The sequence below is a fragment of the Bacidia gigantensis genome (assembly GCF_019456465.1).
Source record: "Bacidia gigantensis strain McMullin 20006 chromosome Unknown contig_180, whole genome shotgun sequence".
NCBI classification, from domain to species: domain Eukaryota; kingdom Fungi; phylum Ascomycota; class Lecanoromycetes; order Lecanorales; family Ramalinaceae; genus Bacidia; species Bacidia gigantensis.
This window is the reverse complement of record NW_025408596.1, coordinates 1207885-1330238: the sequence shown is the minus strand read 5'-3', so window position 1 is coordinate 1330238 and position 122354 is coordinate 1207885. Positions and strand designations below refer to the sequence as shown.

The following is a 122354-nucleotide window of genomic DNA, read 5'->3' as shown; positions in this document are numbered from 1 at the left end:
ATAAATCACCTGCAGCTAGAATTAACCAGACATACTAGGGGGGCACTAATTCCAATCGTCCCCAGTTGTTATTAGCTTATACATCTGGATGCAAGCAGGGGATGGAGAGCGCCACGTCCATCATTCCGGGTGATTCGATCGCCCACCCATCAGCTAGAGCTAAGGTCCCTCTGACATTTCATTGAGCCGCAAGGCATTCCCCGTGCCCGATTGCATTTCCATTAATGTTATTGCTGTTCACTATATTCATCCTGCCAGTGATGACTGCTTGTCGCGCCACATCTGCGTTGGCCGCCTGCCAGCTGACAGACCTTGCGTCGACGTTGCGTATGCACCGCGCTGTGCGCCGGCCCTGTTGAAACGTGCAGGAGACACGAGGGCAGAAAACGTTCCTGGCACGATAAGCCAATCGAGATTCTTTGGATCAAGCGGTGGATGAAAGGCCGACGCCTACGGAAGAAGACGCACGTCTATCGTTGCGCGGCCATTCCGCGCCTGCTTTGGCCCCGGCGCGGCGTAAGGTGAAGGTGACCGGGTCTGAAAGCTCAAGCCAGGCGGGAAGTCTGTTTACGCGGAGTCATTCGGCCATCCCTACCACTAACCTACTACTGTCTGGTCTCTGCCTCACCCTCGCTCTCTATCTCTCTCTCTCTGGGTCAACCCCTCTGCCACCTAGAGCAGTCCTGCGGCAGGCTACCAGGATGACCCGCAGCTATGCTACGCCGCAGATCTAATTTCAACTGATCCTATCTTGTTGTAATAATCTTCACCCTTCACAGACATATGACGCTTCCCGATTTACAAACGCCGGAAGGGACCCTTGGACTCTATTCGTGCCACCAGGTGCGGCCTGGGGGCGGTTCAATTGGGTCTGACAACTGCGAATTATCTGGCTCTTTGCCATTGGCACGGCCATGAGCTCTCTGGTGGCTTGAAATCTTTGCGGCTGAACCATACTCACCGCATGAGTACGAGTCCGGTACACGGCCAGGCTGGTATTATTGTCCTATGCCTTCCGAGTAACAATTAACGCTTGTTTGATCGCGCATAAATGGGATTTGCCTTTGACCAGGCAAATGACATCAGCCTAAAGACGCTAGGGATCAGGCGGGAGGAGCAATGGCGGGCGGGAAAGCTGACTGATCTGACCCAGGGCTCACACCATTATTGACACCAACCGTATTGACCTTGCACCAGTTCGGGACAATAAGCACTTTGACCGGCCTTACGGCCGTCAGCGGAGAGCGCCATTCAACGTCTTATGGGCTGGACTGAACTAGGCGGGGCTGGGCTCCCTAAGCGGTCCTATAAATTTTCGCCACTTGTGTTCCTACCCCCTGAAACAACATCATTAGCAAAGAATTGTAACAACTTGTATATCAATTGCGTCTTCTTGCTGACCCAACATGACTCCTTCAGGATCATGATCTGGAAAGGAGAAACATCGGGGGCACGGTCATCTGATCATAGTGCATTTGGATTTCGTGCAGCTTTGCCACCACATCAACCCCATTTTTGGCTCCTCTAAGCCTGCATTGTCTCTGCCATGTGCGTCGAAGATCTGATTGAATAGAGCCTGAACTCAAACCTACACCGAGGTTCGGAGGGGGATCAAAGAATAAATTCTCCGCTTGGGACAACGTTTTAGGGCCAAGACCACCGTCCATGGTCCAGGTCTCTACCGTTCCACGAGTCGGTGGAAGAGTTCACTTGCGCTCGAAGCAAACCAGCGCTGGACCTGCGCCGGTCTACTTGGACTTACCGGCATAGAAAGCAGGTCGACGTCAGGAGAAAACAAGCATCCCGAATTAGGTGCACGACCGTTTATAGCGCGCCAATTATCATCCTGACTCTCGTTCCTCCGCCCCGACCTCAAGAATCTCGATCAGAACTCAGGCTAGGCCCAGGCACGCGACCAGTACACCAGGTACACTCATGTCAATCGTAGCGGGTGTACTTATCGACGTCTAGCTCGTGCTTACGCCTGGACTGCAGTACTCAGCATACCCTAGCAATGAGAGAGCGTGCATTGCGATCATTCGCGCAAGAAATGCGCAGCACCCGCGGCTGTGGGAATACCAAGGCTTACTCCATCATGCGATGATGCGCCACAATACAGTAGGCGTAGTCAATGACTGTCGCGCCGTGACAAACAGATATCAGCAAGGCCAGATAACGGTGTAGTCGTATCCGTTATTTGCGACTTCTAGACCAAAGACGATGTTGGCTGACTGACACGCTCTAAACAGCCGAGTGCTGCATTATGCTGTTTAGGTCAGCATCTTCATCCTTCGTTTACCGTTTTGGAGGCCGATCTCGTTTGGTGAAACTAGAGCGTCAATGCCACGTGGGCAGCCACGAAGAATACGCAATGTCTCGGAGACTAACCATCCGATTACCTTTTGTGATGTTGAGTCGCTCGACCAATGCAAGCCCCCAACATGAACGAAACCGAAATACGGTCGAGTAGCCCGAGGCACCAGAGGTTTGGTGAAACATTTTAGCATTCGCCTGCAAAGACGACGTCAACATCTCCTTCAACAAATCGTCCATGCCAAGCCTCTCGGATCGTCAAACTTGGTGAGACGGCATTGATGCAACGGTTTGCAGGGTCCAAAAGGACCAGCGTGTGCAATGCCCCGGCCTAGACTTCAACTAAGAGGCTGACTATCATAACATTCTGCATCTCTATTACCGCAAACGTTGACGAGAAAAGGGGCGTCATGAATCTTTCTGCATCCGCCTGTCACCCAGATCAGCCCGAAAATGGTTCTTTGGTGAATGAGATCGAGCGAATCCAATTCTCAAACAGCCGATGATGTCCCTTCCTGCCATTTCAGAGCCGTCCAAGCGTCTCCTAACAAGGTGAGGAAAGGTCCTTAGAACGGCACCAGACGGTGTGACGGATCTGGTGGAACACGCCTGGAGGCGGTGTCGTGTCAGATGCAACTGCAATATTTTTCGCACTGTAAACCTATCTCGGACTAGTCAAATCCTCAGCTACAAACTAATAGATCGTCTGCATATCAATCCATTTGCCATTGTGCCACCAAAGTCATCGTCAGCAATTTTCTTGTGTTCAAGATTTCGCACGGTTTCAAAGCTTATGTCATAATGTTCCTAAGCTGAACGTATATCCTACCTAGATCTTGGCAAAGTGTGTTCTGAGCACTCAAGACGACTTATCGTAAATATTTGCGACCAAGGTCATGGCCGCGAGATGAAATTTTAGGGCAGACTTCGTGATGAAATCAATGAAGGACAGCAAACAAGACTGAAGACTTGCTCAATTGTCTTTATTTCGCAAGCTAGTCCACTTTCCGAGCTTCCATGTTCTCATCGTTTGTATGCATAAGTCTGGTGACAGGAACTGTCGCTGGCCTGCAATTGTGCTGGTGTTGTGACATTGCGGGAGGTATTGCTTGAACACCTTAGAACCTCAACTGCGGATGTGTCAGAATAAATTACTCCTATACAGACTCCCACTACAATGACGCAGAGCCTTAGCAGCCTGCTCAGGAGTGATATCCCTTTGCGGTTCAGCCATTAGTTCATACCCGACTAAAAACTTCTTGACAGTCGCGCTTCGTAAAAGTGGTGGGTAGAAATGAATGTGGAAATAGCTGCTTCTAATTTCCTCGTCACTGCCTTCGAGTGGAGCTTGGTGTATGCCCATCGAGTATGGAAAATGTGTTTCAAATAAATTGTCGTAGCGTCGCGTGATATTTGACAGGGCATCTGCCAGGTGTTTCCTTTGCTGCACACTTAGGTCAGGTAGAGCTCGAACGTGTTGAAGAGGGACGATCATTGTTTCGTACGGCCAAATTGCCCACCAGGGACAGAGTACTATGAATGAGTCGTTTTCAAAGATGATGCGCTCTCCTTTCTCAGTTTCGAGTCTTGCATAGTCTTGTAGCATGTGCCTCCCGCTGTGTTCAGTGCGATATTTCTGCAAGTTTTCCAATTCTGCGGCGGGTTCTTCTGGTAACCCTGTGACTGTCCATATCTGACCGTGGGGGTGGGGATTTGAACAACCCATTGCAGCACCCTTGTTCTCGAAGATCTGCATATAGCGATATTGGGCATTCGACTTTGGGAGGGTGAAACCTGGTATTAATGGCTGGGAAGGTCTGGAGCTTGCTTTTTCAGTGAGAGGAGAATTGGCGGGCAAGTGCGCGTTATAGATCTGTGTCCATGTGTCTATGACGACTGAAATCTGAGCAGATTCAAGGTCCGCGAGCGTCAGGTTGTGTCGGGGGGAGAAAGTGACAACGTAGCATTTTCCGGTGACAGGTTCCGCGCGAAGCAGGGAGGTTGCGAGGCCTTTCCAGGGTCAGCCTTTGTACTGAATTTTTCGTTACCGTCATACTATTTTCATCTTCTGCCACTTCATATGGCGCCTGGTCTCCCTTGACGGCACTGTAATCATTGACGAAGACGAAAGTCGACTCATAATCTGGGTTGACGTCTCCTTGGGCCCGCTTATTCTTAGGACAAAGGTAACATGAGGGATCGTGATCGGGTAACGTTGTTAAGGAGGGCGATTCTTGCTGGCCTCTGATGTGAAGAAGTCAACGCCTGCCAACGCTACTAATGCAAACAGAGCTCACTGCCATGGCCTTTTGGTTCTGTGTGGCGACACAAGCACCCAGGCATTTTTCAATGGGTTGAATCGTCGATGTGAGATATCGTCGAGGACTGCATCAGGCATCCTCGGCCCTGTGAAAGGTCTCAGCGTGGTGTGCAGTTATAGAACTTTGACAACAACGAACATTTGGAATTCTTGATTCGGCCTGTGTTACGAAAGTTGAAATACAGGTGAGCTTCGCCTCACTGAATTGTGATTGTCCATTGTGAGTTTACAGTTGCTAGAATGACATAAGGCGGGGCTCGGGAATACAGGTCTGGACCGACGGGAATGGCCATCACCAATCCCCAAAATAGCCTTCACGCATGTTGCTGATGTAGGCTTCTAACATACCATTGCGATGACTGTACATGCGCCTGGCTGTAGAAAAGGGATAAATAAACAATAGAATGAACCCAGAACGCACCTGCCTTCAACTTGCCAATCATTGAAATTTCTGAGCTTGTTGATGCTGAGAAGATGGAGAGCCGAGTATCGGATCTTTTCGATCTACCAAATGAGGTCTTGTCTCCCTCTTGCATCGTACTGATTGCACAGCTGATCGAATAAAGATCTTGCATCTGGTGCTCTGCAGAAAACCAACTTCGGTGTTGCTCCCAATGCGATCGGTCAGCCGTCGCTTCCGCCACATCATCGACCACATTATATATGAGCGCTTGCTCGCAGCCGCCTTACTCGATGATTGGAGGCTCATCATTGAATGTTATCATCCGTGGGATCAACGGTCTGCGGATTACGTATTCTGTGAATACCTAGAGACCCCGAGCTTGAGCTTGGATGCTCGACGGTCTGGAATGAACGGCATCCAAACTGATAGTTTCAAGAACCTCCATGCACGTTTCAGGCCGTGCAAAACCACTCCAGAGCTGAGCTATAGGCGACGACAACCGCCCGGGGACATTCCGGGCTCACGCACTTCCGATGCTGCCAATTCTGCGGGGTTGTCTGGAGAAGACTCGGTCAAGCTGAGAATCAATCTAGATAGTCACGAGAACTTCTCTCAGCTCATCTTCAGTTCAAGTCTAGTCAGAATCGGACCGCGAAAGGGCGTTTTCTATTCTCTCGCCAACGTTTTAGATAGAAAGACCATGAGATTATTTCGCAGCTGGCTTTCTCAGAAGGCTGATCTTGACAAACCAACGCGGGGGCCCGAAGAAGAGCTGCCAGATGCGACGAGACTAAAGGTCGATCAAGCGAAAGCGAGTCAACTAATTTGGATCGATGACGGGACGAAGATCGCAGGGCTTGATATCGAGTTGAAAGAGCTCAAATGGAACAGAACAGCGCCAATTCTGATGGACAGGGATGAGGAACGAAATATCAGCTATTCTATAGAGCTGAAAGGTATGCTAATCTGATTTGACGTGCTCAAGCCTAAAATTAACGACAAACAGAATTGCGAATTAGCATGATACATTTATTATTAGCGTTAGAGCGAAATATGTCTGAGAATGATGATAGTAGCGGGAAAGCGATGATTTTTGGTTCTTTTCCGACTTCAACGGCGGACGTAGAACAAGGAAATGAAAATGAGAGCTAACCTATGTAGTCTTTGAATACAATCGCGAGTAGAGCCTGTTTCCGGAATAGAAGCTGCATGTGGCTAGAGAGTATATATCGCAGAGCTGCTGAGGATAGAGAGGAGTGTTTGAAGTGCATAGAGAATAATCAAGATTCAGAGCATACTTTCCACCATCCGTGCTACCTCTTTCTTGTCAACAAGCTGACCGTCGAGCGTACCTCCAGGACCAAGAAGCTTTTTAATTACGCCGCCCTTGCTCGCGGCTTGTCCGTCTCTTCGAAGGGTCTCGACCACTAGTAGAACGGACGCTCTCACAGCATCTTCACTCAAGACGTTGCTATCTTCGATATAAGCCTGCAGGATTGAAAGTTGTGATAACTCCTTGTCACGTAGGTCATTTCTGTGAGCATGTTCCGCCTCTTGCGCCGCACCCTCGGAATTCTTGATGCGTTTGCGGATGATTTGAAGCATGTGAGAATCTGTTTGCGCAACATTCGATGCCTTTGCTGCGTTGGTAGCATCCGCGATCAGACCTCGAAGCACGTCTAGTCTTGGAGTATCTTTTGCTCGCATGGCAACTTTCATATCATCTCGTATTCTCGAGAGTATTATTGGACTTGCTGGAGCGGCTGAGGTGCTAGTCGAGTAGCACTTCCATACATTCTGACTGCAGGCACGTGGCTTCAAGCGAGAGCGAAGCATGTTGCATGCGGTGATGATTTCCCTGAACGCTGAAAATACCGTGACACAATATTGGTACCTGACTAGACGGGAGCCAACACTAGCGCGTGGCTGGATCTCAGCCCTATCAACTTTTTGGGTTCGCGAATCGCATGCTCAAATTCTACGCCGGCATAGAGGCGTTGAAGTTCACTACGTCTCGAGAAAAGTCACAACATCCCCACTTCAATCTTCACGTCATTTGTTGTATCTCTACGTTCTTTCATGGCATTGGATCTTTTCAGCACCTCTTGGCTTAAGCTCTGCGAGCTCCGTTCAACGCGTCTTTGCACCATTCTCTTCACATTCTAGACCGCGATGTCCTTTAATATACCTCAGACTCCACAACGGCCCCTTCCCGGTGCATACCTTCAGACTCCTGCACGAAATCCATCGCAGTCGACGCAATCACAATCACAACAGCAACCAACGAACCAGAGCCAAGCGCTCACGCAAACCCAAGGAAATGGTTCAGTAATCACCAGAGGCTCGAACGATCTCGAGCCCGTTGAGAGGGCTTCCAAAGTTGTAAATGATGCGCTGGTACGAGAAACACAATATCCTGAGCTCGATAGCTATGTCAGCCGTAAGTATCGCCAGTACTGACCGTCGGACTTGTTAACGCTTCAATAGAGGGTATCTCTTCCAACTACGACATATCGCCCCAAGCGGCCTGGGCGCCGTTCCAGAGAATCAGGATATATGACGTCCCGGAGAGAGTCTTTGAACAGTACAATAGGGCACAGCTGTCAACTTCGATGGGTCTGTTCGCAGACTTGAATCATGCGTGGATATCGATCGACAACGCCTTGTATTTATGGGATTACACACAGCCAGACCCTCCTCTGATTGGCTTCGAAGAGCAACCGAAGCAAATTACTGCCATCAAACTAGTGTATCCAAGAGCGGGAGTCTTCGTCGCGACGATTTCACGACTCCTCGTCATAGCAACAACCACGGAAATATATCTGGTAGGACTGGCTTCTCAGCCCGCCGTGACCGGAGGACAAAGCGTACAGATTTACTCTACAGGAATGCAAATCAATACCAAAGGAATTGAGGTCAGCGTCATTGCAGGCTCTGCTGCAACAGGCAGGATATTTTTCGCGGGCAAGGACAGTAACGACGTTCACGAATTGACATATCAACAAGAAGAACGCTGGTTTCAAGGTCGCTGTGGTAAGATAAATCATACGGGCACGGGCATAGGCGCATTCTCTCCAGTTCAGCTGCCAGGATTTAGCAGCAAGCAGCCTCAAGAGCATGTTGAACATATGGTTATCGACGATAGTAGGAACTTGCTTTACACCCTTTCATCTCGATCAACGATCCGTGTCTTCCACATGACAGCGAACAATGGGCTCTCATTGGCTATCACAAAATCACTACACAACATTCTTCAAGATATCTCACACATGCAGAACGCTCTATCGCAGCTTCTCAAAACGCAGCCGTCTATCATCGCCATTGACCCGATCTCATCTCAAGAAGGCCGAAATTGGTACCTCCTGGCCACAACATCGGCCGGGTGCCGCATTTTCCTAAGTGCAACTTCATCTAGAATCTATGGGCCCGGATCTTCAAACGCTCCAAATAGTATGCAAGTGCAGCATGTCAAGTTCCCACCGTCAGACCCCTCTCAGCCTCCACAACAGCAAGATCTGTCACAGCCAGCACCCTACATAGCGAATTCAACCGTGAGCACCTTATCATCATCATTGACTGCCACACGAAAGGCACGAAGGTTTGCGCCGGGCTACAACCTTTGCTTTGTGCAAAAGAATGATCGATCTCCAGCGCAGACCGTGTTGCTAACAGCCCCTGACTCCGGTCAGATCGCCCGGCCACCCGATTCAAGTAGAGCGTCTAGGTTTCCCGAGCTTGGTATGTGGTTCAACCTTGGCGCAGCAGCAGAGGATGTAGGCTCAGTGACGGCACCATTCAGCGCTGCATCTACACCCCAAGGTTTCGCTAACGAGCTCGCCGTTCAATACGATCAACCAGCCGCTGTTCTTGCTATCATGACGAATGGCGGTATTCACACTTACAGAAGGCGTAGACTAGTCGATATTCTAGCATCTACAATTCGTGTTGGTGGAGGGGACGAGGCTCTGGACATGGAAATTAAGAAGTTCATTCGTCGATATGGTCGAGGCGAAACTGCCTCAACTACGCTAGCTGTTGCCTGTGGACAGGGTCTCGATGTAACATCAGATGCTCGAGTTGCCAACATCACAGATCCTGAAGTCTTGGAGTTTGCTCGGAAAGCCTTCATTGAGCATGGTGGTAAGCCGCAATTCCTCGAGAACAATGTTGTCGATCATTCGGTACCAGCGATTGACATGGTCCACCCCTCACCTCGTCATGAAGGTCTGTCTCTCTACGTAGCAAGGCTGGTGAGATCCATATGGAAAGTACCGATTCTTAAAGAAGGAATTTCGCCTACAGCGGGGTTCGTGGTAATATCGACTGTCGCGCTGGTAAAGCTAAGAAGTATCTCACAAGATTTACTCAAGCTGAAGGAATTTCTCAACACTAACAAGTCGTTTATTGACGGTCTCTCTGGCCCTGACGCATTAGGAAGAGCCTCTACGAAACAAGAGGAGATCTCACTCCAAGCCGAGCATCGAGCCTTACATTCGCAGGTTCTCTTAGTTAACAGCATCATCGAAGGTATTGCCTTTGTGCAAGTATTCTTTGACGAGCGCGTTGAAGACATAATCCTCTCACTCTCTCCCGACGTCAGGCAACAGGTCCGCACTCTGACGTTTGAAGCATTGTTCAGCACTGGTACTGGTAGGGACTTAGCCAAGGAATTGGTTAAAGCTATCGTCAACCGGAACATCGCCAGCGGATCCAATGTAGAAACGGTCGCTGAAGCATTGCGGAGACGATGTGGTAGCTTCTGCAGTGCTGACGATGTCGTAATATTTAAAGCACAAGAACAGCTGAAACGCTCATCGGAGGCTGGTGGTGACTCCGAGCTGGGGAGGAATCTGCTGAATGAAAGCTTACGACTCTTCACTGAAGTTGCAAGCAGTCTATCAATGGAGCAGCTATTGTGGGCTGTTACTAGCTTTACCAACATGCAATTCTATGCTGGTGCCATACAACTCGCTTTGACCGTTGCCCATGAGAAAGATCGAGGCAACTCCGCGCTGTCCTGGATCGAAGATGGCCGGCCGAATAATGTATGTATCCTGGAAGATTCTATAATCCCCACTAACCCCCAATAGGATCCTCGGATAGTGTCCTTCGAAGCGCGAAAAAAGTGCTACAATCTGATACATGAGGTCATAACAACTATAGAAGACACCGCGCCTAACGTAGCCGATGGTCCATATTCCCTTAATGCCAGGAGGAGGACAGAAGCTTATGAAGTTATTGATACCTCAGAGGATGAGGCATTCCAGACAGATTTGTATGATTGGTACCTATTGCAGCAAAAGAAAGACCGTTTACTCGACATTCAATCGCCATACATCGTAACATACCTTGAGCGAAGGTCAAGTGACTCCGTTGAAATATCCGACCTACTTTGGCGGTACCACAGCAGAGTGGGACACAATCACCAAGCAGCAAGTGTCCAGCTCGATCTAGCAAGAAGTCCTTTCGACTTGACATTAGACAATCGAATAGAATACCTTGGAAGGGCAAAGGCAAATGCTTCAATGCCATCGCCCGGTGTCCCCCGGCAGAATAGATATCAGCTCTTGCGGGAGGTCTCAGACTTACTGGACATCGCAAATATTCAGAGCGATCTTCTCCAACGACTGACGAATGATCCGCGCGTTGGAGCAGATCGGTTACCATCTCTGGTGCAAGAGCTCAGCGGATCACTGCTCCCAATGAACACTGTAAGTGGAAAGCATATAAGACTCATATGTAAATGCTCACAAATATTACCAGCTCTACAACCAATATGCAGACCAAGCAGGCTACTTCGACCTCTGCATCCTGATCTACCAAGCCGCCGATCACCGTAACCCCGCTGACATTCGCCTAACATGGAATAATCTCATCCAGACGACTCACGAGGATGCCGTTGACCAACAGGAGCGCATTTCCCAAGCTCCTAAGCCATACGAAGTGGTCATCGAGAAAGCCCGGAGTCTAGGTACGAGACTGAACCTGAGCGAGACTATGTTTCCAATTCCAGACTTACTGCCAATGCTGGAACGCTACGCCTACACGCAGCAGAGAGACCAAGGGCCAGAGACATGGGTTGTAGACACGTTGGTGGAGATCGGTGTCCCGCACGAATCCTTGTTCCCAGTGCTAGAGGGAATGTTCTACAATGATGAACAGCCATTTCACGGACGAAATCGGAGGGTCATCGCCAATGATATCGTATATGTCGTCAAACTTTGGTTTCAAGAAACGACAAGAGGCAAAGGCAAGGTCTTGGGTGGCGAACAGAACATGGCAGCTGTCAGCCAAACGTTGCTGATGCTTCAGCAAAATGGAGGGCTAGAGGGGTCAAGAGCAGAGGAGTGCGCGGGGTTGAGAGTGAGAATTGAGCATCTGCTTCGGTAGATTTGATTGCGTGTCTAGTTGTATATGCATTGGCGAGAAGATACCACAAAAGTCCGCTTTATCGATGGGATGGGATGGATGGAAATGTCTTGGTTTATGTGGCGCAGACAGTGTGAAGCGGACGCTCACCAGAGGAATATACAGTTCATAATCTAACGGTTCTTTGCCTCCGAGCGCAACTCTCGTGGCCGTCGTCTGCATTTCGAGCAACCTGCTAGCCTATTCCGTCAATTCTTGAGTTCTTGCGTTGGAACATTGGTACCCTTTAGGAAGCGGTTGTAACACCATGCGCAGGGTCGAAATGGTAGTGATACCGTTGTGAGACCGTTGCTGGTTTTCAAGGCCCTAGAGGGTACCACCCCAATAAGGCCCGCCCAAGGCAACCTTCTCTAAGGCATCCACCACAATCTTCACTCTCCTTCCCCTATTCACGTTCCTGATGCTCATACCATCAACCCACCTCTATCCCACTATGTCTTCTCCCTCCTCCACCCTTACCAACATACTGAATAAAACATACCTCATCTTCTTCCTCCTCCACATCCCCATCATGCTCCTCATCGACTTATACCCACTCTACCCGTTCGAGTACCGCCCAAGCTTCATGACCGCAATCCGAACGTGGTATGTGCAGACATATAAGGATCGTTTCTTAGGTGCCGGGGAAGGGCCGCCAGAGTGGTTCGAGCTCTTTTTGAGATTGGAGGCTCTGGTGCATTTGCCCGTTAGCTTCATGGGGGTTTGGAAGTTGGGGAGGGGAAAAGGTAGGTGCTGTTTTGTGTCTCGAGACTTTGCTTCTGTGGGTTTTTTGAACTGAAAAAATTGGGGGCGGCTGCCTCGATGATACGTTTCTTTCTTTTAGTGTTCTTCAAATTGGGGGTTTTCTCCGACTGTGTACACGGATAAGGCTTTTCGACGCAGTCAGAGAATTGCAGAAGTTTTTCGGGACTCGCTTGGTCTGAACATTTCTCAGTGCGATCGTAAATATTTTGAATGGCTCCGCAGGATTGAAGAAGGCGTCCACGGAGGAGACGCAATAAAGAACTTCCATTTGATTCCTTGTGTCTGCTCAGTCTTGACTAGTTGACCCTTTTGTCTCCAAATGATTCGTTCTGGTCAATACAGCGTCTTCTTCATGTCCAACTCGAGCTCGTACTGATGAACCGTACTTCCAGACACGGCACTCACTCACCTCGTCTTCCTTCTCTTCGCTCTACAAACCTTCCTTACAACCGCCGTCTGTATAGTCGAATATCACTCGTGGCCTGAACTCAGTTCTGCCGGAAAACGCAAGCTTGGTGGACTTTACGTACCCTACCTCATCTTCGGTAAGTCCATTTCTGTTGCTACTCGCCCCTCTGACGTTCGGTTCCCTCCTATCAAAAAGTTTTTCAATTTCAGCCTGGATTTTGACCGCTTCTTATTCGTTACTATTCATACTTCACTTGTCTTCAGCCGGTCACTAGTACAGTGAATATGCAGGTTTAAAGGCAGTAAGCTTATTCAATTTGTCGTGCAGCAATTGTTCTTGGTTGTGACATGTACCTCCGCGTCATTGCGGCTCTGGATGTAGAAAAGATTGAAGAGAATCGGACCGCGATAGAGGCATCAGGGGCAAGAACGAAAGGTATGAAGGATAGCGCGTGTGAATCAGACAATAAAATTGCAGCACTAAAGAAGAATGTCGCGGAGGTTCAGCAGAAAATGACAGGGAGATGCTTATAGCGAAGTAAAAGAGCTAATTGAAGGATGGCATGCCTGTACTTCTTTGATCATATCTTGCTTAATCCTAAAGCAGTAAGTAAAATTGATATTTAACAGGAGGCGAAGGTCAAGCGGCAGAGTCAATGTTTAAAGCCAATCGTTGCTTTTGTGGACATCCCTATATACATGATTTGTTATTTCAAAATCCTACGATCTTGTTTCACGTTGTATGAGACGGTAGGATAGTGAGCGAAGTGCTCATCTGCAATCTCCCTCCTTGCCTGGATCTTGAGTGATTCTATAGGGCTGCGTTTAACCTTGAACTCTACGAAGCCTTTTGGGAGTTGAGCTTTTTCTGGACGAACAAGGTAAAAGTATCCGTATTCTGGTGAATCTATGTACTGCTAAAAAAAGACCAATGCTTTCCGCGTCATTTGAAATTGCAGATAGAAAATATAGCTTCCATGTGTCTTCGTTATGCTTTGTATTTAATGGTATATCACCCTATACATGGGCGTAATCTTTTGTAAGCCAACGACGGCAATTTGTATAACTCTGGGGATGAACCTAGGCACTGTTGTCTTTCAAAGGCCTTCACATGTGCGCTGTGATGACGGTCCTTGGATCAAGTTATGTATGTTTCAGCTTCCCCTAACAATGGCTAAACAAACGACGACTTGACCAATGGTCATATCTCACGCCTAGATGGTTTACTTGGCGATCAGGCCTTTTCGGTTTTGATGACTTAGGCCTTAAAAGCCTTAATATATGATTATTGACTGAGAAGTTTGCGCGTTTCACTCTGCCACAACATCATGTGATCGTACCGTTCTAGCACCCACTCTTATCTGCTAAAACTTGTTAGGATACGAAATAAGATGGGTCGCTCAGATTTGCCAAGATATGGAGACCACCTCCGAGCGAATGGAGCCGCTTTTTTATCCGTCCAAAATGTATCTCATGCACAAATCAGTAGACCAGCATAGTATGCATCGAGAAAGATGGTCCTCCGGTGTCCGTATTTTTTCATCGGTACTACATGCCTTTCACCCGTGCTGGTAGTAGCACTTTGGCAACGGTCTATGTATTCGTCCCAGACTCGCCATATTACTCGATTCACGCCAGGAGAATAACTCAAGGGCCAGAGAAATAGCAGTTCAAACTACTCAGAGTCCTAAAATGAATTCTCTGGACCATACGAGAGCTTGGAAACCCCGAAACTCCCAGGTGAAGCCACCTACGCTTCTCTGCAAAGCAAAGATTGGCGTACATGGCTATCGAAAAAAGACGCACAGACATTTGCTTATTAAGTCAACATGACAACAAGACATAATAATAGATGATACTAAAATAAAGAGAGATACTAATTCTGAGAAAGCATATAATTTTTAATTGACGTAGTGGGGAGCATTCTCATAGATGCGCGATCAAGATGGAAATTACGTGGACAGAATCCGATGTAGAGTATGGGTTGATCCAATTTGGGGGTTGAACCCTTCTAAGTTAAACATATCTATTCCTAAAATCAACTTTTTGAAAAGTAAATACAGACAACAAATTGTATGATACAAAGAGCGGAGCATACAAATTTCCAAATATGCGAAGAAGCTAAGCTGAGATGCATAGCCTCCTACCTAACGATCAGCCTTGTGAGCCCAACCGAAGCCGCGCGAGGGGCTAAGAGAGGCTTAAGCTACTTTTCAAACCATTCGACCTCTATTTGCAATGCGAGTACGCGTGTGTATACCTTTCTCGCCATGTCGGTAAGTGCTCTTGCCCTTTTCCACTTTGAATTGCCGCTATACTCAATCAATTGCAGGTTGGCGGGAGCTCTAATAACGAAAGCCTCCCTCATGGTATTTCTGACCGCGACGGACTATCCGCGGGCAGCAGCTCTGGTACGAGTTCCATATATCTCGAGCCTGCTTCGCGGTCAGTCCTCCCGTCCTTAAAAAAGCGTTTCACCCGTCCATGGGCTCGAAGGGACATCGACAACGATGACGAGAAAGCCGGCCGTGGCCCTCTTGGGCTTCGGCTTCTTCATTCTTCCCCCGAGGCACTCATGGACATCATACTCGTACATGGTCTGCGGGGTGGGTCAGTAAAGACTTGGCGGAAGGGGAAGAACCCCCGAACTTTCTGGCCTCAATATTGGCTGCCTCTGGAGCCTGAGCTACACAATGCCAACATACACAGCTTTGGTTATGACTCAGACTGGGCCAATACCAAGTCCAGCATATTAAATATTCATGATTTTGGGCAGTCCCTTTTGGAAGAAATGCGAAACTCTCCGAGCCTGAGAGACAAAGAAAACGTAAAGTCAGGGATGCCATCAAAAGTGGCATTGTTAAGTCTCACAGGGACCCATATTCCTGATTGGTCATTCCATGGGTGGACTCGTAATCAAGAGGGTAGGCACGTTGACGTGCGGGTATCTGAGGAACAATTGTTCAAGCTAATGATGATAGGCTTTTGTCCTGGCCAATGACATTCCGGAGTTTCAGCGACGCATCCAATGTGTATTCTTCTTGGCCACTCCTCACAGGGGATCTGACTACGCCGAAGTCTTGAATAATATTCTGCTCGTTTCCGGAATAATGTCCTCACGTCACTATATTACGGATATCACGACTGGGTCTCTATCAGCTCAATTGATCAACGAAGAGTTTGAGAAAGCTGCTAGCGATTTGCGGATATTCTCTTTCTACGAGACCCTTCCGATGAAGATTGGTCTTTCGTCTAAATTGATTGTGGAGAAACGTTCGGCGATTCTGGGTAGGGCCCTTTGATCATGCTCATATCAACGTATGTAACGAACAATCTAATGGTCTCGTAATTGAAGGGCTTGGGTCTGGACGAGAAAGGGTCCAGTACCTCAACGCGAATCATCGGGACATTTGCAAATTCGACAGCCCGAAGGACGAAAATTATGTAACTATGAAGAACGCCATCATAGGTGCGACGCAGGACATCCTGAAAGACGGCACGTGGAAATCGCAATTAAGATTACAATGTCAGAACACTGACAATTGACAGGCACTGCAAGCATTGTGCAGGAGTCTCGAGGACAAATGAAAGTCTTGAGGTCATTTCTAGGTATCACAGATCACCCGAATGAGGACTATCATAGAGTTGAAGGTTCATGCCAGTGGATCGAAGCCAGAGAGGACTTTCAACATTGGATGGATCCAACTGGACAGCTTGTTCGTTGCCAAAACTCGATGTCAGGGAAAAATCCTTGCATGTTCTGGGTCACTGCAAATCCTGGAACAGGTAAAACATATCTCGCAGCACATGTTATAGATCGGTTGGCGCAGCTCCAGCTCGCGTATTCTTATTATTACTTTCACGTCGGAAGTAAATCGTCCCGATCTCCCAGCCACTTTTTAAGATCTACCGCATATCAGATGGCGAAGTCAAATGCTTTGGTCCGTGAGAAGCTGATGGGAATCTGTGAAGAAGGATCGATATTTGACAATGAAGACGCTACTACCATTTGGACCAAAGTTTTCAGAAAAGGCATTTTTCAGGTAAGTGAACGCAAATATCTGGATGTTGTATCCTCAAATGCTCATTTTTCGAGGTCAACATAAGGACACCGCAGTATTGGGTGATTGATGCAATCGATGAGTGCGCCAGGTATCGAGAACTCTTTACTTTACTTAGAGGCATTCAGTTGAAGTTCCCACTCAAAATCTTTCTCACGAGTCGGAAAATTCCTGAGCTCCACAGCATACAACGCTCCTTGGAAAGTTGGATGTCAATATCATACTTTGACATACCAGCAGAGGACAGCGCGAAGGATATCGACTGCTATATCCAACAGCGGGTTCACAGTCTGGGTAGCCAGATGGTGAATGGAAAAGAGAATGTAGGTGAGACTCTTTTACGAAGGTCCGATGCCTGTTTCCTATGGGTTCGTCTAGTCTTAGACGAACTCGAAAAGGTATATGTTCCAGAAAGCTTTACGCAAATACTCAACAGTATACCTAGAGGAATGGTCCCTTTTTATAAGAGGACTGTTAGCGCAATGGCGAACAACACCGTTGAGAAGTCTATCGCTCGAGCTGTACTTGCTTGGGTTGTTGCAAGCTCAAGAGACCTATCTCTACCTGAACTATCAAGTGCCTTGAAGTTGGATATCAACACTGTTCTCCCCTGTGCCAAAACTGCTGTGGAAGGACTTTGTGGTCAGCTGGTCGTTGTTGACCATCATTCTGATTTTGTCAGACTTGTCCATGCCACAACACGCGAGTTTCTCTTCTCCGAAGATGCTGGGGAGTTTTACATTTCTCAGCCAGAGGCACATGAGAGAATTGCTTTGACGTGCTTGAAACTGCTTTCGAGTAGCGAAATGAAACCACCTCGAAACCAGAAAACGTCGTTTTTGGCTCGTGAAAATCGAGACCCATCGCCACTGATGGATTACTCAATAACACAGTTCTCAGAGCATATTTGCTCTGCTTTAGCCAAGACTGATGAGATTCTACTGGCATTAAGCCTCTTTTTCAAGACGAACATTCTCTCGTGGATCGAGAGGGTCGCTCAGATGGACGATCTGTACCCTTTGATCAGGGTGTCAAAGAACTTAAAGAGCTATTTGGACTGGAGAGCCAGATACCTCCCACCACTCAGTAGCGAAGTACAGATCGTCGATAGCTGGTCGACAGACTTGAGTAGAATTGCAACGAACTTCGGCTCAGCTCTTTTGCAGGATCCGTGGTCCATCCATTTTGTTATTCCCCCTTTCTGTCCGCTTGATTCCGCTATTTACAAGCAATTTGCAAGGCGACCGGGGCCATTGGCATTGTCGGTCGTAGGACACAAGGAGAACACGTGGGATGACTGTGTGGCATTCGTCAATTTTGGAGAAGATAGCGTAGCTGCGGCTGTCTCCTGCGGCGAAAATCTCATTGCGGTGGGTCTAGAATCTGGCGATATCAATGTTTTCAACCGCAAAAGCTGTCAAAAAGAGGGCGTATTTCACCAAACACATCCGATTGATCTTATTCATTTCACGGACAGATCTATTGTGGCGTGCACGACCAGATCGGTCGTTCTTATGGATCGCATGGGAAACCCAATATGGCAAAATCGGCTCAGGTTTCGCTGTATTCTCCTCACATCATCGCCCGATGCTATTGTTGCCGTATCCCAACATGGGCACGTCCTGAAGTGGGACATTTCGACCGGTGCCCTTCTCGATGATCAAGCGTTTATGTATACTAGTCCTGAAAGTGATGGCGGTGGCGAGCCCGCACCCAAGGCCCCTGATGTCGTGTCTTTATCTGCCGACCTGGAAATGCTTGCGATAGCGTATCGGTGGGGTACGGTGTGTATTTTCGAGGTCGAGACAGCTGAAGTCATTGCATGGCCACGTGATGAATACAACAGGCTTGCTGCGATTCTGTTGTTCAACCCAAATCCCAACATCAGCCTACTCCTTATAGTCTACACTGATCATAGACTCGCTCTCTTTGAACCAGAAACAGGGTTCCTAGTGAGCGCTCAAGACGCCCCAAGTGCTGCCGGCATCCTCTCAGCGTCTTGTTCGCCGGATGGAAAAACGCTTGCTACCGCCAATAAGCTAGGGGTTCTTCAAATTTGGGATTTTGAGTCGTTGGGCCTTCTGTATCACGTCTCGTCCCCAGCGACACCGTCTCGGATCATTCACTTTGTATCAGATGGATCAAGCGTAATTGACGTGATAGATTCTGGCATGCGGATCTGGAACCCAGCAGCTCTTGCCCGTAAGAAGATCAATGAGGACCAAAGCATTAGCGACGACGCATATTATCTCGTAGCCACCGAGGGCGAGTATGAGACACGCAGAATAGCAAAAATTACGGCATTATGTGCCCATCCCACTTCACCGTTTATTCTTGCTGGGAAGCACAATGGACAGGTCATAGCTTTCGACACAAAAACAGGACTACAGATTCAAATGCTGTACAACCATCCCGATGGCGCTACCATCAGCGGACTAGCGGTTAGCCACAGCGACATATTGGCGTCAAGCGATGTCAATTGTGGTGTTCAAGTTTGGAAACTAAAACAAGCCCTTTCACCGGCTCACCTGTACACATATTCCTCGGCAACACTCAAGGGAGCCATCAAGCAGCTGTGCTTCAATGGTGATTACCTCCTTGTGGCAACGACACACTCGGACCAGGTCTATTCCATGGAAGACGGCTCATGCGTAGGAACATTGCAATTTGAACTTGGCGAGAGAAAGGTCTGGCGGTGGCTCCAAGTGCCCTCTCAATCAGAGCAGCCCACACAATTTGCTCTCATCCAAGGCCATCTAATGACTAGATTTAGCGCCTCTGATTTCCCGTCAAAGATCGATAACTTCAAGGCTGATCTAGAATACGATATTGGGGAGGGTAACAATGAGACAGACATTAATTCAGCAGTCATTCACCCAGAAACACAAAATCTGATCCTCGACATTCAATACGCCTCGGGATACGTCTCGTCATCCTCCATGTTTTTCTTCAACCTAAGCAAGATGACGACCATGAGCGAATTGATTCCCAAATACTGCAAGCATTTCATCGGTGTGAGCGAGCGGACGCAAACTTTTGTGTTCTTGCACCAAAATTCATGGCTTTGCAGCATTAGCAAAAATCAACTCGCGCTGGGCCAATATACACAACACTTTTACGTACCTGATAAATTCATGTTGCTTAGACACCGCGTGTTGCCTACGCTGACTGCTGACGATGACGTGGTGTTTTGTCTGTATGACGAGCTGACTGTGGTGAGGAACGGGCTCATCTTTAAAGAGACGAAGGTCTTGAGCTAGCTTTTTTTTTGACAGTCCAATGATACAGTCATGGACGCCCACTGAGTAGACATCTCTACGGATCTGGCGATGATGACACAAAGAAAGGCTCGAATATTACGGGCCTTAACGGCCAAGATAGGGACAAGTAACCGTCGGTCATTTCATGGGAACGGCTGGTCCTGAGTGCCTTCTCCAGCATTCACGCCGTGAGTGGTCATTGTGGAATAGCTGGAGAGCTAGAACGCAAGTACGTCAAACTTTATAAAGCCCTGATACTCAGGATCTTGAGCTTATATTTGTAGCAATGTCTCATCGCAATTCCCCATAGTTCATGGAAACCGCTGATGGCAATGTTTGTAACTTTATACCTTTAGACTGGTGTATTTCTTCTGTCGTGCCGAAAGCCACCTGTGAGAATCTGGTCATGGCAGAAGGTAATCACGACACTAGCAACAAGCAGCCTGCACGTGAAGACTCCCTTACTCCAGCCTTACCAGCGCCAGCGTATTCTGTATTCGAGCCCGCACAGAGGAGATGGATCATCTTCTTCGCCGCCTGAGATGGGCGGTTCTCATCCGGCGTTTATGGCCTATGACCTAGGCGTATCCATTTGGAAAATCAACCTTACTGTGACCTGATACATGATCGCATTAGATTTCCAGTCATTACCAGCAATACTGCCGACAGATATGGACGTCGTATCGTTCTCTCCGCTTCGCTGGCTGTCTACACTGTAGCCAACATTGGTATCGCCCTGCAAAGATCATATCCGGCGATGTTCATGTTGAGAATGCTTCAAGCTGCTGCAATATCGGGTAGCTGCTGCAATATCGGGTATTGAAAATGTTGAACTCTGCTTGCCACAGTCAGTAAGATAGAACATTGTGGGCGGCTTCTCCGTCACTTATGGTGTTATTGGCGATCTGACAACACCACACGAGAGAGACGGCTTCTCTGGGAATGCCTCAATATTGTACGCTCTCTAGTCACACAAGATGGCACTTGGTGGAGCCTCCACTGACCGATGCCCCAAGTCTAAACACGCCAATAAGTGTCGCCCCTATGATCACCGGGTTGCTTCTCATCAGATGGGCCTGGCCATCCATTTTCTGGTTCTTGTCCACCATATCCCCACTTGTGCTGTTGACAATGTTCAGTTTCCTTCCTGAGACATGCAGGCGCATTGTGGGCAAAGGGAGCCGCCGCACTTCTCGCGTCAACAGCCCTCTCATTCCTCTCCTGCGCCCTCAGCAAGATTCGTCGTCGACTTCTCAGCATGAGAAATAAGACGATGTACCCAAATTGCCGACCCAGTTTTCGCTTCCCTTACCACTAAAAAGCGGTGCAACCTTCGCGGCTGTCTTGTGCTATGGCATCTGCTATACGGTCCACTGCTGCTTACAAGCATCTACATCTACACTCTTCGCTTTAATTTACCACTTGTCAGCAGATCTGATCTATATCCCTTGGGGCGTTGCTTGCTTGATAGCTTCAGTCATAGCTGGTACTTTGTCCCTCGCCTGACATCTGAATCGACTTCAACAGCAGCCCAAAAAGCTGAATCTTGTCCTAGGTAGAATCTTCGATCGAGATTACAAAGTAATTGCCAAAGCCAAAGGATTGACCATTATCCGAGTCAGAGGGGACGATCTATCGACCTTTCCCATCGAACATGCCCGGCTTCGGATGCATAAGTATTCCATCATCATCTGCGCATCCTTGATCGCCGCATACGGATGGGCTCCACATGCTCAACCGGTGAAGCATCCCATGCCGAGTGTTTGAAGCCCTCCGCTTACAAAGCCAGCACATAGTAGTATCCCGTGTCCTCCAATTTCTTACAGGATTCTCCAACCAGGTTCTTTGCACAGTAAGAGCCACTTCGCCTTCAATAGAGCCAAAATCTATAAGCACAATCACTGGACACCCTACTCGTGTCTTATCACCCTGACCAATCTGCTTCTTTGCAAGCCGTAAACAGCATCATCAGATGCATGCTCGCTGCAGCAGGCCTAGCCGTCTTGGACGTCTTGCTTACCAGGTTGGGTCCAGCTTGGTGTTTTATAATGTTTGCTGTTCTGCACGCCACTACATTTCCCATCTTCTGGGGTTTGGAGCGACAGGGGCCTGTATGGCGGGTGGCAGGCGGAGAACGCGTGAGCTGAGGCTGTTTGTGATATAACATGCCTCGCTCGCACTGGCCATCTAGGGAAGAATTGTGGGGATTTTCGAGGAGGCTGCCCTGGATCGGTTGGAAAAATGAGAATGCGTACACCCGGTTGCAAGTTCAATGGCCTTCGCTACCTCTATTCTAGCGTCGGCGGTATTGGCATGTATCTGAATATCAAACATGCGGAAAGGCGGATGTGAGCCGCTAAGTCAGAATAGGGATCAGCTGAGATCTACTCCCTTCATTATTTGGGCAGCTATAGAGAGGTCGACCCCAGAGCGAGCCCTACTAGCCCGTCTTCAAGTTCACAGAAAGACGGACGAGGGTTGGTGAAACAGCACAGAACCACGCCAAATATTCCAACCTTCGCTCTCGAGGCAGCCATAGGGAGACCGGCCCCAGCACGAGCCCTGTCAGCTGATCGTCGACGGGAGCAATGGCGCCTTACATCCTACCATGGACATTTGGCGGGGCTCGTCTTCGACTAGTCGACCTATGGGATGTCGTCGGTCAGGAAGGTCGTGTTGGAACCAAAGCATCAGTAGGAAGCGAAAGAGATAAATATGGACAGTAACAGCTAGGTTCAGCGAAGCGCGGCCATATGCAGCTGTGAGAGTCAAATGCTAGGCAGTGCTTGAAGAGGTAAACAGTTTACTAAGACACAATTCTTGACTCTGACGCCTTGCACGAGGCGGGCAATCCACGATTTATTCTAAAGCAGCCCTGATTTCATCTACCATCGATTACAGTAATGACTAATTCTATTTTGGAGTATACGTGATAGAATATCTATGTTAGAATAGCTGCGGCGATCCATCCACCGGTTGCCATCCCTTCATTGAAATTTTGCGTAGATCGGTTCGTGTTATGCGTGAATATACTGCTGCACCTTCGGATAAACTCCAATGACCCTATTGTAAAAATCCGGATGATCCCGCATCAAGACATCCGGATCCCATGCCATAGCCACAAAGATCGTATCTACTCCGCTTCCCAATGGGGTCATGAAGATCTGGCACACCTGTAGTCCGATCAAGAAGCTAAATGCCATAACTACTGGGGTGAATTCGCCGCCTTTGTTGTACTCCGGATTGGTAAATTGTAGGTAAAGGAATGCTAGCAGGGCGCAGAGATAGCCGACGAAGGTGGCTCCCATGGTCAGGACGGGGCTGATCAGGCAATCGTTGACGAGGGCGTCGACGCCGCGGTTCTTCATCATTGTCCAGGTATCTTTGGCGGCCGGGATGTATGCTTTACCGTACAGGGCGATGTGCGAGAACGCATAGCGGTTGATGAATCTAGATACCTCTTTAGCCAAAACATTATGAGTTCATGGCTTTAGGATACTCACTGAACGGCCCAGTCAATAATGCCAATGATGCAACCCAGCAGGCAGAATAAGATCGAGGCGACCATATTACCTTCTGAAGCCTCTTGCCGCTGCGCTATACTACAAGCTTGTCGTACCATGTTGATCAGTGCCACAACTAGACTCCCCAGACTGATGCTCCCAAAGGAGTACGTCAATGACCGCCTAGCCGCTCCTCTCGTAGCGCCCGACGGCATACCACCAGGTTTGCCGGCGCAGAAAAACCAACTTCCATAAACGCCCGCCACGATGCTGTGCATGGTATTCTTCAACCATTCAGTGATCCAGTATCCGGCAAATGTCACGAACACGATCAACCCAATGACTTTCGCGGAGGAGCAGCCTCCAGCACCACTGCTTCCACTACCAGCTGAACATGCAGGATTTTGACCTCCTCCACTTGGCTCGTACTTGACGTAGATAGCCACAAGAGTGACACTAAACCACGCGCCAAACGCGACAGAAGCAATCCCACCAATAGCCGAAACGAGAAAGACATGCCCAAAGCTCCTAGCGATATCCATGGTCTGCTGCAGCATGGCCACAGAGAATGGGATGCGCGGTATCCAGCTGACGAAACAAATGATACTGAAGATGGCAAACAGCGCGAACACGATGCCTGCGCTGTAATAGTGCTTGATCAGATAGTACACCGCGGTGCCGATACCGAAGACGATCTGCAAGATACCAGTGATCCAGATGAATTGCTTGGTGAACATCCGGGCTAGCAGGAAGTAGGACCATGAGAAGACCAGTGCGACGCATAGGACGAAGACGAAGAGGACGATGGTGTTGGTGTTTAAGGAGAAGTTGTTATCGTTGTGATAAATGCCGTTTCCGCTCGATTGTTTGTTGGCAGAGTAGCCTTGGAGGGAGATGCCGGATATGGCTGCGAAGCCGAGGACTGTGAGGATGAACTGTGCACAGTCAATCGTCAGTTATTTCTTGGGTTTCGACCTGTTTATAGGAGGGGCGCATACAAGTATACCGGCCCACAAATCATTGTACTTGGGCTTATCAAGCTTGAAGGTCTGTTCAAACGTTTGCTTGCCGTCCGAGTAATTGGGCGCCTGTTGTGGTGGTCCAGGGTTGTAATTTGATGAATAATTGGGGGAGCCTGCTGGTATGGTTGTTGGGGCTCTTGGTATTGCATGGGCTGTGGACCGCTAGGGTCATTATAGTATGAGTCTGCTTCTCTGTGCTTTTGAGCCATGGCGTCGCGTCTCTGGCCTCACAGCCCACTCTTATTGTCGGAATGGATGTGCGATGCTTCGGGCGCGTCGGCCAGGTCGTTCGAAAATTATGGAATGAGAGCAGATTGCATGCGAGGCAGAATCAATATTGCACGTGAGATGGACGACAATGGCCGAGCGAAAGCAAATTGATCGTTGAGCCTAGTCAGTGTACGAAGTAGCTAAAGCAATGGCAGACTAGAATTTCCAAGGTCTTGGACTCTTGGTCGGTCTGGACGCGATGACGTTATGAGATCGGCCGGAACGACGGCAGGGGGCATCAGGTTATGCTTATCTGTGCCAAGGCGCCACTAGTCCCTTTTGGATTTTGCTTGATGAAGCCACCAGAAGCCACGGCGCTGACGGAACGGAAGTCTAGAAAGGGGCTGAGGATTGCTTCATGGTGTCGACAAGATGCAAGAGGAAAAAACATCATATTTCATGCTTTGCTATTTCACGTTCAACTGTGTATCCGAATAACCCGCTGGATACATACGACCCCGCCCACGGTTTTGCTCATTAGAATGTTTATCTCCCGTCTCATCGCTCACGCATATCGTGCAAACGTAGCTTCGTAATGCCCTTTCCAACTCATCCATATCGTGCATGTTCTTGGTTGAGGAAGTGACTTGCACGATCGTCCATTTCAAACACTGTTATTTATCGTACAAGCTCTCATGAGTGGGATGAGGCTGTTGTAAGGTTTTTGCAACCCATCTGATGTTCTGTATAATCCGTATAATGTAAAAACATTCAATCTCACTACTGGCCCTGTCGCCATTGGCTGTGAGGTGGGTAGGATCCATTGCTTGACCCGTGAGGTGGAGGTAGTTGCTGTGATTGTCCAAAGCCGTGATCGTTTTGCTTCTTTGCATCATAAACTTGACGATTTTGCAGTTGACCATCCACGGGCGGCGCACCAGTCTGGCTGTCAATCTGCATCACATCGTCATCAAGAGGCATCTCCTCATCGTATGTGTCCGGAAGGCCGGTGATATAGCTGTATGTCTGATACCGCCGGGCAGCAATCTCGGCTGCTTGATCATTAGGGCTCCGGTATGCAGGTTGAGGGTTATCCTGCGGTTGAGGGGCTTGGGAAGCTTCATAATGCATGTACTGGGGGCCAGAGTTACTTCGCGGGTCCCAAACTTGAAGTTGGTCCGGTTGTGCCTCCCCGCTTGGAGTCCCACGTCCATACTGGGCAAGCGATCCATTGATACCGGTCAATGCCCAGGCGAAAACAGCGACCTCGCGAATGGAATTGATGAAAGTTTCCGTGGCTGGGCCTCTGTTCACAGCAGCCTCGGCTTGTTGGGCAGTAGGATTGACAGGGAATCGGTCGGGTGCAGTGTTAGGCGTTAATGGCCCACTCCGGTTATCCAGATCAGGTATGATAGGATTATTTGCCCACGGCGACGCGAACAAGCCATTCCGATACGGCTCTGCAGTAGATTCTGAGCTGATGGCATTTGGGACAAGCGGTCTAGCTTTGCGGAGCACCACCACCAATCCGTCCGAAGTACACGAGACGACGGCCTCGAGCTCAACCTGATTCACTACTTGCGACGACGATTGCCTTGGCTCATCTGGTACGGATATGGAGGACGTCCTCGAATCTTGGCCTTCTGCTCTGTCGAAAATCCTATCTTGGGCATTGGCATCCGAATCCGTGCTGTTTCCCGAAGAAGTCCGCGAAGTCGGTTCCATGGGTTGTGGTTGCCGTGACTCCCGTTCTACAGACGACCTCACGGAATTAGACGAGCCTGTTGTAACTGCGTTTTCGCTACCATCTTGACTCATCAACTCCGATAGATGGACGCCTCCGTCATCATCATCTCCACTGCTGTGGTCTTCACTTATGCGCTCATCACGATTAATCCGGAAATCTTCCTGCCGGGGATCGCGGAACCAGAAGCGAAGATATGCTATCGAATCGTTGGCTTTAGCACTTTCGAGGCACTTGACGCCTTCACGCAAACAATTCTCTTGTATGCAATAATAGAAACTCTTGCCAATGAGCTGGTCATTGGTGATGCCTAGAAGACTGGCGAGCCCGTTCGTAGCAAACATGATGGTCAAGGTTCGAGAGAAACGATTGAGAAACAAGGCGGCTCGTGGCTCATGAATGTTCGGTTGAATTCGATGAGAAAATTTGGCTGAGATGTATTGCAACATGTGGTAACGTGGGTCTCGAGGGGACGACGAGAAGAGTCGCCGAATGACGGGTGCATCTTTGGCTCGTTCTAAGCTTCGGTTAGCCGCCGATTGGACACATCTGCTGGATTGGAACATACTCTGGCTTCTGACCCCTCGTTTGTATATACTAGTACTTGCAACGAGAGTATCGTGCACCACTGTAAATACACACTCACATCCTACCCATTGCCCCTGCTTGTTCTTGACTTGGCAGTAGTTCAAAACTGCGGCTTTGTCCAGACGGATACTTCTTCCATGTATTGCTTGTGCGAAAGGGATCTCGTCTGGGTGGAAGTACTCCCAACATGACCTGCCTACGACTTCGTTTGGATGGTATCCAAGTATGTCTTCGATAGATTGCGATACATAGAGGATTCGAGCATCTAGGGATACATCTGCATGACCTGTCAGTGTCTGATCTTGAGCTGCAGAGCAAGGCATGCCGACATACCGTGTATTGTGATGAATGTGGTTTCCATGATGGCTTATGTAAGGATGAAATCATGGATGAGATGACGCAGTGTAGAAGGAACGATTCAAATGTTCGCCAGCGACAATCGAGGATGAGCGAGTAGGTGTAGAGATCAACGTTTTGAGGCTAATATAAACCACCGGAGGACGCTTGTACTCGGGTGTCAAGCTTAAATGATTTTGATGGTTGACTTAGTGAATGATGTGGTGGGGTGATTGCTATTAGGGATGGGTGACGCTAGATCCTCGGAGCAGAGGATATCAGAGGATATGACAACACTAGAGTCACGAGCTTGTCCTTGCAGTTCTTCACTGCTATTTTACGCTATCACGCGTGCGTTGCGAGAATGATTCTCCACCCTTATTATATGAGCCCTCCTGGCTTGCCACTAAGGCTCCGACGAGGGGAAATAGGAATCAGCGAATTGCACGCAACGACTGCATCAAATCGTCTGATAGGCTAAGTGCGTATGTGCGAAAATGAGTGTCAAGAAGGCCGTAATGTGATCCAAGCAATGGGTGGCGTTCTCGTCTTGGATCCGGGCCAAGTGACCGGTCGTATTGCGGCAAAAGCGAGCAAGCGGTGTGATCGCAGAGGAGGTGATATTTCAGGAGAAAGAGTCCAGATAATGCGTCGCGAGATGCTGTTGCAGACTGCAATGCCGGCAAGGAGCACAGGGCAATTGGAATTTGCTACAGAAATGGAAATGGTGCAGAGGCACGCAGACGCTGGGCGGATGCAGGGTAAACCTTGAATTAGCAGTGACTAACGCCTCCAAGCCCTTTCCTTCGTTGCACAGACCAGGCGAATTGCCGGAAACGAATTGGCAGGGCAGAGAGCGCAGGGAAGGCAGGGAAGACGAGCAACTTGACCCTCGCTTGGAAGACACTGTGCATCCCCAAGGTCTGAGGCACTTTGGCGACCCTCACATGGCCGCTGCAATCACATTCTCGCCCTTATTAGTACCCTCATAACGTGATTGCCACTTTCCAGCAGAGCCTCTCGATGGAAGAGGGGCCTCGAGCCTGCGGATATACAATTCCCTGATTCCTCTCGCAATCGCTACCCCTCGGCTCCGTTGGCTTGAGCTTCACTACTACTGCTACGTTTAGGCTGAGAGTCATGTCTCTTACAGCTTAGTGCGCCTTGCCTTCAGATCCGGACGAGGTGAGCGGTCCAAGATTCGACGACCCTGTGCAGAGCTAACCCTCCGTTCAGCTTGTTTCACGGCATCGTCGATCATGCTTGTGTCGCAGCCAACGCACCCTGCCGAGCCTGCAATGCATCGGGTAAAGCCTTTTCCTGGCCTCGACTCATCGCCGATTGCTTTTAAAGGTCTCGCCATTTGTACACTCAACCCAATTTCTTCCAATGACTTTCGGTTTTTTTCGTGTCAGTCGTCAATGCGTTGATCCACAGTCACCCGACCCACGTTCGCCGCAAGCCGGACGTTTCGCAGCCGTAGTGAGGGTGGAGGCCTGCCTAAGCGAAGAATTCTGCGAAATGTGCTGAGTGAGGATGGCATTGTTGGCGCTGCCTACCATTAGAATGCCTGGGGTTTCTCGAAAACGAGAAGTCAGTTACCTTGTCGATAAATTTCTGCGGGTATTGAACACGAATGGCTGCAGGCTCGCGAGAGCAGTAGCCTGCTTACTTCTGCCAAATTAATGATATGCTCACGCTTGTACCGGCTTCACGGGATGTGACAGACCCAATTTCAAAATTGAATAATTAGCTGATTTAGGACCCACCAAGGTAAGAACGAATGTCGCGGCCCGAATGTTGAAAATCAAGCGGCACCTGGTGGCTTGTTTGCCGAGACAATCACGGACAGCTCCAGCAATTGGGGCTGGTGGTTGGACGTCTTGTGGTTCTTGATGCTCGGCGGTATTGATCGAGAACGATTTTCAAGTCCCTCATGTTCTGCACTACCATTCTGAATCTGGTGCCTCCAATATGCTCTTACGCTTCTTCTGAAGTTCAAGACATCCCCTTGCCGTTGGAATTGAAAGAGGCTAGCTTTCATTGTTTTCCCAGCTTTCCCGACATGGTTTGTAAAGGCCAATCGAAGCCTTTGCGCAACGCAAAGCTAGTGAACATAGAACCCCGAGCACGCAAATTTGGTCTCAACATCCAAATTTCAGTAGCGTGTCGATCATGGAATTCACGGTCGTGAGCGTAACCGAGACCATAAAGCAGCACCAGTGATGGCATTTCCAACGGAATAGCAACAGCTGTTCCTGCTGCATTAGGCGCACCATCGGTGATGATCCTCACGAAACGATTCTTGAATCCTCATTCTGTAAGGTCCGAGAGGTGTGGTTGACATCGTCCATCAGGATCCGAGCGCATGTGCCTCATGAAGGGAGGCCAGTCTTCGAAAAGCCACCGAACAGCGTACCGATGGAATAGCCTGGCCTCGGCTCGTTGGCGCTGGCGTGTTCAGGCTTCCTTGAGCTAGGCACTAGACTGTGGGGGCATGCTATTGCGTGGGATACACAGAGCTCGAGGCCTCGAAAAGAGAGAGCCCTCAAGGAAGAAACCGAAACGAGCTGCTTGAACGGGCATTTGGGCATTCTTGTGGTGGGCTGTCAGTCAGATGGCGTCACGCCAACTCACACTTAGTCCTTGAACTCTTCATGCCACCCAGTTGCCTTGTTTTAGGACCTCAAGAATTCCGCTTTTCTCACAATGATTGATGCTGGGCGGCTGCGTAAGAATGTACGACTCGTCCAATGCAATCGAGCCTTTGGCACCGTGGCCTCACCTTGAATGCCAGGGTGAGATTTCAGTGGAACTCCTGCTGCAGATCACTCAGGAAAGGCAGTGGCCAGTTGCTTTAGTAGAGCCCTCGTCGATGATGCGGGTGTAAGTCCCAAGATAAAAGGTTACTGGGTTTGGAGATCAGCTAATCGGTGTCTCCCTTGACCCACCCACAAGTTCAATGCGAGAGGTAAGCAGGATAGGACTTGCTCAGTCATCAGATTGTCATCACGATGTCATACATTCTATGCAAGAGCTAGCACTAATTATTCATCCATTTGCTCGTTTTACGTAGCTCGTTTAGCAAACTCGACACGGAGAATCAAATGTCCGTACCCATCTACGGAAAATGTCAGCACTGTTCATAACGTTTCGAACCCACAGCAATCCTATGCGCAGCAAGACTTACAGCCATCAATCTTCTCACAAGCCTTTGCGGCATCGCTCCTATCCGCAAAGCTAATGAAAGCGAAGCCCTTTGCCCGGCCCGTATCTCTATCCTTCGCGAGGAAAACCCGTGTTACTCGTCCGAAGCGTTCAAAAATTTCACGAAGATCATTCTCCTCTGCAAACTCTGAGACCTGTCCATCAAGTCAGCAATGTGCACAAGCCCATCCAGTACTCCTCCTTCTGCGTCGCGTGAATACGCACATTTGTGACTCTTAGGGTAGCTAGGTCATCCCTCTCGTACTTCCCACCCATTCTTTCTCCTCCCGCAGCATTTGCTCCCTTCCTCAAATGCGGTGGCACGTAGCCACCTGCCCCAGAGCCCAGCCCGCCCTCTTTGACTGCACCCTCTTCGCCGTCTGCCCCTGCGCCATCAGCAGCGACATCTCCATTCTCACCCATGGGTGCCATAGTATCCTTGAAAGGACACCGAGCTGTAAAATGTTCTCCGTCACAAATTCTGCACTTGACTTTCATGTTCTTCAGCTTCTCCTTAGGGTCATCCTTCTTAGTAGCCTCTTCCTTGTCGTCTTTCTTCCATGTTACGCTAGGTCTGAATATAATGTTCTCGCCTACGGAAGTAGTATCAAAGGAAGGACCGGCTGGGTGACCCTTTTCGAGTCCAAACTTTGGCCATGCTCGCCGTTCTGCGACTCGTGGGTTCACCGTTTCTTTGACCACCGTCGTACGTATTCGTCTTGTAGTCTTCACACGCTTGCCATCATCGTTAAATCGATACGATATAACAGTCTTGGTGCCATCTTTGTTGGTTGTAACTTGTTGCGGGGGAGGGCAGAGGGGTCGTCAAATTCTGTGCTTCTTAGAATATGTGCGTGCCTTCAAGTCGAGCTTACTTGCCTTCGTCATCAGCCCAGTCTGGACGCGTTGCTAATTTGGACATCTTGGTTTACTTTGATCTTCGATTTTCAATGTAGTCAGCTCTGTAGGCGTAGACAAGAATATTCTAATAGAATGAATTGGTCAGAATAGGTGGGCGAAAATTTTAGGGTTTACCTACGATCGGGCCGAGGTAGTTCCCCGTTTCATGCTAGCGCCATATGCAAAGAATGTGTCCTACGCGGCAGCCGCTCACTGTCCCTTTCAATCTTCAAAATGAGAAACTCTTGCAACCGCAATGAACATGCTGAGAAACAGCAAATGCTAATGATATTACTAAGATCGCCTTTTACCTAGCGTGCGAATCTTATGAAAGGTAGCTATGAAAGAGAGCATTTTCTGCATGCGCTTGCGGTAGGATACTTCTGCTTCTCAGAACAGGATCTTGACAAGCGATGCAGATCTCTCGGTGAGCTAAACGTTGTGCAACAATGTTACCTTTAATCCTTGTTCTCGAACTTCAATCCTGCTTCCTGTCTGACCGCTCCATAAATACCTGCGATGTCGCCTTTCGATCCCATATGTTTTTGCACATCTGTGAGATGGCCATCAGCGACCTCGATATCCTTCATCCTGGTTCCTGATGCTTGAGCAAGGTCCATAGCATGCTTAGCATCCTTTCGTGCCAAGTCTACACCGAAAAGGGGCTGCAAAATGTGAGTAGTGGAAGGGATTCTGCATCTTGTTTCGACACACCTCTTCCCGCTTGTAGTAATCCCCGCTCATCATACGACCAGAGTATGCTGTATATACCCCCGGGAAAAGATTCTCGATGAACTGATGGAGATTCTCATTCCCCAAACCGCTCTTTTCAGCAAGCGCATGACCCTCAGACACGCTTTCAATCATGTTCAGGATGAAAGTATTGCCAATGATCTTTAGTAAAGATGCCTTTTGCTGAGGCTGGTCACTGAAGTCAATATTCGCGCGGCCCATGACTCCCTTGCAATACGGCTTGACCTTGTCTGTAGCGGATGAAGGGCCTGCTAAAACACAGACAAGCTGCCCACTTTCCGCCATCGCAGGGGCCCCAAATACAGGACAGCTCACGAACTCAGCCCCTTGTGATTCAATTGAGTTTGCAATTGTTCCTGTAGTCGACGGGTGGACGGTCGAACAGTCCACAAACAACTTGTCCTTGACATCCTGCTTCAAAGCGGTCGCAATGGCGTCAGTGATAGCGGTATCGTCACCAAGGCAGGTGAAAACAATGTCCGCCTTTTGCACCGCATCGCCCAACTCTGACGCTACAACAGATTTTCCGGTGCCTAGCTTTGCATTGAGATCATCGGCACGTTGCTTTGTGCGGTTGAAGATGATGAGTGGCTTCTCCAAGTTTCCTTTCGACACGAGGTTCTTACACATGCCCTGGAGCACGATGAGCTTTACTCTAATCGACAGGGTGAAATACATGCCCGACCCATGTTTCCCAAACCAATCCATGCTAATTGCGGAGCCATGGTAGTGAGTCTTATTGATGAGTACCTGACGCAAAAGAGAATCTAGGACGAGTAGGACGCAATATGAAAGAAGAAGAAGAAGAAGGATTGTCAGATAAATTTTCGCACTACAAGCACTATTTGACAGCGTCCAACACATGGCCTTTATTTCCGAGGCCTATCGACGAGAATCCCACGGGAGTAATGCATTAAAGTAGCATTTACCATTTTAGATTTTGAAGGTACCGCAACCAGCATGGTCGCGCGAGTCCGGGCATATGCATAAAAGCCCGATCGAGCAGCTTTACTTAACAATTAGACGCTTACATATCTCTGTAGAGGGACGGTGTGGTGAGGTAAGCAAGGGGTGATGTTGTACAACAAGGCGGAACAGCGGAAATGGTGGCAAATTTTGTGCGCCAAGATTTGCCGACCAATCAGCGCACGCAGTTGATGGAAAACAATCGGAAGAAACATCTTGCAGTCCTCTTTTGATTTATCCGATGGAAAAGTAATCCATATCTCCATGGGCAAACGCCTTTGAAAATTAAAATGAAGCTTCTACGTGAACATGAGATACTCCAAGTGCCACATATTGGCTATGACCAGCAACCTCAATGCACCATGCACTGGGAGTCCTGTGTTGATAGGAAGCATGTTTACATTGCCAGCAATTCGAGGAATACAGTGTCATTTTCTTTCCTCGAACAACAGCAATCGGTTTCTGAAGCAAGCTAGCTATTCTACATCGGGACCCCATCCAGATAAGGTCAGCAAATCCCTTAACTTCTTATTCGACAAGTCTCTGATTATTGCATCAACAGGAATTGTTTCGCGATGTACTACACTCTTCGACAACAAAGCGGGAGGCGAAATCATTTCTAAAAAGATTTCAGCCCAAGGCCCAGGCCGAGCGTTCCAAGGTGTCAAATCCGCGTAATTCTGGGGTAAACCTTGGCCTCCTCTTCGGATCAGGTGAGAAAGGGCGCGATGCTGGACGAAAGGATCTCTTCGCGGTTGGCAGAGGTCATGAAGTGTTCCATACTGCGCTGCTGAAGATCAGAGCACCTGAATTAATTAGCAGTGACGCCTTGAGTGGCATTGGACGCACGTTATCTCAACTGGCAAAACTTGGTATGTCAAGTATCCTCGTTGTTGATGCATCGAATAGCCGTGCTTCCGATGCTGCATCTCATGCTCGAGCTACTCATAATCAAGCGGTAAGAATTGTAGACGCTATACAAGAGAGCAACGACCTAAGGGCACAAATAATCGATCAGGCATTCGACGTGTTGCCATGTGCAGTGGATGCTTCAAAGAGTTCTCTCGGATCAAACCTGACTGACGTCCGGGCCAAAGTTCGACTCTCGAGCCCGAGCTTGTTATGTTCCGCCTTCTTCAAGGGTATCCTTCCTGTCGTTACCCCAGTTGGCCTTGTACATTCGGCAGGCTTGCAGCGTGTAAGTGTGGCTGCAGATGACGCGATGCTTGCTATTGTGACGGAAATTGTGAATAGTCCGCGGCGCCAGGTTCCTACCTCCTCAAAATTGTCAGAAGCAGAAAATCTGTCCACTTCACGAATCGAAATCTCCTTAGACCGTATTATTGTTCTTGATCCGCTTGGTGGAATACCATCCACTGATCGATACCATGGTTCACATGTGTATATCAACCTTGAACAGGAGTTTGAGCTCATCGAAGCCGAGCTAGATCACCATACAATGGTGTATCAAGGAAGTGCAGCAGTTGACGTTCATTCTGCAAATCTAGCACTCCTGAGAAAAAGCCTTCGGCTTCTCCCCGAATCCTCTTCGGGGTTGATCACAAGCCCACAAGAAGTTCTAAGGTCCCAAGCTCTTCCGTCACAGCAGAGTGTGAGCCCAGAAGTTCAGACACGTCGCAAGCGTAATCCCCTCATTCATAATTTCTTGACCGACAAGCCTGCTGTCTCTTCCTCTCTTCCTCATGGCCGCTCTTCAAGACCAAGCCAGGCGAGCTCTTCCTCAACATTCGTAAAACGAGGAGTGCCAGTAACCATGATTCCAAACGTGAAGACTGCTGCGTGGGCGCTTCCACTGCCTGGGTCAGACGGCTTGTCTCTCTTTGATCCTCGCATCGATCTAGGTAGCCTTGTCAAACTAATTGAAGCTTCTTTCAGACGGAAACTCAACCTTGACCATTTCAATACAAGGATTGGACATCGTTTAGCCGGTGTGGTTGTGGTGGGACAGTACGAAGGATGTGCTTTGTTTACTTGGGAGTCCCCGCCTGGCTTTCCAAACATGACGGTACCCTATCTTGACAAATTTGCTGTCTTGCCTGAGCATCAGGGTACAAGCACATGTATCTCGGACGTACTTTTTCAGGCTATGGTCAGAGACTGCTTTCCAAAAGGTGTTTGCTGGCGCAGTAGAACAAGCAACCCGGTAAATAAATGGTACTTTGAGCGGGCTCATGGGACATTCAAAATACCAGGAACAACTTGGACATCCTTCTGGACGACTGAAAACCCAACAGAGATTGAACTCGGAGCATACGAGTCAGTTTGCCGAACTGTCGAACCAAGCTGGGCAGACTGAGCTCTAGGCCTTACCATACAGGCAATTCTAAGGTCTTGTGAGACTTCAACGCTATTCCACGATCACCAATAGAAGGATAATGACAAATACAGTACCGTTTACCGGCTGACCTGCTGAGTTCAAAGTCTGCCTGGGATCATTTTCCCATTTCGTACCTTTAGTAGGATTAGTTGCCTAGGAGTGATGGCCTCATCCTATAGGCAATGCCACCTTAGGTAGTACGCGAATGTCATTGAAAGGTAACAGCAGACAATTGCAGGTTCGCCACAGTCTCGCCGAGCTGTCAATTGTTCTAGCTGCACGAAAGCTGCATTGACGCTACGGGGCGGATCGCATATTAGTGGCCATCATGTACTATTCCAATCCGTGGTGTCACTGGTCAGCTATATCTTCAGTGAATGATCATGGCAGCTTATGGCTAGCGATTTGGGTAGGTACATCATCGACCATCCGTTTCATTCGCGTGTCGTATATGGAAGAAGGCACCCTTTGCTGCTCCTCTTACGCTCCACTGGGTTGTACAGCACTGAGGCTTATCAAACGCATCTCCGACATCTGGTCTCCCCCAAACCCCCTCGGTGCGTCTTATCATCGCCACTTGTCATGTGCAGCACCACTCTCAGCGTATAGTTCTTCGCATCGTCGGTGAGACCGCAATGCTGTTCCGGATTTTTTCCGTAGCCAGAAAGTCACCTGGCGTTCTTTCACCACTGGACAATACTTCATGCAGGTACCCTCTTCTTTACATGTCATCATCCCTTGTTCTTGGTCAACGGCAGCATTCTTGAGCTCGATCGAAGACTCGAGAGCCGGTCTTCGCGCCTAGCTTCCCCATCATTCATTATCGAGCCGACCCGCAGACTTTGTTGGGATCCTCACGGTGTAGCTTGTCAGCTGGATAGCAAGACTCTTGGACAGTGAGCTTGGGAGAGCTCGGTGAGCTGGTATACGCCACCCATGACGGATGTGTGATGCATATTCACCTCTTTCGAAAGTTTTAGCTGGATGCCTCGTTCTCAAACCCGGCTTGCTCCAACAAATTCACTGTCATGACTGGCTAACATCTCTACTGGCGTTGGTCATCCCAATATGCAGATGCCTACATGTTCATAGCTTGTAGCCCTGAGCTGAGTGATATAAGGAGACCGCGATCCCCCCCACCTCTCTCATCTTTACAACATCGTCAAGCATTATTCTTTTTCAACAAATATCAAGTCTAGTCCAGCTTCTCTCTTCCTCTACTTATCTTCTCTACCTATTCGATCCAACAAGCCTCTCTTGAGAAGACTCTCGACGCATATTCTTGAACCATCTCCTCATCACCCTTCCTCAATATCGACTCCTACGGTGTACGTCATTACACCGCGCAGTACGAGCTATTCAAACCTGCTCATCTCTATTCGTTAGTCGTATGTACGTTGGTTCGATCGCTCTCAATACCGTCTATAGCTGTTTGACGGAACACCTTGCTGCCATGCCAGACGCTAACTGCAACAGTTTTGAGAAAGAAGAATATTCCTCTTGCAACACTTTTTACCCTACGATCTCTCAAGCACCTACCTTCCTCGAGCATACCGAACCACTCGATTGCTTCAATCCCACATCCATAGAAATCAGGATCGGAGCCTTCAGGTCGGAGCTTCTGCTGGAACAAACCATTGCAACCAGCAGTTCAAGAAGTGTCATATCCCCACGTTCACAAGTGTAAGAAGATGTCATCTCCAGACTCAACACACCAGGAACACTCTTCGCAACAGAATTCTCCCTCAATGCGACAAATCTACAGGTCCGGCAATCTCGTCGGCTCCCACGAAGCAAAAGAGAGGACTTCTTTCTTTTGGCATGCTGAAGGTCCAACAGACCACCGTGTTGAACACAACGGCTCCGATTTTCCGTCCTCCTCCATCAAAAGAACACGCAGACGCTTTGTTAACGATTACAATGACCAGTCACTAGCGGCCGGGCCGCCATATCAAGGTTTCGTGCAGGAAGGCCCAATGAAGGAGCCAAGTGACGGGATTCAGCAGCTGAATCATGCTGCTAGGCAGACTTTACCCCACAAGTAAGTTGCCTCTGGGCAAGAACATTGCCTCCTCCCCCTTCGTATTTAATCCTGCTTTTCAGAGTTCCGTAGCTTGTTTCTTCACATCACCAAAGAGCCTCTGTAAATGCTCTTCGTGTCACTAAATATATTTATATGAAACATCCACTGATACTTTGGCTCTTCTCACAGCACATGGAACGATGGCCTCCTCGAATATTCTAGTCTTTCTCCATTGAACCCTTCTCAACATGATCCTGCAGTTCAGAAAAGCAAGTCGAGGAAGCGTAAGGCGGTCGCTCAATCTTCGACAGATATTCGCGGCTCAGGTGATGATTTCTTCAAAGACGAGGACAATGACCTTGACGGTCATCTTTCTTGTAGCTCCTACGAGGATGCAGCGCTTAACAAAAGGAGAAAAGTTGCTCAACAGAGCGTCAAGGGTCAGACTCGCGGTCCTATGCATAGGACCACCAAAAAGACTGGAAGAGACTTCAGGCCAACAGTCCGACGGTCGAAGGTCTTCGACTCGGCATCGAATCAGGTGGCTTTTCAATTGCACGGAAAATTCTTCCTTTCCGGCAGAATTGCTTACGATGAGCACCATGAAAGAGATATCATCTACAAGCGGAATACTTTCGCCGTGACTGATTGCTCATACAAAATCCTCACAAACCCAGAGGGGCCCGTGGATGAGTGTCTCTATCTCGAACTCCATGGTCTACGCCATCGAATTGCGTCCTTGGCTCTCCAGATAGGAGAGCATCGCGAACCCGCCAACCGCGAGAAGACTGGGCTTCAACAGTTCACTAGCGCAAACCGGGATACAAAGCGAGTACCTCCTCCGTATCGCATGACCCCTTACTTGCAGGAAGACGAAACGGAGGAAAGTGTCATTAGCGCAGCTCGAAGCTTTCCCAAGTCAACCGGTGAAGCAAAGGCTGGGGTATCAGGAACGTGCATGTGGGAAAGAGTCTCCCTTCTCTTTGGTACGGGCAACAATGGGAACCGCAGGGAAAAGCAGACCTTTTCCTGCGTCACGATATCTCTTATCGCCAATCTCGGGGATGGCCGAGAGGTAGAGGTTGCAAGCTGCAGCTCCGACTCCTTCATCGTTCTTGCTCGATCGCCCGCTGGTATCAAAAACAAGCCGCAGGAGAAGAAGTCGCAGAAGCCGAAGAGGGGCAGACCATCAGCAGCTAATGGGAGATCTCGGCGCCACGCAAATGTTATCACAGAAGAAGCTGAGAATGTCGATGGATATTTCGGTTACAATGCCAACGATGATGGCGACAATGACCGCGGTGTGGATGTCAATGATACCGCTCATAACGTTGCCGTGGGTTCAACTCAGCAACATCATGCTGCAGTTTCCAGTACGACTGGCACAGTAAGCTCAACATCCCATCAGCAAGGAGTGATGTCTGGGAGACCAAGATATGAAGCGATTCTAACACGAGGCGCTAGCGCCTACGAGGAGCCGGCTCCCCCTTACCATGATACGCAGCGACCCTGGAAGAACCCTTACCATAATTACGGTTTTGATGCCATGGTTCAACAGACAAGCTATCCGCAGCCGGTGGGAGTCTCCAACGGCGACAGCAGGTTCCTAACCAACGACTTCTCGAATCTCCAGAATCCATTGACATCCCCGGATTACTTCACTGATCCTGGCCTGACCACTGGACCGACGACGATATCGCCAGCTACAGACTTGCAGAATCCAGACCTCAACAACTTCACCACCATCTTCGATCCTGATGAAACGAATGCAGAGCCGGAGCAGAATATTGAATATGCAATACCGCCGGTCATGGGTCTGGACAGCGGCTTTTCGGATCAATTTGGTGCTCGCAAGGCCCAGACAGAGAACCAGCGTGACATCCCATTCCCTGACGAGCTCTTGTTGGAGGTGGGTGTCCAAGACTACAGTGATCTCGAACGGGAAAGGCTATTGAATTTCATTGATTCGATTGATTCTTCTCCTTGGGGGTACCGTTGACCCAATCTCGGCCCCTCTTCCTCCTCCTTCCCAAGAGTGAATCCTGGTGATTCGTTCTTCTAGTTCATCATTTTGCATATAGCGACATTTGGAGTAGACGGTTCTTCTGACATATTGCAATCTATCTCGAATATAGCGGCATTGGGACTAGACGGCTTATCTAGCATTGTACGATTGATATCATGGGATAAAGGCTGCGATCATTTGGACATAGTAAATAAACTCGTTGATCATTCATCATTGCCTATATTTCGCTAGCTGTGCACATAACCACATTTATCCCCTCGCCTGAACTCATTATCTCTTCCCAAATACTGTCAGATGATCGATCAAGTAAGTGTCGCAAGCATGCCCTTAACAATTCTCGAATCGCCGCCTGCAACAACAGAAGAAGATGAAGCGTCAGCACAACAATCACATAGAACGGCAAACACGAGCACTTCCGAATATCTTACGGAGGTAGAGCTTAACGAACGAACTGCATCTTACCTCTCCGATCCTTCTCAATCTTCACATCCTCCCTCCCACCATGGCTGCTCTTCCGCTCAATCACAACCTCTGTGTCGCCTCCGCTACTACTGCTCGAACTACTTGAGCTCGCTCTCCTCCTCCTCGCACGACTTCCCCGCCTCTTTCGCTCCTTTCTCAACGTCTCCTTCTCAATCTCCAGCTCCCGTATCTCCTCCTTGACTTTTCTCTCACTGCCCCTTCGACTCTTTGATCTTGTGGGCAGTACAAGCGCCAAGGGACCGGTGTGCATTTTATTGCTTTCACCTACCTCTTGCACCTCTTCCTCAATGTACTCCTTCTTCCTCCCGTGGCTACGATGGCGCGAGTGATGCCTGTGAGATTTACTTGGTTTTCGCTCGATCACTAATTCTTTCTCGGGCGAATGTGAGCGCTCGCGGGATTTGGAAATCTTTATAGTGGTATTAGTATGGCTGCTTCCGTGAGGTGAGCGCCCGCGGGATTTGCTGCGCCCTCCGTGGTGGGATTCGTGGACGGAGAGGTGCTCGCTGCGGTGTTCAGATTTGTGATCGCCGTGTTTCGATTTGTGGTCGCTCTTGCCAGCGTGACTGTGACCGCCGCCGCCGCCGGCGGTGCCGCTCATGACGTCCCATTCGCGGACCGAGCGAGGGACTTCGGAGTCGGCTTTGTCGATGATTATTTCGCGACGTTCGATGATCTCGCCGCGGTTGGGAGGAGGAGGTGGACCTTCGATAGCGTAGAGGCGCTCTGGATTTCAAATAAGTCGCTATATCACTGGGTGAAGCGGGCTGTGGACAGCCACTCACCTTTGCCACGTTCATTGTACTCTTTGCTTTTCAGTAGCACCAAGTCAATGAGCTCCTGTAAATCACGTCAAATGCTGAGCTCCAGCACAGAGAATAGAAAAATTGAACACTGGGGGCATTGCCATCAAACGGCAGTTCTTGATTACAATGTGGAGACATACCTTATTCAGGGCTTTGAGAATGATGATGAAATGTCCCTTAGGAGGTCAGCAGAGTTATTTAGATTCATAAGATATCATTGCGCATACTTCGTCTGTAAAGTCTTCTTCAAAGGGGTACCCAAGATCCACGAGAGCCCTTTTATTCACAAGGTGTGCTGACATCTTCGTTCTGCCCTTCCTCGGATAGGGTTGCTCAGTAATTATGTCTTCCTGAATGATTTCCTCTCGCTCTAACTCTCGCTCCCTCGGGCGAGGGCTACTTGATCGCCTTCGCCGTCGTATTGTTTCAATCTCTCTCTCTTTCCAGCCATGAAAATTGTCGTCACCATATCGATCAGGTTCCGCAACTCCAATATCATCGTAACCGCCCTTTGAGCCGTACCTCGGTGGGCTCGATCGGCGATGCCTGCCGGGTCCTGGCACTGCAATGATTTCTGGCGGTGATGGTGGCCTTGGGGGACCATAGCGTGGGCGGGTCGGTTTGCGATCAAAGGTGTCTAAGCTGCTTTGTCGTCGTATCAAACCTCCAGGTCGAGGTGGATTACGTCTTCCTGCACTAAAGCGCCGATCATCTTCATATCCGCGTGATCTACCGCCTCGAGTCGGGCTGCCCGCGAAGCTGTCAACCTCATAATCCTCTTCGTGATATCTGGTCTGTCTACCGCCCCTCCCAGATTCGTAGTCTTCTTCGTGATATCTCGTATCTCGCTCGCGCCCTCCTCCTTGCGGCTGCCGGGCTGGTGGTCCGAAGCGCTCTTGCCTGTCGTAGTAGCGATCGTCCTCATGTGTACCACCCCCACCTCGTGAATAGAGTTCGTCGGCAGACGCATCACGTCTTCGATTGCCACCAACGCTCGAGTATGTATCACGCTCTTCATAGCGATCCCTTTCGAGAACAGAGCTTCGGCGGCCCCCGCGTTCGCGTTCGAAGCGTTCGGGTGTCCAACGTTCTGCGGGCGGACCGCGTGGGCTATAGTCACCGTAGCGAGACATGTTGTTCGACACTGCTTGGGATGAAAGACTGTTCGCAGTGTGCAAAGAGGTAGTGCCCCCCGAAAGATGCTGAGGGGTTATCAAGAGACAAGTACACCAGGAGCCGATACGGTTAAGAGGCCATTGAGAGCGGGCTCTTTGCGCGGGATGTGCACGTGAGAATGCAGGTACTGCTTGACCCAACTACAGGATTCACGTTGTTATCATGTAGGGAGACAAGTGAAGAGGAGAAGGCCGAGTGAAAAGGCCGGTAGAGTGTAGAGTGTGAGAGGCTGGCATGATGGCAGCAGCTAATGATTCTACGCTATGACGCAGCTTGTGGGTGCCAAGACCTGGAAATTGACTTCCAAGAAACTCAACTACATTCGTCCACACTTTCTGAGCCCCCATCCAGCTTCTGTGCCTCCTGTCTACCTGTCTACCTGTCTACCTGTCTACCTGTCTACCTGTCTACCTCACTGCACCAGACGGTGGCTAGACGACTTTGTGTGTCTCTTCACAGAATCCAATGTAAAGTCATCAGCAGCCATGGCGGTTGCCTGCATGGGAGAGAGTCTGGTCACGACGTTCCTCTTCTTATAAAGGCTTTGTACTACGTATCCTTGGGCTTTGCTTTTGTGCTTTAGGCTTTTGAAAAAATGACGCTCTCTGTACTTTTTGCTTACAAGATTGCTCGCTCATTGCATGTCAGGAATAGCTTCTCGCATTCTATAGTCTAACGGAATTCGTCCAAGATTTCTGTGTTTGAATTTCGGTCAACATGTATGCGCAGAGGAAACCCTTTTGCGTCAAATCAAAAGTATTGTAAGCAAGCCTGAGAGGCAGCCTGTCATTCTCCCTTGGATCGTCGTTCGACTGAAACGTTGGCAATTTCAGTAAATGTGAATCTTACTGACTTATCCAGCAGGACACGACCGAACAACAATCTTGATCAGGTGTGACATGGCTCAAGCAACCGCGAGTTACAATTTTTGCCTAACCCAGCTCGGAGTCTGCGGTAATTAGTATGCCCTAGCCTTGCACAACATCAGCCACATTCCCGCCATTTTTCTATCTGCGTCAACAATGAGTCTGCTAAGAAAAACGGACCGGGGGAAAGACAATTGGGTCCGCTTTCGATAGTAAGGAACGATTGTAGATAGGTCTTCCGTCTCTGCCTTTGCACTTTATTCCAGGCCATCTGGGATTCCTCGCGTGTGCGACATCCAATGATGAGGCTAGTGGTTGCACTTTTGCCTGAAATTCGTCGTGGTAGCGGGGCCTGTAAAGCATGTCGGCCGTCTCGAATGACTCCCACCATGCAAAAAGGTTACTATTGTCCCTCCTTTTCTTAAGGTCAGCAAGTTGTTCTTAAGCTCAACTTGCCCACTTGTTGACTCACACGTCATTCTCCATAATGATTACAAGCAAGTATCTCGCAAAACCGGGCTCGCCATCGCCAATGAGCAAACCCATCAAAAGGGATCCTGCATCCTCCGAGATCCAACACACACTCGATGAGCCCAAGCAAAGCGCAAACCCTACATTTCCCTTCATGACCCTCGAGAAGCCTTTCGATACAGTCTCTAATTCTGACAGCCAAGCCTATGCAAGCCTCAACATATGTGAAGAGCAACAAGAGGTATCCAACGAGACCATTATCCATCACGACAAGGCTTGTGAGTATCATAATATCAGACGCCCTTGGCCAAGATAGGGGCAGTTGGATGATGATACAGTGGTATCGAGTAGCCATAACGACGATCCTACCGCCGGCCCTTACCATGCCATTGGTAGCATACCGAAAATTGACGGAAAGGGTCCTCTAGGGCCGAAATTTCAAAGTCGTTGAGGAGAGAGCTTGAAGCACTGGGCGTTCAGCATCACCGATGGGTGGGCGGACGGGCGCAAATTGTCAAGATTTGAATTTGAATAATGGGATTTTTGACAAAAAGGTGTTGTGATTGTTGTTCTTAATAAATCATGTACTGAATGAGGTTGTCATGCGGCGCTCTTACTAAATCGCTTTCTCTCGGTTTGGATTTCAGGAACGAACAGATTCTTCAATCTGGCCCTTTGTAATGAAGGGGAGGTTTCTCCAGATCTAATACCAGTATTGGGCCTGCAATCCAGGTAGCACCTGGTGCATGTGGGCACGCACCGATCTCTTCTTTGAGCCAAGAGCTAGCCTTGGTAGCGTTGGCAGGGGTTTCTGCGAAAACATTGAAGGATACAGTGTGCCTTCTGCTGGCGTCTGAACTTTGATGCTTGCAAAGCTGCAGTATTCCGCTTTTTCAGGACTCCTCGAGCTTTGTTGATAATGATCGGGCTCAAAGGCAATGGCACCCGCACCGACACTCAACCTCGTAGGTAAGTCTTTCACTGTGACTGGACTCGTCCGCTTTTGTTGTTTCCGTTCATAGACGCCCCATTTCACAGGCTTCAAGCTCGCCCTCCCGTCATTGACAGGGTGATGACATGCAGCGGTTATAGCTGCACTACAACTGCCTACGAGCGGCATGCCAGCCTTGTATTTTTGGCAGCTAAGCACCAAGCCTGTCACGACGCCAACAAAAACAAAAATGATAGTAGCCAATACCGCACTCGGCGAGTAGCCGCATGTTGTAATATCGTGATCTGGATCTGAAAATCCTGCATCGTCATATGCTTTGAGGATAACGAGAAAGAAGGATTGCGAGACGAGCCAATGTTGGAACCCTGAATACATCATCAACGGGATACCATAACGGTAGGGAAGCTGAAGTCGGTATGTCGAGCGTTGAGTTTCACGAGGTGAGGTGACGCGAAGAGATTTACGAGAATAGGCAAATTCGCTCCATTCTTCTCCCATGAGCATACATGTATAGAGGCTGTTGTAGGCGAAGTAGAGGTAATACAGTAGAAGTTGAGGAGAGTTGGCTATCAAAGTTGTAGAGGTGAGGCTTTTTGACATGCTTCAGATGGTTCGCGTGTTCGTAGAGCCAAAGCCTAGTGACAGATAAGGAATTTTGACGACTGCGTAGATGGCTAAGGCTAGCATGACGACATAGAGCGCTGTGGATGTCATCCATCGAAGACGGCTAGCAGAAGCGAGCCACATGTGGGACTTTGGATGATATGGATGCTGTTGTGAACTCCACGCGCTGATGGTATAGGCACGGGCTCTGCCTGGTGCAAGTGGTGCCCATAAGCCAGTTGTACAGTATGTTTCTTTGGTTGCGAGGCAATGGTCTGCGGTGGTCAGATCTGTACGCTTTGCAAGTCAGCACTTTTACATCACATAGGCTATGAGATACAATGAGCTCTTTAAGATCTCCTCATCATAGTAATCATGGTGTGCAAGAAAATAGTAGAGTAGGAGAGTATCCGACCTGGATCTTCAAGAAAGGAAGCGATGACATCGCCTAATATGACTAGTGGGTTCACATTTGTCTTCCAACAAAGTGATAACATGCATATCAACTTTACCACGTTGCACACAATGACGCTGATCATGATAGGCATGCTGAATTGCAACTCGCATTGCTCAGTCAGATTTTCTATAAGACAGTAGGAGATTGGCTATTTACTATTGTTCCATTGGGTACTATGAGCTGCAATCACACTAGGCTTGTAGGGAACTTGATAGTCGCAGATCCAGGAATCGTCGATGATGGGTAAGCCTTCAAAAAATGACAGTGGTGTACCGAATGATAGCAAAGTAGTATTATCGTTCTCGCCTGACAAGATTAGCAAGACATCTCCCCATTTTGATACGAAGTCCGAACCATAGGCGGCAAGACACGCGCTATTTTCGAGACGCCGAAGTGAATGTTGCGAGGACTGAAGCTTCTCCAAACGAGGCTATCAAGTGCCGAGAGCCCACTATTGACATCAGTACTCGAAAGAACAATAGGTTTGTAAGGTGGGCCCGTAAAAAAGCTATCTGTAAAATGGAAACCATTATACTCCGAGTAAGACAAGCTGGGAAACACAGCGCTGTTGTAAATAAGATGCAGAGGCCCGGAAGAGACGAACAGAAGAGACCAAAGTATCTTTCGCGGCCATGGAATGCGCCACATGTTTCGAATGCTTGGAACGCCGACGTCCATCCAGTTAAGTCGAGCGTGTGCTTTATCGATGTCGTCTCTGACTGGTGCCGAGAGAACCTGCATGCAATAATTGTTTGAGCCGAGGAGTATCGTACCGAGGACGTTGATCAGAGAATGGAGCCATAAGTCTAAGCGTTTTGTCGACCGGCAGCTTCCTTTCTTTATTGTCCCGATTCCACCAGATAGCCCGTTCTGCACTTCGGCAGCCGTCGTCAAACCAATATTCAGGACAGGAACTACTGCAGTAGTCAGAATGCAAAAGAGAATCCCAGCATGATACCCGTATCTCCATTTCGAGTTCGGTCTTGGCGGATCCTGGCTTCTGTCTGCGGCATCATTAGCAAGGGGGCCATGTTCTGTTCTAGCTTTCGATGACGAAAATGACGAAAAGCTGATTTCGGACAAGCGTTTATAGAGCTTCATGGTGAGTATTGGTCAAGAAGTATGTCCGGGGTGTCGACGGGAGAGGTATTATCAAAAGTCTTATCTGGAGTTCGTGTGCGAGCCTGAAGCACTCAATGCAATTAGGCGTTACTTATTAACCTAAGCCCGTTGGAGATAGCAGTCTGCATGGTGATGCACCCGGCGGTTAGTGAGCATAGCTAGAACCTCTTACAGACCAATGATTGGGGGCGAGATTGTTTGAAAAGGGCATCAAGACAAATGTTTTACAAAAACAATTGTGGTTGCTTGTAATATTTTCCATATATCTTTGGGGTGCAAACGCCATCTGAGAACTGGCCCTTTACACAATCGTAAACTCGAAGCGTCCATCAGGGCCCAACTTGCCCGTCTCATTCATTGATGGTGCACAACAACTTCGAAAGTGGTCTCCAAGTGCATCAGCCGTGAAGGTACCATGTCGTCTAAATTGTCTTTCTAGCCCTGTTGGAGCAAGGAGGAGGCCTTTGTATATGTGCATGTGGTTTCGTAACCCGCGTAAGATCGGTAGACAGTAGATGACGTGAGGCATTTGGGCGGTAGGTGTCAATTTCTCATCTAATCGACAAACTGCAGGATGTGATGTGTTATTTATCTTCAAGGCAATATGGGGACTAGGCGAGCCAGCCACATACACCCGAAACAGACCTCCGCGGGCTAGCACACCGGACATACGAATATAACCACCACGTACTTGACCCATCCAGTCACTGTCGGCTGGCAACACTGTCGCGCTAACAATGGTGACGACTCTCACAGCGGATGCCCAAGGCTCTTCTTCGCAGGGTAACGTCCCACTTCGAGCAGCCCATGACCACGTAGGTGCGACAAACTCTGAGTGGGGCTCGGGCTCATGAGGCACTTCAACATCCCAGAGAAGACCAAACGCAAGATCTTCTTTCCAAAGTCCTGCAAGATATGTATCATTTGCTATGATGGTCCTCTGTAGCTTATGTGCAATTCCAGAAAGAGCAATCAGACGATCGGTCGACCTGCTAAGCTTTCCGGATGAGTACATTTTTATGACTTGATCCCAAATCTTGTAAGTACCTCTAAGTGCTGCTGCTTGCCCTTGAATCCTAGGCACGCCTGAATAAGGCAACAATTGTTTAAACTGCTCTCCAAAACCGGCTGGAAACCCCCGCGGAAAGGCCTCGGATGCTTCCAGGCCAGAGCACTCCCAGTAAAGCTGGTCGGCGGCGAAATGCAGGACTCGAGGTGACAGCAGACGTTCTTGTAGCACCCAAGATCGATCATTCAAAGGCGCCTTAGAGATATTATTCGACCAATCGTTATGATCAACGCAAAAAGAATGTCTTCTCTCTCCTTGTTTGTGTACTACTGGTATTGCGCATGGCAATATACGGCGAGGATCTCTGTCGAAAAACAGGCCATGATCACCGTTCTTCGCTGCTGTTGCCGCAAGCGTACAAAAAGCGTTGTGATAGATTTCACCCATAAATGCAGACTCATGCCTCCAGTCCGCAGTGGAGTCTTGCATGATACATAGTGAATCAATCCACAAATAACGCACTTCAAATTCATGCCAGAATCTTCTTGTCATCTGGATTGCGTCTCGAAATGTTTTAGGCAGCGCCAGTACCTCAACGCCATGATAAAGCATAGCTTCGGTATCAGAGCGGAGCGTGAGCGGCTGTCTGAGGCCCCAGCAGTGACTCAGAGCTATATAGTCCACCACGGCATGGTTTTCGATATTCTCAACATCACGAAGCCGAATTGTATTTGCATGCCCGACCTCAAGGAGTCTTCTCGGCAGTCGCCGCTGTATATAGCTCGGCGCACACTGCCTATGTTCCGTAATGCAAGTCCACAGCCAGGCTTTGAAGGCATCCCAGCTTTCTGTAGAGCCAGTATTGGAGCCAACACTACTCTGTTCGGCGGAAACGACAACCTCTTTCGGCCAATCAGCGTCGAAACGATGATGGAAAAATGAATGGGAATCATTCTTTACGCAAGGAAAACAATGAACAGCTGAGGCTTGGATATTTGCTCATCGTAGGTCTGATAAAGTTCACATGAAATCAAATCAATGACTGGGAGAGGGCAGAATCACCTTCGTTTCGAAGCAGCGTGAAATGCTGTTTGAGAGGCTGAAGATAGTCGTCGGGGGCGGTGAGGACCGTCTGATATTTATACTCCACGTAATTCTTCCTTGAGCTCTGATTCTTGGAAAAGATCGCCCTGTCAATAGTAATATGGCAAGGTATCCATTGCGGTTTACTGTGTTTCTGAACAATAGCGTTGCTGAGATCGTGGATTTTCCGTGGCATAGCTGCCCAAAGGAGAATGCACAGATGGCATCCTTTAGACGCAGATGTCTTTAGTTCGGGAAGACTGTGATGGCTAGCCCTCCGGAAAGGGGAGCAAAGTGGTTTACTTGAGGTTGGGATCGACGGACTGAAACTGTGGCGTGGCTGCTCTACCTCATCTGAGTCTTCTCGGAAAACACGGTCACAGGTGTCACATAACATGTCAGCGATTCCAGATATGTTAAGTCCAATCTAAAACACGTATGTCATGGTGGATGAGAGCTCGATCCCAATCATTCGTGAGGTTACATCGGCTTTAGATTGACAGAAGCCCTTGAGCTGGCTCGGGATCATTCCATTCGCGAGAGCGAGTCTCAACGCTGTTCTTGGGGGAAGCAAAAATCAGATTGGCCACACCCGATGCCTCACTCAGTCCTCCTGGGCCTTGAAGGTGAACAGATCTTATTGGACAGAAAATTGAAAAATCGCTACGATACTGTAAGCTAGACCGCAAGGTTGAGCCTCGTTCTGTGGAAACCATCATTTGCCGAGTAGGCAAAGGTGCATTTGACAGAGACAGGCTTTAAATCAAGAGTCAGGGTGTGTAAAGTCTGCTGAGTCTTGATTGCAACCAAATGTTGCGCGGACACAAGCGTGTAGCTCATTGGCGGGACCTACCTTAGACCATCTTTCGGACGCCATCACCCCCATATCGGAACAACCCGAGTAATTTTCATCTTGATTACGTATCTAAAGGAATGCTTCCCGCTACGCCCCTGTAGGCGGAGAAATCCGATCTAGGGGTTGAGGGGTTCTATCTTCGTACGAAAACAAGTTGTAGTCATCTAGACATAGGATTTACACAAAAGAGCACTTATTTACTCTTCTTGAGAGAAACAAAAAGCAGTGACTTTGGTTCTAGTGTGAATCGAACACACGTTTTGGCAGCCACAATGCCATGTAATGACCACTATACTATAGAACCCGAAAAAATTCGGCGGCAATTCATAATATATGCTATTCAAGAAGGGTTATTCGGAAACGGTTACCTCCTCTCATGGATACTAGTCTCTGAGAAGAGGAACCCAGGGCAAATCTCGATTCAAAGAGCAAACAAGGGTAATATATTATGTTGCTATCCTGCTTTTAGATCTTACATACCCACTGGTTGCCGGCCAGTGAATGCATACCCCGTGCAATAGATTGCTATATCTTCAGGCACTCATCATGTCTTGTATCCGTCGACGTAAGCGTAGTAACATATCCCCTTATCCCCCTTGTAATCGCTCTCGAGCATGCAGGTAGACGATGAAACCTCCACTCTTGAATCCAACCAGCTAATGAAGATGTTCCCTTACCGTTCAGCGCCAAACCAATCATCACCTCTATGTTCAATCAACAAAACCCTAACAAGCATCACAACTGGCGCATAACCCCAATGATTTCACTCTCTCCTCCCAATCCGAGCTTTGCAAACAGCACTCTCGAAAAGCGTGACCAGACTTCCAGCAAGAAAGATTATCCCTAGCGATTTAGGTTCCCGAAGTATATCATAGAGCAAGTCGTCGCTGCGCCTAAACAGATCATTTGCTCCGTACAGAATTATTAATCTATTAATAAGCTTGCCAAGACTTGAGGTTTGAATTGGAAGCGAAGCTCCGTCCCACATGCCATTGCCCGAGCATCTGCCTTAAAACTCAGCAGCTCCTTCTACTCATCATGGACGACTGACCCATGTCCTAAACAATGTCACTCCTCTCGTAAGCACCCTTTTCCCCCTCTCCTTTGGACCTCTTTCTGACACCTCACAGCTCCTTCCGCAATCTTTCCTTCCGCTCGCGGCTGTATGTTGGTATCGGCATAATTACCTGGTCAGGCGTCGGACTCTGGATATCCGATCAAGCTGAGGCGAAGTGGCTCAAGCCTATGGAGGAGAAAACCGTCACGGGCGACGAGAATGTGGTTAGAGTGCTTGATGAGGGATGAGGAGGTTTGGTTTGATGTGAAGGAATAGGCCAAGTGAGAGGCAGAGTATGAAATGCGAAGAGAAGCTTGGACAACCATTTCTTGATGTCCTCTCTCCCGTGGTGGCTGGAGGAGAAGGATGTGTGCTCTTTAAGAAGAGTATGCCAATTGGCCCAAGATTTGGACGTCATTGGGGGAATATGGACGTCTGGCAAGGCAGACGGCACATCGAGGGAAATGTCGACTCACCTTGCTAGGAGTGCTGAAAATGTCACACGAGAACGAAAAGTGGTCTGACAATTGCGATTTCACAGGCAAATTGGAAAGAAGGGGGACTATGTGCTGGAAAGCATTAATGCCACGGGTCTGAAGGAATGAAGCCTGACTTGATTCAAAGGATGGAGATGATCTACTACCCGCTCATGGAATAATTTTACAGGACTGAATACGTTATATCGTGATACGCAACTGAGAAACGCCACATATCCCGACTCCAAATCCACCTTGTCATACACGATCAATGGCAAGGTGGGTGAATATTGCAATCTTGACGGAACATGGAAATTGTGGCTACTTTGCCCCATAGGCTTGATCGATTTGCTTCTTGAATTTGTCCAATATCGCTCTCCTGTTCACCTTCTGTGCTGCAGTGGTCATTCCCTGTAGAGAGTTAGGCCATCGCTTCAGAAAAGATTCGGCTTAGCTATAGACTTACGTTCGCTGGCGTCCATTCCTCTTCCGACATGACAACTCCTTCAATAATTTCGATGCCCTGTAAGCCACCGCCCTTCCCTGCATCTTGAAGCTCTTTGAGCACGAGGGTGTTCAACTTTTTGTTGTGCACTAGCTCCTCGAGGCCAGTGCCCTCAACTCCGTTCTGCTCCGCTTTCTTCTTGAGTGCTGGTTCTGCTGGTACAATTATGGCAATTGGTTTGTTCTTGTCCGTTGCAGCATACACGCAGATATTTGCAACGATCGACGACGAGCGATATATCGATTCAAGCTTCTCCAATGCGATGTACTCACCATTTAGGGTCTTGACGAGGTTTTTCTTGCGATCGATTATCCTTAGATGGCCATTCTTGTCAAATTCGCCAATGTCGCCCGTCTTGAACCACCCATCGTCCGAGAAAGCTTCTGCGGTTTCCTTTTCGTTTTTGAAGTACCCCTCGACCACTGGCGTTCCTCTGATCCAAATTTCACCTTGCGGAGGCTTATTTTCGGCATAATATCCGGCATCTGGGAAGTCGACCAGCTTGATCTCGATAGATGAAGGGATGTCTCCAAGAGCGGTATCACTCCAGTGTAATGGGTCCATGAGAGCTCCCATCGCCGTAGTCTCCGTCAATCCATATCCTGATATCATAGGTGTTATCGCGAGGGAAATGAAGCGTTGTGTGTCCTTTGCAATTGGACCACCACCATTCATGCAAACGCGCAGCTGACCACCAGTAGCGTCTTTGATCTTCTTGAATACTACGGCGTCTAGAAGGCCGCTCCCAGGAAGTCCGGATGACATAAGGAAGCTCTTCGCAGCAAGAGCCCCCCAGAACATGTTCTTCACTATCGGGCTTCCTGCGTTCACCTTGCCAATGATACCTTTCTTCACAGATTCCCAAACTTGGGGTACACCCACAAGAATAGTCGGTTTGAATTCCCGGATGTCACCCTTGCAGTTTCGGACAGACGAATCCGACAGCGTCTTGGGATTTCCATAGCCCATAGTGCCACCCCAGAATAGGCAAGCATTCTCAAATACAAATTCAAGAATGTGAGCAAGGGGCAGGTAAGTCAGCAATTTATCGCCTGGCCCAATGTATTGACCGATAATGGTCGTCACCCCAGCGATAGATGCAAGGACTGACTTGTGCTTTAGCGGTACACCTTTTGGAGTTCCGGTGGAGCCCGAGGTATACATAATGCAGCAAAGATCTTCGGGTGACGGTGGCGTGGGTTCAACCGGATTCTCTTCGCCTAACTTTCGAAGCTCCTCGAAGCTCAAGACTTGAGGACTGCTGCTCAGCGCTTTAAGCTTGTTGATGTTCTCTTGTTTGGGCTCTCCGTCGTCATTGTAGATCACGAGTTTCACGTTTGTAGCTTCTGTGAGTGGATTTACCAAATTGCCGAGCAGATGAGGGTCGCAATAGATAGCCTTGGCTTCCACCTGAACTAGAGAATGCTTGAGGCCCTCTTCACCTAAGGTATCATATGCTGTAGCTATAGCAATAGATTGTGAAACCGCGCCATGAGACATCCCCAGCCAATGAGGACTATATGCAATTAGTCACCATGATTTCTAGTGAGTGCGACGGACAATACCTCGTTGCCGCAAAGAGGTGTAGTATGTCGCCTTTAGCAAGGCCAGACTCTCTCAAGCCAGCACCGATTTGCATGCATAGCTTCTCGTACTCGGTGAAAGTAATGAAATTGTATCCGCTTAGCTCGAAGTAAGTCCACTTCTTGTCCACCATTTGCTCCTTTCCTTCGATCATCTTCTTGATCTGTTTCGTCTCGATATGCGTCTTGATCAGCTTTCTCGAGCCAAGCGCTTTTGCATTTCCATAGGCATTTGCACTACGCTTGAGTATGTCGAATATTGTTTTGACGTCCTCCGAGGGCGAATCGATCAGCTTGTCCTTTGATTTCGGATGCCGCCGGGGGATGGTTTCGCCTTTGACAGGTGAATATCCTGAAGCTTCAACAGTAAACGGTCCACTCTGCATCATTCTTGGGTACACCGTCCGGTTGTCCTTCTGGTGACCCGCATAGTTTTTATCTGCCATGCCTGGGACTTGCTTTCGGAAGAATGTATGAAGGAAGTTTAGGTCACACTGTAATTTTCAAGTGCATCAAAGTGCACGAGATGTCGTAAGAATGATTCGTACCGAGGTTGATATTCAAGGCAGCTACTTATTAGCTGCTGCTAGAGGTTTCTTGCAGCCTCAGGTGAAGGTCCGGGTACAGTCCGCCCAGCTTTGCCAATGCGGTCATGCCGGTAAATAATAGGCGCTAGAATTATTACAATACATCTTTGGGATAGGTAATGCTCCAAGTTCACTCCACAACAGCACATGAATGCGTCTCGGACAAGGAATCATGACCAATCCGCTCATTCGATTTTCTCTACTGGTCTGCGGGAGTCTGATGTCCACGTATGATGGATAGAGTTGCATATTGAAAGGGGTTTTAGAATTGACACTTCTGAGCCTCACAGATTGATTTACCCTTTTGATCTGCCTTGTATTCATGGCCTCAAAAGACATCTTCTCCGATCTGGATCCTTTAATTTCAGACGCGGATGAAGAAACATTCATTCTTTTCTCCCAGAACCTGCCCTCGCAAAACCTAGGTTTCATCGACTCCAAAGCCTATTCCCTAGACCTCACTGTCGCAGGCAAAGACTTGACGATCTCTCAATCGCCAGGGCTCCTCTCTTCAACTCGCAAGGATGGCACCACTGGAGCCGTCCTATGGAAGGTGACGCATTTGTTCGCGGAGTGGATCGCTTCGAAGGGCAATTTCCTCTTCAAGCGCGGTTTTGCGAATACTAAGTCCACCGTGATTGAATTGGGATGTGGCATTTCTGGTCTCATCCCGTTGGTACTGGCGCCGAAAGTTGGCAGATTCATTGCTACTGACCAGGAGTATGTCTTCAAGCTTTTGAGGCAGAATCTAGAGGTAAATAGTCCTAACAACGGCAACGTCAGATATGCCAGAGGAGCCAAGAGGCCGGCCGGATCGAAATTGAAGGATTCAGCCAACAACATCGAGGTGTTAGCGCTTGATTGGCAAGGTAATTCAGCATCGTCCTTGTCGTCCTTTTTGCCAAACGAGTCAGGTGTCGATCTGATCGTAGCGTGCGATTGTATCTATAATGAAGAGCTTATCCCCCCTTTTGTTGACACATGCGTCGACATCTGTCGGATAAGACAAAGATCTAAAGACAGAGATACACCCACTGTAATTGCGGTGGCGCAGCAGCTTCGCTCTGATCGGGTGTTTGGTGCTTGGCTTTCAGCATTCATGAAGCACTTTGATGTCTGTAAAGTTCCAGATGACTTTGAAGGAAACCCGTTGTGGTCTAGCGAGGGATTCACGCTGCATATTGCAGTTCTGAAACGATTTGAAATAGAATGTGGTGCAATTACTGCAGGCTAGACAAAAGAAAAGACTAGAGGCTGGACAGGAAAGTGAAAGATGCAAAGATGCAAGTCTTCTATATTTCAAGGGTATTTGGATACTCACAACATTTTTCAGCACGGAAAAGATTCAATCCCTCTTTCCAGGCCCATATCCGTTCATACCGATCCCACTTCCAGGGAATGCGTAGCCGCCGCCTCTTTCTCCACCCATTCTATCCTTCCCATACCGTTTTATTCTTCGTGGCAGTTCCACACCTCTGAAATAGGCGAGACTCGCCGCAACACCCACTCCACAGCTAAATAAACAATACACCACCGTCGAAAAATGCACATGACCACCCAACCCCGCCGATAATGTTGTTGAAGGGGGTAAAGTGGGACTCGAATACCAATGTACAAACAGCCTAAATGGTAGTGGATCGCCAATAACGATCCTGGTGCTTCCACTGCTAAGGCTAGGGCTCGAGTACGCGCTTGCCGCTAAAATGTCTGCGTCCATGCCTTCTAAATCTGGGCTTGTGTGTAGAAGGACGTTCATTTGCGGGTTCACGTGGACGTGGCTAAGTTGCAGTGCCCCGCTAAGGGCGAATATCAGTGGTATGTAGGAGTCGGCCGGGCTGGCAGGTTGAGAGGCGGATGCACTAGGGTTCATGGACTCTTCGGCCGTGAGAGGATGGGTAGGTATGCGACATGTGAGAGGCGCGTCATTGTGGATGTAGAATTCAAGGAGATGAAAGAGAGGGTCTGTGAGGGCGGCGAGTGTACAATTGATTTCTGCAAAAGCTTTAGTCTTCAAATTGATAGCACCGCATGGCAAGAAAGAAGATGTACCCTTCTCCACGCCAAAATAAAGTTCCAGCGGTCGAGACGTCTCATTGCATGTGAAGAATGGGATATATTGAAGCTGACCTTGCTCATCGGTGATCTAGAGGAGATGGAGTAAGCAATAGGAGCTCATGAACGGTTAGTAGCAAGGCAAATCTTCTCACGTGTTCGCCGGTGTCACTGTTCAAAGATTTAGCTTAAAGACTTCATTGTCACGGGCACGCAAGGACATGACCTACATCGTCCTGTTGAGACATGTCACCGGTATAGAATCTCCATAAGCGTAGCTCTTGGTGTCTGACTTTTGATTGGCCCCTTTGGCGGCTCTAGTGACTGCGATATATATGGATATCCAAACATAGCAGAGAAGCCATGTATATTCAAAGCCTCCATGGGCCATAACCAAAGCTCATGAGCGAAAGTGTCGACTTTTCATCTCACTGATGATTTACTGTAACGTTCCTCTACTCTTGTTCCGAAAGTACCGGTGTTAGCGTGAAGACGCTAGTATCGAGCCGCGTGGCACTAGTAATCTACTGACGCTTGGTCCCAGCAGGATACAGCTCGTCTATACTTGCTTGCGTCGCTTAGTCAGAGCATGGCCGCGTAAACCCTATAGGGGGAAGATATGGTGAAATGCCACAAGGCGTACTCCGCCGCGTGCCTCCTTATAATTACCCCTTAAGCTTAGGTACTGGACCTTGGTGTGGCCATGTTCAGACTAATCGACCCTCGTTGGGTGGACGAAATTTTACCGTATTTTGTACCTCGTGACTTTGGACAGCGCTATTCATATGTACTCCGTTATGACCCTGTCGAAAGTCTATGCAATCCCTGCCTTCTTCTTGAACTCGTTGATCAGCCCACTCGTACTACTGTCGTGAGTGGTGTTCTCTCCGCTCTGGTCAAGCTCAGCTTGAATCTTCTTTGCCAAACTCTTCCCTAGCTCCACACCCCATTGGTCGAAGCTATTGATGTTCCAGATCGCGCCTTCCGTGAACGTGAAATGCTCGTAGTAAGCAATCAAAGCTCCCAGCGTGCTTGGCGTGATCTTTTGTGCAAGGATCGACGTTGTCGGGCGATTGCCAAGGAATTTCTTGTGAGGCACGAGGTCGTCGGGTGCCCCTTCTGCTTTGACTTGGTTCTCGTCTTTTCCGACCATCAAGGCTTCTGCCTGGGCAAAGAAATTGGATGCAAGCATTCTGCAGAGATCAGCTTCAACTGCGTCGGGGTAGCTCAAACGATAAGACTTACTTCTGATGGACGTTGTTTTCGATTGGGTTGTGGCTTTCAGCGGCCAGGATGAAGTCGGTAGGAATCAGCTTGGTACCTTGATGCAGGAGCTGGTAAAATGAGTGTTGAGCGTTGGTCGCCGGCTCACCGAACAGAATTGCCCCTGTGGTATATTTGACGTAATCACCAGACCTTGTGATCGCTTTGCCATTTGATTCCATTGACAATTGCTGAAGATAGGCAGGGAAGCGGTGCATGTACTGATCAAATGGCGAGACTAGGTGTGTCTGTGCGCCAAAGCAGTCAGAGTACCACACGCTCAGCAAGCCACCAATGACAGGAATATTTTGCTCCAAAGGAGTATTCTTGAAATGCATGTCCATTGCATGGGCTCCGGCAAGAAAGTCATGGAAATTCTTGAACCCAATATAAATGGCGACACTTAAGCCGATGGCACTCCACACACTGTATCGACCGCCAACCCAGCTCTCAAATCCAAACATGTTTTCCTTGTCGATTCCAAACTTTGTCACCTCTTCAACATTCGTCGAGAGAGCGACGAAATGTTTTGCGATAGCCTTCTCATCCTTGGCCTTCTCCATGAACCAATGCTTAGCGGAATTTGCATTTGTTACTGTCTCGGCCGTGGTGAATGTTTTTGAAGCGACCAGGAAGAGTGTGTCTTCCGGGTCTGAGTCCTTCAGTGCTTCTGCCATATGGGTACCATCAATGTTGGACACGAAGTGCAGCTTCATATCGCGATCGCCGTAGGGTTTCAGCGCTTCTGTGACCATGACGGGACCTAGATCTGAGCCTCCGATGCCAATATTGATAATGGTCTTAATCTTCTTGCCGGTGTAGCCTTTCCATTGTCCATCCCTGACTTGATCCGAGAAGTCCTTCATGTGGTCCAACACACTGTTGACTTCCTCAACCACGCTCTTACCGTCCACCTGCATTGGCTGGTTGGAGACATTCCGGAGTGCGACGTGATAGACCGCCCTCTTTTCCGTGAAGTTGATCTTTTCGCCTGCAAACATATCATCACGGAGTTTTTCTAACCCGGCATCTTTAGCAACTTGAACGAGTATTTGTATCGTTTCTTCTGTGATAAAATTCTTTGAGAAGTCGAAAAGGATCTCTGAGCCGTCAACAGTATTTTTGAAAGTACGCGAGAGCTTGCGAAACCGTTCCGGATCTTTTTGGAAAAACTCTTTTAGGACAATGTTGACGCCCAGCTCTTCGTGATGCTTCTGCAATTTCGACCAGGATGGTAGATCCAACATCTGTGCAAATTCGGCCATCTTGAGGACTTTTGATCAATTGAGTCTGTCGATTGAGTCTATACTAGACGGTAAGAATATCAATAAAGGAAACGAGTTTGGGTTATGAGGAGGAGTTGGCACTGGGAACTGCTGCCTGTCAAAACAGTTGTTTTCCGTGACGTGAAGTAGGTAAGCTTATGTGCGGACGCAGCTGCCCCACCAAAAGGACCCCACTATTCCGCCGTCTTCCGCCGCCCCTGACTTCCGGGGGTTGTAACAAGGTAGCAATGTGCACAGAATAGCAATTGCCAGCTAAGAGGAATGCAAGACATACGAGAAGATAGTGAAACTTGAGAGATTGATTGAGCAATGTTGCTCATGGTCTTCTTGCATACAATCACCAAATGCCCCCGACCGGTGCCCCAACTTCAAAGCCAATGGGCACTCGTGCAATTCTATACTGTTTTGAAATGCATGAAAGCGCCGCCATATCTTCATAATCATCTCGCGTGCAAGACCTACTGATCGATAACTTAACGTGCCACGTCCGAGAAGGAAGGATCCTTTACACTGCCTCCAGCATCCCCAAGCCCAGCCACGGGCCGGTTGTATGACCAGCCCGTAAATTGCTGTTGCATGGTCTGCGAAAGCATTGGTCCTTCCACATATGAATCCGTTGGTGCTTCGGAGGTGAATTCCCGGTCGAAGTTAGCCGTATCAAGGGCATCTGTCACGTTTGGCTTGAAAGTTGGGTCGTATCGCCTTTGGAGCAATTTCCTCCAATCGATAGCCTGGAAGAAAGGGTGTGCTTTGATCTCAGAGGGACCCTTCGCACCAAGCCTCATCGCCGGGTTGCGGTCAAGAAGCTGTATCAAGAGGTCCTTTGCCGCTGGTGGTACGATTTCTGGGCCTGGAAAATGCAATGGTTCTGACAAGATCTTCCGGTACATCTCATTCGTATTTTCGTCGTAATAAGGAGGTAGTCCTGTCAGCATCTCGTAAAGAAGAACACCAAGAGTCCACCAGTCCACTGTCTTATCATAGCCTTGCCCGAGTAAGAGCTCGGGCGCGAGGTATTCGGGGGTGCCACAAAATGCTTGCAAACCATTAGCACTACAACGACCGTTCGCTTACTCCAATTCACTTACTGTTCGTCCTGTCTTCATCTTTCATGTCCATCTTGCATAGACCAAAATCACAGAGTGCAATATGACCAGAGTAATCGAGAAGGATGTTCTCAGGTTTCAAATCCCGGTACACCACATTGAAGCCGTGCAGACACTCCAAAGCACACAGCAATTCTGCAGTGTAGAATCTCGAACGATTGACATCAAATCTTTGCTCGCGTTGCAAATGGTGGAAAAGCTCCCCACCATTGACGAAGGCGAGCACCAAGTATAATTTCTCTGGAGATTGAAAGGAAAACTTTAGAGGAACGATGAAAGGATTGTTGATTTGTGCAAGTACTGATCGCTCGGCTAGTGTATGTGCAACTTCTGATCTGGAGATTATGTGTGCTTTTCGGATCGTCTTGAGGGCGTATATTCGGTGGGTGTCCTTTTTCCTGGAAGACCAATTAGTACGGTGCCTTATCTGGAGTACGCTGAGACGTACATGACCTGCATGACTTTGCCAAAGCTTCCTTTACCAACTACTTTCAGTAGCTCGAAATCCTCAATCTTGAGCGTTCGTTGTCGGTTTTCAACGAAAGCGACCCCAACCTTGACAGAACCAGAGCCGAAAGCAACCTCTAGCCAATCTGTACCCATTTGACCCAGGTGTCTTGCCTGCTGCTGGTTGGCCATAACCTTCTCCCAATCCTTCCTGCCTGTTTTCGGGTCTTCTGAAGAATATTGCCCCTCCTCAAATCTAGGATTGACGCGCACGGCGCCTAAAAAGATATCTTCACTACGACCAGCGCCTGGGCGAGCATTTGGGTTTCTTAGAAAAATTTGTACGGATAGATCTGTGGCTCTTGAAACATCAAACTTATAGGACGTATTGTCGCCCGCCCATAAGGGATTTTGCGGGCTTCCTGAAACTGCGTCGACAAACACTTGTACCTTATCGAAATCCAGCAGCGCATAGGGTAGGTGTCGCGAAGAGTATCTGCCATGGATCGTTGGAGCAGCATTAATACCACCTCCAGTTGCTGATTGAGGTCGATTCTGAGCGTAGGATCCTGCCATTCCACCTGGGGTACGGCCCATAGGATCACGCATGGAGCCCGCCACGCCATATCCTGATGAGATTGAATTTTGTAGTTGAGAGTTGTATGTTTGCTGATATTGCGCTGGTAGAGAGAAATCTTTGCCCTCATGGAGAGTGACTATGAGGATGCCAGGTTTGCTCGGTACTTGCGGCGGTGATGCAATCATATCTTCCGAAGCCGCTACACAACATCAGACACGCAATTGGGAAAGCTCTTGAGATGACTGACCAATGCCATTCGTGCTTGTAGTACTGGTTTTGCTTACGCTACTCGTCGTCGTCATGAGCTTTTCGTCTGACAGTGGTTGCTCATCGCTTTTGACTGTAGAAGTCGATGTAGACCGACCGCTGAGGCTGCTTTTCAATGGCCCGAGATGGGTCTCTTTAAACTCTTTGCAGTGTCAGTAAACTGAAGATCGTGTGACTTGACATATTACTTACTCTTTGTTAGATTCCAAGACATTCTCAAAATGTCACAATACCACTTGGAACGAACAATATACCAAGTCTCCGCCCAAAACTAATGGTAAAAGTGTGGCTTGAAATGGAAGGACAAGAAGGCTATGCCGTTTGTGCAATATCTCGACGCGCCCTAAATGGGAAGTGGTATCGACGGAAGATGGGTGGGAATCGAATAAAAAGAACTGTAGGACCGTTGGCTACTTATATCAGTGTGCGGCTTGGTTGAGGATTACTGGTGAGGAACATAGCATGAACGTAGCTTGAGGTACTCCCTGAATCTCTAAGCGGGCCACCGTTCGTATTGAAAAGTATTTTAGGTTAGTGAGCTGTGGCGCGGTGAAACCTAATTTGCCGCTCCTTAGCCGCATAGGGATTAGGGACTACCTGACGAAGGACGTCGATGATTCCAGTTGATACGGAAAGGAACACAGCATTGCCAAGTACGATCTCGTCCAGATATTGATGTTTGCGTCATTACAGAGTCAAGAACCAAGAGCATCAATGCAGCAAAAGTGGTGTGGTGACTGTGGTCATACACAGCTCCGTAGCACAGTCTTCGTCTAGTCCCCGCTTCTGGAGGTCACTATCCAAGCATGAGATATGGGTGTCCTGAAAAAGAAGTCGGCCGCAAGAGGCACCGAAGGTGGATCAAAATATATTTGTGATGTTTGTTCGGGCGACATCACTGCCACTGTAAGCCCTGCGCTCCGCCATTTGATGTCTTAGCATTCACCTTTGACACTCGCCGTAGGTACGTATACATTGTACTGTCTGCGCGGACTACGACCTTTGCGTACCATGCTTCAAAGATGGTCTCCTGTCACGCGACCACAAACCCGCCGAACACGCGTACTCCGTCATAGAACAACACTCTATACCTATTTACGATCCTGGCTGGGGCGCGGATGAAGAGCTATGTCTATTAGAGGGCGCAGAGAATTACGGACTTGGTTCCTGGTCAGACATTGCTGATCATATTGGCGGCTACCGCAAGAAGGAAGAGGTCCGAGATCATTATTACAAGACCTACATTGACAGTCCTAATTTCCCGTTACCTGAGCATGCCGATCCTTCAGATAGAATCATCATGGAAGAGATGCCTAGGGAGATGTTTCAGGCAAGGAAAAAACGACGGATAGAGATGCGCAAAGAACAAGCCAAGGCGGCACCGCCAGCGACGCCGAAGCAGAAGCCCACAGCCTCTGTACCCGCATGTCACGAAGTCGCAGGTTACATGCCCGGCCGTTTGGAGTTCGAGACTGAATTCGCCAATGAGGCGGAGGAAGCAGTTCAACACATGCAATTTGAGCCTGGGGAAGGTGTAAACCCTCGCACAGGTGAACTAGAACCCGAAATGGAACTCAAAATGGTCGTCATGGACATCTACAACTCTCGCCTCACATCGCGGGCCGATAGAAAGAAGGTGATATTCGAGCACAGCCTTCTTGAGTACAAAAAGAACACCAACATCGAAAAGAAGAAGACTAAAGAAGAGAAAACCCTCCTCGACAAGGTCAAACCCTTCGCTCGAATGATGAATCACCAGGACTTCACCGACTTCGCCGCAGGCGTGAACGAAGAGCTCAATCTCCGGCAAGCCATTTCGCAATTGCAAGACTGGCGAAACATGCAACTCTCCACATTGAAAGAAGGCGAGAAGTACGAGCAAGAGAAACAGGCCAAGCTAGCGAAGCCACCACCTACTGGCGGCCAATTCGACCGCCAACCGGGGTTTCGTCCTGAAAAGAAAGCGGAACCAAAAGTCGTACCAGACCTCTGTATCGAGCTTACCGCAGCCGAGCTCCCGGAGCGGCTCAAGCCTGTCCCACCGCCTCCCCCGCAGCATCAACAACCACCTTCTTCTCATCAAAGAGGCCCCCTCACGAACGGCAATGCAAATGCCACGCCGGCCCCTCCCCCGGTAGCGCCTCACAAGACAAAGTACAATATACAATCATTACCGAATGTACCCCGTATGGACCTCAAATCAGAGAATGCCACAGATATACAGCTGTTGACGAGGGAAGAGGAGGAACTGTGCTCAGTACTAGGCATCATGCCCAAGCCTTATTTGGCTATGAAAGAGGGGATCTTGAACCTCGCAATGAAGAATGGCGGACAATTGAAAAGGAAAGGTGTCAGGGAGTTATGTAAAGTATGTTTTCACGAATTAATCCAAAAGATGCCTCACTAACACGACTAATCAATAGATTGATCCGTCGAAAAGCGGGCGATTATTTGACTTTTTCGTGCACTCGGGCTGGATACTCAAGGCATGACCTTGGGGAGGGGGGAAGCACTCTGATTTATTTAAAGTCGTTCAATGGATGTAGAAGACGACGTGAAACGGAACTTTAACGCTGCTTTTCGAGCGGACTTTTGGGTTGGTATTACTGGATGGACGTAGAAAAGGGACAGAATTATATACTTGGCTTTTCTCCTGAACCTGTAAACTACATGATTAGACCCGCCAGGCATCATCCACTGTATGCAAATGTCGCTAATCATACAATGCGTTTCTGTTTCCCACGACTCCCGGTGAATAATTATAATAGACAGAGCCCCTAACGCCACGCTATTCTTTGGATAACATACCAGATGCCATACGAAATGCTACTATAACCAAGCGACTCCAGGAAATTGCTGCCGTATGCTAGTGTTGACTTTATACTGAAAGATTCCCTCCTCAGTCGCCACGTACCTTGCGCCACTATCAGTGTCCCACCGATCATAAACCATAGAGAGAGACTTACAATTCTCGTCCGCTCAGGCCCCAACCGACGCCCATAGTGACGACTCCGTCTTGTCGGTTGACCCGCATTAGTAGATCGCTCATCGAAGGTAGCTCGCCTTCTTCGCCAGTTCTTGGGTGAGACCTCAGAATACTCAAGCGCTGCGCATTCATCAGATTAAGCTGCCTTTGCTGTTCATTTCTCGACGCTAATTGGTGAAGAGTCTGGAGCTGCTGAAATTGGCTTTGGTAGTCTACAGGATCCGTACTAGATCGACGGTCGAGGTCGCGAAGAGTCGCTGAAGGCGCTATTCTACTTCGCACGCTAGATAGTGCATCGTTACTTGCGTTCATAGCGTTGCTAATGGTGTGCCAAGACGAGTCGAGTGCTGGAAAAGAAGGATCATTCATAACTGATGTAGACGATGGGAGACGGGAAGGCGAAGCCGAAAGAGGTATAGACCCAGTTCCTATTGGTGCCAGTGATGTTGAATCGTTTGCAGCGGAGTTAGAGTTGGAAACGACCACGGAACTCCGTCGCCGAGGATGGAATAACCTTTCGCCAGATGATCTAGAGCTGTCAGAGTTGCGGAGACGCATGTACTCAGCTATGCTTGCAGTTTGGCGAGCATGATTAGTAGATGAGGAATTCGTTCCTTCCCATGGCGGGGTCGGCGGAAGGAATCTGTTCGAGCTGTTGTAATGTATACTGAGGGGCGCAGATGGATCATTATTGTTGTTGTTGCGTCTTGCCCTCCGCTGGCTGTGGTCTTCCATTGTCCGACGCTCACTCTCTGTCAAACGATGCGGGTTGCTCCTTAGATGCGTCAGCTCATTAGAAATGCTCTCTCTATATATGCGTCTTCGATCGGCGGCATACTCCATGAGGTCCGCAGTATTCATAACTGCGGACAAGTAATTCTGAGTTGCAAGTGCTTCGTCGTGCGTGTCGAGAAATCGGCGCTCGATTTCTAATTGTCGCTGTTCAAACGTACTTTCTTGGTCTTGAACATCCACCCTCTTCAAGTCCGATGAGTCTGGCTCTAGATGAATGATTTGGGCAGACTGAAGGGCATTACGCAGATCGATGACATTCACACGCCCTTGCTCTTCCACAACGGCTAAGAGATCCCAAGGGCTGGGTGAAAAACTCATTGAGCGGATCGCTCCAGAAACATTTTGTCTTGAAGAGTTGAGAATACCAATCACAGCATTTTCGCTGTCCAGATCCTCCATGATACGAGCAGTGTCAAATATGGTGATCACGCCCATTTGAGATGCTACGGCGCAGATATGTCCAGATGGAGAAAAGGCCGTGCAGAAATAGCAGTCGGCCTTGTGAGCGAGACTTACTTGTGGCTGACAGATATCTTTCCAGTCCCATGTCCAGCATGGCTTTCCATGTCGAAAGACTTCCTTGAACATTCGTTGATGGAAAAAGACTTGTGGCTTATCTCCAACCGCAAGGAGCATCTTCCCGTCAGGTGAAATCGTGGCGTGATTCATTTGCGTACAATATTGTTCAGGACCATTCAATTCTTCCATTTTAGTGAGTGAGAAGATGCGAATGCTCCGATCATTGTTCCTAGGGGTCATTAGTGAGGGTCTAAATTCGTCTTGTTGCGCCACATCTCACGTTAGGAGTACGATGATCTGGTCTTCTAGCCCCTCACGTCCCCCCGGAAGTCGTTGTATGGCCACCGAGTTCACGATGTCCTCGCCAATGATGTTCTCGTGCACCTCATACCTGACGGGGCGGGGAGGAGAGCGGCTGGTTGACGAGCCTTGCTGAAGCAGACCTCGCGACTCTGGGTCCAAATCCAATGGCAGCAAGTCATCGACTTCAGCATATTGGTACGGTGGTAGATAGCCAGCAGCCTCATCAGAGCCTCGCTTGATCTCGATAAAGGCGCATTGTCCTTTCGTTTCGCCCCCCCAGCTCCCACACAAATCCATCCATGTGCGGCGTCCAAACACAACGGTCTCCATTTGAAGCTTTTGATCAGCCGCCTCCTGTTTGTCGGCAGATGCAGAGAGTATATCTCCATATTCGCGGCATAATAAATGTAATCTTTAACCCTGGTACTGATGAAGTTCTTGAGCTGAGGGTGTTGTGGGGGAATCCTGATCGGGAAGAGGCTCGCCTTCTTGTCAAATATCAACGAACTTGTAGATAGCGGTCTCGTGAAGTCGACTGTCATGTTGAAGGATGCAAGCGAAGCTCAGAGGGTAGGAACCTAGGAAGGGGCTCATCGAGCTGGAGACTGGAACTTTGGAAGTCGTCGTCCTTGATCTCGTGAACTCGAATGCCTCCGCGTAGATGAGACGAGCATGAGAAAACCTTCCAAGGTCCAAAATTCAATCGTCGTCCGCATACACGACGATCATAGTAGATAATGTAAATATATGGATGTGCTTTTGGCCTTGGGAGGCGTTACAAGCAAGGTAACTCCGATGACGTTTGATTGGCTCAATTTGGACACGCTAGGAGTCTTGTGCTCGAGCATGCATTATTAGGTAATCCGTTTTTGAAGTTTTGAACAACGATTGACTTCACAATTCGACGAGCACTTGTCCTGTTGAAGGTAATTACAGCAACTTCTGTTGATGGACTTGGTTTCGACTAAGTACTTTCGTGAAGATCTTGTGGATAAATCATACCATTCAAACAAGGTAGCCATCTTGTGTGAGACCAGGGAAGAATCACGCCGCTTTTTGCACTACTGAGAATGCTGCACCGGCTGGACAGTCAAGGTCGCCGCAATCAGATCGGCGTGCAGCAGTCGCCGATCGACGGAGATTGGCCTTGGCATGATCCTTGCAGATGCTTGAGATGGTAACAACTCACGCTCTGCGAGCGCAGCTACCTGAAATCTTTCGTATTCTCCTCGCAAAAGCTCACAAACTCTCCTGCCACTCCTGTCCCGCCTTCCTCCTTCGTCTTCATCGCTGCCAGTAAATCTTGTCTTGGGCCTGGATGCAGTCTTCCCCATGGTACTACGTATTGCCCTCCATGATTGACCTCTAAGTTCTCTGCCAACCCGGCCCAAAGTTCAGTGTACGCGCCCATCTTCGCTGGATACAATAGCGGACTCGAGAGAAAGCCGAGGATCCATGGCGCATGTCTCAGGAGTGCGGTTTTTAAATTTCCCGGATTCTGCGTTAAAACTCAAGACACCTTGGTCTGCAACTTGAGCTGCTAGAGCATCAGCAAGAAACCAATTGCCAGTTTTGGAATTGAGGTAGTTCCGTTGTTGGTTTGAGGGTAGGTTTGTGAGCTCAGAAATGTGAAGTCCAGATCTAGGGGCGGAGAGATCGACAACAATGGAGGAGGTCCAAACCACGCGGACGGAGGCTGAGGATGGCATTTTCGCTGTCTGTAGGAGGATTGGAAGGAAAAGTTGGGTTAGAAGGTAAGGGCCAAGACAGTTGGTCGCCATTGACAATTCGTGGCCTTGTTTTGAGGTTGACTCCTTGGGCGGGAGAGAAACGCCTGCATTATTGAATAAAACATGAAGTCTTGATTCTTTGGAGGTGAAGTGATCGACGGCGGGCTTGATCGTGGTAAGATCATCCAGGGAGAGCGGAAGGAAATGAAGCTGGCCTGAGGAGTCTGGGTGGAGACTCTTGATTTGCGACATTGCGGACTCCGCTTTTGCCTCTGAACGGCCGGCTATGTATACGCTGCCGCCAGCTTGGAATAGCATGGTGCATAATTCAAGCCCTACACCTGAGTAGCCGCCCGTCACAACAAATACTTTGCCTCTTTGGATAGGGAGATTAGCTTCCGTCAAAGTTGGTGGAGGTGGAAAAAATTGAGAGAACGTGACACCCATTTCAAGCAGATATTGAGGCTCCTGTAATTGAATTTTTGGAAGGGGCAGCAGTCAGCTATGCTAGCACACAACATACACCAGTGCGGTCCTGAATCAAGCCTGAGGGAATTTTCAAGCGTCGTAGGATTTAATTATGACTCGAAAGCATCAACTCAGAAATCAAATCAGAGGTCGTGCGCAAGCGAGAAGCGTTATTCAAGAACTCTAATTATAACACCGACCTACATATACGGGTATCATTAGGAAATGAAAATGAAATTTTGTTAATCACAAGAAGTGGAAGCAGATGGTGTAGAAGGGGGTATGAACGGTTGTTCATTGCTTATGTAATATCGGAAATCAAGCCCGTGAAGCTAGTCGAAAAGTGGATTAGACCATTCTAGATAATTTTCTATCCTTTTTTTGCATCTGATTTGTCTCATTCTCTTCACCCCATCAACGGTCTCGTAAGACACTTTTGAGCTGAGGGTCACTGTATAATACATATTGAAAATGCTCTCAGCAAGATTTGCAAGATCAGTGAGTGCTTGTCTTCGCTTCCCAGACTCCCTTAACATCATGCTTCTTGCTAAAATTTACCAGCTTCCTCGCGCCACCTCAGCACTCTCACGCCCTGCCGCTATCAGACCACACCTAGCATCGAGCTTTGCTCGGTTTCAGTCCACAGGAAGTGAGGAAAAGGTTAAAGGTCAAGTCATAGGGATAGATCTGGGTAAGCGAAAAGATTTTCGAGGTCTGGACGCAAATATGCATATTGATCGTCCGGGCGTTTAGGCACTACCAACTCTGCCGTCGCGATTCTCGAAGGCAAAACCCCTAAGATAATAGAGAATTCCGAAGGTGGTCACCCGGCGACGTCGATCCTCATAGAGCGATATATTAACCCTCGTCGCAGGTTCAAGGACCACACCATCCACCGTTGCTTTCTCACAAGATGAGCGTCTTGTTGGTATATCCGCGAAGCGTCAGGCAGTTGTAAATCCAGAAAACACACTCTTCGCCACGAAACGTTTAATAGGTCGTAAATTTACCGATGCGGAAGTCCAACGAGACATCAAGCAGGTCCCATACAAGATTGTACAGCATACGAATGGCGATGCTTGGGTCGAAGCTCGAGGCCAGAAGTATTCTCCTTCACAAATCGGAGGCTTCGTCCTTCAGAAAATGAAGGAGACCGCCGAGGCACATTTGAGCAAAAACATAAAGAATGGGGTTGTGACTGTGCCGGCTTATTTCAATGACTCGCAACGTCAAGCCACTAAAGATGCAGGGCAAATCGCAGGCTTAAATGTTCTCCGCGTGGTGAACGAACCGACAGCCGCAGCGCTAGCATATGGACTAGAGAAAGAAGAGGACAGAATCATTGCCGTCTTTGATCTTGGCGGTGGTACATTTGATATTTCTATCTTAGAGATTCAAAAGGGTGTGTTCGAAGTCAAGTCTACAAACGGCGACACACATCTTGGAGGAGAAGATTTTGATATCAGTCTTGTACGGCATTTGGTCGAACAATTTAAGAAAGATTCTGGCATCGATCTGTCGAGTGATCGGATGGCTATTCAGCGCATTCGAGAGGCGGCAGAAAAAGCTAAGATGGAGCTTTCGTCCAGCCTACAAACTGACATTAATCTACCATATATCACCGCCGACGCTTCTGGCCCCAAGCATATCAATCAGAAGTTGTCGCGGTCGCAGCTGGAGAAACTCGTCGAGCCGTTAGTGAATAGGACAATCGATCCTGTGCGAAAAGCTCTGAAGGACGCAAACCTCCAGGCTAAAGAGATCCAAGAGGTCATTCTCGTCGGTGGTATGACACGTATGCCAAAGGTGACAGACACTGTCAAGAGTATCTTTGGTCGCGAGCCTGCGAAATCTGTCAACCCTGACGAAGCCGTCGCCATTGGCGCAGCGATACAGGGCGCTGTTCTGGCTGGCGAGGTCATGGATGTTCTGTTGCTCGACGTTACGCCCTTATCCCTAGGCATCGAGACTCTTGGTGGAGTCTTTACTCGCTTGATTAACCGAAACACGACCATCCCGACCAAAAAGTCTCAGACCTTCTCAACTGCTGCGGATTTCCAGACTGCTGTTGAGATTAAGGTTTACCAGGGTGAACGTGAGCTCGTTCGCGATAATAAGCTACTTGGGAACTTCCAGCTCGTTGGGATACCACCTGCACACCGAGGCGTGCCGCAGGTCGAGGTCACCTTCGACATTGATGCTGATTCGATTGTTCATGTTCACGCAAAGGACAAATCAACAAACAAGGATCAATCAATTACAATAGCATCTGGCTCTGGCCTTTCGGACTCCGAAATCCAGGGTATGGTAGATGACGCTGAGAAGTATGGCGAGCAAGATAAGGAAAGGAAAGCTGCAATTGAGGCAGCCAACCGCGCCGACAGCGTGCTCAATGACACGGAGAAGGCGCTTAAGGACTTTGCTGACAAAATTGACAAAGCTGAGGCTGATCAGCTTAAGGAGAAAATCAACACCCTTCGCGAATTCGTCGCTAAGAATCAGACTGGAGAGGGCACAGCTACTGCGGCCGAGCTTAAGGAGAAGACAGATGAGCTTCAGATGTCCAGTCTGAATCTCTTCGACAAAATGCACAAGGCAAGATCAGAGGACAAAGGTCAACCAGGACAGACGCCGCCACCGGGGGATGCGCCACCAGAGGGGCAGGAAGGGCAACAAAGCGGTGAGACCCCACCCGAGGGCGAGAAGAAGCCATGAAAAACTCAACGTACCATACCCCTCGACTTATTCTGATTCGAATATCTGCTTCGATCTACCTAATCTCCGCTTGCTGTAGCATAGAAAAGCTGCCGCCATTGTGTTCAGATACTCCTATTTAGTCTACGGAACAGCGATAGGGCAGGTTGTTATGCATGGATGGCGCTTCCTTGTAAGTGAATAGGTTTCTAACATGGAATATAAGATTCTCCTCTCAAACCGTCAAAATGAACGACATTTGTGCTACGCTTGACGCTTTTCATCATTCCTGTCTACGAAACTGTGCTCACCCAAACCATTGCGGTGTCTCTCACACGGTGCCCGGCGGTGCCTAGCGCAGAGATACCTCAATTGCCTCAGCCCTACAGGATATCAACCTTGACTTGCGAGGGTTACATTCAATCACCTGCCTATCCCAAAAGCATTGCTCAGCATAGCGAAAGACCACGATCTGTTGCGTAAACTGCAGGGAAGCCGAGGACATGGACAAATTCCAAGCTTTTGGGAAGAACATTTCGTGAGCATCTCACGACTGTCCTTTCCGTGCAATCATAATTGACCTCCCCGCCAGTTCCACCATCAACCCATGGACAGCTCGAACACAGCAATATTTCAAGGAACAGATTGGTACAGCCGACGAGAAGGTCCGACCTTTTTCTTGTTCCAATCGTAGACAATTGTGCTCACCCTGGTTTGTTCCAGACTGAGCTCCCGTCCGACTACATCGAGCTCGAAAAGCGTGTCGATGCACTGAAACAAGTGCACCAGAAGCTGCTCTCCGTGACGTACGTCAGACTTTCCCACCAAATCTCCGTCCCGATCCTAACCATCCACTATCTTGCAGTTCTCAATACTCTAATGAGGCCTACGACTATCCCCCTAACATCCGCGAATCCTTCACCGATCTCTCCCGCACCATCTCCGACAAGGTCAACCTCCTATCTCACGCCACTTCTCCCGCAGAAGCTCAAGCAGCCTTGACGGCTCCGCCATCCGCAAAACCGCAGCCCAAGACATTCCCACACGCTATCGCCCGCGCTGCACTAGGTGGCAGCCAGCTGCTCAACGCGCATCCCGCAGCCAACGCCTCCGGTGAAGATCCTCTAGCCACCGCCCTCGAGAAATATGCGCTAGCGTCCGAAAAAGTCGGCGAGGCGCGACTGGCACAGGATGCGCAGATCCAGAAACAGTTCTTGGCGGGGTGGAGCACGACCTTGAATACAAACCTCATGTTCGCGACACGGGCGAGACGGAGTGTGGAGAACGCGAGGTTGGGTCTTGATGCGCAGAAGAGTAAGACGAGGACGAAGAGTCAAGTGGGCATGAGTGGGGAGGTAGAGGATCTGCCTGTTAGCGAGGATGTGAGGGCCGAGGTCGAGAAGAAGGAGGATGAATTTGTGGGTGTCACAGAAGAGGCGGTGGGTGTAATGAAAAATGTGAGTCCCTTCATTTCCCCTTTTCCGGGGTGGTGGCCTGCTATTGAGGGGCATTGGTGGCTGACAAGGTGGATAGGTACTTGATACGCCCGAGCCGTTGCGGAATTTGGCGGATCTCATTGCTGCGCAGCTTGAGTACCACAAGAAGGCTTACGAGGTCTTGAGTGAACTGGCTCCTATTGTGGATGGTTTGCAGGTTGAGCAGGAGGCGAGCTATCGAAAGAATCGTGAGGGTGCTTGAAAACGGATTGGATGAGTGAAGCGTGAAGGCCGGATGGTGAGGATCTGGGGAAATGGGTATGAACAGAGAAGGGAACTTCGTTGAGCCAGTCGGCCTCGGAAGGCTGTGATGACTAGTCGTTTTGAAAGTATACCTTGGAGTAAACACCTTTTCTTGTGGTATAAAGATACTCATTTTCAGCGCCTTTTGTTCTAGGCTTGATCAAAAGCATGCGAATGTCCGTATTGTTATTTTCGGGACAAGTGCGGCACATCAGGATACCTTTGACCGTTGGGCTTTCTCCATCAACTTCTCATCCTTCGCTCAGCCCAACCAAGCCCAGAATAGCGGCCCTTACGGCCCATCTTGCGGTAGCACCAGCAAGTACTAATCCTCCTGCCCAAAGATAGCCACAATTCAGCAGAATTCTTAAAGACTCTGAGTTCTGTAGAGCTATAGCCCATGTAACTCCACTTCTGACCCATCCAACTCCCCTAGCTCCGCTCCGTAGAAATTCTGGCAAGAACAGGTTCGTATCAATGGGCGAGGGTACTGTTAATTCGGTTGAAGGACCTTCCTCTGGCTTCCAAACTATCATGAAGATCGGAAAGACCGACATGCATGAACTCACAAGGAGTGCAGTAGAGATAGATGTAGATGTAGGTGGCTTGAGAGGTTCTACAGCAGTAGCACTAGAACCGCCACCACCACCAGGGGTTGCCGTTCCACTTAATAGTACCTCAATCTCTTTGAAGTCCAATCTCGAATCCTGATGACGATGAGGATAATCACAGAAGCCGAAGTATTGTGCCAAGAAGCGGATCGTAAGATGCTGGGACAACGAGGCCAGACCACAGACGAGTACGAAGAAGCCCCATTGCACAAAGACGTTCAAGTCGAAGATTGCGGGGGAGGACTGTGGCAGGGACTCGATATGGATTTCTGTGAGGTAGACGTCGAAGAGAAGGAGCAGAATCCCTAATCGACGGATTGAGGGCTGAAGCTGAGTCAGCGGGAGAATGACGCCGTGTGGAGATGCGATACGCACGTCAAGGGTCTCTGCGTCGTGATAGAAGCGATTAAAGAGAATGTGGCGATAGACCTGACAATACTGGTCAGCACAAGAGCATGTTCCTGAGAGAACAAAAATTGAGTATACCTGAGGCTTTATGAGCACCAAATCAATGAACAGAACCACGTAGTCATGCTCCACATATTTGTCGGCGAATCGCTTGCATTGCGGGCATTGGGTCAATCTGACATCACTACTGCCGGTACCAGCACTCTTTGGCTCATCACTAGGGGCTGAGACTCGCGGAGGAGCAGGCGACAATTTCTGAGAGCTGGGCGCAAGAGCTAGATTTGCGGAGGAGGATCTTTGGCTTTGGTTTGATGGGGTAGGCGTGACTGATTTCTGACTGCCCGATCTAAAGAGGTGATACAATTGAGCAACGGGGTAACCACACTCAATACATATGGGCATGCTATCTTCGCCGCCTCATGTTGTCGAGCGTGGTATCGTGAGGTAGGCGCGAGGTGGAATATGCACTGCTGACTAAGCAAGCTGCCTCGACACTTGATTGGCTACGAACTCCCCCTTTCTTTAGCGGCAAGGGTAAGGCTGTAATATAAAGTAACCCACATCGACATGCGAGGAATAATAAGCATGCTTCTCACTCTGATGCTTATGATTCAGAACGGGCTCATGATACAGCAACTTGAGATACAAAAAGGCCTTCATACAACAAACGTTCCCGCAAGAGCAACCCCCATTATAACCAACCAGCTACTCCTCATGCCCGTGACAGCTTCTCCTGTAAAGGCAACAGTACCGTTCGTCTGCGAGCTATTCCTCACGGATTGCGACCAATTACCAAAAGCCTGCGACCCGTTACTGACAAGGCTCACATTCTTACTTCCCACCGTTATGTTACTCACATTCTTGCCTCCGACCGTGATATTACCTATTTTCTGGCTTCCCCACGTAGCATTTGCACTCCAGACGCCCTTCACCGCAGTCTGGAAGCTGTTGGTGAACCCAGGCGAGTCCGAGACAACGAAGTTCTGCCCTGTACTCCCCTTTACACAAGCACCGTAATCCCTGCTCGCGACCTTCGCAGCTGCAAACCACACCTTGCTTTGATCAAGGATCATATCTTTTGTGTAGAAGAGGCGGCAATCTGCCGGCTCGTACTGGAATTGCAACGGCGTGTTCGACGTGTCACCTGCGCGCACTTGATCAAGCACGTTGACTCTGTTACGCCCCTCATCGGCGTATTTCATATCGGCTAGCTTCGGTGGCAGCGCTGCCAGCTTGGACGCAGTTAAACCGATCTTAGAAGCAAGCTGTGGGTACTGGGCTGCTCCATCGCGTAGTTGCTCAACAAATCCATCGATGTTGCCCCAGCTGTACACGTTGCCGCCGCGAGTGCCGGCAGCGTACTGCATGGGGCCGTACGTCGGGGTGCCGCCTACGCTGACAGTGAGAACGCCAGCAGCAACAGCCATGAGTTCGGCGAATACAGCACAAGTGGAGCCGCAAAAGCCATCAGTGAGGAGTACTACATCTTCAGGGGCGTAGCGCGGATAGTCTTTAGGGACAGTATTATTGCCGAAGCCAAAGACCTGGGCGTTGAGACCCATACCTTTGGCGAGGTCAGGGTCTGTGAAGTCGAAGCGGGCAGGGATGGTGTATTTGCCGTTATTACTAGAAGTTACTGGGCCAAACCAGGAAGAGAAGGAGCCGAAGCTCTTAGAGATGCTGCTGTCGGCGGCGAATTTCCTGGTGGAGGAAATTGACACCGCGCCAGCGAGTTCATTTTTAGCGCTCGATTGCACTTCCTTGCTAGCAATATTGCCTTGATTGGCTGCTATCGTGTCGAATGCGGATCCAATGGTGTTTAGCGTGTCAGTGGCTTGGGCACGGATCAGTTGGTAAGGATATATATCTGGAAAGATGCGTCTGAAGGTCTCGTAAGCTTGGAAGGCAATGCCTCCTCCATTGCCTGAGATATCGATCACTATTTTCTTGACGCCGGATTTCTTGGCTTCATACAAGGTGTCGGAAACAGATTGGGAGAATGACGCCGACATGTTCTGGGCACTTTCAACGTCGAAGGAAGGAATGCTTATCACAGCTATCGACTCGTTCTCGTAGACGTAGCCAGACGTAGTACCCTGGCCTTTGCCAAAGGGCTCCTGCACAACCGTTGGTTCTGGATAGCTGTTAAACGGCACTTTGTCAGAGGTCGTTTGATTGATCGCAGTATCCTCTAGGTCTACCAGCGGCACAAACGGGATATAATAGGGGCGGTATTTGATATATGCAGGCTCATCAACGCTCGGTAAGAACTCTCGATTTTGGCGCTTTTCTGCATTTTCTGCGTCACCTTCCTGCCTGAGAACCACTTTGTTGTAGATGTTGTCCGCACTCGTCCATTCTTCCTTCGTCATATCTTTCTTGCAGTATCCGAACCACTCCCACGTAAATCTAGTTCCGTTCTCGAAGGTACCGGTCAAGAATTCTCCAGGATAAGTTTGACTGACAGTGAAAAGGGACTCGTCGTTGGTCGCGCCTACTCCGAAAGCATAGGCGGCATTCTCCATCATGATATTCCATTCCGTGTGAGATTCGGCGACACCTACGGTGTTCCGATCCGTCGCTAAGTCAGACAGGTACTCGAGAATAGTTTTACCATCTAGTGTTGCGACAGCCGAAGGTTTCCAACCCAAGTTCACCACGTCTCCAGCTTGCTGAATGTCTTGAAATACGTAAACTTTCGGCAATTCCTTTCCATCCGTTGAGAAGGATGTAAGCTGCCACTTCAACGACCATGCCCACATGTTAGATCCGAGAATGCCGGGTTTGAGATTGAAGTGATAGTCGTTGGCAGTTCTGGCTAGTGATATCACATCTGCGTCGAAATCATACTGTGAAGTATATATTCCAGCTTTAACGGCCTCTGCAATCGTATCTAGGTCTGCCATGATATCTGATGCTGGCTGTTGCCAAGCCTTCGTCGGCTGCTTGATGAACGCAAGGTCTGACTGAAGGATTCCATAGATTTTGGCGTATTTAAGATAGTCGAGCGCGTCATCCTTTAGAATGGGTACCGACGTGAGGCACTGGTAGAGAGTGGTGGCATTCAGTCCAACAGTCTGAGGATCGACGCCTATCCGTATTAGACCGTCATATTTGCCAAAAGCTAGGTCTCAAAGCTTACCATCACCAAGATGATCGGACTGCTGCGTTGCAACTGTCTCGCAGGGGTCTGTACTTTGAGCAAAAACAGCGGAAAGAATAAAGGGAAGAAGCGTGCAGATGGAGAACTCGACGCGCATCTTGAAAGATAGTCTAAGAACCAAAGAAAGATGGATTTTCGGTTGCAAGAAAGAGATGATGCTGTTCGATTCGGAGCAAGCAACTCCGCTTCCTTAACCTGCACGCAAGGACTGAATGGAAGGGTGCATTCGATGAGGTTGATGTAGGATCCAGCTCAGCTTAAGGCCAACCAAATCTCATTTCCTTGTTGCAACGCTGACCGCAGTAGGGACATAGCACTATTCTAGACCAACTGAGTGAAGCCGTGTCAGAACGCCACAATAACGATGATATTCAGAACATATCGCGCGTCTATTATTATCGAGTGCCTCTTCCAAAGCTCGACTGACTTGTCATTGTGGGTATCTCAACTTTGCATAGTACACCATTAGAAGTCCCTCATTAAGACGCCTGGACTTCTTCACATTGAAGGCATTCATGAAGACGACGCTAGACGACCTCTGAACTGGACGTTAACTCACAGAGGCTCTGGAAAGGTATGCTTGAAGCCTGAGGCAAAGCTTTCTAGTTCGCCTAAATCATCTAGCCAGGGGTAGAGTCAGGCACAGCTCAAGGCGTCCAAGTGGTGGCTCTGGTGAAACAAACTTTCCGGGTCTATGACTGGGCGCCTGAAACGGGTCTGCAGACGAGCCCACGACAGAAATGTTCAATGGATGCCTGTCAGTCCACTCATTTTCCTCGATGAGGTATGTCGCTGATCTTAAAGAGGCGGAGTTTTGAGGCGTCCCAGACTTTGCTGTCAGTTTTATTCAAAGCTTAGCGCTGAGAGTAAGCAACCCACTTGGCAATTTGTATATGTTGTATACCAGGTTCAAGCCTCATAAAGTCTACTCTGGTCAAGTCGTCAGGTCTCCGTAAGGCGAGCATTGACGGCTTAGGCCAGCCCGAGTGAAGGGATTAATCTGGGAAATGTGCCTTCAAAGCGGAACATAGAATTGTTATTTAGAGACGAACACCGCAAAGGTCTTCAAAAGCGGATTATAGAAGCCTTGTCCTCTCACCTTGGAGAGACAATGGCACAAACCTACATGAAGCCGTGAAATCTGGGCGGCTTTGGGGAGAACCTTGATCCTGTATGAACAAGTTTTTGAAAAGTCTACACACCTCGTATTGAATTGTCAGTCAGTGAAGAATTCCTCATATTTAGAAAAGTGTTTTTGTTCACCTCACTAAGGCATCCCAACCCCCCTCAATCTCCACGTAAGCAAGGGCTGTAATCCTTCTCCTTCTTCTAATGCCAGTGCACACGTGATCACATGATAGGCGGTGGGTTTTCATTCAAGCTCTTGTATTCATTACCGAAGTCCCAAGGCGCGCTAAACTTACAGATTCTTCATTGCTCTTCCCTGCGCCGCCCTCAATGACGCTTATGTACATTTCAACCTAGCTCAGAAGCAATAGTAGAGGAAGCTGCCAACCCCAGTTAGTCCTACCCCAAACCACCACCATTTATTCGCATCCAGCGGTTGTTTTCTCTTGACAAGTACATGCTTGTTCAGCGGCTCGTCCGCATAATGGTCATTTACTTCTAGATCTCTCTTCCCCTTTCCCGTCTCCTTCGCCCCAGCACCTCCTGAGCTGGAGGTTGGGTTAAGCGTCTGCGTTGGCAGCATCTGTGGTGGCTTGTATGCTAGGTACATTGGATTCAAAGGCGCACCGTCAAAGCGATAGAGGTTCAGACGTTGGGCTTTAGAGAATCCGTCTTGGACTACTTCATATTTCTGTAGAAGGCCCCCGATCAGACATCGCTGGCTGAGATTCAGAAAAGCGCAGGGCAGCGAAACCTACCTTCATAAGTTCAAATTGATTGTAGCGAGTGTAGATGGAATTTTTGTAATTGCAAGGATTTGATTGGAGCTGGCGACCGTCGACAGCGAAAGGGAAAAGGCTCAGGGAGCTATTGGCATTTTTCACGTATTTGCCATGTTGCCATTGTATTATGCCTTGAGGGCAGGAGGGTTGCGTAGCTGTAGTGAACTTTAGAAAGAATATTGCAATGGATTTGATTCAAAGACTCACGGTTTGCGACTGCTCTGTAGTATGCAGATTCGTAATAGCCATCTTTTGTGAATGAATACGAGAAGCCTGTCAAGTCCGGCTCGAACATCTTCTCATTGACAGGGTCATAGAATCCCTAGGCAATCGTCAGTCTTCATTGCATCTTCTCTGTTCATACACAGATCTCTTGACTATGCAATGCACGTACCGGTCCTGTCAAGACCTTTCTCGATTTCGTGGTCCATGTGCCCTCTATTTGTGGGTCTCCCTGTGTTGCAACGAAGGACAAGCATAGGGTTATCACAACAAGTAACGATCGTATCAGATGCAGCATGCGAAAAGCGTCGAGCGGCATATTTGCTCTATACCAGGATCGTTCAAAGACCTGTAACGAGAATTCATGAAATTCATTGACCAAGGGCAGCACAGGGTGCTACGCTAGGCCACGTTGGGCGGCTCGAATGAATCTATTTTTAGTAGTCTGAGTATTCAGACCCTTTGCCACGGAGGAGGTTTAGCCGCTAAGAAAACCACGCTAACTAATATTATAACCCCCTCGTAGTAGGTCTAAGCATATTTTAGCATAAAACGACTATTAAACGTTATAATTTTATTTAAAAAATTTTATTTACTTTAAAATTAATATTTTCTAAAAAAAACTTAAAAAAAAAAATTTATTTAGACTAAGTTTATATTAAAATCTCGCTTTAAGTTATTTTTTCTCCTTAAAATTCTTATTAAAAGTTAAATATTTTAAAGTAAATAAAATTTAAAAATTAAAGCTATTAAATGCTATTAATTTTAGGAGGGATTTTTATTAGTGACCAGATATACGCGGGTGAAAATATCTTATCATGGGTATTCACCACCAAAAATCTGGTCTTGGCGCAAAATCGTGCTCAGACCCCCTTCGGGGGCCCCTACGGGGCCTGGGGTCTGTTAACTCAGACTAATTTTTAGGATCTTGTTCGGCGATTTACACAACTAAATTGGCAAGGGGACCTTGAGAGGTCCTGATCGATTTTGTGCTCTTTACGCTCAAAAGGCTTTGGTGCTGCTCCAGGAAGGGAGTTTTCATGAGTATTCTAAAGCATTATGTGTACGGATGAGGGTTTGCCAGAAGAGCAAATGGCAACCATTCGACTGGCTAAGCGCAGCATTCGTTCAGCTATGCGGACAAAGCTCGCTCAAGTGCCCATACCATCGATAGGATTACAATGTTCGTTCTCATTAGAGAAGCAGTGACCAACATATGAAGCTGATCCGAGGTTTTCAAGCCGCCAGAATTGCAGCAACGTTGTTAACTATGAACGCATACAAAAATGCAGGGTCCATATCCATCTATTTATCAATGCCGTCTGGCGAGGCTGTGACGAACGACATTGTGAAAGATGCTTTGACCCAGCACAAAGCTGTCTTTGTTCCATTCATTGATAATGCAGTAAGTAGAAATGGGGGATCGCTCATAAAGGCAATGAAAATGGATATGGTATCTCTAGCTTCAATAGATGACTTCGAGCGTACCGAAGAGAATCGAGACCGATGGGGTATTCCATCGGTCGCACCCGAGTCGGTGCAAGGTCGGGCCAAGGTCTTAAGGGTTGGAGCGAGCACCGCCCATGACTCTAGCGGTGGCATAGCAATAACAGCCGAGTTTGAAAGATCAGCAGAAGCTACCCTGGACGTCGTTGTGATGCCAGGCATGGCATTTGATCGAAATTGTGGAAGGCTCGGCCACGGTAAAGGCTACTATGATACGTTTCTGGAGGACTATCGAGACAGCAAAGTTGGCGCGTCCGAAAAGGCACATTGTATGCCATATCTGGGTATTTGGTTTCCTTAGGCGCTTCATCTTCCTTGACTACCTTACTAAGCATAGAGTAGTTGGACTGGCTTTGTGTGAACAAGTACTCCACGAAGACGAGACCGTGCCAACAAATCAAGACGACTGGGCCCTAGATGCTCTGGTGGTTGGCGACGGCTCCATCATTGAAAGAAAGCCAAATATTTTTTGAAAGTCTCTAGAGCACAGCACCATGCCGCCATTTGATGAGAGTCACTAGATAGTATCCAGACTTTGTTTTGCTCTTGACTACGTTTCCAATATAGCAAGCTTGGTCATAAGAATGTGTGTTGCATTTTGGAATATATCCGTGATCTTTGTGGCATCAAAGAGCCTGAATTAGAGATACGTTGTCTCCTTTCAGTAAGATTTGGCCTGTCATAAGGTAAGCACAACTCCAATCGAAAGCAAGTTTTCGGTTTACCGAGTTCCCTTCGCGTCTCTTCTGGGTCTGTTTTTGTAGGTTGCTTGACCTCCACAGCATCGTCGATGACTAGGTTCATGAATTCGTCAAACCCCTGTAATGGCAGATTGATTAGTCGCAGCATATGCTTTCTCACCAAGGAGGCACGTACTCGAATCTTTCCCTCTATCCGGATAGCCAATTGTTCAAACAACCAGATCGATACAGTAGACCTCTGTTGGAGGAGCTTGAAGATGAAATTGATAGGTGGGAGTAGCACTTTTCCCTTGCCCCCTCCCCCATGCCCGCCGCGGCCACTCATAATTCAATGCGCACGTAAATGAATGTCCGCCGTGGTACGAGTAATTTTGTCGTTGTGTGGCCTTACGATTCAGAATTCGGGACAACGTCTCCTACCTTGACTTTGATCGATCACGTTTGGAGAGATGTATGAACAATCAGTGGTTTACAATTGAAGTTGTGTGTCTCTCTTAGTTCAAGTCTAAGCAGTAGCCACACAATGCCTGGGGGAAATTTGAAGCTCAAGAGTCCGCATTCGGCGGGCCGGGGATTTGGCCGAGAGGCATGAATTCCTTCCAAGTCTCAATGTTTGTTCACTATCTGTTCAACCACGACATGTTGCGGCACACACCTCCAGCTTGCCTATGCTTTACTTCCTACTCTACTCATGGACAAGTAGTGTTGCAACATCAACCTTGTACAATCTCGGATTCCAAATGACTAGGAACCCATAGTGACCTACCAGCGGCACTTCTTGAACAAAGCTGTCGATACCAGTCTTTGCGCTATGGTCACGAATACTTCTACGGGCTTTGCGCCCATTTTAGACGCTTTGAGTACCATGCAGAGCAACGTCAACCGCACACAGAAGTCACAAGCACATGACTATCTTGAAAAGTTCCAGAAATCGGTCCACCTCCCCCATGGCCAACGTAATAGCTCCGCTGACTTGTATTGCAAAGACTGAAGCATGGAACACCACGCATTCAATTCTCTCCACCGCTGGAGTGACTCCCGAAGCAAAACTTTTTGCCGCTACAACATTGAAAGGCAAAGTACATCATCACTACAGCTCTGCTTTAAATGGATGTTATTGACTTTGTGTAGATCACCTACGACCTGGATCAAATCCCAAGGCAATCTCTACCTGCGCTCCGCGACTCAATTCTCGGTCTTTTGGCTTCGTTCAAAGGAGGTCCTCGACCAGTTCGAACACAGCTCTGCGTATGTCTAGCAAGCCTAGCAATCCAGATGACAGAGTGGAAAGATGTCATTCCCTTAGTTGGGTCATCACTTGGAAACAATGGCCTTGACTGCACGCTTGAATTCCTTAGGATTCTGCCAGAGGAAGTTACTGAAGGTCGAAAGATCAACTTGACTGTATGTAGGGCTGCAACACCATTCGCGTTTGGGCACAGCCAGTCGACGTTCGCTCAAGGAATCAGTATCTAATGGGTTGTCTCAACAATAGGAAGAGGAACTTTCGGCCAGAACAGTGGAACTTCTGGAAGACACTTCAAAAAATGTCCTGAGTCTTCTCATACAGTACTCTCAGTCATCTGGTAACCCTTCCTTATCGCTTATTTCATTGTGATGCTGAATATGTCAATAGCGAGTGCATCAGCGAACCCTTTGCTGCTTGAATGCATATCCTCATGGCTTCGAGAGATTCCGGCCGCAGATGTGGTGAATTCGGTGCTTTTTGATGCTATTATTACGTCTCTCGACGTGGAGAAATCGTTTGAAGCGGCCGTTGATTGCATTTGCACACTGCTGCGCGATACTCGAGAAGTCGATGAATCCATCAAAACCATACAATTGATGTATCCAAGGCTCATAGCTATACAACCAAAGATTGCCGAGGCTGCGAAATCTGATGATCAGGACATCTTCAAAGGCTATACTAGGATATTTGCTGAAGCTGGTGAGCATTGGGTCGTTTTGATCGCTAGGCTACCAAATGATTTTCGGAGTCTGGTTGAGGCGATCCTGGAATGCTGTGCACGAGATACTGACCGAGAGGCAATATCACTCACTTTCATTTTCTGGTATGAATTTAAACAAATGGTCACGCTAGACAAATACGGAGCAGCTCGAAATGGCTATTCGGATGTGTTTGGGCAACTAGTCGATATCATGATGAAGCATCTTGAGTTCCCAACACCAGAAGGCGTGGATGAATCTGACCTTTTTGACGGTGATCGAGAACAAGAAGAACGGTTTCGAGACTTTCGACATCAAATGGGGGATGTACTGAAAGACTGCTGCGAGGTGATAAGTGTGACCGAGTGTCTGACCAAAGCATACGCAAGGATCCAGCATTGGATCTCGACGTATGGCTCTCAAGCTACCAATATTGCGGTTCCCCAATGGCAAAAGCTCGAGGCACCACTGTTCGCGTTGCGGGCTATGGGTCGGATGGTGAGTCCAGAGGAAAGTGTCGTATTGAGACAAGTCATACCTTTGATTGTTCAGATTCCAGATCACGAAAAGCTGAGATTTCAAGGAGTAATGGCACTCGCAAGGTACACGGAATGGACGGCACAGCATCCTGAATTTCTGCAACCGCAGTTGAACTTCGTCATGGCCGGTTTTAAGCACAAGTCGCTGGAAGTCGTCAAGGCGGCAGCTTTAGCTTTTCGATTCTTTGGGGCAGATTGCCGGAAGCTTCTCGCAGATCATATAGACCCGCTTCACCAATTTTACGAGTCCGTGTTAGACGGACTGGCCCCTGCAAGCCAAGAGGAAGTCTCTGAAGGCGTCGCATGTGTTGTTTCGGCTCAACCCCTTGACAAGATCTATCCTTCCTTCAAATTGTATTGTGATCCCATCATCAAGCGGATGATGAATAAGGCCAATGCAGCAAAATCCGCCTCGGACGAGGATGAAGCAGCACGCTTGGCAGTCGCAGGTAAGACATTCATGTGGTAGGTATTCCTGCCATGGGCTGATCGTTCATACCCAGATTATCTCCAACTTCTCACCATTTTCGTACAGCAAATTCAACCGTACGTCTCTCCTTCAGAAGAGAACCCTGCGGTCAAGTACTGCCAGGAGATGCTTCCCGTGATGTCCGCCATCGCCGAGAATTTTACCAACTGTATCCCAATCCTCGAAAGAGTCTGCCGCTGTTGGCGATATATGGTTCTATCTTATCGAACCAGCATTCTTCCTCTGCTGCCATCGTTAGCCCAACAACTAGCCAGCGGCTTCCAAAACTCTCGCCAAGGCTGCTTTCTCTGGGCAACAGACTCAGTCCTTCGAGAGTTCGCAACAGGTGTAGAATTCGTTGACGAAGCAACCTCTCAAAACATTTACCACTTCTTCGAACAGCAAGCCATCGCATTCCTCCGGATCATGAACGACCTGCCTCCTAGTGATCTTCCCGACGTAATCGAAGATTTCTTCAGACTCCTAATCGACGCTCTGATCTATTACCACTCCAATCTGCTCCCCGCAAGTATCTGCTCGCCCATCCTTTCTGCCGCCATCAGTGCCCTCACCCTTGAGCAAGAGCCACCCGTTACAGCAACCCTTCACTACCTCCGCGACTTCCTAAGCTACGGCACCTTACACCCAAATTCCTCCAACTTATTGGATGCCAACGACCCACTCAGGCCCTCACACCAACAACCAAAGGCTGCACCCCAGCTCCAACAAGTTGTCAAGCGCCTAATCAGTGAACAAGGCGAGGTTCTCACCCAGCGCATCATGACAGGAATGATGTTCTCCTTCCCACGCGATTGCTTCCCGGACGCAAGTGGGGTGCTGCTATCCCTTTTCGAGATCATGCCCGAGCAGACGGCGCTGTGGGTGAAGAGCACATTGGACATGTTGCCCCCGGGGACCATGAAGCAGGGAGAGAGCGACCGGTTGATGCAAAATATTGGGGGAAGCTGCAGCAGGGTGAGGTGAGGAAGGTGAGGATGTTATTGCAGGATTTCACAAATGCGTATCGGAGGAGAAATGTGGCGCCAAGGGAAGGGTTGGGAAGATTGGAGGCTACGAGATTCAGGTTTAGTGGCTAACCTTGGGAGACGCGTACAGAGAAGGGCTCAGAGGGGAAGATGGACAGGCATGGAGAATGTTGGAGGTGTTATATTGATCAGAGGGATGATTTGGACGTGGCAAATGGGGTTGAATGGGTCATGCATGGTCATGAGCGGTGTAAATAAATTTAATGACGTGTGCTTCGATTTCCGAGGTGTTCTCCGTTCAGCGCTGCGGAAGGTCGTAACACAAGCACTGGCATTGAGTCTCTCATTTGAATTTGTCTTCATTTCATGCTTGCTCCAGCCTGAAAAGCTTCGCGAAGCGAAGTTATGCCGGGCTTAGGACTGCCCAATCGCTAGAATGTATATAGTGTTGTTACAAAAATCGTCTCCCATCCCTTCCCGTTTCCAGGACTTTGAATCCACCCAGCCCAGTGCCCTGCTAAATTAAAACGCCACGCTTGCTGGTGGCTTTTATTGGACATAACATCGTAAAAGAATCCAAACGCGGAAACCAGCCATTTCCGTCATCATAAGAAAAAGAATGGTCATGTTTCCATTTTCGTCTCTTCCGGCACTGGAGAAATCGTCTTCATTCGCTCGGTCGTAGCAAAGTCCATGGGATTGGCTTCCTCTCTTTTGGGGGTGTCGACGATTGCACTACCCTCCATCGCCGCATCACAATTAGACGCGGATAGCGGTGGTTTAGAAATGCCATGGGATAATTCTGGACTTACGGCTCCTCCATGCTTGGCATCTGTTGAGGATCCTTTGCGTTTGATGTAGTCACTTAAGCTAACTTTCTTCTTTGCAGGAGATGGTTGGAGGGAGCCTCCAGTGGAAGGAGGCTGTAATGGAGTGTGAGTTGGGAAGAGTGTTGGAGGGAGCGTTGAAATTGGTGTTTGAGTCAATGGCGTGGATGAGGCTGAATCTGGTGCTTGTGGTCGTTTGGGCGGAAGTTGGACAATGAGGTTAGGCGGCCGTATGCCGTTGATAGGCAAAGTTTGCGTATTTGACGGCCATGGTGGCGGACCTGGATTGGCAGACGGTGGAGACCTTGGCTGCCCTGGACTGAAATCTTGCTGGTCACATTGAGGCTCAGGTGACTCCCGGCCAGAAACCTTCACTCCGATGTCTACATGATTGCTTGGTGAACGCAAGTTTGCATGATTGCTCAATGACTGCTGATTTGTGGAAGCTTCCGAAGATCGTCTTTTCTCTTCAAGTCTCTGGCGGTCTTGTTGAGAGCGAAGTAGCAGCCGCTTTGTCAATGACATGTAGGGCTTCCGAGGCTTGCTAGGCTTGCTCAGGGCTGGCGCAGAATTGTACCAGTCGTTTTCATCGTCCATGTCTACTTGAACAGCCATGTCCACATAGGTAGAACGAGCGAGCGGCGAGGAAGTCGTTGGCGTGTTTGGGTTAGACCAGGCTTTCCTGGCAGCAATGGTGTTATTACGTGGATGGCCCAAGATGCTGGCTGCTTTTGCTACTGGAGCATCGGATGTCTTTCCGATACCTACGTCGATATACTGAGACTTATAAGTAAAACCGGGCGTATTAGGCTGAGACAAAGAGGTGGCTTGGATCAGAGGTTTCTAATGGGGGTCAGTAGTCACTCCAGCATCTTAAAGCTTAGGCTGATTCATCTTAGTACTTACAGATATCCCGGGACCATTCACGTTCGCGCTTGAGCCGCCGCTATTTCGCTTTTTCTTTTTCGGTGCAGGCTGATGCTTGTCGCCATCAAGCGTTTTCTCAAGCGCTGCTATCTTCCTTTTCTCACGGTCAGAGATCTCGAGGCCAAGGGCGGGACCTTGACTGGCGGATCCTGTGGGTGTCAAGTCCGGGCTACCGGAAGTGGATCTTGAGGTTGATTCAGCGTCTTCGGCGTCACTGTTAGCATGAATATTTGTGGTTTGCCGCCGCCTGCTGTGCCCCTTCGATCGCACCAACCCTTTGTTCTCTGGATCGTAGCGAACAAGCCAACAGGAGTCCGGCATACCGCACGCACAGCCACCAAACTCAGAAGAAACTTTGCCAACCCAATCTGTTATATACTCTTCAGCATCTGGGCTCAAGTCTTTTGCCATATCATTCTTGTTGGAGATGAATTTGCGCATATGCTCGTCAAGTGTCCACCCGATAGTCATTTCCGCTCCATCCTCTATATCTTGTTTGGCAGTGAAGCAGAAGTGGTATTCGGAACTGTTCTCCAGAATTGTCGTCATCGATAAATTTGGTCGGCAACTCCGCCGAAGATAGCGACACAAGGTACCTTCGGACCGCGTGTCAATGTAGATGGGCAGTCTGGGGTGGAAGAAGACGAAGGGTGCCGGATGTCTGAGATAGTCCCACCTATTCTCAGGGTCCGAGATGTAGTCGTTCATATGACCAATTTTGCCTTTCAGCTCACCTATGATGGACTTCCATTTACTAGGGCCGCTACTGGTTAGGTAAATCCACCGTGGACATTGGCCGTTCCTCAAGACGTTCGCATCTTCCCTTATTCGTTTCTGAGGTAGTGGGCCGATGATCTCATCGAGAGGTCGCTCGATCCGATAAAAGACGTCTTTCTGGGAAAACCCACGGGTAGCGACATGAAGCGCATCAACATCATACACCCAGGTCGAAAGGTCGTGAGTGATGTTGATATTTCCAAGCAAATTTGTTTGCATATCCTGCTCACCAATATCATTGTCATACAAACGCATGAATTCATCGCTATAATGCTCTTTGACGAAGCCATTTGGTGTCCGTTTACTCGCCTGCTTGGTTGGACTGAGAACCAAGGACGCAGATCGTTTATGAGGCTGGAAGGTAGAATTTTGAGATAGTGCGAGAGACTGTGTTGTGCGATGATTTGCTTTGGGTCTTTTTGCGGACAGCGGTTGATCGCGTGGACTTCGACTCGTGCGATCCAGTGTAACATCAACAGTGGGAGACCAACCATTCGTCAACACACCATTCTCTGTTGCCCGCACCTTTTTCTTATGACTTTTCGATGCCGCCTTCTTGAGTTTCTTCTCATCCGGCTCGATGTCTCCCATTCGAAGCTTCTGTCGGTTGATTGCAGCCTGAACATCGATCCATCTTGGCTCGCAGTCTGTGCAGAAGTGGGAGATTGCATCGAGCTCATGATTCTGGGGTACGCGATCGTTCTTCTCATCGTAATAGTAGCATTCCGTATGCTGCCAGGTGTTGCACTTCTCGCAGAACACACTGAGCCCATCGTCATGCTTAAAGCCGCAGATGCATTTGATGGTCGAGTCATCCTCGACCTGCGGTTCGTTCGCGAGATGAGCATTGTAAAGCGAAGGAGGCGGATTTTCGGATACTCGTAGTGTATGTGTATTCGGCTGGACAGCAGGCGCTATGTGAGTGTTGTTATCGGGTAAGAGATCGGTCATACTAGGGCAGGAAGAGTCGTCTCGAGTTACGAGTAAGAGGCTGGCGTCGCGATACACCGTCTTAGCCGGTTTCGCATGACTCTGATGTTCTCTGAGATTGATTTAGAAAGCAGAGATCGACAAATGAGGCCTCAGCAGTCTCGGAGAAGGATTCTATTGGGCCTGGAAGGACCACCCTTACTTGCGCTCCGGCACCCAATGATAGCGAATCGTCTGTATATGGCTTTGTACTGATCCGCTAAGCACTCCTAACATTGAAGCAGACTATTTGAAGCCTTGAGGGATCACACAGAGTGACGATAAGGGCAGACGGAGGGGCTCGAGTTCAGAGACAGTAGGACGAATAGGGTCTCAGGGGCGCGGCAGAGACTATATTGTGAGGAGGTTGGAATGTGTTAACCTGACTGGAGTGCCTGATGGGGAGGATGAGGGTCTGGAGGACTGTGGAGGGCGTGGGTATGAAGGCGACGTGAGGGAATGGAGGAAGGAATGGGCCCTTGGGAGGAGCGAAATCAGCGAATTCAACGACGAACTCGAGATCGACGCCAGCTTGGCCATTTGTAGCCTAGCGAGTTTTGTAAAAAAACAGTAGCGGGTAACAAGTCGGCGCTGCAGTGGCCATTGGTCGACGTCCTTTGAGGGCAGAGGCCGAGTAGAGTTTCGCACTAGTTTAAGGTCTTGGCAGTTAGCAGGTGGGCTTCACGTCCGCATCATCATCACCATCCTCCATCTCTCCCATACACGGCCCATCACCTTGCTCTGACTGTGGACAGCACTTACAGCAGATCATCTACGCCGTTGACTTTGTTGTTTCTCGAGGCACATACGACAGCCATGCTTGCTCTCACCGCTTTCGTCTCGGTACTAATTGCCTCATTTGTTCCCGCCAGCGGGCTCTCCCTCTTCAACAGCAAGCAAAAGGTCCTCGATGATCCAAAGGCTAGCGTACCTGGCAAGAACCCTCTTCAGTTCTGTGAAAACAACGGAAACTACAGTCTCGTTATTCAGAACGTTGACCTAGATCCAAATCCACCCGAGTCGTTAGAATACCATTTCCGCCACCGACTAGGAAAATTCAGCTGACACCGCTCTAGAGGACACAAACTCATCATCGAAGCGGAAGGCGAGTTTACCGAGGAAGTCGAGGCGGGTGCTTATATCTCTCTCGTCATCAAATACGGCCTGATCACCTTGATAAAGACCACAGCGGATCTTTGTGACCAGATGAAAGAGGTGGATGAGGAATGTCCACTGAAGGGGACAAAGACTATCAGAAAAGAGGTTGATATACCCAAGGAGGTTCCTCCGGTAGGTGCATGTTGGGTAATACTAGAAGGGGGCTAATGCGTTATATCTCAGGGTAACTATCACGTGCTGGCAGATGTGTATACCAAAGACAACGAACAGATAACGTGTTTGACTGCTCAAGTACACTTCGGGTGATGATCGTGGACTGGTATAATATCCTACAGTCCACTAGACATGTTTCCGGGCACATTCGTCGTACGATTATGTCTTACAACCTTTTGGCGAAGGCGTTAGGGAATGTATAACAAATGTGATCTATATCAATGAATAGTTTGGCTTGGAGCCTGTAATGCAGGGTGAGACTCAATTTGATGAAGCCTCCCGTGCGTTCGATATCATTGGAGCAAAAGATTTGGTTATGACGAGCAAGTGCTTGAGGTAACGCGTTTGGAATCACGGTGTCAGTGGCATTCAAACACCACCAGTTAATTGCTCCACTGATAAGTATGCTAATGTTGTTGTGGAAAGTGCTCCATCAATCATAGCTTAACACCCAATCAAATGCCATACTGCCCATTCCCGCACAAGTTGTCTTCTTCTTTCCGCCTTTCTCTCTTCCTGTCTGTCACTCCCCAAATAACCTCCTCACTCTTTTCAAAACACTATCCTTTTCCGGATCATACGGGTGATCTTTACTCGGGATCTCCAGCACTGACGGGAAAGCCTCCGTATAAGTGTCCACTCTACTTCGTATCCTTTCTGCAATCTGTAAGGGCTCACAATCAGCACCATCTATTTCGTCGCCGGAGTCCCCGTTTTGCCGCTTGGCCTCCTTCTCACTCTGTGTGGCCATGCCTTGATCGGGGTTGGGAGATATACGTGCTGATTGATTAACAGAATAGCGATGTCCTTCCTCTTCTGCGTAAATGTATCGAAAGTTTGCTCGATAATTGACGTTTCCGTCTTTGCATCAACGACGAGGAAATTTTTTTGGGCGTCGGGTGGGGAGTTGACGTGCTGCGATTGTCCTTAGTGAGTGTCTTGGGCTGTATAAATTTGCAGCCAATAAATGACAGCAGTGAGCTAGAACAAGAGGGTTGAGGTATACGCCAATGCCTGCAAGTAGGAGACCTGTGACCGAGTCCTGCGTGTGGATGTCAGCATCGCTTGGGTGAGAACCCGAAATGAGGGTAAGGAGTTGTGCGCTTGTACCTCATCACCTATGACGGCGAGCAAATGACGGTCTTTATATGCTGATGGTGGGGCGGCCATGGTGACCAACGAGAAGAATTATCGTATGAGTCTGCAAAGCTATTTGGGATCGAGTTGAATGATGAAGCTTGCGCTTGAAGCCGCTTTACCCCATTAGGTGAACAACATTTTCCCACCATTTCCCATTATATTATACTTAATTGATGTTTTGAGCTTAGCACTTAAGCTCTTTTGACAACATACATTAACTTCAGACAGGTTTGAGATTAGACATGCATGACATTTAATTTTTAGAAGCCTCGATTTTTTGGTGCAAGATGATTGGGTTTTTGAGCTGTCAAAGCTAACAAACGTATTCGCTGTTTCCCACTCGCCTTCCGTCAATCAAGCCTCAGACGATTGGCTGACCGTCCGCAATAATGGTTTGCTCAAGCTCGTGGCTTCTGCCCGTAGACAGCGTACCTTCAGAACGTTAGTAAGAACAAGTCAGGTGATGTTTTAACACTCACAGAGGGAAGTATGTATGGAATTTTCCGCTCTTCCACTCATTGCGAACTTTCGCAACGAATACTTCAACCTCCTGCTCATTCCATCCCAGATGCCTCACCCAGGGAGCAATCGTCAATCCTTGGATGCCTTCCAACATTGCAACAAGCTGAAAAGCCCCCGTCTCTCTCAACTGTTTGTCTTTCGGCCAAGTGCCAATTGGTAGCTTGAATCGCTTGATTGTCACGTTCACGAAACCAGCCTTTTCCATCCAGTCCGCTACTTCTTCTCCACTCAGTGTCACGCTCAAGCCTATCTTCCTCCATGCTTCCCCCTCATTAAGGCACCACTGATGGATGTGACTGTCTTCTGGTAAGGTCCCATCATCGCTCCTTACATCCACGCTCAGCTCATGGCATTCGACCCAGCCACCAGGCTTGAGGTGACGATAGCTCTGTTCCATGAGGCGATTCCAATCCTGCACGAATGCATTCATAATGCGTGTGTGCACAAGATCGAAATGATCGGCTGGAAATGTCCACGGTAGCTCAGCATTGTCAACCTCGAACTTCGCGTTGGGCGGAACCCAACCAGGTTGGATTGGAGAAAGGTCAGTCCCAATTATCTGAGTGTCGGGCAAGGCCTCCGCTATATCAATGACCCAGATGCCTGTGCCGGTACCAATGTCGAGGATTGTAGCGGGACTATCATCTATCGGAGCAAAGAAGAGCTTGTCACCGAAGGCTAGGCGTAAGGCATGATATTGCAGGTCCATGCGCTCCTGTTCATTCTCGTCATTGGGCAGGTCGTAGTTGACGGCGTGGTTGGCATGGTATCTGCGGCCGTGCTCATACTGATAGGCCGTGATGCTGGAGCTTAGTGATGCTGTGTAGGTAGACTCGTCATACTCACTTCCTAATGCCGAGTCGGTCTCGCTTGATACTTCATCGGAGGACCCTTGCGCTTCGATTGGAGCCTCCTCGGCGGCGGTGGGTGCTGACGATGCTTCGACTGGGGCGTCTGGTTGGGCTGCAGCAGCTTGAGTTTCATTTGATGCTGCAGATGATGGTTGCGTGGACTCAGTAGGCTGGCTAGCTTTTGAGGCGCTCATCATTGAAGCAGCAGCCCGTCCTCAGGGGATAATATTTATCTGCATGCGTGTTCCTCGGAAAACGAAGCAAAGACACTGTCAATTGGCATGGAGTCTCCATGCGTAGCAAGCTTGCGGGGTGACGACCTAAGGAATTGTCACTTAGCACTCGTGCAACCAGAACGTCGTCTGCGAGGGGCAATGATGAAAGGCGTAATTTAGTCTTCTTAGCTGCACCTCACCCCCACCCACTACCTCAAGGATCTTCAGGATTAAAGATGCTTAGTAAGCAGCACGAAAAGAGGAGTGTTTGTTTGCGGAAACCGCGTCTGATATTGCAGCCAACACTCTTTCCAAATGCCTTAGATAGTCACTTGGGCTTATTCACACACCTTTTGGTGCATCTTCCGTTGACATAGAAGGACGAAAGTTTTCCACGAAAATGCAATGGCTCCGCGACTCATTAGAAGACGTCCGTTGCGCGAACGCATCCAAGCTTACCTAGATCCGTGGGATTTTCTATTCTGGCTTTCCGAGAAGCTTGATTCGAGCGAATGGGATCAACTGCAGAAGGAATGGGCTACACCCATAGGCATTTTGCTCAATCTTGCATTTCTTGTTGCGAGAGCGAACAGCAAGTACGCCTTGAGTCCAACAGACGACGACGTCTTCTCGGATGAACTGTACCGTGCCAGATGGTCAACGTGGCTTGTACGTGTCAAGCCGTTAGTCTCAGAGGTCAATCTCGTAGTATCTAATAGTACTACAGGCATCCTTCATTGTGCATCTTCTCTCAATACTCTCGTTAGCAAACGCTATTCATGCCTTTTACCGCAAACGTCATTATAGACTGTTCGAAAGCCCCGTGGATAAAGTGCCCAGCACACCATCTGCACATCGCGTCAAGGTGAATTCCTCGCCTGTAGCTTCATCGCCTTTGCGTTTCCTTTCGAGCGTACTGGCTAGTGAAAGTGCAGAATCGAGAGCACATCCGGATGAAAAGAGGGATGTTTGGGAATTGGCAGTCTGGGACCCGACTCCCATGTCTCTCAGGCTATTCTGTCTCCTGAGTCCAGGCCATGTCCTTGTCTACTGGCTATTCCTACCTACAGCAATCACGGATCCAAGACCCAGTACTACGGTGGTTACTACTGTTCTGGTGGCCTCGCTACTATCTGCTCAGCTCCTACTGCTCTCTTCGAATTTCTCACAACAGGCGAAAGATTCGTCACTCATCCACAAAGAAGTTATGAATGAGTATGACAGCAAATTCGTTCATCCAAAAACCCAGCAACTTATGCGCGACGTCGGGACGCAACATACTCATTGTAAGCGCCATTCGGATGCTTCACAGGATCCTGACGAAGACGATGCGTCAGTAGATACGTATACGCCTACCTACATTATCAATAAAGGGTTTCACACCAGACCGAACCCTTCATATGCCCACCATGTTGACCCCGATGGAGTATCACATGGACAAGCGCTGTCTAGAGGCACTCCTGCGACATTCTCAGGGCAGGTACACACCCCTCCTCATCTCAGAGCCATGTCCCCCCTACAACCACAGACTGCCATTCGACAGCCGCAGCCACGGTCTACTACGATCAGCGATGGCGGAAGTTTAGGAGTGTACTCGCATGCGAACTCACCCCTACGACAATCCACGACCTCGCAAATCCCAGGAACAGCTGGTCATCGTGAGCGAAGCTCGAGTCCACAAAAGCAGCGCGCCAGCAGTCCCATCAAATATGCTCAACTTGCGCCTCTACCAAATGGCTATCCACCTCGACAGTCAAAACATGTGGCAAATCTCAGGAGGACTCGGCAGTTTTGAATGAAAGCGGGGCTATAGAACTGTCAAGCGAGAGAACTTTGTGCCATGCGCTCGCGCTTGATACTCTTTCGAACAGTGAGAATGCTAGCCATTTCAAACTTACGATTCAGTCCCATCTTGTGGTCAGGTAGGCTCTTGTGAAATTAAACCTCAATTTTGACGTTCAGGCTGACATACTAGGGCACACTCATGAATCAGTGTACTTATTGGGAATGCGAGACAAATTTCCTCGTGTTTCCCCGAGACTACCAGAGCTCGATTACCTTGCTTTGTGTTTGCCCTGGTCCAAACCCTTCGAGGATTCATACAATTTACTAAACATTTGGTTTGATGGCTATTTCTCGCAGTCGTGTTGTCTCAATGCTGCGTCGATGCGATATCATTGTTTTTAAAATTTTAGCCCGCTTGTCCTGTTGCCATATGGCCATATGTCTAAAGGCTATCTATGATGCTCCTTCATATCTTTCGAGTCTTTTAATTTCCATCTGCGAGAACAATTACCCAGAAGCCCTACTGTCATTTAAAAATTCTAAATCGTGTTTTTGAAGCGAACTACGTGTGGGCATGGATGGGCGAGGAGCAAATGTACGTGTGACTTGTTCTAGGTCTATCGCTTCACAAATTCAAGAACGGGCAAAATCGACCCCATCGAGTCAGATGGCAGCAGCAACAGTAGGAGCTCTGACGAAGTTCTGTCAAGACTAAAGAACACTGAGCTCAAGAGCGGTACGCGGTGGACATAAACAAGGCACAGCTGGCAGATCGGACATACTGCGATGCAAATCTTACCATATCAGCAGTGGCAACATTATGAATCATGTTAGACCTACCAACCTCACAATTCACAGACGTCTCAAAAGGCTATTGAGATATCGAACGAGGACCGAAAGACTTATATCCGAATTGTAATTCGGTCGGCTTTACACACTTTCAACTACCTACCCGCCAACATCGCTATCTTAAATTCTGTGAACGCGTCACGATCAGAATACTTCATCGCCATAAGGGACATCATCATGGCCACCATGTTCCTCTTACTCATATTCGGACTTGTGAAAATCCTCTACTGCAGCCTTTACTGGGCAGCTCGTCCGTTACAGCTGCTCGCGAGCATTTCGGCATGGATCTCTTGGAGCTAGATAGCTGTTTATGCTTGGGAAAGTTAGCATTGAAATTAGGAGCCGGATTTAACACAGCGCCTGTTCGAAACAGCAATAATATTGACGAGGTCCAGACGATTATAGCAGACAACAGGGACGGTATTATCAGACGAGTTTTCATTCGATGCCACCATCTTGTAGTTCAGCCCATCATGTATACGTCTTTGATAAATCTTGACGCTTCATTGAAAAGCCGTTTCAGCATATTGCATCCAATTGCCTGCAAGACTTCGCTTCCATAAATGCGCTTTACCATCGTCTCCTGTGGTGACTAAGGTGCATCCTATCCCCTACGTTAGAGGCGCCTCAATTATGAACTGACGTTGGAATGACGAACCGTCCATGGTCCACTCCATTTGATGTGCCGATGCTCCTTCGGAAGTTTGCAACTCGGCTACGATCTTGCCTTCATGCTTCGGACCGTTGCCTTGTTCACTCTGAGATACCTCTCGTGGTCGGTCTATGTTAGCCAGACCGGCCGCAATCCCAGACCTCCCTAGCTGCTGATCATTACGTGAACCCCGTCTTAAAGCAGACAAGTTAGAGTGTCCATTGCTCGTTAGAAGATTCTGTGAAGACGTCTGCACGGTAATCTCCAACATCCGGATCTTACCGTCATCGCATGCAACAGCAACCACGTCTTCGGGCTGCGGATGGGCCGGTGCCCAGGCCACTGAGCACACCAGTCCGTCCTCGAAGGGCATCCGCAGCACCTCTTGAAGCGCAACATTTTCATCTTCCGGATTAGCAAAGCGATAGACATTCACTTGACTAGCAGACGAGATTGCAAGAGAAATGCTGGATTTATCAATGCCAGCCCTGAGCGCCTGAGAATTGGGTCCAGCGGCGTGATGGAACGATATCGAAAATCTCGCCTCGCTGCTCCTAGGCTGTTGGCCAAAGGGATAGAAAGCATCGCCTTCTCGCCACGAAGAAAGTGTCGTGGGATCTGCAGGTTCAAGAAGGGTGAACAAGCCCGTGTGAGAGATTAGTGCTACATAGATGTCTTGCTGTCGGACGATGTAGTCGAAGGCTATGTATGCTACACTGTCCACGGGAGTCTGTGAGAAAATGCATTTGAAGCGGCGGCCTCGAGTATGTGCTTGAGAAGGGTTCTCTTGCCAAACTTTGAACTTGTTGTCGCCACCGATGGTTGTTAGGACTTCACCGTGAGAGGAGTCGATCCATTTGACCTTTGGGGGGTGGTAATCAGAATGGGTAACTCAGCCGCTGGTGCTAATGACTTGCATCTAGAACTTCAGCATCATGCCCTCGCCACTGATCATACAACTCCCAATCGTTGGAGTCCACACAAGACTTTTGATAGATACGTAATCTATGATCTGCAGATGCTGTCACTATCCTGTCTCCCCCGGCATCGTACTGGATCGCTGAAACGGCATCTGCTGCAGTGTTCTCAAAGGTGTGAAACCCGCTGGACGTGGTCTCTCCCATTTGCACCTTTACACCGAGATCATGATGGCAACTTGTTTGGAAAGTGAAAGATCTCAAAGCGCGGTCAGTATTTCACCATATCGGGTCAACAAGGAAGGAGATTTGGCCCGCCTTACTTAGCACACTCAGAGCTGGGCAATTGTGATCATGGATGCATAGCTTTCAGACTGACTGTCTCGGAGTCTCCTTTTCTGTACCGTCGAGGGCGTAAAAGGTTGCGCTAGAGTTTAGATTTTCAGGGGTTCAAGCGGCTACCCGAACCTCGAAACGGGAAATCTGTTCACACGGCATATTCACTGAATCGACCACAAATCGCTCCGCATCTGCAGCATGGAAGTACCAGATTCGACTTCTACAATAGAGTATGACGGATTCTGCTTTAAGCAATCAGGAGACATGGAGTCTCTTGGTGCTCTTCGCGGCGTCGGTCGCCGTGATTGCAAACACTTTTCAAGGAGACGGCGAACCGCTTGTCTCGTCGTTGGCCTTCGGCGGCGTTGCATTCTCGATCACATACAGTCTGATCGTATGGCTGAAAGGCACCTTCATGAAAGCTAATCTCAAGGGTCGCGATATGTCAAAGGTGAAGAAAGTAGAAATGTAAAGGGGACCCTGAATCAACAACATATGCAGGAGAGTGGACGCTAATGGGTGCAACAGTCCAGAAACCATGGGAGGCGTTTGCGCCGCCGTCTATCTCTTACTCATGGTCTTGTTCATGCCTATTCTGTTCTATTCGGATATCAAGTCAGCAACGGCCGATCTAGACCCGCTCGACTTAGAGAACGGCCACATTCAGATTGATACTGGCCGCGTCCTGCACCGTTTCCCTCTTGGCAAGGTAGAGTCTCTGCGCCCGAGTCACAATCTGTGTCAATCAGTAACATTTATCGTAGCTTGCCACCTACTTATCAGCAATGCTGTCACTCGCATTGGTGGTTATCCTGGGCAATTACGACGACTTCTTTGACATCAGATGGCGCCACAAGGTCCTCATTCCAGGAGTCGCTTCAATGCCCATGCTAGCTGTCTACTTTCTCACGTATGGCATCACTCATGTCGTCGTGCCTGTCCAGCTTGTGCCATATCTTGGCGAGATGGTTGACCTAGGTTCGTTGTACTACGTGTACATGGCTGCGATTGCCATCTTTTGCCCCAATAGTATCAACATTCTGGCAGGCATCAATGGTATTGAGGTCTCGCAATCAATCATAATTGCTGTCCTCCTACTGATAAATGATATGGTATCACTCTCTAAGATCCCTGGGACAGCACATCCGGCGACTGATCTTCACCTGTTTTCCATTTACCTACTGCTTCCCTTCATCGGGGCGTCACTTGCCTTATTGCGGCACAACTGGTATCCAGCTAAGGTCTTTGTTGGAGATACTTATTGCTACTTTGCTGGTATGGTGTTTGCAATTGTTGGTATCCTTGGACACTTCAGCAAAACACTCTTGCTCTTACTCATCCCTCAGATCATCAACTTTATCTACTCCACGCCGCAGCTGTTTCGACTCATTCCGTGCCCACGGCATCGTTTACCACATTTCAACGCACGATCAGGTCTTCTCGAGCCGTCTATGACCGAGTGGCAGCAGCCTCCTTCGATTGGTACCACATGGTTCCTGAACATACTTGCTCGCTTCCCCCTTTTGCCATTGATCAAGCTCGTAAAAGACTCCGAAGGCCATATTCTGAAATCCTCCAATCTCACTATCCTGAACCTTTGGTTGGTCTGGTTTGGACCAAGGAGAGAAGACAAATTAGCGATAGAAGTGACGGCTTTCCAATTGGCATTAGGACTCATGGGACTGTTCATCCGGCATGAGCTCGCATTGCTTGTGTTCAGTCAGGATAATAGAGCATGAAAGGCGTGCATAGACTACGATATTAGACGCATAATCCAAACCTCACGCAAAAGCCGGGCCCTTCAAGCCTCTTTAGAGCAAGGCCGGGGCGGACGCTAATGGGCGGCTTCGGAGGCAAGACGCAGTTATCTACCCCGCAAAGCTATCCAATCAGAGGCGAGATGATTAGTACCCAGGACAGTCTCCTTCCGATCTCGCAGCATGTACTCCTCCGGAACATGCGATCGAAAGGCCACACCCTAGGTAATAAGTCAAGCTTGTCCTTTTCTCTCCATACTACCTGAATTCTGAAAATTCGACCAAATCCACGTTATCAAAATGCCTACCGCAATTCCTCAACCGCGCACTCTCTACGACAAAGTGTTCCACGACCACATCGTAAATGAGCAGGAAGATGGGACGATATTGCTTTACGTCGATCGACATCTTGTTCATGAAGTGACGTCTCCGGTATGTTCGTAGATTCAATCTTTCAGGCCCACTGCGTTGACAATTTCTGACCATTTCTAGCAAGCTTTCGAGGGTCTTACAAAGGCAAATCGCCGAGTTCGGAGACCAGACTGTACCCTCGCAACCACAGACCATGTATTGCCCCCATACCGATTGATTGAGTAAACAAAATCTCACCTTGGCTAGAATGTGCCCACAGCAACTCGCAAAAACTTCAAGAGCATTGAACAATTCGTCGAAGAAACAGATTCGCGCCTGCAGTGCATGACCCTCGAGGAAAATGTCAAGCAATTTGGCCTAACTTACTTCGGCCTGGGTGACAAGAGGCAAGGGATCGTGCATATTATCGGCCCCGAACAAGGCTTTACTCTCCCAGGGACCACGGTTGTCTGCGGTGATTCACACACCTCAACTCATGGGGCGTTTGGGGCGCTTGCGTTCGGCATTGGTACGAGCGAAGTGGAGCATGTCCTCGCCACTCAGACTATTTTGACAAAGCGAAGCAAGAATATGAGAATCCAGGTAGACGGCGAGTTACCGCCAGGCGTCAGCAGCAAAGACATCATTCTGCATGCCATAGGTATCATTGGCACCGCAGGTGGTACGGGGGCAGTCGTTGAATACTGTGGTTCAGCGATTCGGGGATTGAGCATGGAGGCTAGAATGTCAATCTGTAACATGTCTATCGAGGCAGGAGCAAGAGCCGGCATGATCGCTCCAGATGAGATAACCTTCAACTACTTGAAAGGTCGGCCGCTTGCGCCCAAGTTGGACAGTCCCGAATGGAAAAAGGCCGTGCAATACTGGACCAGTCTCAAGTCTGACCCGGGAGCTAAGTACGATCATGATGTCTTCATCAGTGCGCAAGATATAGTGCCGACAGTGTCGTGGGGGACCTCGCCTCAGGACGTGGTCCCAATCACCGGTGTAGTCCCTGATCCCGAAACATTTCCAACTGATGCCAAAAAAGCAAGTGGTCGAAGAATGTTAGAGTACATGGGATTGACGCCCGGTACACGCATGCAAGACATCGAGCTGGACAAAATCTTCATTGGGTCCTGTACGAATGCAAGGATAGAAGATCTTCGAGCTGCCTCTCAAATCGTGCTGGGAAAAAAGATTTCCCCCAACCTGAAGCGAGCTATGGTCGTTCCTGGCTCTGGTCTTGTCAAAAAGCAAGCTGAATCCGAAGGTCTTGATAGAATCTTCACCGATGCAGGCTTTGAATGGCGTGAAGCAGGTTGCTCCATGTGTCTGGGTATGAACCCAGATATTCTTTCTCCACGGGAGAGATGCGCAAGCACTTCCAATCGCAATTTCGAAGGTAGGCAAGGAGCAGGTGGGCGAACACATCTGATGTCCCCTGTAATGGCTGCTGCTGCTGCGCTCGCTGGCAAGTTAGCAGATGTTCGAGAGCTTGCAGGCACAAATGCCACACCAGCAAAAGCATCGCCTAAACTAGATCTTACCCCTGAGGTATCGGATATTGAGGAGGATGTAGATCTCGAAAACTTACTGGACTTGCCCAATGGAAATGAGGATGTCACAAAGGACGCAACAGCGTCTGCATCGGGGGACAACCAAAATTCACAACTGTGAAGGGAATTGCAGCTCCTCTGGAGAAATCCAATGTTGACACAGACGCCATCATACCCAAACAATTCCTCAAGACCATCAAGCGGACTGGGCTAGGCTCGGCTTTATTCTACGAGCTTCGTTACAAAGAGGACGGTAAAACGGAAGACAGTGATTTCGTTCTGAATCAAGAACCGTTCAGAAAGGCCAAGATCCTGGTCGTGACAGGTCCAAATTTTGGCTGTGGCAGCTCTCGAGAACACGCGCCTTGGGCGCTCCTCGACTTTGGCATCACTTGCATCATTGCTCCTTCTTACGCAGACATTTTTTTCAACAACACCTTCAAAAACGGCATGCTACCGCTTGTCATTGAAGATCAGGCTAAGATTGAGGAGATTACGGAAGAAGCAAAAGCAGGTCGCGAGATCGAGGTTGACCTGGTCCACCAGCAGGTCAAAGATGCCAATGGCAACGTGTTAGCAGACTTTCCCGTTGAGAAATTCCGTAAACATTGTCTAGTCAATGGGCTCGACGACATCGGCCTGACGATGCAGATGAGTGACAAGATTCAGAAATTCGAACTGAAAAGGAGTGCAGAGACCCCGTGGCTTGATGGTAGTGGCTACCTAAAGAGGGGTAATCGGACAGGGCCAGTCAAGGTCGAGGCTGCTCCAGTGCCGAAGACCAATCGTGGGGAGCAAGTTGACGAGCCTCTGGAATGGTGAAGAATGCTGGGCAGAGAAGGCGAAAAGCTAGTGTTGAACAACAATCCTGCCCTTTTCGAAGGCCGTCACTCTCAAGAGCGCGCCTTGAATCAGTAGAATGCCTCATCTAGGCTTTGGTCATTTGGATGTGCGTGGTATGCGACAGACTTGATATTCCCAATTTTCAATCTGCAGTGACGCAGACTTGCTGAGACGGTGCAAGAGGATTGGCTACGACTGGACACTCCTCCGCGAATTTGGGGTCCAGAAGAGAGAATCGCAGCCTCACCACGTGGCTGACCATGAGGCATGAAGAGCCATTTGTGGGGGACTCAGTCGTGAAGTGGCGCGATACTGCCAGAATGCACCATTGGGATCACTGCCGCAAGAAGCGCACGCAGTGGAACAGATCTACGTTGCATCAAGCCAACGCAGGAGATCCTCGCGCCACTTTCACATCCCTTCAAGCGTGCGCGACTACAACAGAACTGCAAATGGTGAGTTGTACACAAGTCCATCCTTTGTATTGTGCAATGTTGCGACATTTATGAGCCCCAGAGACTTCGTTCTGTCTTGTCCGTGCCCAGCAGTGCCAGCAATGGGATGAATACTCCTACCTCTGACGTTTGACATAAGCTTTGTCGGATGTCTTGAAGCACACCTCATACTTCCGCCCTGGTATTGTCCTTCCATTTTCCTTTTTGGTTCCATTTTCCCTTCATTTGCCCCCTTCCTTGCCCTATTTGGCTATGTTCAGCCCCCCTTCTGGTGCCCTTGCAGCTGCAGGAGCGAAATGCATTTGCTTGGCTCTGCAGAATCTGCAGTCCCTTGACGCATGAAACGTTGAGGAGCCAGATGATGTCCCTTGGTCGCTTGTTTGATGTTTGCGACCTGAAACTCGACGGTTGAGGGTCCAGAGGGTGCACAGACTGGTCGCCTTCGTTAAGACACCATGCTTTGCCCCAGGTTTTTCTTCTCCGCACAAACATGTCAAGATGCTGCATATAGCCGCTCTCGCCGCCGCTACCCCAGCTTTTCCCCGATTCTCTCTCTGCGACATCCCCTGAGCTATGACCTTTCCCCATATATCCCCATATAACACGCGCTTAGTATAAAAAAAAGTGAAAATTTGAAAAGTGAAAAGTGAAATCTGGTATGCGATCTGGTTCCTCTATACGCGAGCACCATTTCGAGCTTCATTGGCCTGCGGATGAGACACAACGCAAAAGCGTCATCCGCTCCTTCCTGATATCGTTGCGTCTCCAATCGGCGCGCCAGACGACCTCCGGACGCCCGCTATAAGAGCGTCGGAGGTCGAACCGTCTTCCACACCTCATTCTCATTACGTGAATTCTCACAATACTTGACAAATTCGCTTGAGACAACAAGAACCCCACGTGCCAGAGTTCCATGACCAAACTCTACCTGTGCAATCAGAACCATCAAGTCTTGGGGGTGATGGATACGTATTTGAATTTCCATCGCCAGATCGATCCCGTCGATGACAAAGACCACCCTCGACACCGCCAACTCCCAGAGCCAGAACCAACGAGGCAGTCAAGATGGAAGCCCGACGACCAAGCCCGACATTCAAATTCCCGCTGGATAAACGGCGACGCAGAGAAAGGCTTCAACCCTACCTTCCCATCGCTGCAGGACCTCTCAGACGACTCCCACTCCCACCCCCCTCGCCCGACACGCAACTATCTCAGCGACAGCCCGCCATCTCCATATCACATTGGTCGAGATCATCCCAGCGATGAACACCTCAACAAGATCCGCACCGCAAACTCCATAACCATCACCCCCGAACTCTTCGAGAAGATGTACCTCAGCCCCAAGAACCAAGTCAAGGGCGATCTTCGTGCCACCTTCGCCAACCCGACCCCTATCGGCCTCTTGGGCTTCCTCCTCAGTCTCAGTCCGCTGTCGTGCGAGTTGATGGGCTGGCGAGGCGCGGGTGGGAACGGTATGGCCACCATCGCCGTCTACTACTTCATTGGGGGCTTCTTGATGAGTCTCGGTGGTATCCTCGAATTCTTCCTCGGCAACACCTTCTCCTTCGTCGTCTTCTGTGCTTTTGGTAAGCCCTCCTACCTCTCTTCTTCTTCCCCCTTTCTCAGTAATTCGTCAAGATCAAATCTATGAAAGAAACTCTCTCTTTTCCCCTGCATTCCCCATCCTCTCCACCATCACTCAGAGCAAACTCAACCCTGATGCACATCTCCATTCCCTAACACGACCACAGGTGGTTTCTGGTTTGCCCTTGGTGGCACTCTCACCCCGGCCTTCAACGCCTACGGCGCCTACGTAGAAAACAACCCCGGCACGGATCCCAACCTCGGCATAACATCTGGTCCCTTCCACGCCAGCTTCGCCTTCTTCCTTCTGTTTATGGGCCTCATGTCCTTCATCTTCTTGATATGCGCGTTACGGACGAATCTAGTCTTCATCGCCATATTCTTCGGGCTAATGATGACATTCGTCGTGCTTACGGGTTCCTATTGGCACCTAGCAGCAGGCAACTTAGACCTAGCAGAGAAACTGCAGGTGGCTAGCGGAGCCTTTGGCTTCCTGGCTGTCATGGCTGGGTGGTGGATTTTCTTTGCCCAGATGCTTGCGAGTGTTGATTTTCCTTTTGAGATTCCCGTGGGTGACATTAGCCATTTTATTAAGCCGATGAGCGAGGTGAAGGCGGCGAAGAACAAGTATCCTCAGCATGGCCGTTAAGACTTGGGTGTTGAAGTGTGGATAATCTGTGTAATATTGCTCCAGGATTTTGGAACGGTGTCAATGGCATGAATCCAAAAAGTAATGAACCTGAGTACATGCTTTCTTCGGCAACTGAATACTATGTCTGTAGCTAAGAGCTGTCTGGACTGTTGGCTCGCGTGTGCTCCGCAACCGAATGGCAGAGCTTTTGCATTGCGCTCATTCTTAGCAATGATCGCGCATTTTGTTAATTTATCCATCTATCCTGGTACTGCGTTTATGGTCCTCTCCTCGTAGTAATAGGCCCGCCCAACAGAAATGGCAGGAGCTGCAGACGGGTGACGGCAAGCCGTCTCGCAAATCGCCCATTCCAAAGTCGGCCGGTAATAATGGCCTGCTAAGCATACATTGACTTAAGGTGGATTAAGTATGCTCAAGGAATTCTTTTCGATAGAGCTTCCGCTGGACTAAAAACACGGAGACCCTAGTCTCCGAAGCGTTGATACAAGATCCTCACGCTGCATTGCGAGAGCAGGAGGTGCGTGTGATAATTTGCCTCTTACCCTGGAGAGGCTGACACTCTGTGACCGTCTGAAACGTTATCTGTGTGACTTCCTCAGCCGAGCATGGCCCTCTGCATAACGACAGATAGATGGGAAGCGGTCATTCATAGTCGAGTGAGGGTGTGTCTATTCCACTTCGTAACCAATTTCTTTCAGAAAGGTCAGATGTAAGATGAACGGAAGCAAGCAAGCTTCATTTCCAAGAGTTCAGACCAGCCCAAGGATCATTAGGCTGTTGATGTTGGCTACTTCCTTGGGGCGGCGGCCGGTGATTGGAAGGGTGATATGGATAGCCAGACGAATGAGGTGGTGGTCCAGGAGGTGGAGGAGGCGGTACGTATCCTTGTGGCACTTTGGTATTTTGCTGTGGAACATACTGCGGGCTTTGTCCATATTGCTGTTGATTCGGGTGTGACATGGGCGGCTGATACAAGTGTTGCAGGGGATTGTAATGGGCTTCTTGGCTTGTCGCCATAGTATAAGGATATGATGCTTGTGATGTTGGGGTTGAACGATGGTTCCGCTGCGCCTGAGATTCGGTTATAGGCGATCGATTAAAGGTGCTGCTATTGTAATTTGGAGAGAGGGGCGATTGAAATGAAGGTGATACTGCTGGCGGCCTATTGCCATACACCTCATTTGGTTGTGAGCTTCTCGAGGAAGCTGACGGGCGTGCAGAGTTTGGTTGGTTAGATGATGGTGTTGTCCCTGTTGACATCCGTTCCATGAGGTCGCGTAAGCGATCACGTTCACGATCCGTCTGGCTATCAACAGTATTTTGACGGTCCTGCTCGATCTGATTGAGCAACTGGGCGCCCTCTGCGCGCCGGTTGTTAACAAAACTTTCGACATTCTGCTCGAGATTGTCCACAGTTTCTTTCATCTCTAAATAGAAACCCTGTGCTCTGCCAAGGCCATCCATGAGATCGTTGAAAGCCTGAAAGACTTTTTTGTATTTCATTAGGACCAGTGTACGCTGCCTAGTGAAGTTATCATATTTGGCTTGTTCTGATTTGACCCTTTTGTCCTGAAGGAGAATAGAATACGTCTTCGTCAGCTCTTTCATCAGAGCCGTCTGCTTGTGATTCGCTTGCAAGAGACGATTCTGGTGGGGTCGGAACTTGTCAAGCTCCGCCTGGAAGAGTTGCTGCTCGTGGTTGGAAATGGACTTTTTGTTTAGGATCAAGACGTGCGAGATATCATCGTTATGCACCTGAAAAGTAATTAGCGGACACAATATGCAGCAGTGCTCTCATCAGAATGCCCTACCTTTTCCTTCAGATCCTTCAGCACTTGAGCTCTATCACGCTTGACCAACTCTAACTTCCTGAGTAGATCCTCCACCTTGCCGACTTGATCCATCACACTGGTGCCACTTTCACCGAAGTCTTCATCGAGAAGGAGAGGTTTCGCTGATTGACGCAGGGCTACCGAAGCCATCCCGACCTTTCCCTTTACCGCTGCCGGATTTCATCATCGCTCGCTGATACAACACATCAGCCTCATGGGTCTCTCCAGCAGATCGCATCTCGTCGAAGTCGGATTCGTTTTGACGAGAGCTATGAATTAATAGAGCGTCGCTCGAGCTAGCTTCGTCGATCGCACGCTTGTAGACCTTTATATCACTTTTCAGAGTGGCGTTCAGCCTTAAGCTGGGCTGCTGGGTCCACTCGGCGCCATATTTAGACCTCATTTTCTCACAAGTACTTTCTTCTTGATCCAATGATTTCGAGCATCCCCCTAAAGCGCTCAAAACTTCACCCTTGTCTGCTTGTAAAGCCTCGAACGCCTTACCAAACGGCTCGTGACCGGCTAATTCCTGACACCAAGAATGGAAATCCTCATCAACCGAAATTTCCTGTTCCATCCCGCCTTTGAGGACGATCAAACTCCCAGGAAGTTTCAAATAATCAAGGCTCGCAGCCATTTCGCCGTCTGCTGTCTCAACATTCTCTGCCTCAGCACGGACAAGCTTAGCCTTTTCCTCGTCATATAGGCTTGCGGCCTCAGTTACAGCCATAGGGACAATCTTCTGGAAGATATCGGGTCCAATGATGCGCTGAATGTCTTGGCCTTGATACAGCTCGCCCACAGGTATTGCTTTTGCGGCTGCTAACTTCGGAATCACTGCCAGCGACACCTCCGCAGGAACTGTCTGGTGATATATGAAATCATTGTCTTTGTTACAAGTGGCCAGTCTCTCCTGGACGTTGCTTGTATGCCTCGTCGTCAACTCAAGGAGACTGGCTCGCGTCTCCGAGCTAAGATTCGAGGTAGAAGTAACGGCGGTGGGGAACGAGTTTGCACCACGCACAGCATCTTTGCTTTCCCGCTCCGCCAATTCTAGTCTTGCAATAGCAACGCCATGAGCGTTAGCATCATCGTCGGCCAGGGCCTGGTAGTATTGTGCAACAGATGACATATGGCTGGCTTTGATTTGAGTTAGTAGTAACCATAATCGATCGAAAACATTTTTAGATACATTTTCCTGGACGCCTTCGAGTGCCTGAGCATGGAGTAAAGCAGCTTGGCTTGCAAGCTTCGCAAGCAAGCCAACCTTCCTTCCATCAGCAATCTGTTTCTCAACAAATACCTCTTGGGCTTGAGCAAGCATCAACATTATCAAAGTCTTGACAGTTTCCCTACTTAGATCTTTCGAAGGTGCATGCAGAAAATTCTCATTGATATATGTGAACATGCCGGCTGAAGCCTGAAACGAGTGATATGCCGACTTCTGACCGGAGTCGTCATTCCGGTCTTGAAAAGCAGCATGGCAAGAAAGCGCTGCGGAGATATTGAAAATGATAGATGCTTTCTCAAACGCGAGAGAATATTGAGACGTTGGCTGGTGGGTGAAGGCATCGAACCTAAGTTCAGGAATGGTCAGCAGTGAACGGACCTCTAGCTAAGGTCAACGTTTACCAGGTAAAGGATATCTTGATATGATTTTCATCCACCGGGAATCGCAGGTCCAAAAGCTCAAGCTGCCCGTAGTAGCGGTATAAGAGGTCTCTTCCTGCTGTGCTGTCCCTCCCAGCTCCTCTCATGTCCTGTCTCAACCTGTTGAGCGTATTGCATTCCTCAGCGTATCTTTCAGGGTCATCGCCATAGGTCTGTCGTATGTAACTCTTCAAGGGAAACACCCAGTCAATTTCATTGGTCTGCTTCAGTGGAGTGGATATCATAGGAGATTGAGGCATCGTGATGGTGTATTTCTTGGAGGGGGGCAATCCCGTTCAGTGTGGCGTCTCGGGTTGATCAGGCGGGGAATCTATTGATTGCCTTTTCTGTGTAGTGAATTACACGATTAGAAAAATGGAAGAAGGTGATCAAGTTCATGATTTATGACTTGCTGCAGGGAGGAGCATGCGATAAAAAATGCAGGTAGTAATGAGCGAGGACATCTGGGCAATTTCTCAAGACAGCAGGAGACTCCTCGAATTCTAGACGTCGGAGTAGTTGAGAGGTTATGCGTTCATCTTGCTGGCAGAACGATGACACTAGTTGCTATGTGGACAGCTATTCAGAGGAGTAGCTTACTAGGCACAGTCTGCCCGCTTGGCTAGGTATCTTAAGGTAAGGTAGTACCACAGTACGGGCCGTCGGTCACGAGCCCAATAGGAAACCCCTTAAACAGGATTCCTCACTTCCCTTTGCTCCCGTATCTGGACTATCATTGAACCGGCTGGTGCCGGATTCTCAGTCGAACGACTTTCCGGGGTCTGCATGACGATCAAGAGTGGCTACGGTAGGCTGATAATACCAGCTGCCAAAGTCTGCGTCGTAGAAATGAGTAGGAGTGTTCCATTTAGACTAATTTCCTGCCTTTTACAATATCTTCCCCTGAAAGCTGCGATATTTCTCGTTTGCTTTCTCTCACCGTCGCTAAATGCAACGACATCAAAACAGGATCGAAGTAGCCCCCATCGAATACATCCCGTGCATCTCTTTACGCTGTCCCGCCAGCTTTCTTCGGCTGCTGCTGTTCCTCCTCCGGTGGTTTCAACTCGTTCGGCGGCTGGGAGGTCTCGCCATTCGAGGAAGAATTGTCATGTTGATGTGTGAGCCTGTGCCACGCAGCCTTCAAAAAGCCTTCATTCTTGTGAGCATCAGTGCTTTCCGAAGGAGGGGAGTCTTTTCCAGCGGTGGCACTGTTGGTCATTAGCATTCGCGTGGGGGGACAGGACCGGTGGATGCAGGCATACCTCGTGTTACCAACATTCATGATACGCTTTGCGTTACCGTCACTCATCTCGTCTGCTAGCATTTCCAAGATAGCTCGCTGGTTGGAACTCAGATATTTTGGCATCGCCACTTTGAACTCTACCCTCTGGTCTCCCGCAGCACTCCGCCGACCACCGATCTTTGGCATTCCCATGCCAGAGAGAGTCACTTTATCTCCAGTCGCGGTACCTGTAGCAATCTTGAGCTTGACCTCACCGTCGAGGGTCGGTACTCGGATTTCACCACCAAGACTTGCTGTTGTCAGAGGAATCGTAGCCGTATATAGAACATCGGATCCGGAACGACTAAATTTGGAGTCTGCAGCCACTCGAACAAAGACATAGAGATCCCCGTTCGCAGTTTGTGGGTTTGGATTCATCGTGGTCCCGGTGGCTGGAGCGTCCCCCTCACCGTTGAACCTCATGCGCTGTCCGTCCGCAACACCGCCAGGTATATCGATGTTTATTGTCTTGCGCTCGCGCACGACACCTTGCCCGGTGCAATTGCTGCACTCAGCACCCCTAGGTATTACAATTCCAGTCCCACTACATGTATCGCAAGTGCTAGCCATCTGAAATCCTGCTTGCATGACATGAACTCGTGTTCCAGAGCCTCCGCACCGTTTGCATTCCGTTCGTTGCTGGCCCCTCTTCAATCCTATTCCACTGCAGACTTTACATTTAGACTGCGGGGTAATGTAGATGTCCTTGTTGGTGCCTCTTGCAGCATCCATGAATGAGATGTTGGTCTGAACCTCAATGTTTTGCCCCACCAAGATCTCCTCCTGCTGAAATGGAGACTGTCGGGACGCCCGACCTCTCCTGCCCCCTCCTGCAAACGCTCCAAACAAATCTTCAAAATTGATGTCCGTACTGTAAGCTCCTCCAAAACCGCCCCCCTGGAAGCCACCAAATGGTCCTTGGTTTCCAAAAGGATTGCCAGCACCTTGTCCACCAGCGCTAGACGAATCGAAGCCAGCCCCTTGATCAAACGCAGCCGCACCATACGAATCCCACGTCTCTTTTTTCTTCGGATCAGAGAGAATTTCGTAGGCCGCTTGGGCGTCCGAGAATCGATCCTTAGCCGTAGCATCTTTGTTCGTATCTGGATGGTATTTTTTTGCTAAAGCATAATAGGCTTTCTTTATGTTGGACGCAGAGGCACTTTTACTGACCCCGAGCACGTCATACGGATTCTTAGTTGCATTTCTAGGGGGCTGCGTGTGAAAAGCCTGGTAGAGTCAGCGACTGAGATCCCGTATAGGCTGATGAAGTTCGCTTACCCTTCGCCTTGATGATGACCATTGAGCACATAGGAACGGAGAGGGTTGTTGGGTCTGGCGGAAACCATCAAGTATTTGCGGCAAGCATGGTCTTGTTTGCGCTCGTCTTGCCGTGCTATGTCTACGGGCAGCAGATGATATACCGATCGATCGCAAAGGGGTGGCGACTCTGATGCAGGATCCTTGCAAATGGGCGCACATGTTTGTACAGGAATGAGCCTGCACTCTTGTACGTCACCGTAGCATTTTGCATCAAACAAAATTGACTCTCGAAAGGAAAATTCGGAAAATTGGGAGAAATCTAACGAGCGGAACGATTTCCCCCAAAAGTTGGGAGCGGAGGGACAGTATTCGACATGCGCAGGACATGACGCAATATACAGACGACGCCCCGTAATCAAGAAAATGCCACCCCAAAAATTTGGGGCGGGCTTAAATCCTATTTCATTATTGGGATCAAAAAGCTCATCTTCCTTTCAAGGGTGGAATTTAGATGCACCAATAAGGTTCTTCTGGAAGAGGAAACTTCTTACTACTGACAACGAGCGATCAATAAATTCTGTGGGGGGGTAGTTATACAAGTCTTAAAATTACTTTGACAAGTTGGGTGGGTAGTCAGCCTAGCCCGATCTGCCTTCAGTAAAAGTTTGGCTTGGATCCTGTCGAGCCTGTCAAGTTGCCCACTCAGGTTGCCCACTGATTTCCGGCTTTGGTCAGGAAAATTCACGAGTAGGACCCTCGGCTTTAGCATATGAGGTTTGTAGCAGAGCTTGTCTTACCCCCTTGAGTCTTGGCCTAGCAAGGAGAGAAGTAAAATTACTTCTTACCATATGTACATGCGAAAAGTGCCAAATCAATGATTCAGGTTAGGCTTTTCAATCAGAGCATTTCTGAATTGTTGTGCGGTTTACGAGGTCTACACGTGGCTCGGCTCATTTAGCTGCACATGTATCAAATTTCATTCGGAAGCTCTTGTCTACCAGGCAAATCAGCAGATGTAATAAGGGTCCTGCGACATTAGGGTGAGTAGATACCCTGATTCCGTACAGCGTACATAAAGGAAGTAATTATCTCTTGCTCTAGCACCATCGCGGCGTTGAAATCTTGCCTCACCGCCGAAGCGAGCTGATCTTTTCTAATCCGCCGGCGATTGTCTGGTCTAGCCATTGTGGGCGACATCTGAGCTATACCTGGGCGCGAAAGTAGTCTTTGATTGTATGGATTGGAGAAGGCGGGCGCTTGTTCCATCTTGTGAGCATGTCTGTAAGCATGAAGTAGGGAGCTGTCAAAGGCTGCCCAGTCGATCTGATAGACAGAATCAGCTCAGACATTGCCGCCTACGTCAAAGTTCAGCAAGACCTTTGGTGAATCATCTTGAGCTTCCAGCTGATCTGCATTTAATTGCGAGACGCTAGTTGCGTCCTTCAGCGTGCTACCTACTCCAGAATTTCCGCCGTTTCGTTTGTTTCTAGAGGCATTGCTAACCACAGGGAAACCTCCGATTCTATCCCGCGTGCTTGAGGCTTCAGATTTCGCATCATCGAGTAGATATCTCGATCGCTGGGGCGGCATTTGCAATTCTGTTGTGCTTTGGATTACATGAACAACAGTATCGCGATGACAGGCATTCTCAGAGTTCACGCTAAGATATCCAGTAAATCTTAAGGTTTCGGGAAGTCCCCCACTACCCGCAGTCAAGGGTCGGTGCTCAAGGGCCCGGGCTTGGCTATTGGTGCTGGTGACTGCATCACTACATGAGATAAATACCATATTGGGAACGTCGTCATCTTGGCTTCATGAGTTCGGTTTATCTTAATATACATTGATGATTATCTACAATCGTTGGACAAATCACGTAGGTACAGTCGCTAAAGAAACAGAACCCACCCACTCCACCGCGTCCCAGCAACAGGCAATCAGTTAGCCCATTTTCTCCTCGTGGCCCCTCAATTTGTTTATGCAATTATTCAACAGATTCGCCGCTTCATGCAGTAGTTGCCATCGGCATTTTCGGAATTTGTCATGTAGGACGTATAATAGGCCAAGGCATGCATTACGGTCTTTCATGTTACCAAGGTCCAGAGGTGCTTGTATGGACCCAAATTTCGTAAGGAATTGCCTCATGTCATATGCTTGCTCTTGGTGTGATGCCAAATCAGGAGGCTCCTTGATAGGTCCATCTAGAGCAAAGCCATAAGACCAAACGACCAGGATAGCATAGTAAAGAACCCATGGCCTGTTTAAGAGGAAGTCATCTCGGGCTGAGTAGGGCGTGAAACCGGTGGGACTGCTGTATGCAGCGCCCGGGTCAGGAAGCAGCACCTGCGCAAGGAATTTGAGAGCATAATAAGTTGCATGCCGAGCGCTAGCCCTAGGTGCCCAGTTCAGTCGGATTCTCTTCTGGGCTATATCATAGTCCGACTGAAGTGTGGTTCGACCCAGCAGCCTCCGAGCACCCGCAAAAATTTGACAACTCACGATGTCCACGTGCATCGCCATGTGTGATAGATGGTGCAATACAACCCGACTCTCGAAGATATTTTCCTCGTCGAGCTTGGCAGCTGAGTAGCTTAAGGAAAAATTTTCCTTGCTCATGCTTGAATCGAAGTCTTGTTTCCACGAGTCGAATGCCTTCGTGAGCGGACTGCGCCACACATCCTTTCCGCCAAGAGCTTTTAAAGCACCGAGATGATGAATCTGGACATCGCGTTGATTCATGTGCCATGTCACGCTCAACAACCCAGCCATGATCGCCATCCGTCCAAAAGGATTGGTTTGCACTTGTTTGCCTTTGAGTGTGTTCTTCAAGCCGTCAAAAAAGGTCATGCTTTTTGTTCCCTTAGCTCGGAGATCGGCTTCCTTCTTTGCCACTTCTGCACTCGTTCCGGCTGACCATAGGCTTTCATCACACGGAAGAGCGAGCTTCATCTCGTGAGCAACCATTGTTGCTTGGTGTCCAAACATGGTAGCATGAATTGAGTCGATGATGAAAGCCGCAAAGGCCACTCTTCGCGTAGCTTCATTGGTGACCCAATGATTCCACCACTGCTCTGGGGTATTATTCATCGTTGTTGTGTGATCTACACTATTTTCCGACGCTGCATTCTCTGTGGGCGGCGAGTCCAAAGGTGATCTCCCGATCAACGAGCTCCCACGCCGCATAAGAGTGAGCGTGGTGCCATGGTGTATGTGGGCTCGCTCATGCAGAGTTCTTGTAGAATACATCTTCTCATAAACTTCCAGGAGGAGGAGAGTCTGAAAGATCCAAAGCTGGGCAGGAGGTGAGAAGTCTTTGTGCTTAAATACTTCACCGCGAAGATGCCATGCTAGGAAATTAGCCAGATCAGCACCAGCTTCAGTGACATCAGCACCATGCATCTTATCAAGACAGGAAGCTCCAATCGCGATCACAGCAATCAAAAGCAGTTCTTTAGCTTCATTTGCAGAAAAGGTAGGCTTGTGGAGTATTGGCATTTGAGGGTGAAAATGATACCAGTAGGAACGAATGTAGAGCTGCATTTGACGCAAGCTCAGAACGTGCCCATCGGCATCGCGATCACCCCACAGAAGCTCTTCCTTTTGCTTGGATACTGGCGCATCGTCTGTGAAGCGATTCTCGATAAGTTTTAGGACATCCCTACGCTTTTCGTCAGAGAGTATGGCATGGAGCGATGCAGGATCTAGAATGTTATTGAGAGCCATTGGATGCTGTTGGGGGATGTTCGGACCACTGGGACCGTTCATGAGATCGTACCCTAGCCCAAATTGTCCGTAGTCCTCCATGAAAGCTGTCGTGCCAAACGACATGGAGCTTTGGCGAGGACCTCCTGGAGATGCCGCCTGGGGGTAGGACGTTTCGTTGAAGAGAAAATTGACAAAGTCTTCGGTTGAATTCCGCGGGGAATGACAATAGCTGCCTTCGTTGTAGAATGGCATTTGGTAAGCATTGGAACCATTTTCCATCATTGGGTCTACACCTGGCAGGTTAGGAACAGCGTAAGCATCATAGCCTGCTGCAGTATCCAAGGCTTGATTCGAGCTTATTGCATTAGGATATGTAGACTGCGTACTTTGTAAAGAAGGCTGGGAAGTCCCAAAGGCTGGAGGAGGCAAAGACGCAAACGGCGGGAAGCCTTGTGGTGACGGATATGTATCGTTTCCGAGGCCTGCTTGACCCTGACGGGGTGTCGTTAGACTATCGTAGGAAGATGCCGAAGAAGGTCGATACTGGGAAGGGTTGCCGTGCCCATCTAACCGGGGGTGCGAACGATATAGTTCCCCTTGTAAGGTCTTTTGGGGCCGAGCATATTTCTGAAGTATATCATTAGGCTTTTTCACCGAAAACTCTATGTCAGATTTGAGTCATTTACGCACCGTATTGGTCGACTCTAGTGCTCCGGTCGGACTTCCATAATGAAGCTCATCGCCGCGTGAGCCTTTCAGGGCTAGGTTAGATCTTTGGCCAGGTAGTTCCGCCAGTCTCGGAGGTGGCGAAGACTGTTCTTGCTGACCACCGTGTAGTGAGTAGCCATTGTTACCTGTTTGATAGGATCCATGAGTATGGTTCCCGGTGAGACCATGACTAACACCTAAGGCCCCATTATGAACTAAAGTATATTTGAAGTGTCAGTAGGTGCACAGATGAGGTTTGCAAGAAAAATTAAAATCATTGTGCTTGGTATCATACCCTGTTGCTCTCGTAGCCCAACATGTGATGGATGTGGTGGCGACGGTGCTGGGTCTGAACCACGTAATGCATTGTCTTTACGTTGGAGATGAGAACCGCGGGCTGTGTGTCGTTCCTGGTGTCTGGTACAAAGATCCTGTCTTACGAATTCACGCTCACAGCTCGGATGGTCGCATACATATATCTTCTTCGGCTGGTCTGATCCTCCACATCAGCATTATCTTCCAACTTTTGTCTGTAGTACGAAACGTACGGTTCAGTTGGTGCCTGTACAAATGTTCTGCCCGTGAATAACTTTTACCGCATCCCGGATGAGGACATGGGAAGTTCTTTTCCAGCCCTTTCCGACTCCTTTTTCTCTTTCGAGGCTTTCCGTTTGGCTCATCGATGCCATTCTGTTTCTCATTGCCGCTGTCGTCGTCTTCTTTGGTCGTGGAGCTCCGGTCACGGTCTAGCTGTCGCCCTCTGCGTTCTTCCGCTTCTGGCTGTGAAATGTCCGAACCTGTGGAATGTGGACTTTTGTACGCCTTTTCAGTTTTCATGTACGGATGTGTATGCGAAGAAGCCGGCGGGGAATGCATTGCCAGTGTAAGATGGCTGCTGTAAAGTGAACAGGATTTGGAGGTCCGGGTTTTCTTTCAATTCAGTAGATACGGGCGTGGGCCTTCAGTATTTGAGTAACATGTGGTGTATGTCTGTCGGCATTCCGGATAGGTAAAATATGGATCTTGGACCAACCAATTTCCATCACAATGAGGTAGCGTCAATGGAAAAATTGGTATACATGGCGAAAAGCATTGACCAAGCGGGTTAAATCTTCAAAGAAAAAAAAGGCACCTTTACGGAAGGCCCAAGCGGAAGAATCCTGAGGCAGATGGTCTCTGGTAATTACCACCTTCGGGAAAAGATCAGAGAGGACCGGGAGACATATATGTGCAGATAGTACAATCGAGCCAAGTCCACAGGAACTGGATGGAAGGTAGGCTTGAGACCTGTGGGAGGACTTGTACCGTCGCCGTTTTGTGAGCAGCCGAAGAAGGTATAGAAATCTCAGCGCAGGCTCAAAGCACACGAGGCTCGCTGTGGGCTTCCCCCAGTAGCGTTCAAGACGGGGTAGGATTGCCGCAGGCGACGTATGTGGTCTGAAGGTCTGTGTGGAGGTAGAGTCGCCAGCAGTACCAAAGCAGGATGGATTTTAGCGTCGCAAATGCCTCGAGCGCAAGTCAAAAGATCTTACTCGAGCGCATTTGAAGTTGGAAAGATAGAACTTAAGATTAAGAAGGCGCCCAAATCGATCGCTGGGAGTGTAATCGCACGACGTTGTTGTATATCTTGAAGCAGACTGAACCTCCTGATCTTCATTCCAATTGATTATGGACCAGCCAGCGGTCGCATGAAATCGAGTTTTCTCTGCTGCTTCGCCCAAGCCGCAAGATGACTTACAGACTACCAGAGCCTAAGTGTGGGGAAAACGTAGGCGTTACTACTTTGGGGCTTTAGCCCGCGATTTACCCGGATTAGTGTCACGTTCGCCGCAGGACTTCAGCTGCTTTCAAGAATGACGGGCCCAAAGTCAAGCTACTGCTGCTACTATTCTCAGCTTTGACCCTCTGCTACTTATCACCTAAGGGGTAAGGCTCAGCAGCTAGCTCGAGTGAAGACTATCGAGTATCGAGCTATTTAACTTTCCCATCTTCTCCATCCACCAGCTCCAAAACACGAGACATCCGCAAACATTGCCACCACGGCTCAGGTGTTCAAATCTAAGTCGCTACTAAAGAAAAGCAGGGCTTAAAGCAGCCGTTGTTGAGGCACGATTCATGTACGCATATGAGGTGAATGTCTTCGAAGCATGATGTTGATACTATGGATGCCACATTGAAATTGGGTCTTCCCTCACACGCATGTGCAATAATTTGGACATACGTTTGACCTTCAACTCGCAAGATGGAACTAGTCAAATAAGTCCGCATCGAACACCTCTCCTCTTTCAATCCTCTCAGAGCTGCAACGCTCGGTTTCGACTTCGTCATGAATGCTGAAAATCAAAGCCTGTCCGTCAGGTTTTCTACATTGGCTGCACAACAGCTATTCTTCCACCATTTGTTTACTGAGTTTCCATGATGCCCCTATATCATCGAGAACAGGGTGATATCGCTGACTTCCACTTATGCCCAACGCAAAGCGCGACGATCGCCCACTCGTTCCACTAGTAAGGACCGAGAGTGATGCAGTTGCCTACGGAAGCAAGTCTCCTCGACACAACACTTGTGTCAAATACGGGGTGGCGAGAGTCTGCAGCAAAAGTGAGAGGTCCCATGTGTTGACTTTCTGGATCGACTTTACTCCATCTCGATTGTTCCTCTTCTTGGCTTCAGTTGTGTTCAATATGTCAACTGGGTGCTATGAGGCTTACGGTGGTTTTGAAGTCACTATTGTTGATTAGTGGAGCAGATTAAAGTAGTACATGCCACACATACCATCATACAGAACTCGTGTTACGCCTTCGATTTCGTTGGTGATTCTACGGGAAACGTAGTCCAAAAAATCCCGGTTTTCCACGTCGAAATGGCACCGGGAAGCGGTCATGAAATCAGTGGATGTGACCTAAAGCACGAGCGTGTCAGCCATAATTCAAAGAGGGGCCCTCTGTTCTTACCGCTCTTAGACTTATCATTTGTCCGTACACCCTAGATGTGTCAGTACCTGCTCACCCTGAAACTCCTTGATCCGGGCTGCTTTGCTACGGACTGGGGAGACTGACCTCTTGTCGCCCATTACTCCTACAGCTCTGGTAGGAATCAACGCAGCGAATGCTTGGCTAACCACATGATAAAGGCCGTGGGCTTCCATTTCGGAGATAAAGATGTGATCAGCGTCGCGAGCAATCTTTAGTTGCGTTGCCGTGACATCGCCCAGAATGCGAATAGCCAGGCCTGGTCCTAAATTAGAGTCAGTTCTAGCTGAGTGGAAGTCAAAGCTTTCAAACAATTCACCAGGAAATGGGTGCCTCCACACTAAGGATTTTGAAATGCCCAGTTTAGTCCTAAAACAATGTTAGACACGCCAAGAAGGCTCCGGCTCACATACCCAAGAACTCGGACTTCGTCTTTAAAGAGAAGGCGGAGTGGCTCGATAAGCTTGAGCTTGAGAAAAGCTGGCAACGAAACATTATGGTGAGACTTGATCGTCTGCGAGGGTCCTCCAAAAGATGTCTCTATCACGTCAGGCCACAGCGTCCCCTGTAGAAGCCATTGAATCTTTCCACTTTGCTCCGAAGCAGCTGCAGCTCTTTCTAATTCCTTCGCTTTATCTTGAAACTCTTGAATGAACCTAGACCCGATGATCTTACGCTTCTTCTCGGGGTCTGTAACGCCTTTGAGGTCCTCGAGGAAGCGGTCGCTAGCGTCAACGACAGCTAGTTGTATGCCCAGCTGCTCTGTCAATGTCTTTTTGACTGACACTGCTTCGCCTTTACGCAGCAGCCCGTTATCAATGAGAACAGCATGGAACCTGTTGCCGATAGCAGTGTCCATGAGCTTTGCAGCTACCTACAGCACTGTCAGAGCTTGGCCAGGAACATTGACGAAATCTAGAGAGCTCGCCGTCGAGTCAACGCCCCCTTGCGCACCAGTGAGCCAAGAGTCCCCTCAACTGAAATTGTTTTCTTACCGCTTACAGCCCCGATGACTTGGCCTTTCTCTCCGACTAGAGCTCGGATTTGCGCAATTTCCTTTGAGACGAACTCATCCATGGTCCAATGCTGTCTAGCCTCACAAATATGCACGGCAAAATTTCTCAAGATTTCTGTGCCCTGTGGCGTGTGTGAAACCTCTGGGTGGAATTGGACTCCATATATCAGCTTCCGATCATGCGCAATACCAGCAAATGGTGTATTGCGAGTTGCTGCAATAACAGCAAAGCTTTCCGGTATATGACTTAGCTTATCACCATGGGACATGAAAACCTGCTGAGGACCTGTCAAGCCTTGCAACAATTTGTCAACATGACCGGCAACGCCACTTTGCCTTTTGATGTCAACTTCAGCAAGGCCATACTCTCGCTTCTCGCCCGCAAGCACATTTCTGCCAAAATGCCAAGCTATCTCTTGCATACCATAACACACGCCCAGGATAGGTATACCCAGTTCAAAGATAGCAGGATCAACATGAGGAGCGTCATCATCATACACTGAATATGGTCCTCCAGATAACACAATTCCTTTGAGGTGCCATCAACTGTCAGACGCGCTCCATTATTGTAGGGTCATCAACTTTTGGATTACCTTTCGGCTTCGATGAAAGAGCCGCTAATTTGACAGTGCAAGGTTGCAATTCTGAGTAAATCTGTAACGATGCAAAGTTTCAGCCTACAATGCTGTGCTTCGCAAAAATTACAATATTATCAGGGCTAGATCTTTACCTGAAGATCTCGCAAACGCCGTGTAATCAAATGGGAGTACTGGCTCCCGAAGTCCAGAATCAGAATCGTGTCAAAGCTTTGACTTAGGTCTGCTAGGTCAGACATGTCTGACTATCTAGTGAAGTGTGAAGTGTGAAGAGAGGAATATCCACAATTAAGTCGGAATATTCCACGAGCAGTGATGGGCGAGTAATTTTCGACTTCATCGAGTAGAATGTAGATTAAACAAGCCCTTCGGTACGTGCCGGGAACGTAGTGCGGAGATTCGCTTGTTTTGGTGCAGCCAAGCGGCTATTACCTTAGCGGGACATTATAGACTATTTTAACAGTTATTTAACTACTTTTCAATTGTTGTATAACTTTTACATTTATATAAAAATAACCGCTTTTATATAGTATTTTTAAGTTAAATAAAGACTATAAAAGTAAAATATACTTTTATATATTAAAAATTAATAACTTATAAATCTAATATTATTTCTTAAAAAGATTTTAAATTTTTAAGTAATTTAAATTATAAACTAATATCTTATATTCTAAAGTAGGTTTATATTTCTTTATATCTTTTTATATCTTTATATAAATAGTTTTAAAACTTTCTTTATATAAAAATCTTATTATATACTTATTTTAAAATTTTAATTTTAAAATATATTAATTAAAACTATAAAAACAACTTCTTAAAGATAGAACTTAGTATTTTAAATAGTTTTTTAATAGTTAAAAATAAAAACTTAAAAAATATTTTAATTTTTAAATAATAATATATTATTTTAATTTCTTTTTAATATTTCTAGAAAATAATTTAAAAGTATTTAATAATTTTTATTTAAAATTTAATTAAAAGCTTTAAACTATTTATTTATACTTAAAAATAATATAACTATTAATATATAATTAATTTAAAATTTAAGATTTATAAAATTATATAAAAAGTTATTTATATTATTAAAAAATAAGTATAAGCTAAATTCTTAAGAAGTTTTATATATTATAAAGTTAATAATAAAATAATTATATTAATTTTAAAATAATATTATATTAAGGTTAAAGATATAAGTAATTATAGAAAATATTATTAAAAGTTTTAATTTTATTAAATAGAAATATTTAATATAAAAGTTTTTATTACTCTCTTATAATATATTATATATAGAAGTAATATATATATAGACTTTTATTTATAAAATTAAAATAAAACTTTTTAAAAATTATATAATTTTTAAAACTTAATATTTATTATATTAATTATAAAGTTTTAAATAATATATATATAAAATATAGAAAAAATTATAATTAAAGCTCTTTTATAAAGAAAAACTTTTGTTATATTTTTTAATTAATAGAAAACTTAATTATAATATATAGGCTTTTAAAGAATTAAATAATTTTCTTATTAATTATTTTAATATTTTTTTTATTTTAAATTAATAATTAATATTATTTTTTATAAATACTTAGAGAAAACTATTATTAATATAATATATTATTTTATATAAAACTTAAGTTATAGAATAATAAAATATTTAAAAAGAAATATAAAATCTTAGTAATATTTTTAAATTAATAATAAAAAGATAAAAGAAAAGACTAAAAATTAAGATTATAATTTATTTATTAGCTTAGTAATTTAATTTAATATATTACTTTAGAGGGAAGTAATAAGTTTTTAATTTCTAAGGTAGTTAAACTTTACTTTAAAATACTTTAAATAAAAATTATAAAATATTTAATGTTAAAATTATTTTAAATATAATTTAATAAAAGTTTCTTTTTTAAATCTTTTTTTAAAAAGGCTTTAAAATAATCTTAAAATAGTTATAATTTTTATATAATTCTAAATATTATATTAGAATTATCTTAATAATACTTCTAAGCTATTTTAAGTATATTTCTAGATTAGATTCTAAGAATAAATTATTATTATATATTATAAAAGATTATATATTAAAAATTAATATAAATATAATTTAGTAATATATAATAACTACTTTATAAATAAAAAACTATATTATAAGAGTAATAAATTTTATAAAATAATAATATAAAAATATTATTATTAAATTAAGTTGCCCTTATTATATATTTTTTTATTATAATAATAATTTACCTTAAAGCTTATAAATCTTAAAAAGAAAGTTTTACTATATTATTATTATATTTTATACCTATAGATTTTATTTTAGTATAGCTAATAAAATATATATAAAAGTAAGATAAAAGAATTATTTATATAAGAGTCTTTTAAGCTTATAAACTTAAAATATAAAAGGAAAACTTTATATTCTAAAAGATAGTAATAGTAATATTATACTTATATTAAATAAAAATAAAAGTTTTTCTATATTTACTTTTATATAAATTTTAAAATATATTTCTATTATAAATTTATATAATTTAATACTTATATAGAGTTATATATATAATATTTTAGCTTATATACTTACTTTATAATTAAAGTAATATTATTCTTAACTCTTTTTAATTTGAAGTTATAAATAAATACTATAGTAAAAAAAGAATATTAATATAATATAAAATTTATTTAGTTTTTAAATAAGTAAATAATAGTCTATTTTAAAGTTTAAAAAATAAAATAATAAAAAATAAAAAATAAAAAATAAAAAAAAAAAAAAATAAAAAAATAAAAAAATAGAGACTTATTTAATTAAAAGAATTAAAAAAGTATATTAATTTAAATTTTATTATTATTATTAAGCTTTTTAATAATATTTAATAACTTAATATTTTAGTTAGAAATATAGTACTAATATATATAATTACTAATTTTAATATTATAATATTAATAGAAGTTTATTATAATACTTATTTAAGAATAAAAATTAATATATAAATATAAATTTTTATTTAATTTAAAAATTAGCTTTTTATTTTATTAATTTCTTAATATAAATTATATAATTAATATAAATATATATTATATATTAATTATATAATAAAATATAGTTAGCTTATAAATTAATTTTAAAGAACTTAGTATAAAGTTAATTTTTTTATATTATTTCTAAGATAATTACTATTTTATTAATAAAGTTAAAAATATTTATATATTTTAAAATATAATAATTATTATTAAAGTAAGCTTATAAACTTTTAAAAGTATTATAATTCTTTAATTCTAAGTCTTTAATTATTATAATTTTAAATTTTTTTAAAAAATTATTAATTAAAATTATAATAAAAAAAGAAATAAAAGTATTATAACTATTATTAAATAATATTATTTTTAATTAAAATAACACTTTTTTTATTATTCTAGCGCTAAACCTAAATATTATTAGTAACTAGCTATTTATAGGCGCTAAGAGGGCCTATAGAAGCTAGGATAAAAAGGGCTTAGTAAGCTAAGCTTATTAAATAGTTTTTTATTTATCTTAGTAAGTAAAGTAAAACTTTTTATAGAAAATATTAACCTTTATAAATAGTTTTTTAGAGATTAATTCTTATATATTATTATAAGCCTATTTATACTCTATATCTTTTATTATTATTATTAGCTAAGAGCTAGTATATTAATTTTATAGTTTTAA

General features: G+C 47.9%; 41 protein-coding genes and 1 non-coding gene across 42 annotated transcripts; 18 read left to right on the top strand and 24 right to left on the bottom strand.

Moving 5' to 3' along the window:
• Positions 1–3454: 3454 nt before the first annotated feature.
• GAL7 (galactose-1-phosphate uridyl transferase) lies at positions 3455–4711 on the bottom strand (the record flags this gene model as incomplete). Its single annotated transcript, XM_044811832.1, has 3 exons — positions 3455–4323; positions 4370–4557; positions 4611–4711. 3 exons carry the CDS (start codon positions 4709–4711, stop codon positions 3455–3457), a joined length of 1158 nt encoding a protein of 385 aa, XP_044670965.1.
• A 536-nt stretch (positions 4712–5247) lies between these two features.
• KY384_003313 (uncharacterized protein) lies at positions 5248–6006 on the top strand (the record flags this gene model as incomplete). The annotated part of the gene is made up of 1 exon (XM_044811831.1): positions 5248–6006. One exon carries the CDS (start codon positions 5248–5250, stop codon positions 6004–6006), a length of 759 nt encoding a protein of 252 aa, XP_044670964.1.
• Positions 6007–6323: 317 nt separating this feature from the next.
• Positions 6324–6872, bottom strand: KY384_003312 (uncharacterized protein; the record flags this gene model as incomplete). Its single annotated transcript, XM_044811830.1, has 1 exon — positions 6324–6872. The coding sequence occupies one exon, from the start codon at positions 6870–6872 to the stop codon at positions 6324–6326; it is 549 nt and encodes a 182-aa protein (XP_044670963.1).
• Positions 6873–7208: 336 nt separating this feature from the next.
• On the top strand, positions 7209–11426 carry KY384_003311 (uncharacterized protein; the record flags this gene model as incomplete). The annotated part of the gene is made up of 4 exons (XM_044811829.1): positions 7209–7476; positions 7524–10081; positions 10127–10747; positions 10800–11426. The coding sequence occupies 4 exons, from the start codon at positions 7209–7211 to the stop codon at positions 11424–11426; spliced, it is 4074 nt and encodes a 1357-aa protein (XP_044670962.1).
• A 3461-nt stretch (positions 11427–14887) lies between these two features.
• Positions 14888–19938, top strand: KY384_003310 (uncharacterized protein; the record flags this gene model as incomplete). Its single annotated transcript, XM_044811828.1, has 5 exons — positions 14888–14893; positions 14950–15468; positions 15599–15905; positions 16167–16660; positions 16714–19938. The coding sequence occupies 5 exons, from the start codon at positions 14888–14890 to the stop codon at positions 19936–19938; spliced, it is 4551 nt and encodes a 1516-aa protein (XP_044670961.1).
• A 3017-nt stretch (positions 19939–22955) lies between these two features.
• PNS1 (putative choline transporter, neither null mutation nor overexpression affects choline transport) lies at positions 22956–24672 on the bottom strand (the record flags this gene model as incomplete). The annotated part of the gene is made up of 3 exons (XM_044811827.1): positions 22956–23388; positions 23442–24376; positions 24448–24672. 3 exons carry the CDS (start codon positions 24670–24672, stop codon positions 22956–22958), a joined length of 1593 nt encoding a protein of 530 aa, XP_044670960.1.
• Positions 24673–25453: 781 nt separating this feature from the next.
• On the bottom strand, positions 25454–27366 carry KY384_003308 (uncharacterized protein; the record flags this gene model as incomplete). Its single annotated transcript, XM_044811826.1, has 2 exons — positions 25454–27282; positions 27339–27366. 2 exons carry the CDS (start codon positions 27364–27366, stop codon positions 25454–25456), a joined length of 1857 nt encoding a protein of 618 aa, XP_044670959.1.
• A 3043-nt stretch (positions 27367–30409) lies between these two features.
• TIF35 (translation initiation factor eIF3 subunit g) lies at positions 30410–31616 on the bottom strand (the record flags this gene model as incomplete). The annotated part of the gene is made up of 5 exons (XM_044811825.1): positions 30410–30462; positions 30532–30703; positions 30774–31345; positions 31481–31533; positions 31588–31616. 5 exons carry the CDS (start codon positions 31614–31616, stop codon positions 30410–30412), a joined length of 879 nt encoding a protein of 292 aa, XP_044670958.1.
• A 290-nt stretch (positions 31617–31906) lies between these two features.
• KY384_003306 (uncharacterized protein) lies at positions 31907–32909 on the bottom strand (the record flags this gene model as incomplete). Its single annotated transcript, XM_044811824.1, has 2 exons — positions 31907–32113; positions 32163–32909. The coding sequence occupies 2 exons, from the start codon at positions 32907–32909 to the stop codon at positions 31907–31909; spliced, it is 954 nt and encodes a 317-aa protein (XP_044670957.1).
• A 567-nt stretch (positions 32910–33476) lies between these two features.
• On the top strand, positions 33477–35484 carry KY384_003305 (uncharacterized protein; the record flags this gene model as incomplete). The annotated part of the gene is made up of 2 exons (XM_044811823.1): positions 33477–33674; positions 33730–35484. 2 exons carry the CDS (start codon positions 33477–33479, stop codon positions 35482–35484), a joined length of 1953 nt encoding a protein of 650 aa, XP_044670956.1.
• Positions 35485–37253: 1769 nt separating this feature from the next.
• KY384_003304 (uncharacterized protein) lies at positions 37254–39527 on the top strand (the record flags this gene model as incomplete). Its single annotated transcript, XM_044811822.1, has 2 exons — positions 37254–37546; positions 37718–39527. The coding sequence occupies 2 exons, from the start codon at positions 37254–37256 to the stop codon at positions 39525–39527; spliced, it is 2103 nt and encodes a 700-aa protein (XP_044670955.1).
• A 466-nt stretch (positions 39528–39993) lies between these two features.
• On the bottom strand, positions 39994–41976 carry KY384_003303 (uncharacterized protein; the record flags this gene model as incomplete). The annotated part of the gene is made up of 4 exons (XM_044811821.1): positions 39994–40763; positions 40823–40877; positions 40984–41019; positions 41071–41976. 4 exons carry the CDS (start codon positions 41974–41976, stop codon positions 39994–39996), a joined length of 1767 nt encoding a protein of 588 aa, XP_044670954.1.
• Positions 41977–43372: 1396 nt separating this feature from the next.
• KY384_003302 (uncharacterized protein) lies at positions 43373–43686 on the top strand (the record flags this gene model as incomplete). Its single annotated transcript, XM_044811820.1, has 2 exons — positions 43373–43597; positions 43654–43686. The coding sequence occupies 2 exons, from the start codon at positions 43373–43375 to the stop codon at positions 43684–43686; spliced, it is 258 nt and encodes an 85-aa protein (XP_044670953.1).
• A 373-nt stretch (positions 43687–44059) lies between these two features.
• On the bottom strand, positions 44060–44908 carry KY384_003301 (uncharacterized protein; the record flags this gene model as incomplete). The annotated part of the gene is made up of 1 exon (XM_044811819.1): positions 44060–44908. The coding sequence occupies one exon, from the start codon at positions 44906–44908 to the stop codon at positions 44060–44062; it is 849 nt and encodes a 282-aa protein (XP_044670952.1).
• A 1883-nt stretch (positions 44909–46791) lies between these two features.
• On the bottom strand, positions 46792–48778 carry KY384_003300 (uncharacterized protein; the record flags this gene model as incomplete). The annotated part of the gene is made up of 2 exons (XM_044811818.1): positions 46792–48401; positions 48562–48778. The coding sequence occupies 2 exons, from the start codon at positions 48776–48778 to the stop codon at positions 46792–46794; spliced, it is 1827 nt and encodes a 608-aa protein (XP_044670951.1).
• An 892-nt stretch (positions 48779–49670) lies between these two features.
• On the bottom strand, positions 49671–49742 carry KY384_003299. Its single transcript has one exon. It is a non-coding gene; the product is annotated as a tRNA-His (tRNA).
• Positions 49743–50503: 761 nt separating this feature from the next.
• On the top strand, positions 50504–50743 carry KY384_003298 (uncharacterized protein; the record flags this gene model as incomplete). The annotated part of the gene is made up of 2 exons (XM_044811817.1): positions 50504–50517; positions 50569–50743. The coding sequence occupies 2 exons, from the start codon at positions 50504–50506 to the stop codon at positions 50741–50743; spliced, it is 189 nt and encodes a 62-aa protein (XP_044670950.1).
• A 549-nt stretch (positions 50744–51292) lies between these two features.
• KY384_003297 (uncharacterized protein) lies at positions 51293–53505 on the bottom strand (the record flags this gene model as incomplete). The annotated part of the gene is made up of 3 exons (XM_044811816.1): positions 51293–51382; positions 51438–52992; positions 53042–53505. The coding sequence occupies 3 exons, from the start codon at positions 53503–53505 to the stop codon at positions 51293–51295; spliced, it is 2109 nt and encodes a 702-aa protein (XP_044670949.1).
• A 463-nt stretch (positions 53506–53968) lies between these two features.
• KY384_003296 (uncharacterized protein) lies at positions 53969–54880 on the top strand (the record flags this gene model as incomplete). Its single annotated transcript, XM_044811815.1, has 1 exon — positions 53969–54880. One exon carries the CDS (start codon positions 53969–53971, stop codon positions 54878–54880), a length of 912 nt encoding a protein of 303 aa, XP_044670948.1.
• A 1632-nt stretch (positions 54881–56512) lies between these two features.
• Positions 56513–58226, bottom strand: KY384_003295 (uncharacterized protein; the record flags this gene model as incomplete). The annotated part of the gene is made up of 2 exons (XM_044811814.1): positions 56513–56891; positions 56944–58226. 2 exons carry the CDS (start codon positions 58224–58226, stop codon positions 56513–56515), a joined length of 1662 nt encoding a protein of 553 aa, XP_044670947.1.
• A 494-nt stretch (positions 58227–58720) lies between these two features.
• On the bottom strand, positions 58721–60861 carry KY384_003294 (uncharacterized protein; the record flags this gene model as incomplete). The annotated part of the gene is made up of 5 exons (XM_044811813.1): positions 58721–59283; positions 59336–59751; positions 59802–60579; positions 60628–60789; positions 60840–60861. 5 exons carry the CDS (start codon positions 60859–60861, stop codon positions 58721–58723), a joined length of 1941 nt encoding a protein of 646 aa, XP_044670946.1.
• Positions 60862–61460: 599 nt separating this feature from the next.
• On the top strand, positions 61461–63139 carry KY384_003293 (uncharacterized protein; the record flags this gene model as incomplete). The annotated part of the gene is made up of 3 exons (XM_044811812.1): positions 61461–61553; positions 61612–63015; positions 63071–63139. 3 exons carry the CDS (start codon positions 61461–61463, stop codon positions 63137–63139), a joined length of 1566 nt encoding a protein of 521 aa, XP_044670945.1.
• Positions 63140–63609: 470 nt separating this feature from the next.
• On the bottom strand, positions 63610–64863 carry KY384_003292 (uncharacterized protein; the record flags this gene model as incomplete). Its single annotated transcript, XM_044811811.1, has 1 exon — positions 63610–64863. One exon carries the CDS (start codon positions 64861–64863, stop codon positions 63610–63612), a length of 1254 nt encoding a protein of 417 aa, XP_044670944.1.
• A 1781-nt stretch (positions 64864–66644) lies between these two features.
• On the bottom strand, positions 66645–67427 carry KY384_003291 (uncharacterized protein; the record flags this gene model as incomplete). Its single annotated transcript, XM_044811810.1, has 1 exon — positions 66645–67427. One exon carries the CDS (start codon positions 67425–67427, stop codon positions 66645–66647), a length of 783 nt encoding a protein of 260 aa, XP_044670943.1.
• Positions 67428–67919: 492 nt separating this feature from the next.
• KY384_003290 (uncharacterized protein) lies at positions 67920–70163 on the top strand (the record flags this gene model as incomplete). The annotated part of the gene is made up of 4 exons (XM_044811809.1): positions 67920–67946; positions 68010–68139; positions 68202–68267; positions 68323–70163. The coding sequence occupies 4 exons, from the start codon at positions 67920–67922 to the stop codon at positions 70161–70163; spliced, it is 2064 nt and encodes a 687-aa protein (XP_044670942.1).
• Positions 70164–70645: 482 nt separating this feature from the next.
• Positions 70646–71840, top strand: KY384_003289 (uncharacterized protein; the record flags this gene model as incomplete). Its single annotated transcript, XM_044811808.1, has 5 exons — positions 70646–70680; positions 70735–70807; positions 70866–70948; positions 71008–71599; positions 71676–71840. 5 exons carry the CDS (start codon positions 70646–70648, stop codon positions 71838–71840), a joined length of 948 nt encoding a protein of 315 aa, XP_044670941.1.
• Positions 71841–72132: 292 nt separating this feature from the next.
• Positions 72133–76160, bottom strand: KY384_003288 (uncharacterized protein; the record flags this gene model as incomplete). Its single annotated transcript, XM_044811807.1, is given in 4 exon segments — positions 72133–72921; positions 72979–73246; positions 73570–76024; positions 76043–76160. 4 exon segments carry the CDS (start codon positions 76158–76160, stop codon positions 72133–72135), a joined length of 3630 nt encoding a protein of 1209 aa, XP_044670940.1.
• Positions 76161–77549: 1389 nt separating this feature from the next.
• Positions 77550–78404, bottom strand: KY384_003287 (uncharacterized protein; the record flags this gene model as incomplete). Its single annotated transcript, XM_044811806.1, has 2 exons — positions 77550–77791; positions 78368–78404. 2 exons carry the CDS (start codon positions 78402–78404, stop codon positions 77550–77552), a joined length of 279 nt encoding a protein of 92 aa, XP_044670939.1.
• A 925-nt stretch (positions 78405–79329) lies between these two features.
• Positions 79330–80174, top strand: KY384_003286 (uncharacterized protein; the record flags this gene model as incomplete). Its single annotated transcript, XM_044811805.1, has 3 exons — positions 79330–79378; positions 79437–79970; positions 80044–80174. The coding sequence occupies 3 exons, from the start codon at positions 79330–79332 to the stop codon at positions 80172–80174; spliced, it is 714 nt and encodes a 237-aa protein (XP_044670938.1).
• Positions 80175–81213: 1039 nt separating this feature from the next.
• Positions 81214–84447, top strand: KY384_003285 (uncharacterized protein; the record flags this gene model as incomplete). The annotated part of the gene is made up of 7 exons (XM_044811804.1): positions 81214–81336; positions 81389–81481; positions 81534–81806; positions 81898–81988; positions 82039–83337; positions 83392–84332; positions 84388–84447. The coding sequence occupies 7 exons, from the start codon at positions 81214–81216 to the stop codon at positions 84445–84447; spliced, it is 2880 nt and encodes a 959-aa protein (XP_044670937.1).
• Positions 84448–84966: 519 nt separating this feature from the next.
• On the bottom strand, positions 84967–87825 carry KY384_003284 (uncharacterized protein; the record flags this gene model as incomplete). Its single annotated transcript, XM_044811803.1, has 2 exons — positions 84967–86013; positions 86077–87825. 2 exons carry the CDS (start codon positions 87823–87825, stop codon positions 84967–84969), a joined length of 2796 nt encoding a protein of 931 aa, XP_044670936.1.
• Positions 87826–88659: 834 nt separating this feature from the next.
• KY384_003283 (uncharacterized protein) lies at positions 88660–89169 on the top strand (the record flags this gene model as incomplete). The annotated part of the gene is made up of 2 exons (XM_044811802.1): positions 88660–88865; positions 88920–89169. 2 exons carry the CDS (start codon positions 88660–88662, stop codon positions 89167–89169), a joined length of 456 nt encoding a protein of 151 aa, XP_044670935.1.
• A 696-nt stretch (positions 89170–89865) lies between these two features.
• Positions 89866–90345, bottom strand: VMA7 (H(+)-transporting V1 sector ATPase subunit F; the record flags this gene model as incomplete). The annotated part of the gene is made up of 3 exons (XM_044811801.1): positions 89866–90090; positions 90182–90217; positions 90286–90345. The coding sequence occupies 3 exons, from the start codon at positions 90343–90345 to the stop codon at positions 89866–89868; spliced, it is 321 nt and encodes a 106-aa protein (XP_044670934.1).
• A 368-nt stretch (positions 90346–90713) lies between these two features.
• Positions 90714–91882, bottom strand: KY384_003281 (uncharacterized protein; the record flags this gene model as incomplete). Its single annotated transcript, XM_044811800.1, has 2 exons — positions 90714–90747; positions 90795–91882. The coding sequence occupies 2 exons, from the start codon at positions 91880–91882 to the stop codon at positions 90714–90716; spliced, it is 1122 nt and encodes a 373-aa protein (XP_044670933.1).
• A 426-nt stretch (positions 91883–92308) lies between these two features.
• Positions 92309–93698, top strand: KY384_003280 (uncharacterized protein; the record flags this gene model as incomplete). Its single annotated transcript, XM_044811799.1, has 2 exons — positions 92309–92586; positions 92711–93698. 2 exons carry the CDS (start codon positions 92309–92311, stop codon positions 93696–93698), a joined length of 1266 nt encoding a protein of 421 aa, XP_044670932.1.
• Positions 93699–95040: 1342 nt separating this feature from the next.
• On the bottom strand, positions 95041–96313 carry KY384_003279 (uncharacterized protein; the record flags this gene model as incomplete). Its single annotated transcript, XM_044811798.1, has 3 exons — positions 95041–95141; positions 95196–96051; positions 96116–96313. 3 exons carry the CDS (start codon positions 96311–96313, stop codon positions 95041–95043), a joined length of 1155 nt encoding a protein of 384 aa, XP_044670931.1.
• Positions 96314–96677: 364 nt separating this feature from the next.
• On the top strand, positions 96678–98184 carry KY384_003278 (uncharacterized protein; the record flags this gene model as incomplete). Its single annotated transcript, XM_044811797.1, has 3 exons — positions 96678–96913; positions 96974–97154; positions 97210–98184. The coding sequence occupies 3 exons, from the start codon at positions 96678–96680 to the stop codon at positions 98182–98184; spliced, it is 1392 nt and encodes a 463-aa protein (XP_044670930.1).
• Positions 98185–98502: 318 nt separating this feature from the next.
• Positions 98503–100934, top strand: KY384_003277 (uncharacterized protein; the record flags this gene model as incomplete). The annotated part of the gene is made up of 4 exons (XM_044811796.1): positions 98503–98634; positions 98695–98769; positions 98821–100176; positions 100236–100934. 4 exons carry the CDS (start codon positions 98503–98505, stop codon positions 100932–100934), a joined length of 2262 nt encoding a protein of 753 aa, XP_044670929.1.
• A 1389-nt stretch (positions 100935–102323) lies between these two features.
• On the top strand, positions 102324–103643 carry KY384_003276 (uncharacterized protein; the record flags this gene model as incomplete). Its single annotated transcript, XM_044811795.1, has 2 exons — positions 102324–102996; positions 103162–103643. The coding sequence occupies 2 exons, from the start codon at positions 102324–102326 to the stop codon at positions 103641–103643; spliced, it is 1155 nt and encodes a 384-aa protein (XP_044670928.1).
• Positions 103644–104381: 738 nt separating this feature from the next.
• On the bottom strand, positions 104382–107388 carry BRO1 (bck1-like resistance to osmotic shock; the record flags this gene model as incomplete). Its single annotated transcript, XM_044811794.1, has 4 exons — positions 104382–105401; positions 105458–105563; positions 105610–107055; positions 107111–107388. The coding sequence occupies 4 exons, from the start codon at positions 107386–107388 to the stop codon at positions 104382–104384; spliced, it is 2850 nt and encodes a 949-aa protein (XP_044670927.1).
• Positions 107389–108137: 749 nt separating this feature from the next.
• Positions 108138–111266, bottom strand: KY384_003274 (uncharacterized protein; the record flags this gene model as incomplete). The annotated part of the gene is made up of 4 exons (XM_044811793.1): positions 108138–108339; positions 108394–109643; positions 110885–110986; positions 111036–111266. 4 exons carry the CDS (start codon positions 111264–111266, stop codon positions 108138–108140), a joined length of 1785 nt encoding a protein of 594 aa, XP_044670926.1.
• A 348-nt stretch (positions 111267–111614) lies between these two features.
• KY384_003273 (uncharacterized protein) lies at positions 111615–118908 on the bottom strand (the record flags this gene model as incomplete). Its single annotated transcript, XM_044811792.1, has 11 exons — positions 111615–113870; positions 114069–114232; positions 114382–114483; positions 114541–114579; positions 114635–114866; positions 114928–115045; positions 116798–116813; positions 117096–117340; positions 117472–117932; positions 118061–118584; positions 118821–118908. The coding sequence occupies 11 exons, from the start codon at positions 118906–118908 to the stop codon at positions 111615–111617; spliced, it is 4245 nt and encodes a 1414-aa protein (XP_044670925.1).
• Between the last annotated feature and the right edge of the window lie 3446 nt (positions 118909–122354).